This window comes from Rhinichthys klamathensis, unplaced genomic scaffold (genome assembly GCF_029890125.1).
Source record: "Rhinichthys klamathensis goyatoka isolate OS25496 unplaced genomic scaffold, OSU_Roscu_1.1 h1tg000098l_1, whole genome shotgun sequence".
Classification (NCBI taxonomy): Eukaryota; Metazoa; Chordata; class Actinopteri; order Cypriniformes; family Leuciscidae; genus Rhinichthys; species Rhinichthys klamathensis.
The window spans coordinates 6,220,413-6,364,591 of record NW_026606637.1 but is presented as its reverse complement, the minus strand read 5'-3'; the positions used below and the strand labels follow the sequence as shown (position 1 = coordinate 6,364,591).

The following is a 144,179-nucleotide window of genomic DNA, read 5'->3' as shown; positions in this document are numbered from 1 at the left end:
GGCTGAGGTTTTAAGATAGTTTGGTCAAACTTGGCTCTTATCCAGCTAACAGAGAGCGTTCTGAGAACCTTGACTAACATTTTGGCAAGGTCCTCTCAGAGTTATGAACGGTTTCCCAATAACATTAAATAAATGTTTGTTGAAAGTGGTTTTTAAAAATGTTCTCAAAACGTGAGGACAAAAACGTTAATTATACATTGTTTATGGAATTATTTCCTGAAAAAATTTAATTGGACGTTTAAGATTATTTAAATGTTACTTCTTGTTTCAGAATGTTCAGAGAACATTCAAAAGTAACATTCCCATAAAGCAAGAAAAAATATATTTTTAAAAACCTTTTTTTTAAATGGAGAGATCATTCATTAATAACAACTCATAGAAAATTTAGTAATGACATTTTAAAAACATAATGGGAACGTTGGTAAAACATTCTTAGAACCTATTTTGTGTTAGTCGGGAAGGCAGATTTATCTTTAACATCTTTAATCTTGAACTTTTTTTAATGTTATTTTTTAATTATTTGCACTAAATTGACAGCCCAAATAAAAAGTTGTATATATATATATGATGTAATGAGGTCAGTGGATTCTTTTTATCTCATGTAAATTTTAACATAACTTAACATGTTAAATTGACCGCCATAAAAAAAAAACATTTATCATTTCATGTTTTTATGAGGTCAGTAGATTTTTGTGTTAATTTTGATAATTAATTAAACTAACTTACCAAGTTAAATTAACCCTTTGATGCACAACATGGGTCTAAATAGACCCGACTGAGTTTTAATTTTCTATATCTTTGCAAGAAATTAATTTCATCATTCAGTATTCCAGGTATTCCTCAATTAACTTGTTTTTGATCATCACAAATCCTTATTTTTATTTTTACTTTCTTACTTTTTGAATAAAAATAGTTTTTGTATCACAACCCTTCTAATGCGCAACATGGGTCTAAAAAGACCCGTATTCATTTCCTATGTTATTTCAGTGATGGCTGAGTGTTTTCTTTGCTGAATCTTTAAAATATATGTATTTTATCATTTGTTATTCCATGTATTCATTAAATATCTTGTTTTTGATTTCCACAAATCATTATGTTTATGTTTCCTTTCTTACTTTATAAACAAACACAGTTTTTGTATTTCTACATCAATTTTACATACATGGGTCTAAAATGACCCGTATTCATTTCCTATGTTATTTCAGTCATGGCTGAGTGTTTTCTTTGCTGAATCTTTAAAATATATGTATTTTATCATTTGTTATTCCATGTATTCATTAAATATCTTGTTTTTGATTTCCACAAATCATTATGTTTATGTTTCCTTTCTTACTTTATAAACAAACACAGTTTTTGTATTTCTACATCAATTTTACATACATGGGTCTAAAATGACCCGTATTCATTTCCTATGTTATTTCAGTCATGGCTGAGTGTTTCTTTGCTGAATCTTTAAAATATATGCATTTTATCATTTGTTATTCCAGATATTCATTAAATATTGATATTTATGTTTTCTTTCTTACTTTATATACAAACAGAGTTTTTGTATTTCTACATACATTTTACATACATGGGTCAAAAATGACCCATATAGAAACCTTTGATATTTGCACATATTTGCAAGTAGGAACATATTTACTGCATAAATACTATTACTATGGTATTATTACATAATACTATTCACCTGCCACACATTTCACAATTCAACACTGCTGCTTTTGTATATTTGATGCAAGTCTTATTTTATTTTAACCACAGAAAATATTTGATATTTTGTAAAAGATAACTGGACATAATATTTGAATATTAGGCTATGGTTACTTGACCACGAAATCCTAGTGAGAAATTACTTGTGAGAAAGAGAAACATATCCAATACTATTAGCTAGCTAGCTGTCGACATATTCTATTCTAGCTAGCTAATGTTAGCTACACTAAAAAAAGATGGGTTTTTAAAGGGGAACTCAGCAACTCTAGCTATTTCTTCGCTGATTTTCACTTTTGTTGTCGCATGTTTTCTCAACGAGCTCCCCCTACAGCTGTGGGATGTATATTTCACAACAATGTTGTAAAAAAACTCACTTGCGGCCCCTCCTCCCCCTTTCTACCGCTGCTCATGAGCATTTGTTATTATCGGAGCCGGCCAACTTTATCGTGTGGAGCTATACCGAGGTGGGTAATACATCATACACATTGAGGGCGGCGTGTGTGTTTATGTCGAATTGCCATAAAGCATTTTGTGTTTCTCGCTCGTTCTCGCTTCTCACAAGACTTCCTGTTTCCAACTTACTGGGACGTTAGTCCCCATGTTGCAAGGTTGGTTTTCCGCCTAGGAACGTTGGGGGGAGCAGGGAAAGTCACCATTTTCACCAGAACAATTATTAAACCATCCAAATGATTTCTAAACGGTTTCATTAAGTTGAAATAGTTGCCAAATGCCCCTTTAAAGCTTATTTACATGTAATAGGCCTAAAAGTTCTATTAAGAACCGTATAGTCTTGAATAAGCCATTATGCTGAAATGGTTCGATGTGTTAAGAGTTTAGGGTCCTTTTTTCCCCGCCTTTTGATTTTAAAATCTGTAACTGTCAAAGCCACCTGAAATAACATAGGAAATGAATACAGTCATTTTAGACCCGTGTATGTAAAATTGATGTAGAAATAAAAACTGTGTTTGTTTATAAAGTAAGAAAGAAAAAATAAACATAATGATTTGTGGAAATCAAAAACAAGATATTTAATCAATACCTGGAATAACAAATGATAAAATACATATATTTTAAAGATTCAGCAAAGAAACACTAAGCCATGATTGAAATAACATAGGAAATGAATACGGGTCATTTTAGACCCATGTATGTAAAATTGATGTAGAAATACAAAAACTGTGTTTGTTTATAAAGTAAGAAAGGAAACATAAACATAATGATTTGTGGAAATCAAAAACAAGATATTTAATCAATACCTGGAATAACAAATGATAAAATGCATATATTTTAAAGATTCAGCAAAGAAACATTCAGCCATGACTGAAATAACATAGGAAATGAATACGGGTCTTTTTAGACCCATGTTGCGCATTAGAAGGGGTATCCATAGCTTGCGCATCAAAGGGTTAACAGCCTAATAAAAACAGAAAATATATATATTTTTTATATTATACCATTTTATGTTGGTAAGAGGTCAGTGGATTAAAAAAAAAGTTAGTATTAAGCTTTTGCTTTTTAATAGCTTGTTTTCATATGACGTCACGCCACTGCGTTGCCATGGCGCGAAATGCAAATGGTGGGCAGGAAGTGATTTGCTGTATTTAGAAAGCACTATAACAAACTCAAAATGCCTATGTTTTGCGTTTTATCGTGTACCAAAAGTTGTTGTTCATAAAGGGGGGAAATGCAAGAAATTGACCGAAAAACTCCGGAAAAACGGCTTGCAAACCTACGTCTGCGGTCGGGAGGAGCCGAATGGGAAAATGCCCGTTTGTGCAGTGATCACTTCGTCAATGGTGAGTTAATACAACTTAAGTGGCTATGTTTGTGTAACGTGTAACATTTACGAACTTTGTAAAGTCAAAGTATGTCTGTAAGACGAGGTAGTTGCTGATATCTACCACCTCGATGGCAGGAAAATCTTTCAATTCAGTTGAAAATCGCTTCTCTTCATAACGTAAGGATCACGTCCAACATATGTTTGATTTTTTGTTTATATCTTTCTCTTGTAATAGCGTGTAAAGTAGTACAGTACGGACTTTCCTCCATCTCGTCCATTGCGCTCTTCACTCCCCTGCCCTCCATCTGAATTTCGCGCGTCATCATAATCACGTGACTGAAACCCAGCTATACTAAAATGACACCTGAAAAAAAGTCTTGTTTTTTGTGGATAAATCCAACTGCATCTTTTAGCATCATAAATATTCTTGGTCTTGGCTTCACTCTGTTTCTCAGGTTTTTGGGGTTGTATTTTTGTTTGCACCCTAGACTGTGTGTAATGGTTGCCAATCAATCTATCAGCCCACACACATTACACTGTTTACAGTGTGTAAATATCATCCCTTATGAATTGTTTACAAATGTTTATGACAGTTGCGTAACAGCACATGGAGGCATGATTACCTGAAACATGGCTTGTTTCATAGAGTTTATAATAGCAGAGATGGGAATTAGAATCGGCCTATTCTATCATGAAGAACTACATGTGTTCAATATTGGTTTTTCTTACCTATGGTATAAAGCCTTGCATCTGCATTGGGTTTTTGTACTTTCCCAAGAGTGAAAAATATGAGGTTATGTTGTTACCCAAGGCAGCAATAACGCTGAGATATCATGGAGAGATTGAGAAAAATATGGCTTTAATTATTTTCCATTAACCCTGGTTTATTTCGCAGCTAATTGAATGCAGACTCAGAAATAGAACATGCTGTAGGCTAAACTAAAGCCTCGCTATACCTCCTCAACACAAAGAATTCAATGCGCTCACTGTGTTGTCCCAGCGTTCAGACAAGGCCAAGATAATGCAACAAAACACTATCGCTTCTGCTTTTTCATGTCTTGCATCAATGAAAACCAAATATGTGGCAATTATTTCATAATGTAAAATGCGAAAGAGTGAAGTATGCTATGATACCTACTATTTTAAGGCAACATCACACTATCATTGAAAACAGTATTTATATAAATAAATATATTATGATAGTACATAAGGGCTGTCCATGTTAATGTGTTAACGCATGCGATTAATTCAAAATTCTTAATGCGTTAAACTAATTTAACACAAGTAACAGAAATAAATTAATGAAGCACAAAACGGTGCGATTAATAGCGATAAAAAATATTAATAATTTCAATGTATATATACATAAATATACTGTATATAATCACAATACATTAAGTATATTATTACAATAAATAAATATATTTTAAAAATCCATACTTTATTATAGGCCTATATATAAAATCCCCCGACTGAGCCTGTTTTTTTTTTTGGGTGTGTTTTTTTGTCACCCATGGAGTTTGGGTTCCTTGCCACTGTCACCTTTTGGCTTGTTTAGTTGGGGACACTTAATATTTGGCAAAATTATTGATTTGGCTGTACTGATTGAGCTGGACGATGACATCACGTTTTTTTTCCAGAGCTGCTTATAGCCGAATTGAACTCTGTTTGCATCATCGACTCATTATTTTCCTGTTTATCCATGTTAAGCTGCTTTGAAACAATGTCTATTGTATAAAACGCTATATACATGTATACTTGACTCGACTGGATTCCACTAAGATTTATTCTCGTTTATCAGCAGTATTTTGAAGTTTCTGAAGCGAAAACAAACTTTGCGGTTTTTGCAGTCTGTAAGTAACTGATAAGCAGCACACACACTAGTCTAGTATTACCCATCACACATACTACAACACCTCCTACAGTGCTTCCGCACCTTGAATATACTCCTGTTTCTTCCAACATTGTGAAAAGAGACGTTTTCACTTGTGTTTGTCAGTAAATAAATTAGATAAATATAAAAGTAACACTTGTTATTTGAAATAGTAACTCTAAATTTAAGGCTTTACTTTTCTCATGTCCATTACTTTATTTTTTATTTGATTTAAATGTATTTTACGTACATTACCTCGACATTGGACACATCTATGGGTTCTGCTCCACCCTCTGACCCTTAAAAGGCAGCAAACAAACAGATAGATGAGGCTCAATCTGCCAGGCTTTGCTTATAGAGTCAATTATTCAGACTGAAAGGTCTGACACGGTGGCACACGCCTTGCCTTTTGTTTTTTCCTGCACGCAACATGAGACAAGTAGGGTATTTTTATCCAGCTTTGGATCTTTCCTCTGGAGCAGATGAGGCTCCATTTATAATTCATACACAGCCTGCAGATGAAACAGAATCATCCCTATTTTTGAGGTCACACAATGTTCCTCCATACGTATTGTTGCAGAGGAGAAATCAAGACCCCGACTGACTATATACCAGGGACAGTTTGTGGTCCAGTTCAGTTCTGGCCAATGTCGATAAATTGCTTGCTTGTTTTGTTTTGTTTCCACCTGAATACTTTGCTTTCGTCTGTGGCTTTATGGCACTGGTGCAGATAAAGTTTGGAGACACTGAAGACATGTGAAAGAACGTCAGTATATATTTGATGCTCCTGTCTCGCAACTCAGCAGGGGTTCTGTCTATCTTCACATTCTCATCTCCTTCACACTCTCAAGATAAATGACGCCCAGTTCCTCTCAGTGTGACATAAATCAACTTGAAGAAAGCACTCTGGGAGCTGGACGTGGTGCTCACTCTTTAGATGAGACTTCCTCCTGACAATTGGTACTGCTACAATAGGACATGTTGAATACATTGTATTTTTATTCGATTTGAAAGCTATAAGAGAGCTTAAAGGGTCACTTCACCCATTTGCATTAAGGTTTGTATTGTTAGAAACCCAGTCATATATTATAATGATGGTGGAATTTTGCTTGTTTTTTTTCTGAGATGGGAGAAAAAAGGATTTAAGTGTTTTACTTCCGTCCTATCGTGACGTAAATATCGTCATTTTGCGTCACGATAGGACGGAAGATAAATTTCATTGCATATTAAGAAAACTACAGCCTTTAGCTCATTATTATTCAAGGGCGTGGGACCCACTCACCCCACCGGCCTATTACAGATCAGTGGGTGGGACTAAACCTGAAGAAACTAAACTATTAATCCGCCATCTTGCTTGGAAGACAGCAAGCTAAGCTAACAAGCGCTCAAGGAGTTAGATTTACCATAATGCCTGAATTTACGACACACGATATGGAAGACGAGGATTTTGAAAATCTTTTGCTCGAAACTGATGTTCGTGGCTATTTATACGAGCCACAATATAGCAAAGAGCAGCTGAGGCTGATGGAGAAACAAGAGGCGGCGGCGTCGGCGGCGGCTGCGGCCGCCGCAGGAGACCAGCCCGGCGCAGACGAGAAGCCCGGACTGGCTCGAGCTGTGCTCTCGGCTCTCGCTGTGCGCTACGGACACAGATAGAGTCCGTCTGCTGCAGAGAATTTCAACGATCGCAATATCTCCTGGACGAAATCTCTGAATCAGACGAGCACACGGACGTTTGTGTTGTGATCCATCCAAGTTTCGCACCGCATATGTTCTGACTGAACATCCAGGTAACGTTATCATGCAATAATTCACCATATAGAAAGAAATACAAACGAGGAGTAATTCACTAATGAGTTTGCAAATGTAACGGCGTTCGTTGTTGTGGGAAGAATGAGGCGGGAACCGGCAAACATTTAAACATTTTAATAGTAAAATAAACAAATACAAAACAAAAATATAAGCGAGCAGCCCCTCACTGCTGGCCACACTCTACAGAAACACAACATAAAATCAGGCCTGTTCCTCTCTCGATCTGCCCTGTCGTCGCTCCTCGTTTTATGCGTCCGCTCCTCGGTGAGAGACGCGAGAGAGACCGGCGCGTCTCACAGCTGTCGTTCATTATCACTCACGCCACCGGCCTCGCGCTGTCCTATCACATCCCTCGCCCTCGTCCTGCTCGCCACAGCCAACTAACTAGAAATTTTGTGTGAAATGAATTTCTAACTCTGGTGGCAGTGATTTCTCTGATGTTTGCGCTGTTCTGGATTAGTGGGAGTGGCTTGCGGAGCTGTGCAATGTGGTGCATTGTGGGAGTTGTTGTCTTGCATACAAATGCGCACTAAAGTTATTTTCTGTCTTTTCTCGGTCAAGAGGGCATCAAATTCAAAATTTCTTTTACATTTCGACTACATATATGACCCACTTTCAATAAAGATTAATGTTGAAATGGGTGAAGTGACCCTTTAAATGTGTTTGCTGTTAAGAATGCAGACAGTGTGTCAATTATACAACAACTATGGGGGGATGAACTTTTTTAAAGAATGCCTTTATAATCAAAAATTATATTTCATTTTATGTATTTTCGACAATACAAACACTCCAAGGATTCTGACCCCTGCTCTAGAGGTCAAATTTATTCTAAGATAAAAAAAAGAAATAATAATAAGTGCAAACAATGCAATAACTCAAAGCCGTTTGTATTGTTATATTAAAAAAGTTGTTGTAATACATTTGCATAATTATATATCTCATATAATGCAGAAAAGTTGGTAACACTTTACAATAACAGTACATGAATAATCATGTACTAATACCTGAATTAATAATTACTTTTCTATGAACTAATGATGAGTTAAGACATGTACTAATGAAGAATTAACCTATATGACATGAGTCATATGAATTCCTGCATGAATATACCATCTTAACTACACGTTAGTACATGCTTGTTAATTAATGTATTAATTAACACTTTGGGGTAAACTAAATCAAACATGCTCTAGATTAGAAGAAAGATGTATTAAAAGGGCACAATGTAAAATTGTTCATAAATTTGCCACCAGCAACTGTCACAAACATCAGTGAATGACACTAGATGTCTTGCAATGTTTAACTTACTCATTGAACACACAATGATGCATTGATCATTAAAAACAATTTCATCTCATTCCGTTTTAAGTGATTCCACTGCTGCCATCGTGAAATACCTACACTAATATATCCATTAAAGGCACACTATGCAAGAATTGTACCTTAATATAACAGCTTCAAAGTCATTTCGGTGGTAAACAAACTCATAGTAGGGTGAATCATCCTGGTAGTAAAGCTTGGGGGGGGGGGCACTGCTGGAAAAAACAGCAATGCAAGTTTGAGAGGAGCGCCCCCGACAAATCTCGCGAGAATCACGACATGCTTTACAGCAACGACGTCACACACATCAACATCAACATATGAAGCATGAAGACACTTACACGCATTTCAGACTTGATACTCGACGATGGAAAAAGCAAAGAAAACGTGATCGGAAGAGACGGAAAAGTAAAAGAGAATCTGACCGTGTGAGGAACCAGACAAGAGTCCCACTCGGTCGGGCTTTTCCATAGATGAGGCTTTTCACTCGTTGGCGCGAGCTAAAAAGCAGCACTGGATGCAACAGTGATGCTGACCTGGCGATCTTGTTGATGGACTAGTAAGTAAATCTTTCTAAGTTTGTGTGTATTTTATTTTGTGATTTCACCGGAATGAATAGAGAGTCTCCGCAACGGCAATAGATTGAAGAGCGCGTCCGACTGGAGACTGCGCGCGCGCCGCCACATAGCTAGGGTGACCAGACGTCCCGAAAAATTCATTATACTTAAGCAAAATCTTGAGTAGTTATTGTCAGATAAAATATTAAAAACTGTCCGTGGAGGTTGAGTCGGACTCGGCCCCCGCCGGCGGCTCATTGGCTGCAGCATCTTTTCTGTTTCTTTTTTTGAAGTTCTACAAAGATTTAGGCGCGAATTTAGAAAATTGACAAGCAAATTTTCATTCATTCGTTTCGTTGACATGGCTGGTGTACCGGAACCACAACACGCCGTTTTTTAGTGGTAGACTAAAGACTAATGACAGACTGTTGATCTTTGAAAAAAAATGTTTGGTTCAGGTTTGAAATTCATTATCTTTTATTATAGGCTATGTAGTCTAATATCATCGTAGGCCTACCCATAAACACCCCCTAGATCTCTTATTTAAAGGCACACTATGCAAGATTTGTACCTTAATATAACAGCTTCAAATGGGTATCAGGCCGTGAGTGCAGAGACGCTCTGCGTGAGTGGAATTTACGACAGTAACGTTAAATACAAGTACTCCACAGCGACTCTAGGGGTCGCTGTTTGACAAAAACAAAATTCCTGCATAGTGTGCCTTTAAACAGATGCAATTTTCAAAATTAAAATCAGTGTTAGCACAGATGATGGTTATTTCTGTGGTTATTTTGTCGATTGGTTTACTGTCTTTATATCATAATACAGTCGGATGCTAGTCTTGTTTTCTTTCCCCCTCAAAATGTGTCCACTTTCCTCCTACCGTACAGTTCCTTCTCCGTCCAAATTCGGGCACAGCACCTCTGCTCTTTCACTTCTTTACAAACCACCGAAAAAGACCAAATTATATCTGATTTAGAAGAGCTGAATATGTATAGAACATGTGTAATTGATAACTTTTTAAATATGTACTCTTGAAGGGCCAAGACAAGAAATGACATAGATACATTAACAAGTCATGAATTCATGTTACTTTATAAGTAATTAATGATGAGTTAGTAATGATGTGCCCCCTCAAGTAAAGTCATGATATAATGATGCATTAACAAGCCATTAGTTGATGTTAGTGTATGGTTAGTTAATAATGAATTAATGATGATGTGCCTCCTCAAGTAATGTCATGACACAATGATGTACTTACAAATCATGAACTAAAATATTAATGAACATATACAATAAGAGTGCCATCCTTATTCCTTTACACCCATGGTACAAAAAAACAAAGATAAAAAGTATGTGTTGTTCTTTTATTTTTATTTATACAATTAAAATATGGACTTAAGAGAAAGTCCAAACATACCTGTAAAGACACACATAAGACACGATTACATGTAAAATAGGGAATAAGCTATAAGCTAATGCTAATTGAAGCATATATATTTAAACAAAAAATACAGTTAATTAACCCTAACCTCCTGAAACCTCCCAAATACAACATACATACAAACATGTCTTTAATTATTAATTCTGTTTACCAAAGAAGTCAACATTTATGAGATTAAAATGCCAGCATTACCATAAGAACACAACCAACGTGCTGAACGAGCACCGAGTGCGCCACTAATGAGTGTCCCACCAGAAACGAACCCTACATACTGTAGTTCCAGGAAGAAAAGTAGATATTACTAAACAAAGGCCTAAATAAACTATAAAAATCAGAAAACGGTTTAGATCAAATTCAATTTATTAGTGCTATTAGTATATTTCCCACGTTTGATTAGACAGATCTGGGTAATTAATGGCTAAAAAAATCATGTGCCATTCCAATTATTTGTCACAATGCTTGTTGCAGATAGTAGATTATGATATTAGTTTAAATTATGCCAGTATTAAATTATATGTTTAATTCAAATTTAGATGACTTCTTATTTATTCTTACAGAGAGTGATTGATTTAGTTTACCCCTAAACGTTAATTAATGCATTAACTATCAAACATGTACTAACATGTTTAAGGCTGCTGTTATTCATGCATGCATGAATCACATGACTCCTGTTGTAGTTAAGGGTTGCTCTTCATTGGTTCATGATTAGTTCATATATTCTAATACTAATCATGAGTTAATGTTGAAGTAACTATTAATTCAGGTATTAGTACATGATTATTCATGTACTATTATTGTAAAGTGTTACCCTGAAATGTAGTTGTCTCATTCACTCTCCAGTCTTTCCATAAGCTTACACACACACATGCATAAAAAGTTGTAGCCTTGGAAAGAAAAGTAGTCGGAGGATGGTTTTTAATTGAGGAGCCACATGGGAACTCACACACTCTCAGATCCTGTTTAACTAGGTCAGCGCAGAAATGCCATCTGTGGAGATTTCGGTTTGCATATAGACGAGTCGTGTCCCATCACAGTTCTGTCACGGAGTATGTGGAGCTTTACGTAACTGCGCAGGCTATGACCTGTTAAGCAGAAAATGATTGTGGTCCAGTGAATTCACACGGCAGAATTCATATTATGTATTCATATTTCTGTCTGAGGTTTCCTCCGCATTTGGAGCGTGCCGTGCCGTCGTCACGACGTCTTCGCTAATCCCCGCCGGAGCTGTTGCAGCAGTCAGTGTTTATCTGGGCTTATTTTTGTGGCCTCCAAACCTAAGTATGCAAACACCAAGTAGTCTGAATCCGTCAGCCATGAAATTACCAGCCTTCCTCATGTAGCTTACTCAGCAGCTAACTGAAAAGTGGGCGCTGTAATATAAATGCTTCATTTTAAAGCCAGGCTGCCGTGGTCACTGTTGCGATAGATATTGTGTGAGCTGCCAGCCAGGCTTAATGAAAAATGAATGACGGTATGATCGAATAACATGGCCTCAAACTGTATCATTATTAATATAGAGCAAGATGCGGTTGAAACTTTCAAAGCACTATAATACAGAAACAAACAATTCAAGAATGGAATCGAATCATAAGTTTGAATTTGAATTGGATCTTCACAGGATGTTGAGATGGAATTTAAATAAGAATGACTAGAAGGGGATTTAAAAAAAATCACACAGCAAAGACAAATTTTATATATATATAAAAATGATGTTGTTAATTTTGACTTTTGTACTGTCAAAACATTAGTAGGCCTACCATCAAAAATGGTGCAGGTTACATCGTTAGTTTGGTGGCAAGTGACAGGTGACAATTCATTCAACTGATTTGTTTAAACACTGGAATGAATTAAGTTATCCGAATATAGCCTACATATTTCCCTTCTATATAACAGTATGTGAAAAGAGTACTATGTTCAAATTGACAATATTCATAAAACAGTAGACCAAAAAAAAAAAATACCTGGATGACCTCTGACGAGATTTTGAAGTGGGCCTTTTGTTTTGGTCACTGTTCTGAATCTGATCCGGACAAAGCCTTTGACAGAAATGCGATTTTCTCAGCTTTTTGTCCAAAATGTTGCTTTTTTTTATTAAACTTACCCACATTTAAGTGTGTAAAGAATGCATGCAAGTTCGTTTTTTTTTAAAGCAGAGGCTCTGTTCTTTCTTTGGATTTATTGTATGTTCATATGTTCATGCATCAAAATATTCTAGGGGCCATGAATAATAAAAAAATTTAAGATAACCATACTTATCTGGCTGGCTGAAAACTAAAAAACTAAATAAAAAATACGCTGATGGGGAACCTGTTATAAACAATATCACACTCTCATTTATGCTGATGGTCTAAATATTATGAAGGCTGTTTATTGTGTATATATCATGTTTATCAAATCCAAATTAAATTCTGCTTCCTGTATTCTACTGTAATTTCTTTCTCAGTTTAAATCAGAGGTCTATCACAATGCACAGTACACTATATGCCAGTACAATTTACATGCACACACTGACCCACACAAGAGATATCCTCACCCCATTATGGCCAGAGCTGGAAGCCTGCCAGCAGAGTGCTGCTTTTCAATCTTCATCCTCCATCTCCTTCGTGATAGACAAGGAGGGCTGCTGACCCCCCTGCCACACTTTGGAGGATGATGGGATCTGGGAGAAGTGTTCCCCTCCCCCTCCACAGCTCATGCATCACGCTTCCCCAGCAATGCCCCATTCTGCATAATCGCAAGAAGCCCTTTGATTTGATGGGTCCGTGTAGCCACGCTTGGTGCTTTAGACAGGGATCCATGAAATCTGATCCAAGTCAACGACTTCCCCATCCCACCAATAGTCCCCTCTGGGTTGCCCTGTTTAGACATGCAAAATGGGCTTCTTTCTGCCAAATGGCCTGTCACACAAATGTATGCCTGTGTTTGTATTTTCATATCGTTAATTCTGGGAGTGTGCAACATTTGCTTGTTTAAGAGGCCGGTACCCTCAGGGTGGGATAGCTGTCCTCAAATAGGATCACATGCTTTAGGGTCAGAGAATACTTTTTATAATGTGTGAAAAACTGGTATGTGTATTTTGGTCTCAAAAAAAAAAAAAAAAAAATCCAATTTAGCCAAAAGCATTATCTCATAATAGTCTTGTATACCACCACACACATTCATTTTAATGCAGTATTTACGGTGACGCTTACATTTAGAACGTTCATAGAACATTCTTTTAACGCTTATTTAATGCTTGATAAACATTCTCAAAATGTTAGCATGAAAACATTCATATTTTGTAAGAGTAATTTTCTTTAACAGTTTGACCTTTCCACAGTTAATGATTCAATGATGATTAAAATGTCAATGTACTAAAAACGGGAAATGGTGAAAATGTTCTCAAAACAATCAGACCAGTAGTTGGCGATGTCACTTTTTAAAGAAACATATAGACTATTTTCTATTAAGGTATGGAAAGGTTGTTTTCCAAGCATTCTTTGAATGTTCAAAATATTCCAGTTTTAAGAAAAAATAATTCCTTGGTTTTACAAACAATCTGGAAAATATTAGCAGACCATGCTCATTGCTCAAACCATTGATACAGCTGCCAACTACAGGAAAGAAATGCTTTCATTGGGTGAACAGTTCTCCATTCTTTTCTCTTAACAGTTCTACTGGCTTAGAAAAGAAGACATCTAGTAAATACATCCGTGATGACTTTATAATAGTCAGCTATTTTGTCATATTTTATTTAGGTTACTGATTACCTTCTTAGTAAGTAATTAGTAATTGTACCGGAATACATTTGAAAGCAACCCTCCCCTTTCCTTTGTGATCCCTGTCGAGATATAACGGCCAATTATCCAATAGCCAAACAATATTGACATTTCCAATACTCTCCAATTAGTATGCAATATTTTTACTGCATAATGTGAAGAGACAAGTGGATGTAATGGAGGAGGTGGGACAAAAGGCCTCTAGCTAAGAGATCTCTTAACTATTGATTGGCTACTGTGACCTAGTGTGATTCAATAGTGTGTTTCCCTACTGTACAATGTTATGCATAATTTCTTTCGTTTAAAGCATCTGCTACATAATTAAATCAAAATTGGAGTTTACTGTAAAGTATTTTAAACGATGAGGTAAGAGGGAAAAAAGTAAAGAGAGCTTTTTTTCTTTTTACATCTACAAATGCATGCAACGCTCCTTTCATTTCACAGCCATTTCTCATGCTTTTCAATGGGCAGCATCGCACCACCTCGTCCAGTTCTGCCCGGCCCGCTATGACGGACTTTGAAGAGCAATTAGATCACAGAGGCGGGAGAGTGTCACAGCATTTCAGCCTCAAAAAAGAAAAAATGAAATAAAAGGTCTGGTTTTCACAGGATTAAATATAGCCCTAAACAGGTGTTCCTGAGACTGGGGCCTCTTGATGTATTGGCGTCTCTGGCTCTGGCGGGGTTGAGAGGATAAGACTCCCCTGCTTGCTGCTCGAGTGAGAAAACAACCCCAAAAGACTGGAATGTTGAGCCCCACTGTGCCTAATTGATTGGAATTCTGTTGACCATGTGTGTCTACACTGGGCCGGCTGAAATAAGCCGTGTTAAATCACATTCCAGGGGCTGTGTCAGCCCTAGGCTTTGTACAGGCTATAGCATCTGGAAACGAGCATTCCCAATGCTCGAGATGAGACTCCGTTTAAAAGATTCGGCTGGCGTAAAGGTGGATTGCCTCAGCTGAATCGGTGATGTCAAAGAACACAAGAGACTACAGGTGAACTATTCATGTTGCCAGGGTAAATAGACATGTCGAGAGTGTCAACATGTTTTTGTTTGAAAAACCCACTGGAAATTTTGTCAATGACAAAACTGAAAAGATTTGTTATTCTTTGGAGATACAGACTCAATCCATTCCTCTTTGTATTCAGTTCTATAATAAGTGTTTAGTAAAATGTATAAATAATATAGTAAAATATAGCTTTAAGATGTTTAATCAACAATCACATTGAATTTGATGGATGGATGGATATATAGATATTTCATAAAACAAATACAGATACAAATACACATGTTGTAGAGAGGATGGAAGTTGTTTGTCATAGTCAATAGGTCTTCTGTAATAATAAATTGTATATTCACATCTAATCCAATAAATACAGTATGCATGATGCCCATTTGAAATTGAGCATCACTATCAAATATCAAATATAAAACATTTGAAGTGAAGAGGTCATGGCATCAGTGTTCCAAATGTGCACATTTAGCCATGATAGATTTTTTCAGGATTCTTTGATGAATAGACAGTTTAAATGAATTGATTTGCAATAGAAATGTTTTGTAGCATTATAAATGTCTTTATTATTATGTCTTTTGATCAATTGAAAGCGTCCTTGCTGAGTAAAAGGATTCATTTCTTTAAAAAAATCATAATAATTCCTGCTGGGTTTAAGTTCAAATGATTTCTAAAAAATAAATTACCCCAGGTTTCAAAAAGAATCACAAAAACGCACAACCCAGAATCAGTCACAACCAGCTCCCTATACTATATAGTAGGTGAAAAACAGTATGTTACAAAAAAAGTATGTCCAAATTGACAGTATTCATAAAAGAGTAGGCAAAAAAAGTACCCAGATGGCCTACCTCTTCTGGTGAGAATCTGAAGTGTGCAAACGATGGACACTTTAGTATCCCATGGGGCCACTGGAGAGGATTTGTGAATGAAAGTGAAGCAACACAACTGACTCTGGTAGGTCTCATTAAAATTACAACATGTCACCTATTTAATCTCATAAGAAAACTCACAATCTAAATAGTTCTGTTTAGCAAAGTCTAGTTCTGTATACCAAATCAGATTTGTTTAGAATCAAAATCTTTTTTTGAAAAGAAAATCACCTATGTAATTCAGTTTACCAAATGTGCTATCTGGGTCACTGGGGGAAAAAAAAGCAAAAATAGCATTAATTAAACATTACAATTGATGTCAATTGCACTTTACAGACGAAATAAGCTAAACAGAAGTGAGAAATCTGCTGTTTCATCGACATGTCTGTCTCACACTCCCCTCCCCCATCCTGTCTGCGGTTACAGACCGTGACGTTTTTTTTTAAGTTGTCAAGGGAAAATAATTCACTAATCAAAGGTCTAGCCTTTGTTCCCTGTCAGTCTTGTACCAGCAGCCTTTCCATTTAGGTAACGTTACATAAACAAGCTTCCCAGTTCAATTCTGGCCACGATCATAAAAGTAGGTCAGTGATAATCTCGCGCTGTTATGTCACAACATATTTCCTGTGGCCATGATAACGCTAGTTGAAGCCAAGAATATATCACAGAAACATTGTTTATTGATGCGTACAGTTCCTTTATTTGGTAACGTCCCGTCGTATTTCAAAATGATGCAATGCACTTTTGTGAAACTTCAAGGTTGGTGCTAGAATCGCAGGCATTTGTACCCATAACTGAGCTGAATATTTGAACTGTCACATAGGGTTTGAGAAAACGTCCCGCCTGTTTTATCTGCAAATTATGGTCACTATAAAGTAACTGATCTTGCACCCTGAGGCAATTCACCCGCTACTAGATTATTGGACCAGTCAAAATGATACCACATGTAAAATGTGAAGGTCAGGAAGTAAGTCAGCTTGCTGAAACAAAAGCTTCAAGCTTTTCCCGTTTCATCTATTTATTTTTTATTTTTTATCCATACCTGTTCCTTAAACAAAGGTGTTATTCTTTTAGTAGATAGCTGGTCTGAGAGCACCAGAGTAATATAAAACCAATGATGATGTCAGCTTGTTATTGACTTTCCAAGTCTGAATGACTGAGCAAAGGAGAGGGGGTGGGGTGGAATCTATTGCAGGCAATGCCCAGCCAGGCAAAAATGAGTTGACAAGCCAGTGTGGGGGATGGGTGGGATTCTGCAGAGTCTCACAGCCCCAGACATCATCTCTAACTGTAGCTGCGCTGCTTTCGCCCCATTTTTCTGATGTAAACCGAATTAGGACAGCAAGGAGGGGCCGCCATTGCAGTCGGCAGAGGAATACATTTGCATTTTCAATGACGGAAGTACGTTTTGACTTCCAGAATATGCATTGTTTGAATTCTGAAGGGGATCTTAATGAAAGTAGGGGTAAAGAGGTGAAATCTGGATTTGAAAAGTGCAGAATTATGCAAGGTTTTTCAACAGGAAATACTCCTCTGTGTCTGCCAAAACCGCAGGCCTGCCTGAGACAGTATAAATAACAGGAGGGAAGGGGTGGGGAAGATTTTACATTTGTGCCCAGCCCCCACCACGCCACACACACAGATACGCTAATGGTGCTCTTTAAAATATTACACACACCAGCCATTATGAGTAACTTATGGCTGATGGGGGTGTAATTCTTTCTGTAATATTAATGCGATATATCTCGGAAATGGTACATGTGAGTGTTTGAGTGGATTTTTTTTTATGACGCTGTATTTGTGCTACTGCAATTTTGAGGGGAAATGACAGCAGCGACTACTGCAGTAACAGCATGTTCTAAAACATTGAAAATAGCAATTATAGGGAATATATAAAGTAAATATGAAATTTTATGGTTGGTATAAATAAAAATGTATTTATATAGATGATATTACAAGAGAGGAACAAAGCAATTCATCAACAACAAAACAAACAATATCTGTAATATACAATGCCAGGTTTATTTGACAACTAAATTAGGAAGCTAGCTGAGAAGTGGAAAAATGCAGAAACGTTTTGTGTGTGTGTGTGTATACCTAATATTTCTCAAATATATTTTGGTATTTTATATGTATATATATATATATATATATATATATATATATATATATATATATATATAATAGCTATCAAATCAATTAATCATGATTAATCGCGTCTAACATATAAACTCTGTGTGTCTGTTCATGTCTGTGCATATATATACTGTATACAAACACACATATACACACATATACACACACACACACACTATATAAACAAAAACTTTGTGATTAATCGATTTGACAGCACTAATGTGTGTGTGTGTGTGTAAAAATTATTAGGAATTATGCATATGTAAAGTGATTGTGGAAAAAAAACTGCAAAATGTGAATAATAAAGTGCAATGCTTCCCATATATTTTCATCAGGTTGTGTGTCTAATCAAACTATATTTTGGCACAAATTAGTTAGGTCAATTGGAAGAAGCTAGCAAAATTAGACAGAAAGATTGTGTATCCTTGAAAACCCTTTACAAATACTACCTAGACTAAAGTAAATACAGGTTTTCAATGATAATAAATGTTGTTTGTGATGATGGCCACAATGTGTTTTCTTGTGTGGTGAATTATAGGCGCCAGAGATCATACAACCAAAATCTAGAATCAAAACTCCATGTCAAATCTTATGTGGTTTTATAGTAATAATGTTAATAATAATATTATACTTTTTTTTTTTTTTTTTTTACTTATTTGCAATAAATCAGTAGTTTGTTGTCCTCCGAGGATCACTACATTAAGGTGTATATTAACACTTGATTTTATAATCATTAGTTTCATTGAAATATTGCCTTTTAAAGCAAACAGAGGGGGTCAGTGTTCTAGAGAACTACAAGAGAGTTCTTGTGTCAAAGTACCATTATAATCTTATCTCTGTTAGTGTTTTGTCTCCATGATAATGAACCACAATTCTCAAAATAACAGAGTACGATATTTAATTCCCAGCATGCTCTTTTGTTTTAATGTGCTTATGTCTTTTGTAAAATGTTCAAATTTGTAGTTTTTACCTGCCAGGGATTTTATTTAGAATTTTAAAATCGACAATGTTTTTTATTTTTTGTATCTGCCCTTGGGAAAGTAAGATTTTTTTCTTGTTTCAGCAGGTGGATTTGAGCCATATGAAGTACTATTTCTATTGTAGGCTTTTTATGAAACCTTTAATAAACCTGTAAGTGTGCTTTTGAGGCCTGGACAGACTACAACTATTGTCAAATGCTGACTTTTGGCACCTTCTAAACCCCTAATCAGGCTTGTACGGGGAGCCTTTTTGTCCCACGGTGACACGCTTTCATTGCTTTCACATTTCCACTGGGCAACAACTAGTTTGCGGGGGAAAGCATATACCACGCAAACACCTTTAACCAAAACAGCCTTTCTGGTCCAAACATGCATTTTAATTATAGTTGCTCCTGGGCAGCAAACCCACACACACAGATTTGTTTAATATTCACTAATCTCTCCTGCCTTTGCCTCCCACGTTGTATACACTAATGGCCACTGAAGCCTGCAGTCCCTGAGCTAGAGCCCTACACTAAACACTGACACCCATCCTCTCCCTGCTTTGTTTCCAGCAGCTCACCGAGGAGTTTCTTTTGTGCCACGCTTCGAACAATCGCTCTTGATCCGGCCTCCCTGTCTTTCTCTTCTCCTGAATCCGGTGAAATTTATCAGTGTCCCTTGTGAGGGAGGACCAGATGGCTGCCCTGCTCTTGTTTTCAAGGCTTCGGATGCAGCTTTGTTTGTTAGTGCAGCCATTGAAACCTCAGCCATGGGAGAGAGTCCCAGTCTCCATCTTGTTGTCTGCAGCTCCACAGCATAAATATTCATTGTTATTTTATTTAGTCTATCTATGTATCATCAGTGTTTACTGATAAAAAGTTGGGGAATGAATATTCAATTTAAAAACCAACTAAATTGAGTTCAAGCACAATGGATAGATGGGTGGATGGATGGAAGGTTGGATGGAATGATGGATGGATGGATGATACTGTGGATGGATGGATGATACTGTGGATGGATGGATAGATGAAATGACTCCGGCCCTTTAAAAGGAAAAGGGGTGGAGGGAAATCAATATTTAAAATTTTTTTTTACCTCATGCTGCTGTATCAATATTCTCTTGATAAGAATCAATCCCTGGGTCCAAATATGCCTGCTTCCACACTATATAGTCGGAGAAAAACAGTATGGAGACAAGTGATATGTCCAAATTAAAATATTTATAAAAAACAGTTGACAAAATACCCGAATGACTATACACTCTTAAAAATAAAGGTTCAAAAGGGGTGTTTGCTCATCAATGCCATTAAGGAACCATTTTGGGTTTCTTTTTTCTAGTGTGAAGAACATTTTAATAATCTAAAGAACATTTTTCCACTATAATGAACATTTTGTGCAATGAAAAAGGTTTCATGGATTATAAAGGTTCTTCACGGAACCATCAACGCCAATCTATTCATTTTCTCCATAAGGAAATTGATTTTGAACGATAACTTATAAACCATTAAAGACAGACCTACTGTGAGCTATGAGGTTGTTAATCCATGGTATTTGCTTCTGCTGAAGCCATCAAACCCGCATTATTTCAGCTTAGTTTTTTAAATAATCTAGAGTGAAATTCCTGGTGAAAAACTACATTACCCATGATGCTGTGCAGAACATTACACCAATCAGAGAGCCGAAAAAAGCTATTTATTTTTAAGAGCAAACTACTTCTGGTGAGATTCTGAAGTGTGCATCCACTGGACCACTGGACATTATACTATCCCATGAGAGGATTTGTAAATGGAAGTGAAGCGATGCAACTGACACCGTGGTAACATGACAGTGACCACATGGTGTATGTAGTACGTCCAAATTTCATTCATTCTAACTACACACAATCATACTATATATATATATATATATATATATATATTTTTTTTTTTTTAAAACAATTTTTTAGCAAGTTTCAAACCAAATGTAGTACCTACTCAGACAGTATGCGGTTTCTGACACATTTCATATTTTTAGCTGAGGATTCAGTTAAACCACCAAATTTCCTCATCTAGTATAAAGAGATTTTTGTGATAAACAGATGTTCAAAAGGACAAGAGAAGATAGGAGGAAAGTCCTTCTGCTCAAGGCTTTTACACACTTCGAGGTTTGATAAGATTACAACCAAACAGACACAAAGCCTCCACCCTAAACACTGTGATTGTAGGACACAGAACGAGAGTAAGAAGTGAGTGTCAACAGAGCCGAAGCCATTCTGGCCAGTCGCTCAATGACTTAACAGACAACGCTTTTGTATAAAACCTCCAAGGCGCCATAACATCAATAGTGATTTACAACAAATTCAAATCAGATTTAGCAATAACCAATTGAAGATTCAATGACTACAAGTTACGTTTAAGATTTAAAAAACTGTTATGTATATTGTTATTTTTTCCCCTAACCGCAGAAACTGTCTGTGTTGCCTTTAAAAAACAACCAGGTGAAGGCAACTTGAAGCCTTTCTCTGTGTACTGACACCATTTTTCAGACACGGCCAACATGATTGCTATGGCAACCAAATTATTTTTACATCTGGTCATGTGATTAATCGAATAATCATATAATCATGACAGTTAGCATTTATTTTGGAGGCAACCGCACCCCTCCCCATCCCATAACACATACCAAGGATTAATGCTGTTCAATTCTTTAATTACTGTAATCATGAAATTCAACTCAGAGCTGTTCACATTCTCATTTTTAGAAATGACTTGTTACTATGGCAACACTCACATGGCCAAAATGGGTCCATGTGTTGTTGTTGACAGCGAACTATTTAATCACTACATTTTGTTAGTTCCCCTTTAAATGTTTGTGCAACATGTTTAAGAACAAAAAAGCACTCCAGGTAATAGTGGCTTTAATAAATTAGTATATCAAACAGAAATATGTGTACAAAACAACCTAAAATTAAAATTCTATCATTTACTTACCCTCAAGCGGTTCCAAACCAGTATGAATTTCTGCTGAACACAAAAGAAGATATTTAAAAAAATATGATGGTAGCGACTGACTTCCATAGTATGGAGAAGAAGAAAAAATACTATGGAAGTCAATGGGGCTCATTGAGTGTTTGGTTACCGGCATTCTTCAAAATATCTTATTTTCTGTTAAGAAGAAAGAGATCCATACAGGTTTTGGAACAACTTGAGCGTGAGTAAATGATGACAGCATTTTCATTTTTGGGTGAACTATCCCTTTAACTGTTAAGATTGCTGCCATTTTGGCGCTATTTTGCATGATGTCACAATGGTCAAGTTAATTATTAATTATATAAGTTTGACGAAAACGTAAACTTTATTTATTGACATTTTAAGAACATGGCATGAACATACCAAAAAGCTGCCTTTACATGTTAATTATCGTAAATTCAAGTTACCGACCTAGGTTGTGCAATCATTAGCTGCTACAGCTATCGCAGTATAAGTAGCAAGTAACGTTATATGAATAACAAACAACTTGAATCGTCATTGTAATAGTGACTACAAAAATGGCACATTAAGACAACATAAAATATTTAAACATTTAACTAAAATATTGTATGAAAAACCATTAAAATACCACAAACTATCAATATATCTTAATACCACAATATAGTATAATCATTTTTATTGTATTATTACAATATACAAACATAGCCATTTATTATGTGTCAGAAACAGTCCCGTAGATTAAGGGAGGGATAAGCCTCGCTTAAATTATACACCTGTGTCGCAGTTTAGAGTAAAATCCCGATTGAGATGGAACGAACAGGCATGTTATTGCGATATTCCTCCTTCAGTTTCAACAAAGCTGCAGAGACAACCGCCCAGGCCTCCCCCATTTTCGCTTGGAAAGTCACCTCTCCAGTGTTTGAGTGTCTGAAGCCGTTGGCTGCTCCTGAACCGTTTGGCTCTTTCTCCACTAGCAAACAGCCCCACAATGTACCTCAATCGCTCTTAAATCTATTTTTAAACGATTTTATTCCGCTCCACGCCGATGCGAACGGGACCGGACGCTTTTTTGGGAATTTATCTGACGATCTGGCGCCTCAAAGCAGCTTTATAACGCTTTGTTTGAGCACTATTTGACAAAATAGTCGAGGAGGAGGAAATTCCACACAAGCATTGAAAGGCAGTCCTCGCGCTCATCCGGGTATTAAAGTGAGTGTTTTCTTCATTTTTACTCGTTATATCGATAATATAGCAGCATATGTGCGTGTATGTACCTCTGTATGTTTTTAATATTAATATATAGTGATTTATAATTTGGCAAGGGCATTTCTTTGGAGGATCTGACTGGGTGGGGGATGGGCACATGGGCAGCAGTGTGTGTGTGTGTGTGTGTGTGTGTGCGCGCGCGCGCGCGCGTAAATGCAGCACCACTTCAGATTGTTTGGTAGTTTATATGTGTGCAAAACAATTTCATAAGACGTTATTACTATGTAATTCTGACATTATTTTAAGTAAATTATGCATTCAATTTAATTATTTGCATCTAATGTTATGTTAATTACTGGTGTATTCTAATATAAATTAATATTAGTTCATTTTTTTTACGTCTATTCTGATGTGCATAATAAAATCTACTAAGCTGAAATACACTTCTATTATTCTGCTAAAGTGATGCACCTCTTAAAAAACACTTGTGATGATTTGTGAGTTACAGTCTTTTGTTCTTTATTTAAAGACAAAGCATTTGAACATAATGTAAATTATAATAAATGTTTATAATAAGACTACATTAAGATCAGCACGAGCACATGACAGTGTTGTGGGCAATGCACTAACTCTATGAGAGTGGGGGAGGGGAGCTCAACTCACATTCAGTGTTTGGATAAACAAGAGTGTGTGTTGAATGACAGGATCATGCATTTATAATTGTTTACATGTAAAGTGATATTTCTTAGTATGCACACTGATTATATACACTGTCATTGTCAAATCATGCAATGCATATAAGATATGACTTGTGGCTTATTATTATTATTTTTTTACATTGCAGTCATTTAAAGAATACAGTTGTGTTTTGAGTGTAAAATGCTGGTCTATATTTAAAAAATGTGTGTGCTTGTGGTATTTGGATCATAGTGTTAAGTCTACTGTGGGGGAGGGGAGCTTTGTAATGTGTGTGTGTGTGTGTGTGTAATCTGAAGGCCATGTGTGTCTGGAAACTCCCATTGTAATGGCTCACATGCAACATATTTAGATCACCAACCCCTAACATAATTTAGTATTGTGTATTAGGTTAACCTAGCTAGTTTTTACACAACCTTCTCCGAAATTAGGCCTATGATAAATAACATGCAGTAAAAATACAAATAAAGCTTTTTAAATTATAAGTACATTCGGTCTTAGATTCTCTTAGAGTCTCTGAGTCTTTGTTTGCAATCTGCATCTCTCTCTCTAAGTGGAAGAGTGGCACGGTTATGTAACTTGTGCCTGACTGAGAGTGGATTGAAGCAAGATGTGGGGGATGGTACAGACAGATCTGATCTATTGCGCTTTTCCCCCCCTCTTTCCCTCATGGAGCAGAATCGCAGTGGGCCAGCCGGCATGTTGAAACGTGACGTTTGCGTCTGTGCTCTGTTGCGATGCCGTTGACCCTGTTTCTCTTGAGCCTCAAGGTTGAGATGAGATGGGCAGATGGTGGTGTGAGCTTGAAAATGCCTGCCATGGTCTGCTTTCTTGAACAAGGCCTGTGTTATTTTCTGCAAGGTCATTGAAGCACACTGTGGCTGTAACTGCTGTGTAGTTATGCAATTCGATACAGTATTCATACTGTAATTGATCGTAAACAGACTGGTAATATCTGCGTCCCGATTTTTTTAGCAGTTGGTCGCACACAGTGATTGCATCAAACATGGAGGGCAACTAGTAAACAAACTCAATTTGGCATTATCTCTTTGGTTTCTATGAACATTTGTCCTAGGGGACGCCGTAGTGTTGCTGATTTAATTGTTTAACGTGCAGTATGAGTCAAGTTAAAATGATTCGGGTCTGTTTCTTGATCGATTTGTGAATTATATGGTTGGTGGCCTGCTATCAGATCTGTCAATCACATGCTGTGTTTGAAATAACACTGTACTGCAGACTTCTGCATCAGTATTTCCACCTTATTTTTCGATGCGGAAGTAAGCTATTTCCTGTGAATGTGCGAGTCTGATTCATTAGCCGCTATAGGTAAATAACTAGAAGAATAACAAAGCACAGTAAATGATAGTACTCTTTGCCCTACAAACCAGGACGTTTATGGACCTGATAACAAATTGATATAATATGATAACAAATAGTTTGCAATATCAAGCAGCATAACATCATAGTGTTTCCCCCCCCCCCCCCCCCCCAGCTAAAATAACTGGAAGCGACTGAAGCCTTGCACATTCAAGGTAAAAATGGCCATGTCTGCTCTTTAAATTAGGTGGATACTAGGGTTGGGTAAAAAATATCGATTTCTCGATATTAATCGATTCTCATTTTTACGAACCAATATCGATTCTTAAATATCAAGAATCGATTAGTCATCCTGTTTTCATTTGATGAATTAATGGAACATTGTAGCGCTCATCCCATCCAATAAATCGGAATAATCTTTGTGTTTTGTTACTATTGATACTAAATAAAGTCTGAAATTTCAAATTACGTCCATTTTCTTACGAAATTCAAAAACATAAATACCGTTTTGGCGCTGTGGCGTGAGATCGCTCTGGCTCAGCTCAAGAGAAGCAGCAGTGCGGAGCGCACATGATCTCCTCTTCTGCCTTAATAATACCAGTTACAGCGCGAAATAAACATGAATGAACGTCTGAAAGTGTGTTAAAAGATAGAGTACAAATTATCGAAATCCGTATCATGTCACGAAATCAGTGTTTCAACTGTGGAAAGACGTCAGTAAAACAACTTGTAAACTATGTCATGTAACGTCACATTTACCTCAGAAAAACCATATCCAGTGACCATAACTCGTCAGTCAGCTAGAAAAATTAACTCTAGAGAGGAGCATTTTGCTAAATATATGCACCATATTACATATTCATTATCATTTTTAATGTTCTTCGATATTTAATGCATGTTTGAATAAATCTGGCAAGTTTTTATGACAGCCACCATTTAAATGTTTATATTTCATATAACTTTATTATTATAAAAATAAATAAAAGTGTAATTAAGTGTTTGTATACAAATCAGTATATAATTACCAATATTATAGTAGGCTAGAAAATTTGCCATGTATTGTACCTGATATCCAAAATAATCAATATTGAATCGAATCGGAATCGGAATCGAATCGAATTGCAAGCTTGTGAATCGAAATCGAATCGAATTGTGAAATTTGTGTCAATACCCAGACCTAGTGGTAGTGGATACTGTAGAATGCAAATTCGTTTTGAAATGGTACTTGAAATGTGACAATGCCGACTCAGTATTGGCCGACTCATTGCACACGTGGTGCTCCCGTGAACAGTGTCGTTCAATACTGAGCCGGCGTTCTGACGTAGAACCCGGAAGCGCTGCACTGCGTTTACAATGTGAACAGCGTAGGTGACTGATTAAAATAGTTTAATAAGTCGTTATTTTCGTTAGTTTTTTTGCGCACAAAAAGTATTCTCGTCGCTTCAGAACATTAAGGTTGAACCACTGTAGTCACATGGACTATTTTAACGATATCTTTACTACCTTTCTGGGCCTTGAAAGGGGTTATGACGTTGCTGTCTCGGAAAGCTCTCGGATTTTAGGGATGCACGATATAGGATTTTGGCCGATATTCGATATGCCGATATTTTCAAACTAATTTTGCCCGATGCCGATACCGATATATTTGTATTTTTTTTTAAGTGCAAAAAAAGCTTATTAAAGCTTCTATTATTGTTCTCAGTCAAGAGCAGTAAGTGATTTCCTCTGTGTTTTGTTGTTTTATTAACATTAACGGGATAGTTCTCCCAAAAATTTAAATTGTCATCATTTACTCTCTCAAGTTTCTTTCTTCTGTTGAAATTATAAAAGTTATTTGGAAGAATGTGGCTAACCAAACAGTTGCTGTACTCCAGTGACTTCCATAGTATATTTAAGCACAAGAAAGAAATGAATCCAGGTTTGAAACAACATTAGATAGACAGAATTTTTATTTCTGGGTGCAGTATCTCTTTAAAGACAAGCGGCAGAATATTATTACTGTCTCTTTAAGAACTGCACGTGAGTAACGCGACGCGTCTAATATACACGCATTTGACAAGCAGATTTTCTCTGTTTGCTTTCACTTTAGACATAACCAACTTTGTTTATGTAAACCTTGTGTGTATTTGACAGTATCAGCGCAATAAGACTCGAAAGATAACTTAGTCCAGGCGCTGTGACAGGCTTTTAGTTCATGTGAGCGTCGGGTGTAACGCGCTCAGAAAAGCGGATGTTAGAACAGCGCATCAGCACGTGAATGACATGTTTACCTAGCAAGACTTTGACGCACATGCAAATAATGAACTTTTGTGAATTGCAGTGTCCCGTGAGTGTAACTCTACCTCTGCGTTTACATGTGATGTGATGTGAATGTACGTCGCGTTGTACAGTATGTTGAGATGAAGGCGCCAGAATTGAACTGATAGAATGCACGATACTATGATTTTTCTTCAAAAGCAGAGTGTGGAGACATTTTAATCGTCCACGATCAAAAACCGTGAGATGCACGGCACACCCCTAGTTGGAAGTTTAAGTTGCTGGCACTCATGCTTCGTTCACGGCCGTCACGTGCGCATAGGAAACACGCCGGCCTATCGGCAAGGCTCATCGGCAGAAATATTCATATCGGCCGATGCCGATGATGGTCATTTTAAGCTTTTATCGGCCGATACCGATGTTGTCCAGATATCATCGTGCATCCCTATCGGATTTCATCAAAAATATCTTAATTTGTGTTCCGAAGATGAACGAAGGTCTTACGTGTTTGGAACTGTGCGAGTAATTAATGACAGAAATACAATTTTTGGGTGAACTATCCCTTTAAAAACTGACAGGGAATTTTAGTAAAAATATCAAGTAAAACAAAAGCCTGTTTTGTCTGTTGTGTTAATATATTACATTTTCGAAAAAGCTAGCTAATACTTTCCGACTAGGTTTTAAAGACACAATAGGGCTTTTCACACTGCACTTAACCCCGGGTTATCGTCGTTCTAAACCCTTTTTTTAAACCCTGGCTAGCATTTCACACTCTTGTTAGCACCACTTTTGTGCTGTTAACCCTTACATTGCAGTGCCAATCATGTACAGTGTGAATTGATGCGGTTACGAGTAACAACCGACAACCAATCGTGTCTCGTGTGCCTTTGGACAATCACGGAAACACTGCTCTCAGTAAACAGTCAGTGTTTCAGCGTTTGAGGGGAAAAATGTCAAACAGTGAAAGAAAATGCGTCAATGGAAGTGTAGAAGAGACAGTTTCAATCTTACCTTTATAGTCTGAAAAGTCCATTCATAAAATATGAGTGTGAAACATAAAGTAAGATTTACTCAGGATTCTGTTTACCCAGGGTTAACTATTTCAAGTGTGAAAAGCCCTAATGGTTGACCAAAAAGGGTTTTACGTTCATCCCCTTTAAAACACCGTTCTTACGTCCACATGCGTTCAGAGTAGGGGTGTAACGATACACAAACCTGACGGTTCGGTTCGTCCCACGGTTTTGAGGTCTCGGTTCGGTTTGGTTCATTTCGGTGGGGTGGGGGGGTTAGAAAGCTAAAATTGCTTTTATTTTTTATTAAACAGTGCTTTAATGAACAAATTGTGTCCTTGTCTTTAAATTAATTCAATTACAAGTAAACGTTTCTCAAGGATAACAAAATTATCTGCTAATGCTGTAAACTACAGCCCTTACTTGCACATTACTATAACATTAAAGCTTAACAACAGAGCCTAGACTTTTAACCTAAATTATATAATAATAATCAACACTCAAATAACAAATTGTATGAAAACATGAAAACTGCACATAAGGCAATTTTTGCATTAACATGTTTTTACTCTAATTTGTTATTGTCATATAATAATTTACACAGTTGCTGTTATTTTCATGACAACTATTTTAAACATACATTGAATAATCAAGACATCATAAACAGGTTAAGTAAAATATAATATATAGGCTAATATATAGCATTTATTTAGTGAAAGAGTTAGCAAACCAGCAAGCTGTGGACACTGAATGACTTGCCTGAGGTAAATATAAAGCTATGTGAAAAACTAAGCGTTTTATTGACGTATTTCCGCTGTTGAAACACTGATTGAGTGTTTACACGAGTTATGATGCCTTTCAGTAAGTATACTGTATCTTTCAACATACCTTCGGGTGTCCATTCATGTTTATTCTGTAACTGAGGAAGAGATGATCGCGCTCCGCGCTGCCGCATGCATACAGTGATATCTGTCACGCCACATCTAAGAGCGCCAAAACGGCATTTATTGTTTGCATTTCGTGATCAAATAGACATAATTTGAAAGATTACACCTTGCTTATTATCAAAAGTAACAAAACACTGAGCTTATTGCGATTATATGTGGTTAATGGTGGTTAGGCAACAGCCCTGTATTCGTTGTGTACACATAACACATGAGGTGCAATGAGCCGGGGCTGGGCGGGGCCACAGGGGGCGGGGCGTGTTCGGTTCGCCATGAGAGTATCGCGATACGTATCGTGGGTGGTGTATCGCGGTTTTTCGGTTCGGTTCAAATATCGTTACACCCCTAGTTCAGAGTCACTGACGTCATTTGCTGTTGGATCAGGTCTCATACTGTTTTTTGAGCATCAACCATGGGTGTTTGTTGTGTTTTTAACTTAGGACCCCAGACCCCTAAGAAATATCTGAAAATATATGAATACATAGTAGGGGTGGGAAAAAAAATCGATATTGCAATATATTGTTGTGCTCTCTGTCGCAATAAATAATCGATACACTAACGCCCAATATCGATATTTTATTACAACACAAAATGATTAATTTACCCGTTGTCAGTGTCACTGTCACTACCCAATATCTACCATTCTGTTTGCGGGGGGCGCTGTTCGAGTAAATAGGGGTAAAGTGGCGCAAACAGCGGCCGGTGAAGAACACAAGGTAACTAACAACAACAGAGAGAAGCGAGAAGAATGGCGGAAAACAATATAAAACGAATCAAAGACCCACCCGCTAGTTTCCACTCTAAAGTGTGGAGACACTTCGGGTTTTACGAGCAGAGAGAGCGCAACGGCCGCGCGCGCACACTCTCACGTCTTCAAACAACACGAGCGCTGTCTTGCTCTCTCCCTCGCGCATATTAATCAAAATCAATTGACACGATAGTAAAAGGTCGGAAGACCGCAGTTTCACGTGGAGCATTTGGAGATTTTTTAGAGATTAGAGACTCGCCTAAACTCAATGAACAACATCTCAACACTAAATTATAAAGGCCTGTCTCATATAGACGCCTGTCTCGAATACAAGCCGGTGCAGTTCGACGATTTGGGAAAATAAAAACCCAGGGAAGTTTTACGGTATATTAATTCTCAATATGTACACATGCATTGTTAATCTTTCTTTTCAGTCACATATATCGTGATATATCGTTGATGAAATTTATTCCAATATATTGAATATCGTAGATATCGCGAATCGTGATATTATCATATCGTGGACCACATATCGCCACAGAATTGAATCGTGAGGTACCTGTATCGTCCCACCCCTAATACATAGTATACATTTATGCTAGAATGATGTATAAAATAATTAGCAAAAATGCCGGAAAGGTGTCCCGCTGTAGACGTGCAGGGCGGTCCCTGGTGTGATTGACTTCACCATGGTCAGCTTCCCTCTGTGAATGATTCCCAGAAACTGCTTGCTGACTAAATTTAGATATCAGTTACAGCGAGTTCAAATGTGCTGTTATACATAGTTTAGCTCAAACTATTACATAGTTTGCTCTTCCTAGTATAAAGGGCACAGTTTGTGAAAGCATACAAAATAGCACAGCGCTTTTATAATTCATGCTAAGGAGGAATACAGTCTGAAGGATAAGTTAATTAATGACATGCAGGGCTGCATATTGAATAAATTAAATAGTGTCTTTTAATAGAACAAATCACGTTTGAATAGTAATACATTTTATGTATAGAAAACTGTAAGGTACTCAAAGACGCTTTACAAAAGATAAAAATAACGAAAGCATGGTGTAAGGTTTGGGTGGGACTATCTGTGAATGCAGTATTATTTTTTTTTTTTTAATAAATCGTAAACATTAGTTAATCTTGTAAACCATTTAGGGACTCCAAAATGATGACTCGTTTACTAACTAGCACATATGAGGAAGTAAAGGCTTTTAGACGTGGTTTTACTCAACTATAGTATGATCCACAGTAATGAATCTTGTTTTTATTATGTTGTCTGACCTCTGGCTGTTTACCTTTGGCTATGTTGGCTCAGGTTCTGTGGAACACAGATGCGATCGTAAGTGGGAGTAAAATTTCAGAAAGTGACTTCCCCTTTTCTTTGCCAACGAGTAACACGGGTCACTTGTTTTCTCATAACATCTCTCTGTTTCTCAGATTATTTCATGATAAATCGGCAGTAGAATGATTTCGTTACCCCTTTTCTTTCAGCCATGTGGTAACTTTTTAAGATGTCTATTAGGGATGACCTAATATAATATTTCTGGCCAGATAGGCTAACTGTTATGCAACCGCTTATGGGTGATATGCAAATATTTTGGGTTAGGGCAGCGTTCCTCAGAGAGGTCCTTGGGGGCAGCCATATATCAGATCATGTTGGTTTTGTTTCCCAGATTAAAGGTTACATGAGCGAGAGCTGAAACTTGCAGACTGGTTGTTGATGTGCTCAGCTGTGGTGGTGTTTGGGGGATGGGCGTACTCCTGACCCGTGCTTTAGCTGTTCATTTGTCTCTTCCTGCTCTCTTTCAGACTAATGAAACCTCTGTAGCTCCCCTCCCCCACCCACACGGCCACATACTTTTGTTGTGTGTGACCTGAAGGTCAAGTTCAACATGTAAATTTGCAGCAGTCCCATGTGCTCTTCCTAGTATAAAGGGCACAGTTTGAGAATTATGGAACCATTCAAAGGCATGACAGTTTGTCAGGAAACTTTTTCAATTCACTTTGTGACATTGAGTGTGTTTACATGCTCCCTCATAATGCGATTATAATGGGATTTTGACAATATTGTGATTAAACTTAACCTCATGTAAGCAATATTTCGATCATAATCATAGTAACCATACTCACATTAAACTATGTGACGTACGCCAATTTTAATCGCAATAAACAGGCACATAAACACCTTAATCGTATTATTACCGCTCTGTGGTGCGTTTCCCGAAAGCATCGGTAGCCAACTGTGGTCGCAAGTTGGTGTTTCCCCGCAAACAGCATCGCAAAGTTGTGTGGTTGGAACAACAGCTCTCGGCCTGTAGTTAGAAGCATAGTTTATTGTTTGCATAACATGTGGACTCAATAAATCCTTATCTTGAGCAAAATAAGCAACCTGACATTCAGTACAATCTGTATATTTTTTTATTTTAAAGAATACAAACAAATTTCATTTACATCTTTTAGTTTGTCAAGATATTTAAAGCACCATTTTTGAAGAGTGCGCATGTGCTCTAGTACGGTACGTAAGAACGAGCCTATGATTGAATCTGGAAATAAAGCAAACTAACTGAGAAGAATGAGATAGTCCTCAGATGCCATGTCTGTAATTTATAGCAAAACATCTAGCATTAATTAGATCTCAGACAGATTCATTAAAAGTTGTTATTACTCCACCTGCGTGACTACCATAGTACGATGCCAACGTGGTTGAATGACCAACATTAACCAACGTGGTTGAATGACCTATTTGCTACAATACAGTTTCGGGAAACAGTCATGACTAGCTAGTTGATTTCTTCAACGATGCATCGTACTATGGTAATGAAACAGCGAGTTACGTCGTTGTACGGGAAACGCTCCTCTGACCAGTGCCTGTGGTCAGAGTATCCAACAAGTATCAAGTAATATTAAAAATTGGATACTTGTTATAAAATTTAAGTTTCGATTCCTTTGAATGCATTTTAATATTACTTTAAACCATTCAAGCACAAGAAGATCAGCGCACCTTTTCCGTGCTGTGCACACACATCCAAAAAATAATGCGCAAGACTAAACTGAGTTTTTTTCCGCATCTTTTTGCACTTGAACGGACAAATACACACAACAATATGGCAAAATATCCTTGTAAACCCAGTCGGTTGTGTTTTAAGTGAATGTAAACAGTTTCTTTGTAAACAAAGAAAACGCATAACAGTATATTGTAGGGATGCACGATATTGGATTTTGGCCGATATTTGATATGCCGATATTTTCAAACTAATTTTGCCCGATGCCGATACCTATACCGATATATTTGCATTTTTTTTAAGTCCAAAAAAAGCGTATTAAAGCTTCTATTAAAGTTCTCAGTCAAGAGCAGTGAGTGATTTCCTCTGTGTTTTGTTGTTTTAATAACATTAAAGGGATAGTTCTCCCAAAAATTTTAATTGTCATCATTTACTCTCTCAAGTTTCTTTCTTCTGTTGAAAATAAAAGTTATTTGGAAGAATGTGGCTAACCAAACAGTTGCTGTACTCCAGTGACTTCCATAGTATATTTAAGCACAAGAAAGAAATTAATCCAGGTTTGGAACAACATTAGAGTGAGTAAATAATGACAGAATGTTTATTTCTGGGTGCAGTATCTCTTTAAGGACAAGCGGCAGCATATTATTACTGTCTCTTTGAGAACTGCACGCGACGCGTCTAATATACACACATTTGACAAGCAGATTTTCTCTGTTTGCTTTCACTTTAGACATAACCAACTTTGTTTATGTAAACCTTGTGTGTATTTGACAGTATTAGCGCAATAAGACTCGAAAGATAACTTAGTCCAGGCGCTGTGACAGGCTTTGCCTAGTGTAACGCGCTCAGAAAAGCGGATGTTAGAACAGCGCATCAGCACGTGAATGACATGTTTAACTAGCAAGACTTTGACGCACATGCAAATAATGAACTTTTGTGAATTGCAGTGTCCCGTGAGTGTAACTCTATCTCTGCGTTTACATGTGATGTGATGTGAATGTACGTCGCGTTGTACAGTATGTTGAGATGAAGGCGCCAGAATTGAACTGATAGAATGCACGATACTATGATTTTTCTTCAAAAGCAGATCGTGGAGACATTTTAATCGTCCACGATCAAAAACCGTGAGACGCACACCCCTAGTTGGAAGTTTAAGTTGCTGGCGCTCATGCTTCGTTCACGGTCGTCACGCATAGGAAACACGCCACCCTATCGGCAAGGCTCATCGGCAGAAATGCCGATGTTGTCCCGATCATCGTGCATCCCTAGTATATTGGACCCTTGCAGATCTTAACCCTCTGGGGACTAAGCCCTTTTTGGTCCGTTTTCTCTATTTTTACATTTGGGCTTATAAACCATATGTAATGGAGATAGAACACTATGTGTTTGGTATCTATGGATTCAGAAGACCCTACGCTAACATAATCATGCATGCAATGTGTTTATAAAGGAAGTATGAGTGAAAAATGTACTATAAACTAGAGAATTTCAAAAACGGAAATTAGATTTTTGTCATTTATTTCTGAAAATCACACATCACACAATAATAGTGAACAGTTTTTTAACAAAAAATATATTTGTCAAACCCTTTGCTTGACAGACATGTGTAATTGTTAAATAAAATGTGTAAAGAACAATGAAAAATTTAACTTTATTTACAAATAGTTTTTCTTAGGAATGCTTAGAATTTTCTAATCAATGCGATCTCCTCGTCACTCTCCAGTAATTGTTCCAGAGCTTGTTCCACCGTAAATCTTTACTGCTTGCCATCATAAAAGTGCTAAAACAAAAAATAATGCTATAATTGTATGTGTATATATATATATATATATATAAATATATTATAATTGTTCTGTCTCTCTCTCATAAATCTCTGATAATCCGCTCCGTAAACCTCCGTTTGCTCTCCCTCCTTCTCTCCATTCAACGCTGTTTGCGTCATATCCATAACTATATAGTACCACCCCTTGCAAGGCTACAGAGTCCTCTGATTTGCTAGAAACGTCTTGGTAACCTTCCTCTGATTGGGTAAGAAAAATATTTCTCCATCGGCAATTTTTCCATTGGTTGCTGTTTGCGCAATCTGCCAAACAACATCGATTTCATTGGCCTTTAACATAGTGGTATTGCGCAACAAGGAAGTGTGTATATTTACAAGCCGGGTGAGTTATCACTGTTTTCAGCGGAATCTGAGGAAGACGGTAAAAAAGACCGCACCTCTCTATCACTAATAGTTTTTAAGATAATTACACATTTGTAAAAGTATGCCATTTTGGGCGGTACCGCCCAATCCGTCCCCAGAGGGTTAAAGTGACAGCAGCCTAATATAACTGCCCCCTGTCATTTAATGTTAATCAAACAAGACAGAGAAAATCACTTCTAAGGCCCCGTCCACACTACTGCGTTTTCGTTTAAAAACGGAGACCCTTTGTTACGTTTGCACCTCCCGTCCAGACTAAAACGGCAAAAACGGAGACCCAAAACGGAGAAGTTTAGAAACGCTGCTGATCCGTTTTTCGTTTTGAATCTCCGGAGGGCGTTTTAGTGTAGACGGGTCAAAACGGAGGACTTTAGAAACGATGACGTAGTAGAGGCTCACGCTCGGCTCTATGATTGGGTGTCATCAGTCATGGCGTATATCTTTGCTAGCAGCTGTTGTACAAGTAAATTCTGCATTTTACAACGCTATAACTGCCTACATGCGCCGGAGTCAAGCTATTATTCGAGCGTTCTGTGACAATTCCCGTGTGCAGCGGCGGCGTTGACCGTACATGGAGCGTCGGTTTGGGGTTAACCCAGAGCATGGTGGGATAATTTTATCAATGAAGTTGTGTTTACACCGGCACGCGCATGCCCAGTGTTGGTGAATGGTCACGTGATCCGCGTTTTCAGTCATTTTAATGTGGACGGAGATCAATTCTAATACGCAGCTAAAACGCTGGTGTGGACGGAGATCGTATTCGTTTTAATTATCCGTTTCTAAACTAAAACGCAGTAGTGTGGATGGGGCCTAAATCATTAGTAGATTTAGTAGGATTGATCTATGTAATTTATACAGTGACGACTATGCAGTGTTGTTTTACATTTTAATTACTTTCTGTTGAAAAAGAGTGTTCTGTTTTTTTTTTGTGTGTTTTTTTTTCATTTTATTATTTGTTTCACAGGAATGCTATATTTGTTAGGCTCTATGTAGGGTACATTGGGTTTGAATAGTCTTGTGATATTTCTCCTTTCCTTCTATACTGTTGTGTATGTGCATGCGCGGTGTGACGTCATTTGTAACTATGGCACCGTGAGGGGGTGTGGTGTGTAAATATTAGCGTGTGTGTTCACCTGTGGGCATGGCGGGTTGTTTGGCTGCAGGGTGAGCATGGGGAAAAACCTTCTTTTGACCGTCACTACTGTCAATGACGTTACTACCACTACTATCTGTTACTATGCGCTGTTTGATGTATTCTTCACTCGACTGATGGAATGCATCTACCAAAGTAAGTGATTGGTGTTTGTTCTTTCTGCTGGTGAAACGGAGTAATAAAGACAACATCAGATGTAATGCTTCAGTGTGATGCATCTTTAGTATAATCTCCTCGTGTCTTAGCCTGCTGCGACTTTTACATTGTTTTTCGGAGTATATCCCGCTACACTCTAAGCTGTTCCCTAATCACCTCTAAGAGAGTGAATGGAATATGTTGCTTGCCAATAAATAAAGGGTTTTCAATTCATGATACTTTCTCATCTTAATTTTTTTTAATAAAATACAATTTTATTAAGAATAGTTGGCTGATTATTTATTTCGGTGATCGGTATCTGTGAATGGTATTGGCCAATACTTTTTCCAGGGATCGGCCCCACAAATCCTGTGAAACAGTTATGCTCAGTTTTGTTTTTGTTTTTCAGTCACCTGTTTTCCTGTGTTCCTTTGTTCTCCTTTTCCCTGCCATAATCAGTTTCCATGGATATTAATTTAATCATCACAGCTGTTCATTATTTAATTCATCACCATGTGTATTTAGGTTCCTCACCTTCTCTCAATCTTGGTCCGGTATTGTTGGTGTTTGTTTGTAGAGCCCGACCGATATGGATTTTTGGGGGCCGATACCGATAAAAAAAGCCAGATACCGATATATCGGCCGATATTATTTATAGGGGTGGGGGAAAAAATCGATTCTTAGATGCATCGCGATGCGGACGTGGACGATTCTGAATCGATTCACAATTGTCAAAAATCGATTTTCAAAAAAAAAATTTTTTTTTTAGATATATATTTAAAATAACGTAATATTGACGGAACGCGAAAGACGGAACTCTGAGGCGCGGAAGTGCAGTGGCCGGACCGTCTGTGGCGTGCACATAACAGACGCAGACGCGATGGCTGAGCGACAAATCCAAACACCCTCCTCGTTAAAAGCTGACGTGTGGAAATATTTTGGCTTCTGAAGTTGAAAGGGGAAAGGAGCTGGACAAGAGCCACACTAGTTGTAAGCTTTGTAGAGTAAAACTAAAATATTTCGGAAACAAGACACATGAAGCCAAATGACACGTTTCCAGCCAGAGGAGGAAAAACACTCGGCTGTAACGTTACCGGTCGTTGTTATATTATTAATTTACTACAAATATGCTGCTGCTAGTTCAGACACACATATGTATTTTCCTGTTGGTTCTTTGCAATGTTAATAAAATATATTGTACGTTAATTCTTTATGGGTCATTACTTTGTACTTTTAAAGCAAAGTATTTATAGTCACACACACACAAAAAAAAGATTCTGATAATCGATTTAGCATCGAATCGCAGCCCTCTGAATCGTAATCGAATCGAATCGTGAGGTGCCTAGAGATTCCCACCCCTAATTATTTATGTGTATATTATAATACAGTAGCAATATTATGTGTGTATTATGGTACAGTACCAGTCAAAAGTTTGGACACACTTTCCTATTGGTGTGTACAAACTTTTGATGGGTACTAGGGGTGGAACGGTACATGTATTCGTATCGAACCGAAACGGTACGCGCGTCACGGTTCGGTGCACGAATTTGCACGGAGAATACACGGTACAAAAAACCCCTCTTAAATAGCGATAAATTTAGCTTTATTCGCTTTTGGTGTGACTGTGCTGCGCAGCAATGAACAGGCTGCGATCAAGATTGCAATGCTGGAGTGTGTGTGTGTGTGTGCGAGAGAGCGAGAGAGCGAGAGAGAGAGAGAGAGAGAGAGAGAGAGAGAGGCGCGATTAACAGTATGTGTGTGTGTGTGCGAGAGAGAGAGAGAGAGAGAGAGGCGCGGGCGCGAATCGCGCGATCGAACTGTGTGTGTGTGTGCGTGTGCGCGCGCGCGTGCGAGAGAGAGAATGATCTCTCCTGCGCGATCGAACAGTGGAAACATAAAAACATACTCCGTCATTTTTTTTATACAGGACATCATTAAAACTGCAAATTGTTACTTATATTTGTGTACACTCGCAATAAAACACTACATTGTGCTTTTGTCAGACTCTAAACTCTTGTCGAACTGTAACCTACAACTGTTAACAAAAGTTTTGAATGGTAGTATTATTTTATACAGAAATCAACTATTTATAATTCAGATGAGAATAAAGTTAGGGTTAACTAAAATGAAGGAAAACAAATAGGCTATATTGATCTGAAATAGCAAATTAATTTTAAATTCATTCAGGTACAATTACCAAACATATCTCAAGGTCTTTTCATCTTTTTAATAATTTAATTAATAAACTAATTATATAAAACTATTGTCAGTGCACTAAAAATAAACTGGTTCTATGCCTTTATTAATAAAACTTATTTAAAAAATACAAGGCTTAAGACATTTATAAAAATGCCTTCTGCATTTTTGTTTTGCTTTTCACTCCATTGTACCGAAATCATACCGAACCGTGACGTCTGAACCGAGGTATGAACCGAACCGTGACATCTGTGTACCGTTCCACCCCTAATGGGTACTGTATATAGAATACACAGAATAAATGTATACACGTTTTGCAATGTGTATTCACCACACTCAAATGTGGTGATCAAACACTTGTGACAAAGATATGTAATGGAGACAGGGTGAATGATAGAATAAGAATGATACATTTGAGCTGTAACCAAACAAGTTTGCATTGCATGTTATATTATATTATACTATTATATTATAAATACTGTTGCATAATCTTCACTAACGACTTTGTCTTTTAATTTAGTCACGATATATAGACATAACTTGTATCAATAAATATATCAAAAGTGTCACTGACAAAAACTTATTATCTTCTATTTTTAGTCTTAATTCCTCTAATCTCTACCAGTGGAGGAAGAACTCAGATCTTTTTACTAAAGTAAAATTAATAATAAAAAAACGTTTTTAATTACATATGTACAGTACTTTTATACTATTTTTAAATAAGTAGTAAGCAAAATGTACTAAACGTGAAACATAGTATTATAATTAATTATATAAATGATTGCTTGTGTAACGTAGCGTTATTATAGGCAGAATGAGCTTCAACACTGTCTACACCGGACGCGGCTGTTATTGCTCGCGTCGCAACAGCCGTTTACCCTAGACGCGAAAAAGCGCCCGTTACAAAGCAGAATGGGGCATCAGTTTACTGTCTGAGATTTGTCGCTCGCGCAACTCATTTTAATCAACATTTCATCAACCAATTGCCTGGATTTAATAAATAAGAAGTAAATATAGCAGACAATATAATAAGGGACTTCTCATTTGCGCCCTTTCCCTAGTCATCACAAGCTCACACAATACGTGACAGAGGCTGGTAGCAGAGAAATAAATTCTGTGAATTACACTGCGCAAATCAAAAGTAATAGGCTACTACCAACCGGATGTAAAAGGGTTGGCTCTCAACAGAACATAAAATATTCATTTTATTTTATTGTTCGTGTTTGCATTTATGAGGAAAAACAATGTTACGGATGTGACAAGCTCTGAAAGCGGCACTAAAGTGCTTTAAAACTTTCACAGAGACCTAAAACAGCACAAAGCCTTTCATTAAAGTGAATTTCGTTTTGTATTAATTGTATCTTAATTTTAATCAATGTTTCATCAACCAATTGCCTGGATTTAATAAATAAGAAGGAAATATAGCGGACAATAGATAATATCGACACGGAGGCGCCGGCGCGTGAACTGCAACTCGTCTCATAAATGAACCTAAACTCAGCGTATAGACCTGAGAAATATATCTATATTGAAATGTCTACTTTTAAAAAATAACAATTCAAAACGAAAGACAGACTGCTCTCTGCTGTAATCCATATGAAATGTGCATTTCTCTCTGGCATGTTCACTGAAGATCGCGAGTCAGCGTAGTCATCTTTGCAGCGACACTGACTGAAAACACTTGTTTATTAATAAACAATTCAAATGACTCCTTGCTATATTTGATGTATTCACAATCATTACTTTTGCCAGTTCTTTGTGACAGCTTTTATGTGCTTTATTGGCATCGCCACCCTTACATGAATCACCACACCCGCATTTTTTTTAAATATAAATTTATCGGCCATTATAAATGCCGATACCGATAGTTAGGAAAATGCCTAATATCGGCCGATAATATCAGCCCGCCGATATATCGGTCGGGCTCTATTTGTTTGTGCATGGCACACTGTTTCAAGTTGTTGGCTGATGTTTAATAAAGACTGTCGTTATTTGTAACTACTTCATCATTGGACTTAAACATTAGGCTACATCCTGATTGGGGCACCCTTAAAATATATATATATTTTTAGTAGTGCTGGGCCGTTATCGGCGTTAACGTGCTGCGTTAACGTGAGACTCTTATCGGGCGATTAAAAAAAATATGTGTCAGGGACACAAGGTCTACTTTTACTTTGTTACGTTGGGCGACGTTCCTCTCGTTACTTTATTTTAATGCAATACGTTGTTAAATGAGTTTATTCCAAGCGCGCTGTGTCCTTTGTATGGGCATGAGCGATGCTCATTTACAAATGAATCACTCTTTTGAGTCGATTCTGTTCAAAGACTTCATCAAACAAGTTGTCAGATGATCTGTCTAAATCGGTTCGCGAATCAGTTGATCTGTTCAGTTCCTCGCGCACTGAATCGTCTGAAGCGCTTTCAATTCACACTCGGAGTCGAAACAGGAAGATTTAAGAGCATCAAGAGCGTTGGATGAAGTGGCCGATCTACAGTCTAGTCTAGTGAATGCAAATCTGCAAATGCATCATATTTTTGCCAGCGATGAAGATCTTTATTAGTTGAACATCTTCGTAAGCTGTCTGTGAATGAATGATTCCACAGGACGATACATTCGATTTCATTTTATTCAGGTAATACATTGTGTGTGTATTGCGCGTGTATTGCGCAGTGGCATAATCACACGAATAGTTTACATTGATTGAAACTAATTTGTTTAAAAATGAGGCTATTGCAGTAACAAGGCAGGTTCACATAAAATTCTTATGACATATGATGACATTATTTTTTGATCTAATGAGCATTGGCGATGCAAAAACGGACTGTCGTGCGTATTGTTTTTTTTCTTCTTCCAATTAGCCTACTATGTTAAAAAAAAAGGACGAAAACATGTTACTTGTTCAATTAATAAACAGTTTGTTTGATGACAAATCGCTAAAGATGAAATTGGCCTCCCTTTCTGTCATTGCGTTTTTTTTTTTATATATATTTTTTTTTACGATATTCGACTTTTGCTCCTCGATTGTCGAATGGCATTTTTGGCAGAAATGCACATCCCTACGCGAGGCAAACTATTCTCAAAGACTTACTTTTAGTCATTATTTGGGTAGCACACATATTCTGAATGCCTTCGGGAGAATTAAAATGAGCCATTTTAATCTAGATTTATCTAGATTAATTTCAATATTAATCTAGATTAATCTAGATTAAAAAAATTCATCTATGCCCACCTCTAATTTTTAGCTGTATTGCTCAGCCTAGTTTTTGTCAGCACGTTTTGCTTTTAAATGGGCTAATATTTAGGGATGCACCAATACCCTTTTTTCACGATTCTGTATCATGCCTCTGCTACAGAGATTTGTCACGCCAGATTAAAGAGAGCCAAAACGGTAATCATTGTTTGAATTTTGTAATAAAACTGACAGAATCTGAAAGCTGAGACTTTATTTAATATCAAAAGTAACAAAGCACAAAACATATTGAGCTTTATTGGATGGGAGGCATGTTACAAATTTTTGTAAATTTATCAACTGAAAACTGGATTTAAGAATCGATATTGATTCATCAAAATGAGAATCGAAAATCAAGAAATTGGTATTCAGTTCAAAGTCATCTCTACTTCAGTGATGTGATCAAAGTAGTAGTAGTGTGTGCCACATCATTTAGAAACGGCAATAAACTCCAGGCGAGATAAGACGTCATTTTATACAAATCTACACACCTTTATCTACAAATCAAGTATAATAATGGAAACATTGAATCATTTTGGGGAGAGTTTTACCATGCTGACTGTCGTAACCGAACGCGACACACTGTTTGAATGCTGAATGGAAAATGACTGACAGCCGCAGCAGAGGGAAAAGTTTCCATCCACTGACTTTAATTTAACAACTAAAATATTCATCTGTCTCTTACATTAGACCAGGGGTCGGCAACCTAAGGCACGCGTGCCAACACTGGCTGATGTTTAATAAGGTTAAGGAGGGTTAATCGCTGACACGCAAGCAAGCGCAAGAGAGGTGTATATTTCATTCAGATAAAGTAGCATACCTCCCACCTGCATACAGATCAACATTTTGATGTAATAATTCCTCGTAGTAACAGCTTGTTTTTTATTAAGTTAGGAGTTGATTATACTATTAAAGTGTGAGAATTAAACTGCACTAGTCAATGAAAGCGTGCAGCTCTAACAAACCATTAGCGCGTCAGCGCAAACAAGTTATCCAACTGACAGCTTAAAGCTCGTTCCGCTGTAAATAGTTAATGCTATACATTTCAACCAAGTGTATAGAGTCCTTATTAAACATTCTATACATATTAAAATGACTGTCCGTGATGCATGTGGAAACTCCGTTCGTGTGTGGTGCGTACCTGGTCACTTCATGTGTTTTCTCTGATCGGAAAGCTATCCAATCGTGAGACAAATGCCCTCCGACAGAGAGGACACTTTTTCATATTCGAGATGAAACTGAACAAAATGCATCTGATTATTGAAGTCACAAATGTAAATTTTACTCTTCCTAAAATAGTAAAAAAATATATAAAAATAACATGCGAGAGTGCGTCATAACGGCTCCCAGTTTACAGATATGACCGCGCTGCTGCAACACGCATCGCCTCAGATATGGCTGAGCATCTCTTCAGCAAGCCAACGTGCAAACTGCTGCAAATGAAACTGAAAGTTCAGCTTACATTCTGAAGCTCAACACACAGTTCCCATCTGACCCCCCCCCCCCCCATCTCATCTCATCTCATCTCATTATATTGTATCCTGACCCCCGATACACCATCCTGTATACTGTCAATAAAGAGCTAGTATAACTGTATAATCTCAAAAATGCACTCTCAAAAAATAAAAACCTGAGACTGTAATGCTGAACAACCAAACATTTTATTTAACATAAATTATTATGTATCTTCTATTCTATATCAAATTCTATTGATATATTCTATCCTTAAAAAAAAGCAAGTTTAACCCTCCTACCAGATATTGTTATTTGGATATTATCAAACAAATAATGATTCATTATATTTGAATAACCAACAGTGTTTACTTTTGCCTTTTTAACATTGCCAACATGTTTTTCCAGACATGTGTCTAGCAAGTAGGCTACACTCACAAATACATTACATAAACAGAATGTAGAAACGAAAAATGTCTGAGATGATCCACTGTTTATAACTGCAAGATTCTAAGTTAAGGTAGGCTAATTAACATTCAGTGACTTGCTAACGTCTATCATGATAGCGCGACTTCTATGAGTCTATCCGTGCTGCACACCCCTAATTAATGATCCTAACCTTGAAAGATTGCAGAAGCAAGGTTTAACTGTAACAATATCCTGGGTAACCAGGATCACCAGTTAAAACTATTTTCCACAGTAGAATCTGCATTTGAAAGCATGGTCAGTCACTCACTACTACTGCTAGTTATTTGTGTGGCTAGTTATTTTTGCCTACTTACACTCTGCTTTATGAAAAAGCTTCGTATGTCCCCTTTCTTCTTCTTGGGTGACATAGCTGATCTACAAAGTACAAAAAGGGGCAAAAAACGGAATATTAAAATGTTTTACCCTGGCCTTTGTATATGGCATGCAGAGAGACAGACAGCCCTGGTAACTTACCGTCGGCGTCGTCACGAGCGGACACACACACAAACACACACACGCACACACCACCCGCTCGCTGCCAGTGAGTGCAAGCACAAAAAGTAGTCCCGGCCCGCGCGTGTAGCCTGCCTGTCAGATACCCCGCCGCCAATCAAATTACGGCGTATCTTGTACTGTCGTCGTCCTGGCCGTTGGAATCGATCCAAATAGCAGCGCAAATATCAAAATAGCAGTTCAAAGGAGCTTGCTAAATATTGGTGGGGACAAATTTGTCATCTCAAAATATTGATTGGGACTAGTACCTAGCGTCCCCCCCTAAACCTACGCCCTTGACTAAATTATCTTCCAGTGTTGATGCCACTCTTGAAATTAGCTAATGATAAATAAAATGCAGCTCATATCTTGCGAACCTGAATTTGCATATAGCGTGGGAATTAAATATTCAAATTATATTAGATTTGCGGAGATACAGTTATTTTGTCGAGTGTAAGTGTAACACTTTTAACAAAACTGAAAGTAAAGAAGAAACACATGAATGACCAGGTCCAATCTGTTCTTCAAAGTCTAATTTAGGCCTGAAAACAAAGATGACAAATCTAAAACAAATTTCATGAGAAATATTTAAATGTCTTTACTATTTCTGTGGTAGCATTATGAATATTTAAAATATGTTTATGTGTATAAACATATTTTATGTTTATACACATAAACATAACATTTATGCATTAGACTATCAATTAGCATTAACAACCCCTGCATTAGACTATCAAATGGCTTCGAAAGACTTGGAATATTGTTCACAAACACTTTTGTGGTGCTTCTAGGGGTGTGCGATATTAACAAAAAATTATATCTCGATATTTTCTGGGTAAGTAACATGTTTACACACTGTTTACTGCAGCTCAGAGGCGACATGAATGCATTTAACCTGCAGTTACAAATGCATAAATAATGTTTTGATGTTCTAAACATAAAACGTTGAATATTGATATTTGAAATGATTGTAAAAATGAAAATATACTCTAAATATGAAATTAAAACCACCAGTAGTTGGCAGCAAGTCACTGTTAATGAGTGAGTCATTGAGTGCGTTAACGGTCAGGTTAAGAACGTGCATATGCTTAATAAGCTGACAATGCATGTGATGATCATGTAAGCGCGTTGACCCGTTTTCCGATTTCGCCCAGCATGTAAACACATTAACCTGCTTTCTGTCGGCTTATTGAAGTGCGCATGTGTGATATGTGACAGGAACGTGTCCTTACTTGTGGATTTAAGCGCATCCAGACAGAGCGAGTATTTTGCAGTAAGGGAGGAGGAAATATATCGCAGACTCTTTCTTGATCCAAAAAATGTATGAATGTGCTCTCTTGTAATTCTGCATCTGTAACTGCATGAGAGGATGATATATGAGCAGTAAGTTTCCCGCTGACATGTTGCAATTAGGGATGCACCTATACAGAACCGATCCGATCCCAAAAATTCTGAGTATACCGATACCAGCACAGTTTTTTTTTTTAAATCAAGTAGAATTTCTATAACTTTGTGTTGAACTGATAACCACTCTTTTGTGTGTTAAACACAATCTACTAAATACAGACAACTTCATTAAAAAGAAAAACAACAAATCCCAAAAATATATGATCATAATCTATGATCATATACAAGTTGTCATATACAATCTACGATCTATATCTAATCAATTTTACAAGTTGATTGCACTGAAATGTGTGTTGGCAGTGCCTGTACACAAACATCATATAATGATAAAAATCCATCCAGTGGTTTTGTTTTAATCTCCTTATATGTTTTCCCCTGCCTCAAATCGAGCCGTTCGTTTTTGTGACGTCAATAAAACGGACGCCCCTCCCACGATTGTTGATTGACGGGAGCGTTTCAACACAGACCCGCCCTCGCACATGAGGTAGCTGTCAATCATAGTCTGCGTGGCGCGGACCGGACCGGTGCGGTCATTGTTGATATGCTGGAGCACTGTCTATGAGCAGAATGGCGTCTAAGCGACTGTGGTGTTCTGTTCTTGGTAGGGGTGTAACGGTACACAAAAATCACGGTTCGGTACGTACCTCGGTTTTAAAGTCACGGTTCGGTACGTTTTCGATACAGCAAAAAGAAAGAAATGCCAGAGAAATTTCTTATTTGTTAAAAGAAAAAATATTTTTAAATAACTGAGTTTTCCTACATCTTGAAACTTTCAGGTTTATAAATGGGGGTCATCTTTGAAGGATGAACAAAAATAATGTTTTGGTCATCACATTAAAAATAACATTTATATATATATATATTTATTTATATATTATTTGAGTTTTGAAGAGCTGGAAAAAGATGTGTGAAGTACTTGAAAGCAGTTCACTATTCCAGCCAAACTGGTTACAGTTAGTGTTAGCCTACTATATTAAATCCATGGTGAATGTTGCTGGTCTGTGGACGTAAAGTATTACTAGTTCATTCACGGCACAATATTTCTCCTGGTTTCCACGTCAGCGCTGTTTGATCTAATAGAGATCTACGGTTAATAACGGAGAAATGTGAATGCTTCTCACTAGATCTCGCAGCGATGTTATTACTTCAGTGGCGAATTCAAATGTTTTCTTTACTGGATCTCTTAGCGCTGTGTTGTAACAGTGTCGCTTGATCGAGATCGGCTCGCGCTGCACAGATGTTGCTGGTCAAACGATCCGTGAAGCACAATATAATGAGTAGCGCAGTTTTGTTCCGCTTGAATTACGTTTGCCATTTGATGTTGCGTATATGTTCAGTATGTATATGTATATGTTCAGTATATGTTTATACTGAACAACGCGTTATGGTTATTGTGTTATTGTGTTACAAACGTGTACGCACAGAACAGAGGGGCGGAGTGAGCAGAGCTCATGATCATTTAAAGTCATATGCACTGAAACGGCGTGCTGAAAACAGAGCTGTTTTTGACCAGGTAAAATAAGTGTTTTCTTACAATACTAATGAGAATTTTTAATTAAAGTATATTACAAACTTTTAATTTAGACCCTAAAGAATCATATTAGCTTGTACAAAAATGGCATTATATGACCCCTTTAATATTAACTTCTTGTTTACTGAACTGTTGTCTGTTAATTTCACATTTGTAATCGTGCTGATATTTGGATAAAAAAAGAGCACTCTTCATGTGATATTAACTACATTAAATGATATAAATATAAAAGACATACAGTTATCTTGAATCTTGGAGGCATTATAGATGCATTTTAATAGACTAAATCACGCAGTGAAAGCGTGCACTCTATGCTCACACACACTACTCTAGCCTACTAGAATACATCACGTAGAGCATGCGTACGCTCTCTGGATGTGTGTTTGTAAAGTGAGATATACTCTAATGTCAGATCGCATATCGTTAAAACAACAATTACGATATTATCGGTGACAATATCGCACACCCCAAGTATCGGATTTGGATTGGTGCTCATCATTCTGATCGATAGCTAAACCAGCAAAAATTCTGAATATTGGATCAGTGCATCCTTTGCGTCCCTACTAATGTGTTAATATTATCCTTTTTGAGTTGTACAGACAAGCCATTGGTGTAAGTGCGTAGCTTTCCTTTTAACATCCATCACAGACTCTTGTAAACCTAGTTTTGCTTTAATGCATTCTTATACCAGACCCATGCATGGTTTTATCAAATGAAGAATGTGGAAGTTCAGCAGTTGACACACATTTCTATTTTTAGAGTGTCTGGGATTGGACTATGTGTGTTCATGCATGTATTCAAATAATAATACAGAAGTGGCTGGGGTCTCCTCTAGGGGTGTAACGATATTTGAACCGAACCGAAAAACCGCGATACACCACCCACGATACGTATCGCGATACTCTCATGGCGAACCGAACACGCCCCGCCCCCTGCGGCCCCGCCCAGCCCCGGCTCATTGCACCTCATGTGTTATGTGTACACAACGAATACAGGGCTGTTGCCTAACCACCATTAACCACATATAATCGCAATAAGCTCAGTGTTTTGTTACTTTTGATAATAAGCAAGGTGTAATCTTTCAAATTATGTCTATTTGATCACGAAATGCAAACAATAAATGCCGTTTTGGCGCTCTTAGATGTGGCGTGACAGATATCACTGTATGCATGCGGCAGCGCAGAGCGCGATCATCTCTTCCTAGGTTACAGAATAAACATGAATGGACACCCGAAGGTATGTTGAAAGATACAGTATACTTACTGAAAGGCATTATAACTCGTGTAAACACTCAATCAGTGTTTCAACAGCGGAAATACGTCAATAAAACGCTTAGTTTTTCACATAGCTTTATATTTACCTCAGGCAAGTCATTCAGTGTCCACAGCTTGCTGGTTTGCTAACTCTTTCACTAAATAAATGCTATATATTAGCCTATATATTATATTTTACTTAACCTGTTTATGATATCTTGATTTAATGTATGTTTAAAATAGTTGTCATGAAAATAACAGCAACTGTGTAAATTATTATATAACAATAACAAATTAGAGTAAAAACATGTTAATGCAAAAATTGCCTTATGTGCAGTTTACATGTTTTCATACAATTTGTTATTTGAGTGTTGATTATTATTATATCATTTAGGCTAAAATTCTAGGCTTGTTAAGCTTTAATGTTATAGTAATGTGCAAGTAAGGGCTGTAGTTTACAGCATTAGCAGATAATTTTGTTATCCTTGAGAAACGTTTACTTGTAATTGAATTAATTTAAAGACAAGGACACAATTTGTTCATTAAAGCACTGTTTAATAAAAAATAAAAGCAATTTTAGCTTTCTAAACCCCCCCCCACCGAAATGAACCGAACCGAACCGAACCGAGACCTCAAAACCGTGGGACGAACCGAACCGTCAGGTTTGTGTATCGTTACACCCCTAGTCTCCTCTGATGCGGTCTGAGATGGTACTTGGATTAGGTCTGGGAGACCTATGAAAGTTTTTGAGCCTAGTTGCTACATCGTCCCCCCCCCCATGTAATTTCTTTCTTGTCTCGATTGCTGTTCTCTGCAAGATTGAATATTTTGCTGATGCTGCAAAGCGACATTTGCTTTAGAACTTCAAGGATGCCATCTAGGGAATGAATATGCTATAAAGTTCAAGTTTGAAACTCTGCCAGCAAACTGCAAATCAAAAGTGCCATTCTTGTTAAATTGGATGGCAAACCCAGCACAGCTAACAGAACAGTGTAATACCCTGAAAGGAGCACTGCATTGTTGGGGGAGGACAATCCCTTGAAGTGTCTTCCTGTGCATTGACACACTCCCATGAGCCTGAGACAAATCGTAGTATGACTCAATGCATCTTGATTTGTTGGCAAGTCTGGATGGTGGAGGATCATTGGTTAATCTTATCTCTTACTTCTGAATACATTCACCTCATGGGTTCTTTGCAATGCACACAGGATTTTCTAATGCATTTCAAATGTCAGAAAAGAATTGGATCAAGGTGGTTAATTCATCTCTCTGGTTCAGGTTTTGAGTTATTGATGAAATTGTCAAATCTCATGAGCAGCATGGATTAGAGTATAAAAGACAGTGAAAAGCAATCACCGAGTGTACTTTTTTCAGCTAGCTTGAGTAGGGATGCTCATACACACCGGAGCTCGAGTCGCCATTGGCTAGTACTTTTGTTTTGTTTGTTTGGCGAGTAAACTGCATATTACTTGTTGCACAGTTGTTGTTTTTTTCCCATTTTGTTAATCTGTTAATTATTTAAGTGAAATGTAGTTTGTGTGCAGGCCTATTTATTCCTTTTATATATTATTTTACTCTGCTTTTGTCCATTAACAGAAGCGCTGCAAGTGCGTGATGTGACAATGTGGGAATCCTCATGTTCTGTTGTTAATGCTGCTATTTCCGCATGTAAAACTAAATCCCTGGAAAACAAATGCGTCACAGACACTTATCTATTCTAATTTAATTTAATTCTAATTTAATAATCTTGTCGGTTAACGGTTAATGATCAGTTAATGAGCTTTGGTTGTTTTTAGGGAAAAAAACTGAAATGAACATGAATCCTGGAGATTAATTTTTTTGATTGAAGTAAATAATTTTTTCCCTTCAATATCTCTATGCATTTCTGTTGACCGTGAATGACCATTAAAGTTAAATGTTCTATTGTACCATGCTATTGCTTCATTATGGATACATTGCATTGCGGCCAAAAAGGGGGGGACTGTCGAGCAACTTGTAAGGGTTTGATGCTATATATATCCAATATTATAAGTCCGATATGCCAGTAGACATGATAAACCGGTAGACATTTTTCAACCAGTAGAGATTTTGCATTATTGTCACTTAGTTATGGTTATGCTCACGTGACATTGCCGTGCTGCGCAGTCACGAACGCTTATCATTTGAATGTGTTTTTAAGCCTTGACGATTAAAAACAATTTATTTTAAACCATTCATGCACTATAAGCAGCAAAAGAGCATCTGATTTCTGTAGGGCTGTCTCGATTCCTTGATTAAATTAGAGTACCGAATTGAAATTTGTTTTGTGCTATTTACCTGTGTCGATTAACTGACAAAATACCAGAAGTGCTAGCCTGGGAAAAGCCAGACAACTTCCGGCAAATTTAGATTTGCTCTGAAAGTTAGTCTGGCAAGAGCTCATTCAAGCTCATTTCCAATCCGTCGAAATCGAGGCACCAATCAGAAACGTTGGGGCGGGCTTTACACGATGACGACAGCGCTGGGATTTTGAAGCAGATTTTGTAGCCTACATTACAAAGATGGATGCCGCCGTCGAACATCACTCGTTCGAATCAGCTGTCGCGTCTGTTTTAAGCGATTTGAACGTTTCCTTTTTGTTAAAAACCGAGCAAAGAGCAACACTCGGAGATGTTTCTCGCCGCTCTGCGTACGTCATCTCCTTCATCGCTCTGATTGGGTTTAGGTCTATCCACGACGTCCGTTGGTGACGCCCCTCTGGAAATGATTTGTCTATGACGCTTTGCCAGACCATAACTCAGTTACAACTGAGAATGGTCTGGTTTTAACCAGGCTACAGAAGTGGCACATTCACTTGAAAAGTAGGTCTTGGACATCTTCAAGATCGATCACAATGTAAAATTGTCAGATCGCCCAGCCCTAGGCTGCACGAAATATTAAACCCATTTAAAAATGATAATATAACATTGTGCTATTGTGAAATCACAAAGGCTGGGATTCAGTTAAATAAATTCACTGCGCGTTTCAGGGTCAAGCGCAACTCTTGAATTATTTCCATGCGTGCAGGTTACGTGTTTCTGCAGCGTCCCATAGTGGCTCCATTCACAGGAAATGCTGCACCACACAAACTAAGTCTGTGCTGTTCGTCGGGGATTCCAATAGCGTGCATTTGGGAATGCATATACAGTGACAGTCTGATGCGTTTTGCATTCCATAGCAAACTAAGTAATGCGTTTATATGCGTGAAATGCATATAAGCAGCTTGGTTAACAAAATCCATCTCTGCTCACCAGATTTGTAACGTAAATCATATAAACCTACATCAACACAGGAGAATACATCAATATGTTTCTAAATATATGTGAACGCGATTTCAAAATAAAAGTTTAAACACTCGTTTTAATGTTTTGATGTTTTTGTTCAAGAAATTAGAGTGGCTGTTTCATTTCTATCGTAAAGATTAAGCGGACATTTGAATTAAATGTAGATTGACCAATATTAAACAAGGATCGGCTGTAAAGTGTAACAACAACAATCACCAGGCCGTTGGCGACCTCTGCAGGCATTTGTTATAATACATTAGGGCTGTCACTTTACTTTCGAAAATCGATTGCACAATCGATCGGACCAACCAACACAAGTATCGAAAACGAAAATAGGGAATCGATTTTAACGGCCTTCTCTCGGAGCGCGTCCAGCTCGTCACGACACGCCCGCAGCGAACGCGCGTCACACAGCAACTGCAGGCTCTGACAAACACACATACAAACTATACTATACTTCTGCATAATGTGTTTTTTTTTTTTTACAACAAAAATGTGAATTCTGCCGGTATTCAGATAGTCTCATGCATACAGATACAGATTCGGCCTACAATCGCCTACGTAGGCGAAATTGGTTTGACATTTCTAATCGTAAACACAGCCATGTCGAAGCCTGCAGTAATGTTTTTCATTGATGTTATGGCAGTCCACTCTGCTTATTGTTTTTCGAGAATCTTGCACTCCTGTTTGTCATTGTGCACGAAACTTAATGCCAATAAATCATCAGAAATATTGCTGACTTGTGCACGTCTCAAGCGCACTCTTTACGTTCGTCCTAATGCCTGTTAGTTGTCCGTGGATTTGCCTATATTTGGCGTTGAAAATGGAAACGTCTTTAGACATGGAAAATCGATTTTACAATCGATTTAATGAACATTTATGTCTCAAAAATCGATCAGGATTTTTTCACAAAAGTGACAGCCCTATAATACATTATGTACAGTAAGTTATGTTATGTGTATTTTATGTATATTACAGGGCTCAACACCAAGGTTTTTTTCTACTGGCCCAGTTGGGCCAGTGGTTCAAATTTTACTTATTTAAACAGTACGTAATAAAATGGGAACAAATAATCAAAATATGAGCAATAGCACAAATAAATGCCACGGAACAAACATATAAATTAAATAAACGGTGCTTTTTAGGTTTTTCATGTAGGTTTAGGAGATTTTCTGGTGGAGAAATTGTAATCTAATGTATAACTATAGGTCAATTTTTTATCAAAGTTAATCTGAAGAGCATTTAAAGATGCATAAATAATGTTTTGAAATGTTGAAAATATAAAACATTAAATCTGTTATTTGAAATTATTAAAAAAATTAAAAGATACTTTAAATGTGAAATTAAACCCGCCAGTAGGTGGCAGCAAGTCACTGTTAATGAGTGAGTCATTGAGATTCAACCGATTCATTCAAACGGCTGATTCATTCGAAGCATTTTACTCTCTAATGAGTGAGTCATTGAATCATTGATTCAGCTGATTCGTTCAAAAAGCTGATTCATTCATTAGAGATACACGGTCGTGTGTGTTGCTCAGAGACGCAAAACAGTGCTGTGGACTTTGTTTGGAACTATTTGCGTTGGTGGAATAGAGCGAAACAAGCGACTTGATGTCTAAAAATGTAAGTCAATTAATATTGACTTGTTTATTAAACTGTAGGCTATGTTGTATAAAATCAATGTCACATTTGTAATTGTGCTGATATTTGGAGAAAACCGGCGCTCTACGTGTAATATTGGTTAACTATATGAAATTATATAAATATAAAAGACATACAGGGGCATTTTTGCACTAAATTTAACCTCAGCAGAATTTAGTATAACAGCTGTTTATTAAAAACTGCATACTATAGGAGCGTTGCTAAGTATAGTTGCCCTCTGCATTATGAAGGGCCTCTGTAGCACTGTAACAATATAGGTTTACCCACCAGGTACAATATTCTGATTGTTTTCTTCTTGTTTAAGTACATAAATAATAATTTACTCATTCTAATATATTAATTAGGGCTGGGCAAAAAAATCGATTTTTCGATTAATCGTTTTTTAAAATGTGGTCGATTCAAAATCGATTCTCAACGGCCACGAATCGATTTTTTCCATATTCAGGGCTCGCGGTGCTGCGTCTTCTCACTCTGCACAAGGCAAGCGTCAAGCGCTGCAGGCGTCGATACACACTCGTGTTTAGGAGTCGGGACATGATTCACTTGCACAATCGGGCCAGCATTGCATCGTAACTAACGTTTATCATTTTACGACTTTTTAAAGTTTTACCAGTTTAAACATTCAAGCAATTTTAAACTATCCTGTGCTCGCGCACTCGCATGTTTTTCATTGCGTGCACATACAGTAAAGCCTAAATCCGCCTCACAAACAGCTCGCCAGTAACAAAAGTTCTTTTTCGTGGATTATATCGCTTTAACAGTTAAAAACACGCAAAATGATGTCAAAACTCTGGTCTTGGTGAGTAACCTCGTAGAGACAGTCGGCTATGTCTTAAATAAGCATAAAACGCGTGTGACAGACAGTATAATGAAACAGTAATGGATCCGTGCACTAGTTCTTAAAGTGAACGCAGCCATATGTGTCTGTCATTAATTTTGTTGTCAAAATATAGCATTAATTGTAAGGAATTAGAATTAATAGCCTATGTATTTAATTCAGTCAGGACTAAAAGACTATCCAGTGTTATTTTACATTGGATTACTTTATTCAGTTTCTGTAGTATTTCTGACCTACCCAAAAACTTTTCTTTTTATGTCTCTTTATTTGTGTCTTTAGGCCTATTCTATTGTATTTATTTGTGCTACTTTTTTCAATTTAATTCAAAGATTGAAATCAAGCTTCCATATGTTGCATAAGCTCTTAACAAAAAAATTACCCCATTGTAAAAACAAACATTTAGGTGAGATCAATGTAATAAGAAATTGTCTAAAAAATGATAACTGATATTTAGACTGAGATTTGTATTACATCTATATTCATTATAGTCGAATCGAGAATCGAAATCGAATCGAGAATCGAAATCGAATCGAACTGTGAGCTTGTGAATCGAAATCGAATCGAATTTGAATATCTGAATCGATACCCAGCCCTAATATTAATAAATCATCTTTACATTGCTTGTAGGTTATCATTGCACAAAGTAACACACTACATTTCAGTAAAATTGTTCAAAAATTAGAAGTGTTCTAAAGTAATGTGCTTTCTTCACTGTAGCTCACGCACACACATTCAGACAGTCACTCACACAGATCGCGCTTCACGCACACAGAAAAAATCATCTACACAGAAACTTATCAACACTGCCCTGCAATTTTTATCAATACAATAGCTTCACCACTGAAGAGCTAAATTATCTTTCTCTGCAAGGAGTTCGTGACATCACTTTTTTTTAAGCAATTAAACTCACCACTTCACTGTTAATAGAGAAATGCTGCAGACTGAGGTAATTCATATATGCACGATCTCTCTCTCAGGCCCGTAAATGAACACAGACTTGATGTATTTCACTTTTCTGTGAATAGAATATCGAACTGCAGATCGCTGAACTGCAAGCTTACCTGGTGTTTTCAGAAAGCCAGCACTTTTATCCATAGTGGAGAAGACAGAGCGCGAGCATGTGGTTGCCAGGTTGAAAAAAAATAAGTAAACCACTTATCAGATATTTCTGTTTTGTGCAAGTGTGAAGCTCTGATTGAGGGATTACGTGTCTTGATATCAGGCAACCCCAATCATGTCCCTTTGGATGCCAATTAAAATTTGTTCTAGCCTATTTATTATATTATTCATTAATTTCAGCACATTTCCACTGCATTTTAAACACGAAGTACGGTCCACTGCTGCGTCCGTGCTGCGGAATCGATACAAAACCGGTACCTAACTTTTCCTTCTAGACCTATTTAACGCAGTCAAGAAAAGTGACACAAAACGGTAAACTACAATCTAATCTATGCATGTGACCCCTCAGGTCTTTACTTGACTCGTTTTGAGCGGGCCTCGAACCCTGGTCTCTGACATGGGAGGCGGGCGCTCTAACAAGGAGGCTGAAAACCACAGTCAGTCGCTAGAACGCCTCTTGATATCAGGGAAGTGTGGTTTTACCTGCACAGCTCTTACTAGCTGTCATCTGTTACATATATTGAATTGAACTTTAATTCAAAATCGAGAATCGAATCGTGACCTCATATAACAATTTCAATCGAATGTACATTTTGAAAACTTACTAGCATGAAGAACAAATATAGACTCAGACCGTGCATAGAGATCGATTTAAGATTCAAACTCTTCGATACAAGAACATGTGTAAGGTCTTGTTTTTTATGTTGATCGTAAATTATACGAGCAAGAATGCAATGTTTCCCCAATATCCACATGATTGCAAATGTAACATTGATTTTATACAACAATGGTTCATTTTATGTGGTTAATTTTAAACAGGATTGTCAGTATATTTTAAGCTCTATTTTGCGAAAAAATAATAGTTTCAACGAAAGCCACAGCAGAACTGCAACACACAGCGGTGAACGAATCTGTGGCTTTTAACTTTTTTTTTTAACTTTTTTTTTTATAAAGGTAAAAAATCGATTTAAGGGGGCAATTTTTGTCCCTTAATGAACAAGATGTGACTGCAGAGAGGGGGTACGCAGAAGGATGTTAGGGGGTACGACACTAAAAAGTTTGAGAACCACTGCTTTACACAATTTATTGTGCTTGTAATTAGTTTCTTTGTTCCCATTTTATCACTGACTTACTAGGTTTCAGTGAGCTTGTTTTTTTTTTTGTTTTTTTTACTTATGTTAGTTAGGCTAGTATAAGTTCTTTGTGATATTGAAATAGGTGGCGAGAATTGTTGATTTAAAAATCGTATTTAAAACCAAAATGACAAAATCATGAAATCGATATTGTGATCATATAAGCTCAGATAACTTAAACGGCTTTGTAATTTGTCGAAATCCCTTAATGTGCAACCCACCCTTTTTCTTCAGAGATTTCATCTGATACAGCTCCAGTAATGCGTTATCTGCATGTGTTTTTAATATGCTAGTTTTTATCAGTAAACATTAAGGAGGGAGATTATTCTCTGGCACACAGTGTAGACAGACAGAAATGACACATTATCTGTCTGCTGCTTGTTTGAAGAGAGAGTTTTTTCTATTTATGATGTTTTTTTGCCACTGTCAAGATGTGTTTTTCAGTTGATCGCTCATTTTGACTAGACCATTATCTGTCAGATAGCCATGTTGTCTAGACCAAATATGCATTTAACAATTGTGAAGTAGGACCACTGTCACTTAGCCTAATTACTTTTGTCCATTAGACCAATGCTTGGATAAAGAAGGCCAGGCTATATAATAGGGTACTTGCACTCAGTATAGGGAATGGGAAACCTCGTCTTACTAGGCTGAGAATCACAGTATCTGTTCTCTGAGAGTAAAAGGGCCAAGCACATCAGTCACGTGGCATCAGGATGGAGGAATTATATTTCTTGCTGAAGTCTAGAGAGCATGGCGTCAGATAGGCTTGGGCGGTATCCAAATTTTGATACCGTCAAACCTCCTCCCTATTTTACCGCGGTATACCGTATTACCGCGTGACTAATTAAAAATTATGACATAAGGCTCAGACGGCATCACCAAACTGTTGGTTTGTGCAGGGATGAGTCACAATTTTCGAATATTCAATTATTTGATTTTATTATAGAATATGGAATAGGTTGTGGGATTATTGTCTATAAAAAATCCCCATGTTTTCCGTTCTGATGCGGGGGTGACACATTCAACCAGAGGGTGGAGATGCCAATAATGCATCTAAAAGCTGTCAATCAACTCTCAGACAACAGGAGAAGATGCACATTGTCTCACACCAGAGCATGTGAGCGAAGTGGTAATATTTCCTCCAGAGCAGAGAGCGCATTTCTGAAGATCACGTGCCGCGTGCTCAGTCCACTCAGCGTCGCGCGCTCAGAATGCCCGCAGTGACATGCTGGTTAGAAAACATGTGAAGTAGGGCTGCCCGTGCACGACTAAAGTTTTTTTTTTCTAGTTGACTAGTAGTAGTTGATTTAAGCCATTAGTCTAATCACATTTTTATATTGATTAAATTACTTAAATATATATAGGAGAGAATGCTAAACCATAATGAGCGTTTTCGTAATATATTGCCTATTCTGCATCTCAAAGCACACATAAAGCTTGCCACAAAGAACCGGAAAAAGTAATTATTATGCATGAAACATTTGAATTGTTTATTAATAAAAAACTTTCTATGTCAGTGGCTGCACAGATAAAGTTTACGATGCAGACTCGCATCTTCGCAGTAGTGAACGCGCATAGAGAGAAATGCACACTTCATATGAATTAGCCTACAGAGAGCAACCCATTTCTTTTAGTTTTTAATTGTTTTGTTTAAAAGTAGACATTTCAAGCTTACTATATATATACACTTCTCAGATATTTAAGGCATCTATCTTATACGCAGAGTTTCGTTTTTTTTTTAGGGGACGCGCTCCAGTTCACGCGCCGGCTTATATTGTCTAATATATATGCTTCTTATTTATTAATCCAGGCAATTCGTTGATGAAACACTGATTAAAATGAAGATACAATTTATACAAAACGAAATTCACTTTAAAGAAAGGCTTTCTACAAAACAAAACGTAATAAGTGGTCAAAAATCATGTCTGACCCATTCCAAATGTTTTCCGATATTGGGCATCTTATGATCCTATCTTATTAATCTCATGCAGTTTCCTTTTCATATAATCAACATAGATGAAATAAAAAAAATAACAACATTATATTATTAAACATAAATATGAAAAGAAATAAGTTTTTTTATTTATTATTTTTTTTTACTTATAGCCTATTTAAGTGTCACACCGCTCCGCTGTATAGCTGTGTAGCCTACATGCATGTGTGCGTGCATATGGTGGAGGGGTGCGATTATCGAATAATAATCAAATAATACCAGGCGATCTTCAAATATTATTTTTGCTTGAAATGCCCATGCCAAACTGCAGAAGTCGTGTTCTTCTTCGAGACCAGGTCACTCGGTGCGCAACTTGCCATCTTTCCCCCTCTCTCCCCCACTCTTTCTCCTCCACACTGTCACGTGATGACAACCACACATAAGCATTTTTAGCCATTAAATACATTATATTTAATATTTAATCCTTGTCTCCTATATAAGTGCATTGGATTTTTTTTATGACGGTATGACCATATTGAAACTGATACCGTTGCTATTTTTAGATATTACCGTATTACCGCCCAAGCCTAGCGTCAGATCTTTCAAGGATCGGAATGATTCAAATTTTTGACATTTGTGAAATTGTATTTGTGGTTTTGTAGTGAAGGTGTGGTCACATTTTGACCATTTGATGACATTTCACAGGCAAAAAATTTCCACTGTCTATTGTCAATAGTGCAGCAATGTAGGAAGCACAGCTCATCTGCACTGGGACAATTTTTGAGTCTCTGTGTCAAGTGGCAACATTCTAATCTGAAAAATGAAGCCTACCCGGAAGTGCGAAAAACTGCAATACATCGAAAATCCGCTAGGGGCAGGTCCCAAAAGGGAGCAAATGTCCATAGACCCCATGTTAAAATGTCCGGTTTCACAGCATAAATTCATGTTTTTACAGGTTGGTCCCATGGACTTTTATTGTATTTTTCGATAGGTTCCGAGTGCCTGACAACTGTGAGGGGGGTGAATTTTTTTCGTATTTAGATATATAAAATGTATGACAAATAAGGGCGTGGTTAACTTTGATTGACAACTGATAACGGGCTGCGCCGAGTGGAATTCCTGAAATTTGACGTCTCGGCCATGATCTGACACAACACATCATACCACCTCTGTATCCTTTCTGAACATTTGTATTGAAATATCGTACATAAAATGGGTTGCTCTGCTATAAACTGCACTAAGCGACACTGTAGGAGTACTTCGCTCCATTTTTTCCAGTAAGTGACATTCCACTACTATTTCACGTAGTTAGCACTATTTAGCATCAATGTTTGTGGGCAGTGGCACTGCAACAGTTAGCATTAAATCGCCTCAGATAAGTTAGCGTCCGAGGTAGGGACAGGTGGGGTTTTGGGGGGCTAATACAATGCTAAATCATAAATCAGATGTACCTATGTACAATAACATACCGATGTCCAGCAATCGATTTAAATAGTACATTGTGTTTAATTTGTCGTTTAATGAGATCTAATATGTCGTTGTTGGCGAGAATTTTCACGTCAAGAAATATAGATCCGACAATCACATGCATGCACTTTAATGGCCCAGTGGCAGAACTTTTGCCAAGCGTGTCAGAGGTTCTGGGCTCTAATCCGCACTCGTATAGTTTTTAGTTTTTTTCTCTCTCATTAAAACCGATTATGTTTATCAGTGGTTGTATATCAAGTAGGGACACGTTCGTGTGCATTTTACTTTGTGATTTCACCGGAAGGAATAGAGAGTCTCCGCAACGGATTAAAGCGCGCGTCCGAGTTCAAAATTGGTGGGGACAATATCGACCCTGGCAAAAAGTGGTGGGGACATGTCCCACCCGCAAATTACGCCTGATGCCTATGGCTATAACCGGTTATAACTGACGTTTGAAACACTGTAAATGTGTCTGCCAAATGAATAAATGTAACATAAGAATAGACTGATATGTCCCACATTGGAGTGTTCTTCAGTAGCTTTGCAGTGAATGTAGTAGCCATAGACTGTAAAAAGTATCCTAGTCTGCCAGTCGATCTTGTAACGTTACAGATAGCTGAGGCTGCTTGGCTGAAGAGGCGCGTCCACCGGCCGGCTCAGTCTCACACAAAGCCCGCCCTTTTACCCATATATGGATTGGCCAGAAGGTGGGCGGGGTTAGGATTTCCCAAGATTTTCAAAAGATGGCGCCGCCCATACCCCCCATAAACGGCCTCAAAACCGTTTTTCAGAAAGTCTATGGGTGACGTCACAGACGCTTTGTCCATTTTTTTTTATAGTCTATGGTCTCTGTTCACAAAGTTTTTTGACTTTAAGTATGAATATGTTAGCCTTAAGGTTTCTATAAGCTAGTGTGCTCCAAAACAATGACAAAATTTGCATTTAGAAGATACAAGCGTTCAAAACTTAGTCTCTCACTTTTCCCAATATGGATCAATAATTTTAATGACATCATGCTGCACTTCAGCTTCTCATCAGTTTCTCATCAACTGGTGCTGGTTGAGGAGGGAACAGCTTCTCATCAACTGGTGCTTCTCATCTTCAGCTTCTCAACTTCAGCTTCTCATCAACTGGTGCTGGTTGAGGAGAGAACCCCTGATATGATTGTAAAGCGCTTTGGGTGTACAGTAGTACATATGAAAGCGCTATATAAATTCCTCCATTCATTCATTCATTCATTCATTCATCAGATTTTCTGTCCAATCAAATGCTCTCTAGAATGTGAAGTGTCCCGCCCCCTACATTATAAATCGACGCTGAAGCTGCGGCTGATATCGGTCACTTGTTCACAATGGCACATAATGCACTATAGGGGCTAGTGAACGATCCAGACAGTGTAAATATGCTTTCCATTGGGGCGAATGAAGTCTGGTTTCATGTTAGTGTCACGCAAACCGCCGCAGGGCGCACACAGTCTGCTCCGCTCCAGAGACACGACAGCACAAAGTGGATCATATGCGCGAGTTGGCACAGACCAGACAAAACGTATCGGACTCGGACCCGTTTGAATTCTGCACAGAATGGCATATTTTAAAACGATGGAGGAGATTAGGAGAAACGGTTAGACAGACCCATCATTAGAAACAGCACTGATGAGTAGAAGAGAAAACAGCGGTGCCTTGCGCCAATATAAATGACACACTTTTCAAACTACACTTTCTCAGCATGATTACGTTCACTGTTTTGCTTTAGTAACAGTTTCATATTAAATCTAAAAGGGGAATCTGGCTGTCAAATGCAGCTTTGCCAAGCTCAACGGCTCTGACCAAGCTGTGATATAAATGAAACGCTATTGGCTATTTTTAAAAAAGGGGAGGAGCTGCTCAATATGTCCCACCCTGTCTTCCCGTTTCAGTGGAAATTATCAGCACACTGAATAATGCTGCCTGTTTCAAGCCACTTCAGTGGGCCTTTAAAGTCCCTGTAAAGTCAAAATGAAGTATGTGTTCTGAGTTTGTCACACCACAGAAAAATGTGTTATTAGCCACCCAGCCAAATTTGAATGATAAAAAAAGCTGCCAAGTAAATAAAATAAGCTATCGAAATCTTGAAAAAAATGAGCATTATTCTCTGCTCTCAAACGCTGGGGGCGTGTCAGCTGGCTGCGCTGAAACCACGCCCACTCGCGGGAAAGCTGCCGACGATGATATTAGGTGATACTGCTTTCGGGACGGGGAGATGAAGGCCGAGGCGGGAGATAGTCGGGAGATGTGTTTATTTTTCAGAAAATGAAAAAAGGACACCGATCTGTTTTGTACATGATTGCATCCAGGTAGTACGCATTTCCGTGACGAAGGCATAGCTAGCTAGCAAACTGCAGTCTGTAGTAACTAATAGTACTGACAGTATCTCGCGATTGAGAGGCGAACTGATGCGAATGTGCTCTATTGTTAGGGGAGGGGCCAGCCAGCCTCAGTGGCTTCAGTGCGTCATCAAGTGGCGGCGTGTCCAGGAGCTCAGGGGCTCCAGTGCGTCATCGAGCCCCCGTTTTAGTCCCGCCCAAAAAATCCGGAACACAGCAATGGTGAAAAACTGTTTAACGGTCTAACTCCACAATTCAGTACTTCACAGTTCACAGTCTTTGTAATATGTTTTAGCAATACCATTCTAACATTTATAATGTGTTTAGAATTTTTTTATTAGTTATTGTTTTAGAATTATTGTTGAAAGTTGGTGAATATCTAACAAAATGTGATTTTTTTTCCGTTACTGTATTATGATTGAAATCATGAAATGAAAAATGTTACATTTTTGAATAATTTTTTTCCTGGACTTATTACTCTGACAGCGCACTGAGCGCAGCAAATCTGCGGGACACCCATAGCATGCTAGCCAGGGATCAAAGGGGTTTTCCTTCTTTTTTTTTTGTCTTTAGCTGATCACATGCCTAGTGGTGCTTTAATGGCTGCTGTGATGATACTTTAAAGGTATGGATTTAGAGATGTAACTTATTGGAGAGATGCTAAGCTGAAATGTCTCTCCAAGAAGTTGTCTTTAATGTATCACCTTAAGTTTTAACCACATACAAATTCTACAGCTAAAGCAAAAATAGGTTTAAAGTCGAATCAAGGGTGTAAAATTCTGCTCTTGGAAGGACGCCATCCAACAGAGTTTTATTCCAACCCTAATTAAATGCACTTGAACTGGCTAATCAAGGTCTCCAGTATTACTAGAAACTGTCAGACTTGTGTGTTGGAGCAAGGTTAAGCTAAACTCTGCAGGAAGGTGTTTCTCCAGCGCAGGTTTAGTTTATCCATGATAAAATAGTTGGCGCATCTAGTTGCATGTAGATGTTCTGCTCAATTAATCTATAACCTCTGTAATTATAACCTAAGTTTGCAATAAATTATTGTAGATATAAAAGTACAGAGAAACTGCTGTTCAGGTTTACCATGATTTTTCATTTTTCATTGCAGTACAGCATGTGGGGTGTGGGGTGGGGGGTGGGTGGGGGGCATGATGTCTATTTAAGAAAATAACAAACCCTGCACCATTGTGGAGTATATCACTAGTGCCACTGCACCATCACAGCTCATTCACAGGCTAACAGCCAATATTCTGACATGATGGTTTCTTTTGTTTAGCCTGTAGGTGGAATAATACGTATGTCAACAGCATCTCTCTATCTTGAAATAACCAGGGCAGCTGTATTTCTCCTGCTTTCCTGCACCCAATACCAACAAATGGTCTGGAAAAACAATATATTCTGTGAGTGGCTTCCTTAAACAGAATAGTGATTTGACTTCTCTCTCCCCAAGATCCAGTATCTTCCTCAGGCTAATCCAAATGGCTCAGTTCCCCAGTAAACAAGGTATCTGATTGAGATCGGCTATAGTTTGGTATTTCCCCAGTGCAAAATCATTGCAAGCATTAGCATGTGCATGAAATGGAGTGTGAACACGGGAGGCATATTTCCAATCAAGTGTTTGTGTTGGTATAACACAGAAAATCAATAATCTTTAGTCAGTATTAAGCTGCCAGATTCTGATTCTGAAAGTCAAGTCTACTCCTAAAGCTTTTATGCTAATGTTTTTATTTATGAGTACAGTTGTGCAACTTTATTCTGATGTCGCTATACATAGGGTTCATTAGTTCGATCAGGTATCATAATTCACTCACATGAACACCAAATTTAATTTATAAAAACAGCCATTTTCACTCTTAAATACAAGCCAAACTTGCAAGGTGTCATTTGCAGTTTCTTGTTGCAGCGAACACTCTTTGATATAATTTCACACGTTGTGTCCAATTAGTTGCAATAATTATGTCCTCGGCTCTCTTTTGTGGCCTTTGTTCACTTCTCTGGCCTCTCGACCATTGTGCCTCCGCTAACTCTTTTTCCCTCTGACAAGAAGTTTTTAGCGCATGCAACCTTATCGTGTTTTGCCTCCGTTGACCTTCATCAGTCCCACACGTCTCTTCTGCCGGTCTCAGATGACCCAATTAAACTCTTTCTCTCATTCTGCACCGCCGCTCTCACCGGACTCAAGTCCGGACCGCTAAAAGGGTGAGAGTCAAGGTTCAGGAAAGGGCATCTCCATGGTGAAATGCTGCCGCATGAGAAAAATATGCTGTAATGATAGTCTAGCCAGAAAGGCTAAATGGAGACGCTGTCATACGCATCGGCCTGGCCGTTGTAAATGGGTGGTAGTAACCGACTTTGATAGAGGAATCCTTTTAGACATGTTTCTAATCAATCCAGATCCCACAGGGTGAGGATGAGAGAGAACGTTTTCTAATGTTGCCAAGACACTTGTGTTTGCCTTAGAGAAAATGTGTTTAAAATGTAAGTTTCACAATGATTAATTTGAGAATTCACTCAGTGGATAAAGACAGTTTTATATTCCATTTGTAGCGCTGTACATGTTTGGTAGGGTTTTGCACTGTACATTCGAAGGATTATTTTTCCAGAGTCGATTTGCTATTTTCAATTCACTGCTCAGAATGTAACAAAAACATTTGACAGCAGAATTGCTTGGTTTGTGTGCAAACTAATTAACATTTTTACAAAGAAATACTATAGACCTGTCAGTTCACAACTATAAGAGCTGTGAATTGTGAATGGATGTTTTTGACAGTTTAATAAAACCCCAATATCAATCAAATTGCTGATGTCATTCCTGTGAAGCCATGAAGTCTTTTTAAAACAACACCGAGTAACTTTTCCTCTGCGGTCGCCCTACAGGTTGGAAGCGGAATTGTCCATTACTGCTGTGGTAAATAATTTAGCCTACCGCAGCCTACTGTCGCACGCGCACGCACATGCTCTCTGTTTATCCAGCACCGGCTTTGGAATCATGATGACAATTCAAAAGCTACCTGGCTGCTAGGTATCTTGCATGTAGTTGTAGTCTACTGTCGAGTACACTCCACCTATCGGCAATTGTAACGCGTGCCGTAAAGTAAGTCAAATTTGTAGTTTTCTTATGTCTTATTCGGACTACAGAAACGCGACCCGATCTGGCAATCTTGCATAGCGTGGATATATCAGATAAAGGACCGTAAAGCGGTGGCATAAGTGCATTTCACCATGTCACGACTTGATATACCACTGAAACGATTTTGAAAACATTATTTTAAGGTAAAAAAATCTTACTTAGTGTTGCTTTAAAGAGCCATAGATGATCTCAAGGTTATATATTTACATCATGCTCTGCTAAAAACTTTTCGGTCTTGGACTTGCAGGTCAGCACTAACTTTTCCATTCCAAGTACCCGCAAATGGCTGATAAGATATTTATATATAGGCCTACAGTATTGGGCCAACATTTTTAATGGTCTTAAACAGAAAATACTGTAGATAAAGTAACTGAACTACAGAGTAACTGAATAGCCTTTCCCTTCGTTTTCTTTAAATGTTTAAACTTGCAGACAACTTTTTACTGGAAGAAGCATCAATGTTGTTTCACTCAATGTTAATGGCTTCAAATTCATGTTAGTTGAATGATAGTTGAAAAATGTCTCCCAGTTCGTTTCAGTTTAATTTTAGACCAAATATTCACTATAGGGTTCAAATCTTAACTCTGACTAGGCCAAAACATGAGCCTGATGGACTTGTTCTCAAGACACTTCTTGGTAGGGATGCACGATATTGGATTTTGGCCGATCTTCGATATGCCAATATTTTCAAACTAATTTTGCCCGATACCGATATATTTGTATTTTTTTTTGTATATTTGTAAGTGCAAAAAAAGCTTATTAAAGCTTCTATTAAAGTTCTCAGTCAAGAGCAGTGAGTGATTTCCTCTGTGTTTTGTTGTTTTATTAACATTAAAGGGATAGTTCTCCCAAAAATTTTACATGTTTTTTTACATGACATGTTTAACTAGCAAGACTTTGACGCACATGCAAATAATGAACTTTTGTGAATTGCAGTGTCCCGTGAGTGTAACTCTACCTCTGCGTTTACATGTGATGTGATGTGAATGTACGTCGCGTTGTACAGTATGTTGAGATGAAGGCGCCAGAATTGAACTGATAGAATGCACGATACTATGATTTTTCTTCAAAAGCAGATCGTGGAGACATTTTAATCGTCCACGATCAAAAACCGTGAGACTCACACCCCTAGTTGGAAGTTTAAGTTGCTGGCGCTCATGCTTCGTTCACGGTCGTCACGTGCGCATAGGAAACACGCCACCCTATCGGCAAGGCTCATCGGCAGAAATATGCATAATATTCATAAGCTTTTATCGGCCGATACCGATGTTGTCCCGATATCATCGTGCATCCCTACTTCTTGGTTATCTTTGCAATTTGGCCTGGAGCATTGTCTTGTTGAAAAATATCATCTGATAGATAACTTTTCATTTGTGGGAAGCAAGCCATTCTGTAATGTTCTCCTGTACAAAGCATTAAATGACTTTCACTTTTCACAGTGAAGTAGCTCACCAATACCAGCAGAAAAAGACTCCGCACAGCTCTTTCTCAATACTTTACTGTGGTAGAGCAGCATTTATTATTATATTTCTCAGTAAATTTTCGAAGCACTCTGAAGCATCACCATGCAACTTGTGTTTCACTGTGATTAATCACTCCACACACAACTTCCTATATTCTGCCAAACATTTTTATTCTGTCTTTGATGTTTTTTTGAGACAGCAATGGCTTTTTAAGTAGTGCCATTGCATACATTTAGCTAATTTCCTAAATAATTTTTATGGTTAAGACAATTTGCACTTTTTTTTTTTTATTATTATATTTTTTTTGCCCAAGGGTTCTCTGTAAAAAATCGAACCGTACCAACGTGCAAATATTGATTTCTCTTTCAATGCGCTTTGTCCGCTTGAACGGATAAATTCACACAAAAATTGTCAACATGCCGTCTTGTCGAATATCCTAGCAAACATAGTTAGGTTATGTTTTAAGTGAACGTTAACAGTTGAGAAAGATTACGCATGTGTTCAGTACTGGATCTGTGCATTATGTCTTAAAGTGACAGCAGCCTAATATTCCTGCTGTCTGTATGTGTTTTTAATGTTAATCAAACAACAAAAGATGTGGAAATCACTCACTGCTCTTGACTGAATAGCTTTTGTAACTTTAATGATTAATCTTTATTTAATTTATACAGTGAAGATTATATACAATGTTGTTTTACATTTGATTACTGTATTTAATTTCTGTACCTGAAAACTACTTTTAAATACCTAAATAACCTGAAAAGCAGTTTATTGTATTTATATTTTTGCTCTTTTGTATTTTTGTGCTGAACATTGCTTATAGTTTGATTCTTTGTTCATTTTTTTTTATTTGACAGTAGGGCTGCATGATTGATTGAAATGAAACGGCATGCGATTTGCCAAAAATGGTCCTTTGTGGTGGCTGACAGACATGGTCATCACACACACACTAAAAAGTACCCTACCCACGTGATCTGCGAGCCCAATGTTGACAATAAATTTAAAATAAATGATATAAAACTGTATTATGTATGATCTCTTACCTTGATGTGTTTCTTTTGTTCCTCATTGTTTAGCCTACTCATGGTTGCTCATTACAATTATTTTTTTTTGACCCCTCATTTTCTTCCGGACTGTGGCTGTTGTAGGTTATGCAATTATCAGACACATATATTACATGTCATCATCGCTGTCATCCTTTCTTGCCCTCTTTGCAATAAAAGCTGTGATTTTTTTTTTTGACATATTTTTTTTTTTACTGGTTTTCATAGCTTTTTAAGATCATTCTTTGCTAGGCCTGATAATTATTTTGGTATATTATCATATGAATATTACATTTTATTTTAAATAATAGTCTAATTTTCTACCATATACAAAAGAATAAAATTAGCAGCTAGCTAACAACAACTTACTTTGTGCTTTGTTCTGTTTTCTCCTCACTCCAGTCTAAACTAAATTATTTTTTGGGTAATTTACTACACATTGTCAATATAAATAACCTGAAAATACTGTGGATTTTTAAGGCTAAATCTGACTGACCACTTTTGCTAAATGGGGTAAGCATACTTAGAACACCTCTGAAATGAGAAGGATGAGTAAATTATTTGTTGTACACCAATTCAAACCGTGACGTCTCGGTGAGTTCAATGTTGGACAGATCAGTTGTTTGAATCGATTCATTTTAATGAATGGTTAAAAGGAGTCGTGAATCGGACATTAGCGGACGTGGATGCGTTGTGTGCTAATCCCGGCTGTTAGGACATCGCAAAAGATTAGTCAACACAGAAAACACTCTGTTTTTTTTTTCACTCAGTTTTTTTGTTTATTGAAAGTGTGGTTTATGTCAGCTGCATGTGTGGAACACTTGTCAGAGAAGAGGCGACTTTTAGATTTTTTTTTTGGCACAATTCACACCCGGTAGTAATTCAGAAAAAAATGTATCTGTTTAAAAATTACAATACAGAAAACAGGGCCTGTATCTCTTGTTGTGCTGTCGTTGCACATTTTTCTCAACTAATCATAGGTTCTGTATTAAATTCAGGGTTGTTTTTCTGAATTCAGGGTTGTGTTTTTTTTGTTGCTACAGTCCTGAAGTCTCACAAAAATTGTGCACAGCATGTCGACAAATGGCAAGGAATTAGGAATAGAGGTTGTTTTTGCAATGATTTGCACTGCCTTTAGTTTTCAAACAACTCCCAGATCGAAGACAAATTGCAGGATGTGAAAATTACCAATGCACTTCTAGCGTCACAGACATCTAAGGCCGCATTTACACTGCAGATCTTTATGTCCAATTCAGATTTGTTGACTATCAGATTTGTTTGTTTTTTTAACGACCAGCTTACATCTTCTTTTAAAAGTGACCCATATCCAATATCTGCACACTATACATTTGGCGAAACCACCCAAGGTAGGCATACTGGAAAAGCTTTGGTCGAAAAGGAAGTAAAAACAGCGCGATCTGCAACAGACATAGACAAAATAATACAAGCTTTTGCTTTTCGTACCACCATTAAAGGTCAGCGAAACATTGCGTTGAGCCTTTGTCCTCCATTGTGCCATTGAAAAGAGTCATGTGATCCCGGTTTGTGTCCACCTGAGTTGACGTCATTCGCCACCGTCGCCTTTTCAATGACGTACAACTCGCATTGACAGAAGAATATCCAATTTGTCTGCTTACATGGAAGACGCAAATGCACGTATCCGATTCAAACTCAATTTATTTCCACATGAATGAGGCCTGAAACTGATCTGAGAATATCGGAATCCATGTGCTTTTTTCCTGCTTACACATGTGTGGGTCATTTCTGATCTGTGATCTATTTAATTTTTTAATTTTTTGACAGCATTGTTGTTGATGGGATGATGTACCCACAGATATTGAAATAGCCTTGTTTTTTATTTTGAAAAACCTTAATGTCACATTAACTCATCATTATGATCTTCACATGAAATTAAAAACAGTGTCTCATCTTCTGCATTTGGGGGAAAAAAAACATTGAAGAGAAACAAATTTATTGGTTAAAATCAAAACGTGATTTATTTATTGACCCCTCATTTCACCAAGTAACAGTTTGTGTTCTGTGTTTTCTTATGTCCAGACTGTAGAGACTCCTCCGCTGCAAGGTTCACATCGGAGCAAGAACTGATCACATGGTAAGCCAAGAAATAGCTCTCTTGTTCTTTCCTTTTTGGTCAACATCAAGGCACCTTGAGTCCCGCACACACGTGGTCTCAGTATCATTGACGAGCTGTAATTGAATCATGGGATGCCTGAAGGTTAACTCTGACAGTGATTCGCCTATTTTTCATGTCTAAAATAACCGAAATGTCTGCACTGTTTGTGCAAAAGACATTTTGTTAAGCACAGCGATATTGTACCAAATACTATACAGTTATAGCAGTATATAAGCAGTTATAACACAGTATACGGTACCATGAAATTGTCGTTTAATTTATAAACAGTATCAGTTGATATATTTTCACTTTCTAACATTTAGATGCTCTTTGCCGTCATTTAACGCTCATTTAAACTCAGTCTTTAAAAACAATAATTTAATAATACTGCTAAATGGAATCATTAGCAAATCTCAAAATTAATAATAAAAACTATTAAATAAAAAAAGACATTTTCTAAATTTTCTTTATATTTTATTTTTTATTTAGCATTTAAAACGATTGACTTATTTAAAGTAACGTTTAAAACAACTGATTTCAGTTTTCAGTATTTATTTTAAGTCTTAAGTAATATTTAAACTGATAAATAAATAAAAGGAACAGTGCTTTTCAGGTTATTTAGGTATCTAACAGTAGTTTTCAGGTACAGAAATTAAATACAGTAATCAAATGTAAAATAACAGCATATTATCTTCACTGTATAAATGAAATAAAGATGAATAATTATTAAAGTTACAAAAGCTATTCAGTCAAACTTAACTTTTCTCTCAAATTTAGCATTTAAAAATGATTGATTTCAGTGTTAAGTTTTTATTTTTAATTGAAACAAAATGGTATGGAATCATCATGAAGATAAGTCTGGGATATTTGTGCATCATTAATTACTATTTATTTATATTTTTTCAGAAATCTTCTACTTGGTATGCGTTTCCTTAAAAATGTGATTTTGGAGCTTGCTGTGCATAGTTTGAGAAATAATTATGTATACTTATTAATCTTCTTGAGTTCTTGAGCTAACTGAGTGCTTGTCATTTAAGGGACAGCAGTTTTGACTGCCTGAAATTACCTGTAATTTAGTCTGGTAGTGTCAGTCCAACCTGTCAAGTCAGGACCCCTTCACAAATCCCCCCCTAAACCCTTCACAAGAGTTGCAGTTGTCTGTTGACTATTCTCTGGGTAATTCCTCTCCAACAGGGTGTATTGTTTCAGGGATCAAGGTGCATGAGTTTGAGCACTTTCAAAACCAAGCTGCATTCAGAACTGAAGCAGGATGGACTCAAATAAGTTCAACCAATGTATGCTAAAGCAATTTTGGAAGTGGAATAATTTATTCTTTTGGTCTTATTATGGTTCATTATGAAATCCCTAAATTCTATATGTTGAACCGCAATAAATGCTATTTTCAGTCCAAACCGCTTTTGTCAGGCTCTCTTGAGTGTTGCCACAGAAACACTGAGTATAGAGTGGCTAGTCTTGAGGCGGGAGATTGGTTTGTCTCTAAGCTGTTGGAGAATGGAAGAAAAAAGAGGCCTCTAATAAGCCTCTTAACTTCTGTATTTGTTTCAGGACTTTTACAACATGATGGGCTAAGAAAAACTACTTTTGGACTGGCAGTGTGGATGATTTGCAAGGCTTTTGCGAATTATCGTACCCATTTTTGGACATATTTGTCAAGTTGGTTCTCAGATGTTTATCTGAAAAGTAATGAAAGCCAAGCTATTGTGCTTTCAAAGCAAAGATATGCATCTGTTTCGAGTTGTGAAGGTGCAGTGTAGGATTGGAGCCAGCGGAGTTTGCTTTAGTGTAGCCTGCATCCATCATGTAATCGATGTCCACAATTTCAGGACTTGGGCTGTTCAACAATATTCAATTTCCATGTTTTGGCTTTGGGTAAAAAAGTACCCTGCATGGTTACTGCACCAGCTTTAGAAAACAAAGTTAGGCTTATCGGTGTCTGGGATGTTTCAACTGTTTAATATTTTAGAGGTTTGACAATGAAAAGAGCACCTAGTTGATGCTTTAAGACTCACTGCCTTTATAAAAACAAAGCCTCATTTACTTTCTTTCACTGGTTATTAAGTAAGAATTGTGCAAATACTTAACATTTATTAAAATGCAGATGAAATGCTTAATCCTGTACTGGCACTTAACAAGAAAACATCAACAAATCAATGTAAATCAAGTGCTGCTTTCAAGTAAAAAAAAAAAAATGTTGTAGGAATAGCAAAAATGTAATGAAATAGGCCTATAATACATATTAATGTAGTTTTTTTTTTATTGTACAAAGTCTGATGTGTTTATTATGGAACTAAATGGTTAGTGAAAATTGTCATCATTTACTCACCCTGATGTTGTTCCAAACCCGTAAGACTTTCGTTCATCTTCAAAACACAAATTGATATTGAAAAGATTTATTTTTTTCTAAATGAAATCTGAAGGATTTCTGTCTCTCCATTGACAGTGTCCACGCCGCTACCACTTTGACACTTCAAAAAGGTCATAAATAGATCTTAACTATAATTTGGCTGGTTTTGGGTTCTGTTGACCAACGTGACCGATCGGGATGTGTTTTAACAGTTTTTATATTTGACATGCAGTCTTAACATGGCTCATGGCATGACAGTCAAAAAACAGCACAAGATGCAATACATCTACCAAAAGAGAGGTTCACACTAACAGGGATTCGCCGTGCCAACGCAACCGGATGTCATTCATTTTCAATGAGACCTGGCAATTTCCAGGGGGAACAAGTGGCAGCATTGAGTAGAGGTCAACTTCATGCAAATGAGTAGCGACTACTAATGGGAGCAGTTGGATTCCAAAGAAGTGTAGGACTAGACGATCTCTGTCTGTGTAAATGTGTCATAGGGATTTGATTGCTTAGTTTAACATGCCAACGACAAATTCATCAGCCTTTACAATGAATTTTAGCCTAAGGCAACATTTTAAAAGTGCTATTTCTTTCATGTTCATCATACTATCAGATTCCACAAACTAAGCAACTCCAACTTGGTTTTTTTCTTTTCTAGGTAGCTTCTGCAAAATTCTGCAGAAAGAGCTTGCTTTGGTTTGTGCGATACAGTTTAAATTTGGCATGTCAGAGAGATGACCGATCAAAAGTGACAGTATTGAGATTTATAATGTAACAAAAATTTTCTGTTTTAAATAAATGCTGTTCTTTTGAAATGTCCTAAAATATATATATATATATTTCATGGTTTGAACAAAAATATGAAATGGCACAACTGGTTTTAAAATAATAATTGTTTCCAAACACCAAATCAGCATATTAGAATGATTTTTTTATCAAATAATTGCAGCCTTGGTGAACATAAGAAACATTTGGCCAACCCTTAAACTTTTTGTTGGTGGTGTATTTCATAGTCTTGCATGCGTAGGGCTGGGTATCATTAAAAAAAAATTCAATATCGATACCTTGACTTCGATACCAGTTCCTGAACGATACTTTTTTCGATACTAATTTTATGAAATCCGTTTTAACATTTCATTACCTAAAAAAAACCCTTTGGTTTTATATGAAATATATGCCTCGTGCTCAAGCGCACGCATAAAGCTTGCCTCAAAGCACTGGCAAAAGTAGCCTAATGATTATAAATGTAAAAATAACAAGACAGACATTTTAATTGTTCATTAATAAACTAGTGTTTTCTGAGTCAGTGTTGGCTGCAAAGATGAAGTTGACGATGTTGACTGGTCATCTCCTAAGTATAGTGAGCTGCACCTTGCAATGCGATTAGAATTGGTTCTTTTAAAAGGAGACATTTCAAGCTTCTATAGGTCTGTGAGGCAAGTAGCCTATATGCTGAGTTTCGGTTTATTTATGTGACGCACTGCTGTTCTTTTTGCTGTCAAAGACGGAGCAACTTTATGCTCTGAAGTTTATTTTGTGCTGCCGGTCTTGGCAGCAATTATCTTGTCGCAAATGTTGCATCGCGTGCTGTTGGCATCGAGTCTGGTGAACTGTAGCCACACTTTTGATATTTTCCACATCTTTTACATCTATGGGGGTTGGGACACTTACCCTATTTAAACTGCACATGTCTGCGGCACATCACGGCCACCGAAAATTATCGGCAGAAAATGGCTTTTTTTGGTTTTTGGCTTAAAATATGAACCGAAAATATATGCCACCCCTCAGTGTTCAGCACTCAGGTTTCACTCTCTCTCTAGCCGTTATTACTGCGCCGTGTGATGCTCAGCTCAGTGGCTCACGGACCATGTGAACGCTTCACTCATGTTCTGCTCATGCTCATCGGAAAAGCAAAGTCCGCTTAAATGATGCGCGACATGAAATATCTCTGCAGTAGACTTGTTTCTGTTTGCAATAGCCCTACTGTGCTGTAACATGGTGTGATATAGCCGTGCTGGGCAACGCATGATGCTACCCTCTCATTCACTGATCGGCTCCACGCTACGCTCTGCTTACATGCTCTGATAATAGCTTTGTTGGAGTATACATTATTTGGATAGTTGGTCAAAAAATAAATCTGTTGCATAGAACTGAATAAAGAATAATATATTGATATTTAATATTAATATATTTTCCGTCCAATTTTAGTGTCATTTTCAATAAAAGTGTTGCTAAAAAGCTAATTTAAAATAAGAAATGATATGATTTAAATTATTATTATTATTAATAATATAAAATATTATTAATTTAAATATTTTTTTTAAAGCATTTTCAGTTTCAGCCCAGAATTTTAATTTCGGTGCATCCCTACTCATCAGGATTGTATTGTACCAACTGACAAGCAACAATGTAAAGGACAGAGAAGAATCACACAATGTGGACTAGCTAAAAAAGTAAGAAAAAACAGCATTCTCATTAGTCAACCATCTGGACCATCCCTAGTTTATTCTTCTTTTGTCTGCCTTTTCAGCACAGTCCCTGATTCATAGATGCTATCACCTCCCCAGATTATTTAGCATTAATGTCAAGGCAACCGCCATTTAGTGATGAATATGCAAACCTTAACCTTTGTGCCTGAGCTGTTGCGGCTCGATCTAAATCACACTTGATTACTGCCTTTTTTTTATCCGCCTGCTTCCTGTCTGATGTAAGATCCTCCAAACAATAGAGAAGGTGTTTGGCTTATCTAGCAGGTGCATCAACAGTTGTTAACGAACACCCCCCTCATTACCTTATTGTGACTGATGGGGGAGGGGAAGAGTCTGTCGGAGCCTCCATCTTTTTTTAGGAAACAGCCTTCCATACTCCACTGAACTGTCACTTTGGTGTGTAGGAGTAAAGACTAACTGCTCTTTGAAAGGAAACCGTGGCATCTGTTTCCTTTTAGCTAGGTTGCATTGTGAAGATTGCCCAAAATGTTTTGTGTGCTCAAGTATATGAAGTTTCAATTTCGGTGGCAGACTTTCTGAAGAAAGGGTGTTTTCTTTTAGCACATTCTCAGTGTGAATCTAGGTCACCTGCTGCTCACCACTGTACCGCAAACAACAACCAGTTTCCGTTCACTAGATAAAAACAAACGAAAAGGCTACTAGTGTGTATTGATTAAAGTTATCAGTGGAAAGCAGATGCTGATATTAAGGGTCTGTCCGTTGAAGATTGCACTCTGGTTTGTTCGGTAAAGTATTGGACACGGTATTGTTGGTTTAAACAAAGGTCTCGGCTTAAAAGCTTAGAATGAGAGAATAATTGCTCACCTGAGCTAAACCCGAGAATACAAGTTGCCATGGTGATTTGTTCCACTAAAATGTGATTCAACAGCGCGACATAATGTTACCAAGTTAATCCCACAGTTTGCATGATAACCTATTGTAATCTTCTCTCTAACTGTCATTGATAGTAACCTGTTGTTTTGTATAATGCTATTGGCATCATCTGTTCTGACAATAGTTGACCTGAAAGAGAAAACTGACTGTTGTGTGAGTAGTAGGGTTGTCACAGTTCCTTTTTTGTGTCTCACGGTACTATAACAGCTAAAGTATCACACAACCTGAATTAATTGTGTGGATGTATCATACATATTACTTTTCTGTTGTATTGATTATTTACAGTTTATTACTACAACTACACTGAATTATTATTTTACAGATATAGTGTGTAGTTCTGAATGCATTTCATGCATGTGATGTGTTTTAATTTGTTTTGTAATTAAAGTTGCTCTATGTATTTTTTTAGCGGCCTCTAGTGGTGATGTTTCAGATTGCAACAAGAGCGCTCTTGTTGTGTGCGTGTGCGATCTCAAGAGCGAGCATTCACTACCGGCCACACGGAGACTTTCAACGCAACGGCGAAAGCATCACACAACATGCTGGAAACTCATGTAAACTCCCACTGCAACGTTACAATAATAGGCTACTTTTATCAGCTTGACGTTGAACTAATGCTCCATGCTCGTACCATGATAACGTTACATTGACTGCATTTAGCCGACATGTGGTGTTATCTAGCATAAGGCATTTCACTAACTATTCGTGTATCTTTCACAATCAGCAATGTCAACATAGGTAAATGTATAATATGATAACGAAAACGGTGAACTAGACTGAACAATGTCAGTGTAACAGTAAGACAGTAGGAAGTAGCATTACTGTACTGAACGTGTCTGGAAATGTTTATTATAAACAATATGATAGTAGTGCGATGAGTAACGTTAGACAGTAGATCTAGTGCATAAAACAAGTATACATCCTAAAGCACCTACTTTTTCTTATCCTGGAACAGTCTTTTGTATTCATTTCATGTCTCATTTAGTTTACCTTGCTATTTCATTAGAAATTACTAATAATTCAAAAGCTCTGCCGATGTTGATCCGTGTTTTCGTCCTGAGTCGATCAGAATCCCGTTTGGGCTGACAAGCTTCAGGAGATAAAACTTTTTTTTGTTTTTTATATATTTGTGGAGTTTGTGTTTGTGTCGTTTTGGGGTGTTATCAGACTCCATGTCGTCAGCTGAAGTGCCGTCGGTCGCATAGACTGTATATAAAGAGAGAGGCTCGGGAGCGCGCATGCACTGTCACATCCGTTGGATTTCGCGGTAAATCCGACCCGGAGACTTCACATATAAATATGAATATTGGCCTTCAGAGGTAATAGCAAAACCCGACAAGTGGATCATTGTAATGTGTGATTACAACCCCTTCACACACAGGCAATAAAAAAAGGATTCATTTTAGAAGAAAAGCTATATAGAGCACCTTTAAATGATTAGGAATTCTTGTGGACTGTTGATTTAAAAGATCTGGTGTTTGCTAGTATTTTGAATAATGTCTTTAGAATTGGAATATAATATGAATTTTGGGAATAATTAAGTGGAAGAAGCTTGTTTCCACCTCTGAATAAAAAAAAAAAGGCAATGGGGAGTTTATATCTCACAATTCTGAATTTTTTTCCTTAGAATTTCCTTGCATTTTTTACGTTTTAACACGCGATTGTGAGTTAAATCTGAATTGCGATATATAAATGTGCCTTTTTTCATCAGGATTGGACTTTATAACTCGCAATTACGAACAAGTTGTTAAGTTTTGTTAAAGAAGTCAGAATTGCGCGTTATAAAATCAGAATTGCGGGATGTAAACTTTATAATATAATATAGTGATATATGATACAATATGATATATATATGATATAATCCTGTTTATATCCTGCAATTCTGACTTTAAAACTCGCAATTGTGAGATAGAAGTCCGAATTGCAAGATGTAAACTCGCAATCGTGAGGGAAAAAAAGTCAGAACTGTGAGATAAAAGGTCGCAATTATGTTTTAAATGTTTTTATTCCTTGGTGGAAACAAGCTTTCATAATTACACAGCATTGCTTTGTAAAACTAAAATATAGGCTAAAGTTTACTCAATAGCGAATTTTCAATAACGAGTGCGAGTTTTACAATTACAAAATAATCTCAAACCTCTCTGAAGTCCATCACACTCATCATGGGAAGTTCTTTCACTTGTATATTCCACATGCACTATTACTATTTTTGCCTTGTATAGAGATGCATCAGATGGATATTTTTAGCAGTTAAATGTCTTTGGTGGTTTTTGTGTAAACGTTTTTGCTATAAGATTAGGGCTGCACTATTGTGTCGCTTGTCAGTGAAGTACGGCTCTGTGATCAATAGTAAATGCTGCTCCATCTGAAAGCCAGAGGGCGCTCTCGCGCAGAAACTCCAAATATGCCCCGCCACAGTAGACAACATCTCATTCCAGGAAATCCCTCTATGGGCATCATACTATCGCTGTTGCTTTTTTTGGACAAGAGGTTCAGAAATGCTTTTCATACTTGGAAAGATGTTTGATGCGTGTTGGTTTTTGAAATGCACGTTATAAGAGACTCAAACTCGCAGTGATTGCTTTCAGATGGAGCAGCATTTACTACTGATCACAGAGCCGTGCTTCACTGAAAGAAAAATCGCAGCCTTTGCGATTTCATAATTGCACTAAGACAGATCGATTTGCGCGCGATTTAGGGTTAATTGCGATTAATCGTGCAGCCCTATTTAAGATGCTGTCAAATTAGGAGGAGTTATTTGAATTCCCACCTTGTTTCATTCTGTTGCACTTCATCTCTGCATTGGATTTAATGCAGTATATTGAGGCTTGGGCATTGCGATACTACTTTACCACAGGTACTCTGTACAACCCTAATTACACTAATGCCTGCTATAGCACTTATGACGACACTGAGAACGCGGCATGCTTGAGTTTCGTTATTAATGGCAGTCTGACACATTTAAAAACAACTTGGTAAATTGAGCTTGCTGCTTTGTAAGTATTTTGTGGTAGTTAATGTTTCGATTGCTCAGAATGAGTTATGTAAATGTTTCCAATGAATTGGATTTTCCACAAACATTTTCACATTTCATATGAATTGGCAATGTAAACGAACCGCTTACAACCTGAATTAATTCCCGAGTTGGTTTTTAACACATTTTGGCCATCCCTTTTCTCTCAGATCAGACGTTCTTTGGCCTAACACTGTAACGACACCTGCTACTTTGCTTAGCAAGCGCATGCCAATAATCTGAGCTAATTGGAATGTACGCTGCTCTGGAAAACAGATAGAAGCAGCAGGTGCAACAGCACAAAGAAGTCTCAGAAACCCACGAGACATGGACTGGGAGCAGGCTGCCCGAAGGAAGTAGTTTCCACCCATCTCTGTTCAAGCTTAAACTTCGTAGACAAGAGACCACTGAAACCCGCCAATAGCTGTAACTTAACAGCCATGTCAATACATGCGTTTCATTGCTTGGCTGTGGAAACTAACACATGCCCCCTTGAAAAGTTACAGCACACTCAGGGTGAGCCCAAGATGGTGATTCATGAATGCAGAAATTAATTCCAGACACAGGCATAATCTACGCCTGGGAAAACTGCCCTGGATTTTTTTTTTTTTTTTTTTACTTTTCGGCCTGATTTAGCTGTGGGTATGTGGCAAGGCAAGTTTTCAAGTTTTCGACAATATTTCAGACACCATGTTTCGGTGAGGTGACAGAGTTTTCTTGATGATGAAATATACCTTCATATAAATGCATACTAAGATGTGCATGCTTATAATTTGTTTATTCACTTGCCAAAACCATTTGACAGGGCACTAAACAATTTCAGTTTACCTTAAGGTTTATATCTTAGTCCTTTAATAATTGGGAATGTGATCTTTTTTGATTCTTTTGATGCAAATTAGTATGTGTGTGTGTGTGTGTGTGTGTGTGTGTGTGTGTGTGTCAATCTAAACAATGATGAATGTAGGTTGAAAGCCAAAAGCAATGTAGGGCAAAACGATTCTTTTTTTTTTATGTCAACCCAACAGTGGTGGAACGTGTTTCACCTCTATGTTGTAGGCTTAGGTGGGCTCTTACCTTAAAGTTTAAAATGTATATCAGGGTTTTATCTGAGTCAAAAATGTTCTTCAGTGGTGGCGGATGAACACAGTCATTCGCGCACACAAACACGCACACACACTGCCCTACTCATGTGAACTGCAATCCCAGTACTGACAATAAATCCAAAATAAATGCAAAGAAACATTTTAATATAAACTTGTCTTATACTATTAATTTGTGAAAAAAATAAATAAATTCACTGTCACTGAGTGACTGATTTGGAGAGTTAGTATTAAACTGAACAACAAAGTAACATGACATAAAAGTGACAGGTATATTATTTTGCATTTACACTACAAGACTTAATTCACAGATCGTTTTACATGCAGTATGAGATTGTTTTGTTCCGTCCATTGCTATTGTTATCACTGTCAATTGGATTCAATTGCGCATTTAAATACGGTTGTCAATTCAGAAACTTTGCAATGTGCAGTTAGCAGCATGAAAAATATATATTACATACAGAAAGCGAGCAAAGATTGCTGCCCTTATAATCACTGGAGCAGTCAATTACAATGTGAGGTACACAAACGCTGCACTTTTGCATTAACGTCCGTTATAATCAATGAAGCTGCTTTACTGTGCAATACATCTCTTTTTGACATTGTGTTTGTACTTTGTTGGATATAATGAAAGGATTTGGGAGCATGAAGAACTCGCACTGAACAAACTCTGCCGTTTTGAGCGATGTTGAGCAGATTCAGACTAACTTAAATCAGATTGGCCATTGTGTTCACACACTCAATTGGCTAAAAAGCTCAATTAAAGGCACACGCATTCATTTTGGTGGCTGCAAGAATATTTTCATTGCAGGAAAAACCCTGGATATATCATCTACATAGTAATGCTGACAGTTACACAAACATTCGTAAAATACACCTGTTTTAAATAGGGATGCACGATATTGGATTTTGGCCGATATTCGATATGCCAATATTTTCAAACTAATTTTGCCCGATACCGATATATTTGAATTTTTTTTAAGTGCAAAAAAAGCGTATTAAGGCTTCTATTAAAGTTCTCAGTCGAGAGCAGTGAGTGATTTCCTGTTGTGTTTTGTTGTTTTAATAACATTAAAGGGATAGTTCTCCCCAAAATTTTAATTGTCATCATTTACTCTCTCAAGTTGTTTTAAACCCAAATAAATTTCTTTCTTCTGTTGAAAATAAAAGTTATTTGGAAGAATGTGGCTAACCAAACAGTTGCTGTACTCCAGTGACTTCCATAGTATATTTAAGCACAAGAAAGAAATTAATCCAGGTTTGGAACAACATTAGAGTGAGTAAATAATGATGACAGAATTTTTATTTCTGGGTGCAGTATCTCTTTAAGGACAAGCGGCAGCATATTATTACTGTCTCTTTAAGAACTGCACGCGACGCGTCTAATATACACACAGAAAGTTTGCTTTCACTTTAGACATAACCAACTTTGTTTATGTAAATCTTGTGTGTATTTGACAGTATTAGCGCAATAAGACTCGAAAGATAACTTAGTCCAGTATGCAGGCGCTGTGACAGGCTTTCAGTTCCTGTGAGCGTCGCGTGTACGCGCTCAGAAAAGCGCATGTTAGAACAGCGCATCAGCACGTGAATGACATGTTTACCTAGTAAGACTTTGACGCACATGCAAATAATGAACTTTTGTGAATTGCAGTGTCCCGTGAGTGTAACTCTATCTCTGCGTTTACATGTGATGTGATGTGAAATGAATGTACGTCGCGTTGTACAGTATGTTGAGATGAAGGCGCCAGAATTGAACTGATAGAATGCACGATACTATGATTTTTCTTCAAAAGCAGATCGTGGAGACATTTTAATCGTCCACGATCAAAAACCGTGAGACGCACGGCACACCCCTAGTTGGAAGTTTAAGTTGCTGGCGCTCATGCTTCGTTCACGGTCGTCACGTGCGCATAGGAAACACGCCACCCTATCGGCAAGGCTCATCGGCAGTAATATTAATATCGGCCGATGATGGTCATTTTAAGCTTTTATCAGCCGATACCGATGTTGTCATCGTGCATCCCTAGTTTTAAAGTTAGTCGACATGAGCTTTTAGCCTGTTGTCCAAATATAAAACGCAGAATGTGGACGGTTCATTTCCAAGAAAAACATTTCTTCTGGTATTTTTGTCTTGAAAAATGTAAGTGCCATCACAAAGAAAATTACAGGGAGACATTGAGATTTATTGGACATTTTAAGAAAGTCCATAGAGACACTCATTCAGGCTGTTAGATTACCCTGGAGAGATGGGAAAACAATAGAGAGAGACAGAGTCTGCCAGCAGAAAAATGGGGAAAGATCCATCTAAACTAGCAGTTGCTGCTAAGTCCACAAACATACTTTCATTGACCTCAGACAGGTTGGTTTAATTGAAGCGTACATTGCAGGTGAAGTCCAGATGCTTGACAAATTCTGCTTCATTCAACCTTTTCTGTAATGTTATTGCAGGTGCTGAAACACTTGGGTTGGATCCTTAAAAAGCGTTTGCCTTGCGGAAATAGAGCTGATACTGTGGTGAGTATAAATGCATATTGGTGCTAAGATGGCTTTTTTTCTCCTTAAGGAAAATGGAAAAACTTTTTTAGCTGCACTCTGTTTAAAAGGACATGGAAAAAGTTACAGGTGTTTCAGAGACTGTTTTTTGAGCAGGAAAATTCAGAACAGACTGTTCTCTACTACTATTCTAGGTTTTGTTTGCACCTTGTAATGAAAAGCCTTTTGACATTTCATGACAGCTTCCTCAACAATGATCACCTTGGTTAGATTCATAGTACTTGCAGGAACGCAGCTTAGGGACTGTTCGTTTTTTATTTAAGGGGCGACCGGAGGAGATTTGAGATCTGTAGTCAAAAAAGACTTGACCCTCCCTTCGCCAGCAATAATTTTTTCTATGACCCTCCAAAATAATTGTGAAAAAAGGCATGACCCTCCCCGATAATTTATTGATTATTTCTGTACTGGTTTGCGCTTGGCAAAGATGTTCAGATAGCCATCGTTTTTTTTACAACCATGACAAACGACTAAACTCCTGCTTTCTCATCTTACTAGGGCTGTAACGATAGTTATCACGATCGGTTCGTATCACGATTTTTGATTGGAAAAAAAATCATGTTTTCGGTGCTGATGCAGTGGTGACGCATTCATGTAACATGTAAGGGTGGCGCTGCCAATAAAGTATCTAAAAGCTGCCACAAAGAACCGGCAAAAGTAAGGATTATGAATATCAAATATAGCAAGGAGACATTTTAATCGTTTATTAATAAACAAGTCTTTGTCAGTGTCGGCTGCAAAGATAAAGGTGACGATGCTGACTCGCGATCTTCGCAGTAGTGAACGCGCCAGAGAGAAATGCACATTTCATACGAATTACATAAGCAGAGAGCAGTCTGTTGTATGTTTTCTTTCGTTTTGAATTGTTCTGTTAAAAAGTAGACATTTCAAGCTTTCTATATATTTATCAGGTCTGTGAGGCAAGTAGCCTACCTTAGGCTATACGCTGAGTTTCGGTTCATTTATTAGACGAGAGTCCAGTTCACGCGCCGGCGCCTCCGTGTCATGATGATCTATTTTCTACTATATTTACTTCTTATTTATTAAATCCAGCCAATTGGTTGATGAAACATTGATTAAAGTTAAGATACAATTAATAAAAAACGAAATTCACTTTAAAACTTTCACAGAGACCTCAAACAGAAAGCACAAAGCCTTTCTTTAAAGTCACTTTCAGAGCGGTCATGTCCGTAACGGAGAACTGTCACGTCCGTAACATTTTTTTCCCCCCTCATAAATGCGAACACGAAAAATAAAATAAATAGAATATTTTATGTTATGTGGAGGCCGACCCTTCTTCGTCCGGTGGGTAGTATTACTTTTGTTTTGCGCAGCGTAGTTCATAGAATTACAAAAAAAAAATTTGCCACCTAAAAGTTAAAAAAAAATTGTCACATCACATGTGTATTTCCCTCATATTAAATATAAAACGTGTATAAATGTGTAGACTGATATTTTTTATCTTTATTAAGGGAGTATGAATATATAAACGGACGTTTCAGTTTTAAATGCATTTTCTGAGAATTTATATTTCAAGTTTTGACTGCAAATGTCACGTCCATAACGCTGGAATTGCCCAATTTTAAAGAATTTATCCTCAACTAGTTTTTTTTTGGTGTAGGTATACGTATTTTATTATGTTAACTTCAAATAATACTAATAGTAATTTAAAAATGGGGTAGCCCTACGTCTAACACATCACACTGCACTGTTATGGTGGCAATTTCAGTAGATTTACTCACTAACATTGTTGTGGAAACACAAAATAATTGAAACTAAAATATGGTAGTATCGTGCTACAGCGCACATTATATCAGCTGCAGTTCTGGCGCCTCAGTCCCAATACTGTAAAACTCGACGTACATTCACATCACATGTTAATGCAGCGGTAGAGTTACACTCACAGGACACTGCACTTATTCGCAATCCCAAAAGTTCATTATTTGCTCGTGCTTTAAAGCTTTGCCGGGTAAACATTTCATTGGCGTTCTGTTCTAATGCACTTTTTCTGAGCACGTACTGAAGTGCGCGCACACTGTCAAACAGCGCCAAACTGGATTTTTGTTGGGTCAGAACCATCTGATAGCGATGGGGGGCCGAGACCGAGAGAGCTACATGGAAAAAATATCCACCAAACAAGCCACTTTGAAATGTTGCTGTTTTCATGAATACAAAAGTTTGGTGACCCTCCCTCTAGACTAAAAAAAGCTGGATGACCCTCCCCTCAACAAAGAATAAAAAGACATGACCCTCCCCTATTTTCCTCCGGTGGCCCTTTCCATAAATACCGAACGGTCCCTTAGTGAGAATCCTGACTCTGTGTGAATGTAGAATTCAAATCAAAGCGTTATTCTGGCAAATGGATAGACAGTCAAACTAGACTTCACATTTAACAAACACTATATACACTACTGTCCAAAGTTTGTTTTAGCAATCTTTGATTAAATAGAAAGTTTAAAAGAACATAGGGGTGTAATGATTCACTTATTTTCTTGATGCATTGATTAGAAAACCATTTGAATAATCCTATGAATGCACTTTAAAAATGCAGTATCAAATTGAATCTTACTCTGAACAGTCAAATTGAATTGATCTAAATTTCCAAAAATCATTATTGAAAACTTATGTTTCGTGAATCGCGAGTCGCACCCTTAAAAGAACAGCTACTTTTTGAAATAGAAATCTTTTGTAACTATGTAAATTCCTTATTTTCACTTGTGTACAATTTAATGCTTCCTTGCTGAATAAAAGTAGCCTGTTCATTTCTCCAATCAATCAAGCATGTATTTAGCAATTGAATATTCTTTATTCTCTTCTTAATTTCCTGACAAAGTGAGGAAGCTGCTTAGAAAAGGATTAGAAGTTGTATTTCCCCCCTTCATCATCAAAAATGGTTCTAAAACAGTCCGAAGCAGGATCTATTATTGCTTGTAGCAGAGCAATTTGAAAAGTTAAGCACTCAAATGCTATCTAACTAATTATCAGCACTCTTTGAATGCCAAACTATTTTTTTTATTTTCACATACTACTATTCTTTATCGATTTGTATGAGTTCTGTGTTGAAGTCATGAAAACGTTGTTTTTGCTATAAAAAACTTACCAGATACCAGTTAGCTTCTTAATATTTATCCGTCTCTGGTCATGATTTGGAGACGATGAGCATGAACCGTTTTGCCGTGCTGCGTATTGATCACGCAGTAAAACCCTGCGCCCAAAACCAGTCGTCCATGGATGAAACAAGCACTGGTGGGACGTTGTCCTGCTTCACTTCACAGACGCTGAGTGAAATGAGAATTTTTTGATAACGGAACACTCATTTATATTCACTTTATTCAACAGGAAGAACAGCTCGCTCCGTGCGTCATACGTCATTACGCTATTTCAACGTCATTGCACATGCGCAGTCCTTTTAGTTTCGGTTTTCAATCCGATCAAGTGTTTACATGTTCTCTCGATCGGATAACAAAAGGAGTAAACCACCCCTTTCAATCCGATCGAAATTTCAATCGGATCGAGCTCAATCGGATCGATTAAGGTGTTTACATGAAGGTTTTTTAGTCCGATTGAGCCGTACATCCGATTAAAAGTGTCCATGTAAACGCAGATACTGACTGATACACCACAGATCCAGAAAGCCAGATTTCCCACTAATAACTACAGCAGCATTGTAGTAGCGTTTATGTGAAGGCAACTATTGTCTTATGCGCAAGACTGTCAGCAGATCATAAACTTAGATGGTGCCTTGGATTTAATTGATAAATGAAACAATCTGCTTTTTCTGACAGGCCAAAGGTGATAATTTTATCCCGAGTTGCCTTTGTCGGTCACTGTTGCGATTTGAGAACTAACAAAAGCTTCTTATCGTAATCACTAATGCTAATGCACTCAAATCGGAACAATGAATGAGTCTGTGTGTACTGGCACTCTGGCTATAGTAAGTGATTTTGGCAGGTGGTGATATGATGTAACCCTTCGGAACTGTTCCAACCAGATCATGTTCCAGCAGACCTTTAGGCAGTGCCTGTCCCACTTTCACCAGAAACAGCCCATTCGAAGATTCTACATGTGTAAAAACACACACCAACAGCAGAATCCGGTCAAAGGGGAGATTCCTCTCTATTTCCTCTATCACTGTAGATAACAACCCCCTCTCTGTTAACCAGGTCTCCACAGAGACCTTGAATATGTTACTCATTAGTCATTTCTGCTGTCTGAGTGGCGGTATAGAGTTCCTGGAAACACTGTCAGTGCACTCGGTTCACATGCAGATGAATAACTCTTGCATCTGACCAGGGGTGGTTAAACGAATCTGGTATTGATTATTGGCTTTCTCTGAGCTCCAGTGTTGGTGACAGTCATTTTTTTTAGCTCAGTCAGTTATCACTCTCTATCCACTGCGGTTTCTCACATACTGTTTTTTCTGCATCTCTATAGTTAATCATGTGATTCTCAAACACACACGCACACCAAAAAAACAACAACAAATACCCACATCCAGCTCATGCACCCCAATGTGTGAGGTTTATATATATATTGATTACACTTTAGTTAACATGAACTAACAGTGAAAATACTTCTAAAGCATTTTTCAATTTTGGTTAATGTTTATTTCAACATTTACTAATACATTTTTATGTATCTGTTAATAATATTTAATGGATCTGAGCTAACATGATTGACAGTTATTTTAATAAACATTAACAAAGATAAAATAAATACTGTAACAAATATATATTGCTCATTGTTAGTTAATGCATGAACTGATGTTAAGTAATGAACCTTATTGTAAAGTGTCAAAGAAAGGTTTCTTCAGCTTCAAATCGGCATATTAGAATGACTTCTGAAGGATCATGTGACACTGAAGACTGGAGTAATAGCTTAAAAAAAATCAGCTTTGCCATCACAGAAATACAATCCATTTTTAAATTATATTAAAATTGAAAAAGTTATTTTACATTGTAATTAGAGATGCACTGTTAGCATGTGTGACCTATTGATAACGATTTTTACAGATTCTGAATTTCTTTCAAAGAACTATAATTGACAGCATATGCAACACAAATCTACTTTTCTTCAAAGCAACATTTTATTTCCATAATAATAAGTAATAAGACTACTAAAATAAGCAACAGCACAAACAAATGCAATAGAATAAAGAGAGATTTTTCAGGTGGGTATATAATATATTAAGGCAAGAAATACTACATAAATTAAAGTAATCAAATGTAAAATAACACTGGATAGTCTTCATTGTAAAAATGAAATGCAGATTAATGCTTACAATTAGTTAAAGTTATTCAGTCAAGAGCAGAAAGTGATTTTCTTTGTCTTTATGCACGGATCCAATATTCTGTTACACAACGCACGTTATGTTTCTCAACTAATTGGGTTCCAAAACTGACTGTATTTAACCGAATACTCGCCAAGACAAGCATTTTGACATCATTTTGTGTGTATTTGACAGTTAAAGCCCAGCAAGACTTTGGTGCTTGTGACTCACAAGCTGCTTGAGACTGAGAGGCGGCTTGTGCGATCCATTTATATAGATCAGTTTTGAGTTATAAAATTGTGTGCAATACAAGCACTATTTAACCGGAGTGAATGAGACGTGTGAGTCAGAGGAGACGGGTGTGTGTCAGAGAGCGAGAATGTGCAGCTGACGTTATTGCCTGTGCAACAAAATGTACCGGCTCGGAATCGGAAAGACCTGCCGGTTACCGGTTTGGCCGATCATGTGGAAAATCGTCCTATTCCGGTCCCTGGCCGGTCGATCGGTGCATCTCTGATTGTAATATGTTTTACTGTGTTTTGATCAAATAAACGTAGCCTTGGTGAGCATAAGAGAGTGTGTTGAGAAACATGAAAAAAAAAAAAAAAATCGTACAGACCCGGACTTGAATATTATGGCGCTTTTCCATTACCAGTACCAGCTCGACTCGACTCGACTCCCCTTGGCTCGCCTCGACTCGGCTCGCTTTTCGCTCCGTTTTCCATTGCAGAAAGTACCGCCACAAATAGTACCCGGTCGTCATAGCGACGCCTTTCGTTTCTCGTTGCCCCATCAAGCTCTCGCTGGATCCTCTCTTCGGCAACCAAACAAAGGAATGTCTGCACCTCCTCGTTTGACCACGGCGTATTCTTCCGAGTTGCCATAATAATAGTAGTAAGTTTAGTAACTATCTCTGGCCAAACTATTTAAAAATGGCGGGGTTATTCTGGATACTCCATCTGGCGCGTGCAATGATGACGCAGATTCTCTGTGACCAATCAGCAGTCGGCATTGTTTTCACGTCACATTTTAGTATCGGCTTAGCTCGCCTCAGCTCACTTAGAACCTCGCCGGAGGTGGTACGAAAAAAAGTACCCGAAAGCAGGTACAGGTACAACTTTTACACAGTGGAAAACCAAACAAAGGCGAGTCGAGTCGAGCCGAGCCGAGCCAAGGCGAGCTGGTACTGTGTAGTGGAAAAGCGCCATTAGTGTAATGCATAAAGGAAATTACGATTTTTCCTTTTAGTGACATGTATTTATATTAGGGCTGGGTAAAAAATATCGATTTCTCAATTTTAATCGATTCTCATTTTTACGAACCGATATCGATTCTTAAATCCCAAGAATCGATTAGGCTATCCTGTTTTCAGTTGACGAATGAATGGAACATTGTAGCGCTCATCCCATCCAATAAAGCGCAATAATCTTTATGCTTTGTTACTATTGATATGAAACAAAGTCTCAGATTTCTAAGTACGTCCATTTTCTTACGAAATTCAAAAACATAAATACCGTTTTGGCGCTGTGGCGTGAGATCGCTCTGGCTCAGCTCAAGAGAAGCAGCAGTGCGGAGCGCACATGATCTTCTCTTCTGCCTTAATAATACCAGTTACAGCGCGAAATAAACATGAATGAACGTCTGAAAGTGGTCTTAAAAGAGTACAACTTATCGAAATCCGTATCATGTCACGAAATCAGTGTTTCAACTGTGGAAAGACGTCAGTAAAACAACTTGTAAACAATGTCATGTAACGTCACATTTACCTCAGAAAAACCATATCCAGTGACCATAACTCGTCAGTCAGCTAGAAAAATTAACTCTAAAGAGGAGCATTTTGCTAAATATATGCACCATATTACATATTCATTATCATTTTTAATTTTCTTCAATATTTAATGCATGTTTGAATAAATCTGGCAAGTTTTTATGACAGCCACCATTTAAATGTTTATATTTCATATAACTTTTATTTTTATAAAAATAAATAAAAGTGTAATTTAAGTGTTTGTATACAAATCAGTATATAATTACCAATATTATAGTAGGCTACAACTGACTCCCATAGTTTACAGCATTAGTTAAGAGATTTGTTTTCCTTGAGAAAATTTGCCATTTGTATTGTACCTGATATCCAAAATAATCAATATTGCATCGAATCGAAATCGAATCGAATTGTGAAATGTGTCAATGCCCAATATTAAGCACATTTTCTTGACCGGTTTTGTGAGATGCTCCCTTGAGGTTGTGCGTTGCATTCCTCTTTTCACTTGGCTCATAACACATTTGTCCTTTAACATGCACATTAATGCCTCACCTTTGGTCCAACATGGTGTTGAATTTAGTGACTCGTAAGAAATGCTGTGTAGGCTTTATCTGGCTTACTCATAGTTTACCTCTGTATCTGCAGGCAATCAGGCCATATTTAGTGTCACTCATGCTTCAGCACATGAAATTAGCCCTCAGGATCATTCAGTTACAGGGTGGGAACATCGGTTTTCACATAGATTCAAAACCAACATGCTGATGACTTCCTACTTTCAGTGACAGTAGATTTACGATAATTGATAGTCACAGCGTGCGTACGTGTAGGTATGCTAATAAGCAACAGAATTATAGATAATTATCCTCACTTTCATTTTTTCAAGTTGAATCAATTCTAGAAAGGAGCTGGTATCATTTGTAACCCATTTCCTTCGCTTTCTTTTTTTCTATAAACACAAGTCACATTGTTCTCTGTTTAGCATGTCATTTAAAAAGACTTCTCAGAGGAGGGCAAACACGTTATGCAAACCCAATGGTCCTCCAGCAATCCAGGCAGTTTAGGTCTTGTCCTTATATTACCCATTCTTCGTGTCCTCTGTCAAGTCCTGGTTTGGAGCAGCACGTCGCCTCCCTTCCGAGCGACTCCCACCTGTGCGCCAAAGATAAAATCATTGATATGATAGTCAACATTTCATTACAAAAATGCTGTGAACATCCGCCTCGTGACAGCAACGTTCAGAAGCAATGTCACACAACATGTGCTGATAACCTTCTGTGAAATGTCCTTTCACTCACAAACTTTACTGTTTTCAAAAGTTGCCATGTGGGTGTGTGCTCTAGATTTAACAGTCTATGAATCCTTGAAGGATTTCAAAATCTTGTTAAAAAAAATTGAAGGCGTAAAAAGATCATATATCTTAAACCGCATAAAAAAATATTTCCCCCACCCCACCATGTTCGGACAGACACTGATGGATCCAGATTTCAAAGTAGGTCAGGTGAGGTGACACGTTAATCTCCCTGGTCCGAGTTGATTTGATTTCCCGCCCTTCGGAGAGTTGGTTGCATCACAAGCAGTTTAGGCCAGCATCTGTCTTAATGTCTTGTGACAGCATTCACTAGCGTGTGGCAACGGCCATTGTTCCTGCCGGATTGATTGGGTCGCTTTGCCTTTGAACTCGACCTGATTGTTCAATGCTGACGGAGGGATGTGAGCCATATGCTGATTTCTCCAAAAGCGTCTGGTGAAAATGGTGTTGACATAATTGCTTTGAAAAGAGGAAGAAAAATGGCACAATTGTCTGGATGTGGGGTGGCGGTAGCACGTCTGCTTCAGAGCTCTTCTGCTACCTTGCCTTGTTTTACAAATAGTTTAAGGAGAAGACTGTAGTCGATAGCGTAGATGGCATTTTTGACCATAACAAGGCTAGAAAAATAGTATAAAAAAAAAATGTAAATGTTTATATTGTGTACCTAGGTGTGCATTTTGAATTTAAAATGTATTCATTAATTAATTCAGAAAATTGCTTTGTAAATATGAAGCAATGTTTGCCCTACAATACTTGGTTACATGTTTAATATTTAAATCAACTTTCACATCTATAATATTTAATATTTATATTGGTGTTTAACTATTTTACAATCATTTGATTATGTTTTGTGTACTTATTTATTTTTGATAAAATTACATTAAATGTGAAACACTTTTTACCTTATCGACATACAATACGGTAAGGGTTAGGGTTGCGGCGGTGAGGAAAATTTCCCACCGGTTATTCGACGTGTGACAACACCGGTAATCCCGGTGTCACCGTGGGGGGCGGGGCGGGGCGGGGCGGAGGGTTAAATAGCTTTTAAATGCGTGCGCGTTATACTTTCACTTTCAAAATAAGCGTCCATTGGCAATTCAGCGCTGACAATTCAAAACTCGCTGATAATAAAACTTTTATTTATAGACAGAACTTTTAGTAGCATAACGAACGAATAAAAATAACCCCATGCATAGGCTGAAAAAAGTGAAAATCGGCAAACTGTGGGCCCAAACAAATAAGAACCATAAAACGTTTTAACGAATAAGAAAATAAAATAGGCCTAAATAAATTACACAAAGTTTAAATAAGATAAAACCAAATAAATAAGAGACGAATATAAAATCTCCACACGTGCTAAATGGAATTTGACTCCTGATGCTTGCTGATCTGTGACGTGGCTGGCTCTTGGCACGCACTGCGCAGTTCAGTTTTTAATTATGCTCTCTTCTGAACTAAATAATTGATAATTATTATTTTTAATTAATTCAAATAAATATTTTAGAAAAAACGAATATTTTAAAAAAAGTCAAGACATCGCGGTGTCACGGTGGGAAAGTGATGTCACCGGTGATGGGGCTTAAAACCGGTAACACCGTCAACACCGTCTATCGCGGCAAGCCTAGTAAGGGTACATAACATTTATTATCATTTTTAATATTTTGTTAACCAATAACATTAATTCCCAGTATCAATTTTAGCAAGCAGCATGCTATAATATTAATGTCTTTAATTATTAAATATAAACATTCATAATAATATTAATAACAATGTGTATATGTAACACTTAAAAGTGTTAATATTTTAGCATATTGGTTGCTAAAATATTGAGATGTTTAAATATGAATATTTTTGGTATCAAATGCTGACATTTTAGAATTATTTTTTAGATCCAATGTTTGACATTGCAGGATTGGCTCGAGAATGAACAGGAGTTTGGGGAAGGACTATCTCTCGGTCTTTCTAATATGCTGTGATTGTGACTGAATTTTAAGAGTAATGCTTTACATTACACTCCACCAAGCTCTTTATCTCTCTGTAATATTGCTTAGAGACAGATTTTTAATGCTTAGGCTTTTGGGATATTTTCCTTTGTGCTTAATTGGTGGAAGATGAACATTGACTGCAAAGAGTGTCTTCAGGAATTTGGATCCAATGGTCAGTGTTACACAAGAACACAAGCTCTCCAGGCCTTAAGAGGTCCACTGTTGTCAAGGGAGTCGTGTGAAAAGCCCAATGTACCACTGCCAAACACACACACACATCGAAAGGTGTAATCAGCCTCTTCTGTAGTTTACAGTGTGTAGATTTTCAGTGCTAAAACCCTTTCTCCTCTGCCTGCAAATAAGCCAGCATGTTGACTTACAGAAGAGTGTACAAACTGTGGCTCTGTGCTGCTTTCAAAATATTGCTATTTGCATCATTAGCCTGACATGTTAAAGTCGTCATTAAACCAAAATTGTACCCTATGTACTGGACTGCCCTCGACTAAAGATTTTTCTAGTCGACAAGTAGTCGTTCATTTAAGCGATTAGTCGACTAATCGAGCATTTAAATTAATAAGCCATAAATCATAATAATGAGCCTTTAATTGTCTATATAAAATTCATAGCCTAATCAGCGCTCAAACCCACGCATAAAGCTTGCCACAGCGCACCGGCAAATATAATGATTATGAGTGTGTCGTGAAAAAAACACAGAAGGAGACTCTTTAAACCTTTAATAATTTATTGGTTATGTGTTTTCGGCCGCAGATATTAAGTCGACGATGTTGACTCATCACCTCCGCAGTAGTGAACACGCACGCCTATGCATTTCATATGGATTACATAATCTGAGAATATTTATTTTCCTTTTTTGTTTGTTTTTTTTGTTCATCAAAAGCAGACATTTCAAGCCCTTTAATTTGCATTACTCTAATCTGTATGACGAAAAATGACGGAGTATTTTAAGTTAAATGCAATAATCGCGCTCTCCACACAAACACAGATATGCGCCTAATAATAGCGCACATTTATCTTGGTAAGCATTAGAGCGAGCAGACTTGTAAAGTTGCCATTACTTGCATGCTTCAAGTGACAAGCCATATTTGAGGTCAATGAATGCTGTTAATGATCTGTCGGTTACAGCCTGCGTGATTTCGCCACTTCCTGTGGAGGTTTTTTTCTGCGTCTAACTGACTAATTCAATGTTCTCTTCTAAGAAGCCTCTTCTAGTTGACTACTAGAATAGTAGTAATAGTAATAGTAGTAATAGTAATAGTAAGTTGACTATTAGGGGGAAGCCCGACTATTTACTTTACATTTGCATTACTAGTCTTGTGGTAAACATTTAATCCGTCCAAGTTAATACACAGAAATAAATGGAATGGGGTTCCTTCTCTGATGACGTCAGTTTGACGGCTTGGGTTGAATATTCTACACCGTCAGTCTGCTATGAGCGAGGGATGGAGAGGACGTGCGCTAAAATAAAACCCCATCTATTCAAAATTCCGTTTCACTTGGAAATGGTTCACGGGGACTTTATGTATTTGTTAATATTTGTGAATTAATAATTGCATCTTGACAAATAACTTAACAACTTTTTTTTTGTAAATAAGATGGTTGCGCACTATTTTTGTTAATTACCTTTTTTAACTAACATGATGTTTTAACCCTTGTGCACTGTTCGAATTCTGTGTACACCCTTTATGGAGCGGGTCAAATTGACCCTAATTGGATTCAATACAATTCCTCAAAAATCACACTATGAAAAACAACAAAGATTTAGATACAAACTGTAAACTTTTAATATCAACATTTGTCAAACGTTAGTAAAACATTATATCTGAAAATATGATTTATAAAAATGTTTATAAACCAATTTTTGACAAAATTGGAAAATAAACAGTATACTGACTTTTTTTGCATATACATTTTTTTTTACTTTTTTACTTTTTATGCTTTGAACATCGTAACTGAACAATACAATTTTGCTGTATAATGAAATTTTTTAATTTTCATAAGTTAACTTTCCCTAGTTTCCTAAGACCTAGTTCCCTAGTTTCATTATTCACTCACAGGGAAGTGAGAAACCAAACATACATCAAATAAATGTTTTTTATTAATTTTTTGGCTCTGTGAAGCTGCCTTTGAAAATCCTACATAAAAGTTTTTGTTAAAAGCTAGGTATTTTAGATATCTTGAATATTGAAATGAGAGCTTATTTTACTATCTGTGTCTGACAAAGATTTTCATCTGTAATTTGCAAATAATTCTAAACACTGTGATTTTAGCTTTTTCAAGTGTGTTTGGTTAGGGTTAGAGCACTTTTAGATACACTTGCACGTTAGAACTGGAGTTGAAGTGCCCTGACATACAGAAAAAAAAATGTTTTTATTTTGTGTCTGTACAGTTGCTTTTGAATGGCTGTCTATGAGGGTCAAATTGACCTGCAAACATCACGTACGTAATAGTAATTTTGTTTGTATATGTCAAAATACATCAGCATGTTGAAACTTTGCATGCATGTTCATCATGATAAATGAGAAAAAGTCACAAAATATATATAAAAAAAACAAAGGTTAACCAGTATTTCCAACAACTAGAAAATCGAAACGGGTCAAATTGACCCGCAACATGCAGGGTTAAGAGTCATTAAATATATTTTAAAATTGTATTGTTAATAATAATGTTTATATTTCATAAAATGACTTAATATTTGAGCATAATGGTTGCTAAATCTATTAATGAATAAATCACAATACCTTGAAAAATATATTTAAAAACTTTTAGAAAATAATACAGATGTGTAGAAAATATTTTTACTTGGCTACACATGACATTTTTAGACTTAGTATAAGTTTTTATTTTTATTTATAGATTCTCTTATTTGCCACTTCCAGAGCAGCAGGAAAATGACTTGATAACCGTTTTCGATTAGTAAATTGCCCTGTGCGTGCCCTTCTTTGACTTTATTGCTATAAAGTGGCCTGTTATCAGTCTGTAAAGCGATAGCAGTCTGTTACACCTTTCACCCAAACCAGTTAAATAGTGTTTCCTCTCAGACTTCCCCCTCAGCCTTGAATAACACCGTACAAACTCCCTCACCCTGAGTGCTTGCGCTCCACTGTTACGCAACACACACCGCCTTTGATTATACAATGAAGATTACTCTACACACTAAGCATCCCCCAGTACACCAAAATGTCGTCCAAGGCAGAGGACATATCATGATATTTGCATTCCTGAGGGCGCTTTACGAGGCGCAGATGGCGGTATATCTCATGGAGAGATCCCTGATTGCCGTGACCCGTTTCAATAAAAGCTCTTTCTGTGTCACGTCTATGAGGGAATTTCCCCACCTGTGGTTTCTTTACTTGAACTAATGTTGCGGACTGTAAATGCCTGGAGTTCAAATGCCTGATTTATTGAAAGGTAGCGGTCCTCCTCGGTATCGACGCGGCAGCTCGATTATATAGATGAGCACTCTGCACTGTTGCAGGGATTTAATTTGGCTGTGCTGTGAGATAAAAAGCATCGATTCGGTGGCACCGATTGGCCTGATTTGATTGGATGCTGCAGTATCTCTGTTATCTGATTGGCTTTGACACACTGGCTTTTGATGATGCTCCTATTTGCATACTTTTGCATCATTTATGAGAGGAACGCAAGGCAGGCGACTCTGAGAAGTTCAGCCAGCTAATTGAGCGTTCATCAGCAGGCTAAATGTCTCCAAAACAAGCTGTAGTCGGTTAAGAAGAGAACAGGTAGGTGTTACATCACATGGTGGGACAGTCTAGAAATAGAACAAAACCTCATTGCTCAAAAATGATCACAAGGAAAAACCCTGAGGAGACGAAAACCATCCATCTCTCGCAAACACACCACATCCTATAAACGGAGAGCGACGGGGAAACACTTTCCACTTCACTTCTCTGTATAAATGAGGATGTGATATGGAATGACGGACACTTTTCAGAATTAGCTTGTGGTTACGCAGTGTTTCGGTGTGAAACTGAAAATGTTTGTGCTCAGTGATGCTCTTTTCTGGAGGAAGTCCAATGCTGAGCGGACTTAATGTAGCGTATTATTTGAATAAACCACCCAAACTTGTACACGTTTTTTTTTTTTCTTCTTTTTTTGTTGCTTTAAATCACAATTAAGTTAACAATTTAACTGTGCAAGGACCAACATTTTCAGAGTGTCAAATCTAGGTCAGGTTCATTTCAAGTAAATGTTCTTGTGCTACAAAATTAAACGCATCTGTAAGTGTAAACTGACATCTTGACAGCTCTGTAATGCCAGTCACAATGAATCCAAGTGTCAAACTCAAGTAAACAAAGGTATTTTGTAGTAGCCCTCATGTAAGCATTTTCAGTGGCAGATGTTTTTACTGCTCTGCAGGTTTGGTGCAACAGCGCCCCCACAGTGTAATGGCTACTTTAGGTACTACGACTTGTTATTCAGTCATGCAGGACTGTGAAGCCCTTGGTAACCTCTGGCAGGATAGTACACATTCAGGTTCTGCTGACAAAGAGAGCTTTTACCCCCTTATTTCACTGTAAAAGAGGGTTCTTTTTATATACACTCTTGAGTGGAAGGCAGAAAGCCTGGCAATATTCAATATTCATACCTCTTCTGTTGTCATTGTAGTGTCATTCTGTGAGATGGCTTTCTGATGTTGTTTTTGTCCTTTCTCTCTCAGGCTTGTGTCCTGTGTGCTGACCTCATGGTGTAAGCAGGTGTGAAGATGAGTATTAGCAGCGATGAGGTCAACTTCCTGGTGTATAGATACCTGCAGGAGTCAGGTAAGTGCTGCTTAAACAAAACATCCCAAAATTGTATCCAAACAAACTCGTACAGCTTCTTGCCATCACGCCAGTTAATAATGACCAGGGGGCTGTTAATAGATCCAAAAAGGACCAACATATCACAAAGAAAGTATAATCGAAGCAGTCCCCATCTTTTAAATCCACATGACAGCTTCTTTATGGCATTAATTGCATACATTTTTTTTTCATAAAATATCTACTTGTGTATTAAGTGGGAAAAAACAACAACAGCATTCATATATTTTTCATATACTGGTGAACTATTCCTTTTACTCTATTGCAGATCACTTGCGTATCTGTCATCAGCATTGATTACAGTAGAACACTAGGACTGTTCACAGTCAGGGCGTTGTTTAAGGGAGTGCACATGATACCCTCCGCTGGAGAGAAAGTTGATCCAGCAAGCGTCACACTGAAGTGTTTATCATTCCCTCTGGCAGGGTTTTCCCACTCGGCCTTCACATTCGGCATTGAGAGCCACATCAGTCAGTCTAACATCAACGGAGCCCTAGTGCCCCCTGCTGCCCTGATCTCCATCATCCAGAAGGGCCTGCAGTACGTGGAGGCAGAAGTCAGCATCAATGAGGTGATATCACAGCTTCAATTTTAAAATTGTGAATTCATATTTCAGATCATTAATATTTCAATATAACAGATCAATCAAGGAGCTTTTTTTTATTTATTAACAACCACATTTGCATATTTACATTTATTATGCAGATTAGTGAATCTTACAAAAAATGCCCAGATACATTTGTTATATATAGGAAAACGCTTCAAAAAGGCCCACACACAATGGCTGAGCCAAAAATATTATCCAAATATTTTTTTCCATATCATATGATATCGATATTTGTCACGATACTCATTTACCATTAGTGGGAAAGGAAATGCTTTCCACATATTTGTTAGACCTTGAGAATGAATGTAAACTTGTTTGTTTATAGTTTAACCTAACAGAGTAGCAACATTTTAATTGACCTTAAATTCCGTGTTTTTTATTGCATTTTTTGGGGTCTTTCAGCTTCAGTTTAGTGTGTATTTGACGGTAGTTTTTCTCAAATGAAACTTGAAAGTGGCTCTCAAAGCAGCACTGGACATGAAGTTCATGTCCTCATTTATTAAGACGGCAGACGCTGAAAGCAGCGTGAGCCTCACATGTGTGAGTTTGTGTATCTGACGAAACCGCTGCTCATTCCCAGAGTCACGCAGAAATCACTGACTGGCTGTCGTCACGTTTATTTCTGCTGTCTGATAGGCTGTTAGATTAATCCATAATGAGTAAAACTGTCCAGAGCTTATCTTTATCGACGTAAATTTTACACTGATAAATGCATATATATATATATCCCGGTGGTTCTAAAAATAGGTTTAATTTTAATAATGTAAAATTTCTTATTTTATTAGTTTATTTTGGGTTGAAGTCCACCCTGCAGATGTTTTTTGTGAGGTTCACCCAGATAATGATATTGGTTTATGCACACAATCCCTTTAAACGTGAAATGAGTGCATGGCTGACATGTTGACTTCTGTCTCCAGGACGGCACACTGTTCGATGGGCGGCCAATTGAATCTCTGTCATTGATTGACGCGGTGATGCCCGATGTGGTACAGACCCGGCAGCAGGCGTACCGAGACAAACTGGCCCAGCAACAGGCCGCCGCAGCGCCCTCTGCAACCAGCACCAACATGCAGGGTAACCCCAAAAACGGAGAGAACACCGCAAACGGAGAAGAGAACGGTGCTCATGCCTTACCGAGTGAGTCACCGAATGATTTTGGAACACATTACATGTTTAACATTGTTCTTAATGATTGTTTTTTTGAAAATGTTACATAACAGTGCACATTTTCTAGCTTTCAGTAAACTGTGGCTGTAAATCAAAGAGCTGTTGTGTCCTTCCTCTTAATGATAGACGTCATGTGATGATATGTGCAGATAACCATGCAGACATGATGGAGGTGGACGTGGATGTGGAGATCCCTCAGAATAAAGCCATGGTCCTGAGAGGTCACGAGTCGGAGGTCTTCATCTGCGCCTGGAACCCCGTCAGTGACCTGCTCGCCTCGGGGTCAGTTATACAGTCTCTTTCCATCACTGAATCCGTTCATCCTTACCGAGTACACAACAGGAACGCACTGATCCAATACCTGGATTGGTAACGGCGCTAATGCTGACCTTTTTAAATGGATCGGTATCTGTCAATACTCTGGGTTTGTCATAGCGTTACCCTGCACTTTCAAGCTCCAGAAAGGCTATACAAGTATCCAAAAGTTTACTCTAGGAACATAAATTGTAATTTGTAGTAGCAGTTTATATTTTAAATAGCAATCCATTCCAAACAGTGTGGAATAGATTATATAAACATAAACATCAAGATTAGAAACTGTCAACAGATCGGTCGAGTATTGATATTGGGAAAGAACGAGCGTGATTGGTGCATCTGTAGAAACGGGAAGTCAAAGAGTTATTTAATACTCTGGCTCTCCACAGGTCTGGAGACTCAACGGCACGCATCTGGAATCTGAGTGAGAACAGCAGTAGTAGCTCTACACAGCTCGTCCTGAGGCACTGCATACGGGAAGGAGGCCAAGATGTGCCCAGCAACAAAGACGTCACATCGTTAGACTGGAACGTGAGTTCAGCTCTGACAACACTCTCTCTGTTCTGTGTATATTGAAAGACTAACGTTTCCACCTTGTGTTTTTCAGAGTGAAGGTACACTATTAGCTACAGGCTCCTATGATGGCTTTGCAAGAATATGGACTAAAGATGGTAAGCAAAGTTATTTGCCTTCTGAATCAACATGCTTTTTTTTCTCTCAGTCTATTCAGCAGTCTGATAAATACAGAGTTCTGTCATGAAACTCTAGGTGGCGCAGGCTGATAGGTCCTTAACACAATCTGCTTGCAATCACATCCTTCCCTATAGGGCTCAGCTGATTGGTTCCTTCTGTTTCACTAGCTAATTAGCTTTCTGCTCAACCTTCAAATACTTGATCTGCATTTGCTGTAGCAGTTGCAGTGCGCTTTCAGAAAGCCTCCACCTTCCCCAGCTCCACCTGTAGATATACTAAGTGTAATTCATGTAGGCTATATTGTACAGCAGCAGCATGTCTTTCTTGCCCACAGCAGAGTGTTGTGTATGTATTGGCAGTAGAAAGTCCCATACTTTCTCTGCAGCAGCAGCAGCAGCAGCGTAGCAGATCTATTCCGCCAAGACCAAATATATCAACATTGTCATATCCATTATAATGCCAAACACTCTGAGAGTTGTCATGACAGTACTGTGTTCATTCACAGGTAATCTGGCCAGTACCCTGGGGCAACATAAAGGTCCAATTTTCGCATTAAAATGGAACAAAAAAGGAAACTTTATCCTCAGCGCCGGTGTTGATAAGGTACGAGAAGGAAACTACAGTCTGTGAAGTGTAGTAAGAAAGCACTCAGAACAATAGCAACACGCTACAAATTACTGCAATACCGCATAGCAACACCCTGACACCTAAAACGATAGTCAATCTGGAACAGGGTTTCCCAAACTGGGGTTACTAAAATATTTGATTCAATATTTTGTTTACCTGCATGTCTTGTGATGATAAACCAAAATTAGAGAACCATGAACATGCAAAATGATTGAAATATTAACTTAATCTTTGGGGGTTATTTCAAGTAAACATTATAGGGGTTCGACTGACCAAAAAGTTTGGGAATCCCTGACCTAGGACACTAGCATTGTAGTTCTGTAGATCCACTACCCACATTTTTTTTTTTCAGAAAATGTAAGTATCTAGTGAATAATTAACCTAGTTAATAGTTTATATCAATCTACCCTGTCAGAGATGAGTTAATATTTCCTTCTTTTCTTCAGACAACAATCATTTGGGATGCTCACACAGGGGAAGCCAAACAGCAGTTCCCGTTTCATTCAGGTTCACAGAGATTCCACTTTATTCTTCATAATGTTATACTAATATTGTGTAAAATGCTCTTATGCTGTGGCCTTTTCTCCCTCCCACTTCAGCACCCGCTCTGGACGTAGACTGGCAGAGTAACAACACGTTTGCCTCCTGTAGCACAGACATGTGCATCCATGTGTGCAAACTGGGTCAGGACCGACCCATTAAGACATTCCAAGGACACACAGTAAGAACTGTCTGCTCATCCCGCTGTTTCCTACACTTTCAGTCTGCCAAAGGGATGCATATCCAACTGTTTTTCTCTGTCTCCAGAATGAAGTTAATGCAATCAAATGGGATCCGACTGGCAACCTGCTGGCGTCGTGTTCTGATGATATGACTCTCAAGGTAAAAGTCCTTACCACACTGGCTACACTATATAGAAATTCAGAATCGTATTTTCATATTGTGGCATCAAGATGACTGCAAGTACATGGTGTACATTTCATAAGATGTTTTGAATAAATCATGGCTTCTTCCAATGTCCTAGATCTGGAGTATGAAACAGGACACTTGTGTTCATGATTTGCAAGCTCACAGCAAAGAAATCTACACTATAAAATGGAGCCCCACAGGTCCAGGAACCAACAACCCCAATGCCAATCTAATGCTGGCCAGGTAGAGTCACCATCCTTTAATATCCGATTCACCAGCTGCTACACTATGATAATAGCTACTACTATCCATGCACTGTTATACATCTTCTGAAAGAGTACAGAATCTCCAGATCAAAAAACAAGTGAAGAAGCAGAAACAAGCGATAGAAGATAGTTCTTTTTTGTTATATTGTGTTCCCAGATATTCTCAGGGTCTGGGATCCATGAAAGTTTTGTGAAAATGATCAAAAACGCTTGTGGTGGCTGGCAACCAGCTACATATGACCTTAGTGCATTTGGTGGTCACAATGTAAGTGCACTTAAAAGGGGACTATCGAACCAGATTTATCAGATCTAATGCACCAAATGTGTTCTCAAGAGATGCATGATATATTGTTGCCATATCAAGTGTATGTGTTAGGGGTTGAATTATTGTTTTTTTTTAGTTATTAAAGTTGAGTTGTCGCTGATGACTTTATTAATGAACAAATAAGCCTGAACCTCGAGCTGAGGCTATTGCTCCTACATAACAGCTTATTTTTATCGGTTCTTTTGTCTTTGGGTCGTTATATTTCTCACAGATTTCTGCTCGTTCTAAATCAGATACAGAAAGTAGCACAGTAAAGATTACATTTATATGAACGCATTTGTGTGTGAGAGTGATTGCGTGTGAATTGCACCTGACAGCGAATCTGTGGGTTTTAGTTACTAAGATATTTTTGTTAACAATACTTTTCTGCGCTACTGAATGTTTCTGTGCGGCGCGCTCTGCACGCGAGCGCTACAATGCAGCAGCGCATTAGTTTAGAACGCCAATCAACTTGCTTGTACAATAAGCTGTTTAAAACTAAATTCATCTGATAAATTGAGCATCCAGATGGTATAATCAAAGATATCTTGTGGAGCGCTCCCTTGCGCATTTATTAGTCATTTTAACTAGAGCCCGACCGATATATCAGCGGGCTGATATTATCGGCCGATTTTAGGCATTTTCCTAACTATCGGTATCTGGCAAAAGTAATGATTATGAATACAACAAATATAGCAAGGAGACATTTTAATTGTTTATTAATAAACAAGTGTTTTCAGTCAGTGTCAGCCAAAGATGAAGTTGACGATGCTGACTCGCGATCTTCAGTGAAGGCGTGCCAGAGAGAAATGCACATTTCATATGATTACATGAGTCTGTCTGTCTTTCGTTTTGAATTGTTCTGTTTAAAAGTAGACATTTCAATATAGATATATTTCAATTCTCAGGTCTATACGCTGAGTTTCAGTTCATGAGACGAGCTCCAGTTCACCCGCAGGCGCCTCCGTGTCGAGATTATCTATCGTCTGCTAAATTTACTTCTTATAAATTAAATCCAGGCAAATGGTTGATGAAACATTGATTAAAATTAAGATACAATTATTACAAAACGAAATTCACTTTGAAACGAAAGGTTTTGTGCTTTCTGTTTGATGTCTATGTGAAAGTTTCAAAGCATATTTTAGTGCCGCTTTCAGAGCGCTCACGTCCGTAGTGCTGAACTGTCGCGTCTGTAACATTGTTTTTTCCTCATAAATCCGAACACGAAAAATAAAATAAAATAAAATGAATATTTTATGTAGCCTGTGGAGACTGAGAGCCAACTAGGGATCGACCGATATGGATTTTTTAGTGCCGATACCGATACCGATTTTTTCCCATCAGCCTTAGCCGATGACCGATATGGGCTGCCGATTTTCTTGAGCCGATATTTGGAGCCGATACATTTTGCTCCCTCAATTTACATCATAAAAATGACATGTTAACAAATGTTACAGGTCTCAATTTAATAAAAGTAACATTTATTTAACGTAAAAAAATCAATATTTAACAAATAGTAAAAACATGTGAGGTAGAACAAGAACAAGTAGATAAACAATATTTAACAAATATTAAAAACATGAGGTAGAACAAAAAAAAGTTCACTGCTGAAAATAAATATTTAAGCATAAATAAAATAATTACACTATTGCACACAGTAGCAACCAGCATAATAAAGTGCACAGTGCACACTGTACTTCATTTTAAAAGTAACGAACTATTTACTGCCATGGTTTAAATTTTTCTACATAAAATAAAATTAGCATGTCTAGTCTCTAATATCACTGCGATGGCGAGGGAGACACACACCACACGCGTCCAAACCTCAGCCAGGTGGTCGCTGAATAAATCTTCCACAAAAAGCACGGAACAACGTTGGTATTACTTAATCCTATGACCAGTGTTCGTAACAGCTACCGTACGCATACTAGGGCTGTCAAAATTGCTCAAATGGCGTTTGTATATTCCCTCTAAAAAACATATTTGAACATATCGTCGTGCATTTGGTCAATGACGCGCATTACGTCAATAACAGGACAAATTAATACAAAGAGACATAACTACTAGTATTAAGTAGCTTATTTGAGTTTAAACATATTTGACAACGTATTACTACAAAAAAAAACGAGTAAATCAACTAATGGCCAAGACCGCAGAGCTCACTCTGGCTCGCCCGGACTCGCAGGCGCACTCTCTCTCTCTCGCACTCACCCTCACGCTCTCCGCGCATACCGGTTTAAATAAACAACAAACAAATGTGGAGTGCTGATCAAGAGTTTTGTGCAAGCAATTTAAGGTATATAGCAGGCTTCATTCAGTGATTGAAACAAATACATTAATTGAAGTTTCACAGTACATAGAACCGACACTGAGCGCTCCGAGCGAGCTGTGCTGTGGTAACGTTAGTCTGCTACCGCGGGCGTGTTTTTCCACATTCGAATATTAATTTTCACCTTCAAAATTCAGTTTTTTTAAACTATTCGAATATATATTCGTATTTAGAATATTCATTGACAGCCCTAATGCATACTGAACGGATAGCCTACAGCTATTTGCAGCTCCCTAAATACAATGGCAAGCAAGCAGTTTTATAGACGAGTCATTCGCGTTTTCCATTTGGACCCACAAACTTGCTTAGCTATAGTTGCAACCACATAACAGTTATAGAGCAACGTGTTTCCATTTTCAAAGTGTTTGACAATATTTCAGCAGTCAAACAGTTAAAAGATGCTTTGAAAGTTTAAAAGTTACCGTTATCTTGAAGCGCAGGTTGCACTCTGCTAGTGGGGGAGGGACAGTGCAGGGTCTGCACGTGAACTGCAGCGTCTCCAGCAGCACAGAGCTGCCTGTGGACGCCTGTCTATAAATAATGCCGGGAAAAAACTATCGGCGAACGCAGCAGCCGCGTATCGGCCGATTCCGATACACGTAAAAACCGCAAATATCGGCCCGATATATCGGCTGGCCGATATATCGGTCGATCACTAGAGCCAACCCTTCTTCATCCGGTGGGTAGTAGCCTACTTGTGATTTGCGGAGTGTAATTCACAGAATTGATTTCTCTGCTACAAGCCTCTGTCACGTATTGTGTAAGCTTGTGACTATTGCAAGCGCGCAGCTGAGAAGTCCTGATTATATTGTCTGCTATATTTAGGCCTACTTCTTATTTATTAAGGCAATTGGTTGATGAAACATTGATTAAAATGCGTGGCGCGAGCGATCTCCGACAGTAAACTGATTCTGCTTTGTCTAGGGTAAACAGCTGTTGCGACGCGAGCAATAACGGCCGCGTCCGGTGTAGACAGTGTTAAAGCTCATTCTGCCTATAACGCTACGTTACAACATCAAGCAATATTCCAAAAATGTATATAATTATAACACTTTATATAGGGTCATTTTGTATTAAGAGTAGCCTAGTTTCACGTTTAGTACATTTTGCTTACTAATTATTTAAAACAGTATAAAAGTACTGTAATTAAAAACGTTTTCATTATGATATTATTAATTTTACTTTAGTAAAAAGATCTGAGTTCTTCCTCCACTGGTAGAGATTAGAGGAATTAAGAGTAAAAATAGAAGATAATAAGGTTTTGTCAGTGACACTTTTTATATATTTATTGATACAAGTTATGACTAAATTAAAAGACAAAGTCGTTAGTGAAGATTATGCAACAGTATTTAGAATGTAATATAATATAACATGCAATGCAAACTAGTTTGGTTACAGCTCAACTGTATAATTCTCATTCTATCATTCCCCCTGCCTCCATTACATATCTGTGTCACACAAGTGTTTGATTACCACATTTGAGTGATCATTGCAAAACGTGTTTATAAAATATATTTATTCTGTTTATAGCTACTGTGTAAAGTACCCATCAAAAGTTTGTACACACCAATAGGAAAGTGTCCAAACTTTTGACTGGTATACTGTACTATAATACACTAATAATATAGCTACTGTATTATAATATACACATAAATAATATCGGCCGATATATCGGTATCGGGCTTTTTTTACTCCCTAATATCGGTATCGGCCCCCAAAAATCCATATCGGTCGGGCTCTAATTTTAACTGTTGAAAACTGAGCGTAAAAGTGGACTTCAAAGGCTTCTTATTCTGTTGTGCCCTCTATAGGCAGCGACTAGTCGACGTCAAGCTTAAGCATCATAACAGTCGACCAGTCTGTGCAACTCCATATGAATTTGAAACATTTTGATTTACCTTTGCTGGTTAAATATAAGCTTTAGCAAATCTCAAAATTAATATCCATCACTTGTACAATTTAATAAGTTTCCATTAATTGGTTATCAGCCATAAAATGTTTCAAAAAAAAAAAAAAAATCAGTTTAGCGGTATTTGCCCGATTTTTTTTTTTTTTTACGTTGCATCCCCATTAAAAATATGTGCTGTTAAATACATTAATAACCTGAACACAAACTGATTGTGTGACATTTCTCTAGTGCTTCCTTTGACTCCACTGTTCGGCTTTGGGACGTAGATCGAGGCATCTGCATCCACACACTAACCAAACACCAGGAGCCCGTGTACAGCGTGGCCTTCAGCCCTGACGGACGCCATCTAGCCAGCGGCTCTTTCGACAAGTGTGTCCACATCTGGAACACACAGGTAAGACTGGACCTTTTCTGATTCCACAGAGCTGATGCAAACACTGCAGCATGATCAGAACTCTTTTGTCTGTGTCAATTCCACAGACTGGTGCTTTAGTCCATAGCTACAGAGGGACAGGGGGCATTTTTGAAGTTTGCTGGAATGCAGCAGGAGACAAAGTAGGAGCAAGTGCGTCGGACGGCTCTGTAAGTACAAGCTTACTCTGTGCTGCAAGGTTACGGATGTGCGTTAATGCCTATATTTATGTCATATTTTGTGTTTTCATTGTAGGTTTGTGTATTAGACCTGCGGAAATAGCGCTGCTTGCTGGAAGCCATGGACCGACTATGAATGTGTACATAGCCAAAATGACTGTCCCTGACCCTCAAACTGCTACAGTCCCTAGTGAACCATGGCCAGCCACTACAGACAAACAAACACAAGCACCCTGACGCCACGGGCCGAGCGCAGAGGATGTGATTCCAACCAGAGACATTCAAATGACTTTTGTAAGGTGGAAAAAAAAAAAACAATATAGCCGAGGAAGAAGAAAGACAAGAGGACAGGTGTATGTACCAAATTTGGAAGATATTTTACTATTTGTTCTTCAAAACCAATCTCATCAAAATAAACGAACGAAAGGATTTTAATCTTTGTTGGTAGTTTCCGTTTCAGTATGCAGACATATCAAGCGTTTCATTTTCCTCCCCCCTCTCTTTCTTTCACACATTTGATTTGACGTCACAGCTGCATGATTCCAGGACTCATGTTTCCCTCCGTTTGACACAAGTACAGTTATTTAGTCTTTTGGTACTGGATGTTTTGTGATTTCAACAGTGTGGGGACATGAAAAAAAAAAATCAATTTTCAATCTTTTTCTTGTTCTTCGGTTTTAGTTTTTATGCTATGGTGTAATTGTTGTTGTCCCCCCCCCAAAATGAGGTACATTAACCACAAAAAAAGAAAAAAAAACCAAAACAGGCATGCACATCTTCGGGAAATACATGCGTTCACTCATACTATATTTAGTTCCCCTTAAAATTACCACCAACAATTCTGTTCCTCAGGTCGAGACGTTTGAGCAGCCGAGGACCGTTTGACATGCATGCAGATAAAAAACAAAAGACTTGCTTTAGGTTTGCAGTATTTCGAATTAAACTCATCTTATTTTTAAACATTTTAATAACTGGATTATTTACTTTGTCTCACAACTCCAGACAGTTAAAAATAGATTACATTAAACTAAACATTGAGCATGTTTTTTTTTATTGGAGACCTCAAAACGTAAAGCAAGTCTGATGCTCAGAACATTGAACAAACATCTGAATGACATTATTTAAATGCTTTTGAAGGTAAAACGACATTTTGGGATTTTCTGCACTACCATGTGAGATGCTGATGTTCATTTACAGTAATTGCATGCATGAGGACAGTCATTACTAATGTGCTTTTGGTTTTTCTCAGTGTTTAGACGTTAAACTTCCATTGAGGGGAAAAAGTAGTCACAGACCCAAAGAGTGCAAAAGCCTGTCTCTGTCCCATGATAGAGGCTCTGAATCTCTTTTTCCTCCCCCAGAAAGATATTTTAGCACATCACACGATGTTTAACCTTGAATTTTAAACAAGGGCGTGGTATTTGGTCTGTATAAAACTGATAAAAAACACACCTGAACAATATTTATTACAGCCTACGACAACAGAAGGGTGTTTGCTCTTCTCTGTACTCGCCCCAGCGTCTGCCTGCCCACAGCAACCTTCAGTTCCCCAGTGTCATTTCTAATCATTATTCTTACTGCGTCTGTGTCTCCTGGACTTTTTGTACTCTTTTAAAACTTTTTTAATTCATATTTCTTTGTAGCTATAAAAAGAGTAAAGAAATAAGCAAAAAAAAAGAGAAAAAAAAAAGAAAAGAAACCCCAACAAACTACTGGAGGTCGGTTTGAGGGTGTACAGCTTAGACCTCAGTTTTGCTCACTCTGAGTCCCACGTGTTCTCAGATGTCCCCACACCTGACCTTTGTTTCCCCAGTCAAACGTTTTTGGTTGCAAAAATTCCCCCTTGCATTGCATTGATCTGTTGTCATTTGAATCAGATCTGAAGTCCAAAATAAAGTATATTTTGATATTACGCCTGTGTTTTTTTTCCTCCTGATTTGTCTATTTAATATGAAGTGATGCTGTAAATAAGCCTTTAGAGTTCCCAAATGGATACAGTTACTTAAAAGAGCAGTTCAGACAAAAGAGATAATCCATTATGCACCCTCATGTCATGTTAACTCAGTAATTCCAAACAGTATTGGTTTGTATCTGGATTGTATTGGATTTTTTACATGTCTTTAAAAGTCTCATGCTCACCAATGCTGCATTTATTTGATGCGAAATGCTATAATTACTACTTTCTATTATAATGTATCCTAAAATATAGTTTATTCCCGTGATGGCAAAGCTGATTTTTCAGCATCATTACTCCAGTCATCAGTGTTGGAAATAGTTGTATTGATTACTATTATTTTTGTGGAAACCTTGATAGATAAATAAAATAGAAATATAAATAATTAAAAAGTTCAAATGAACAGCATATACATTAAATAAAAACATTATAATATTCTAAAATGTCTTTACTGACACTTTTGATAAATTGAATGAAAAAAATAATTGTACTGACCCCAAACTTTTGTGTGTGTATACATATACACACACACACATTTATATTAATATTATCTAGTTATATTAATTAGATAATACTAGTAGCAATAGCAGAATTCCTGTTTTTGGTTGAACTATTCCCATAAGAAGCCATAGTTTAATAATAGTCATGCTTTATCAATACATGCGAGTACTTTTGCCAAGAAAGTATATCCATTACATTAAAGCAATAAAAACTATTTTAAAAACAGAAAACTGTGTATAAATAAACTAAAGCGCCGTGATTTATACATGCGTAAACATCTCAGACCCCTCGAATCAAATCACAATATTTTATTCTGCGGTTTATTCCTTGTCAAAGCTCTCCAGCCTTGCTCGTTAAATGACAGATGATATACTGGACAACAATAATAGCCGATGATTCCCTTAAAAATCTCTTTGTTAATAGTAGCAGCTTTTCTGGGAACGTTGCTATGTTTTGATTGTGCGACTGCGGACTTAATCACTGTGCATTGTTGACAAAATCAAAAAATGCTTCCATAACTCACTGAGAGTACATGCAATTTACTGGATTAAAATGAAGTGGGAGGGGGAGGGGGAGGTATGAAATATATATTTTTAGCATGCGTGAATGAGGGGCCATTTTGCCTAAAGAAAAGCTATAAATCTTTTGCGCGAGGCGTCAACATGATAGCAGTATTGTAAATGACCGCCTGGGGCTTGTTCTGAGATCAGTGTGTGCTATTGATGCACTGCCATCCACAGTAGTGAAAACATTAGCGGTGTTGTGTGTGTTGGTTTTGGTGTGAGGTAATAACTGTCCATTCCTGAGGGATCTCAGCTGTTGTCCCACCTGATATCCAGTCTCTCTCATCCAAGAGAAGAATTGGTGTGGAGGACGAGCGACGCGTTCTCAGTGATCTCTATGATGGTCTGGAAGATGTCGTAAGCCACGGCGAACAGGAAGTAGATGGGCAGCAGCCAGTGGAGCCTGAAGAGTCTCTCGCTGGCCTTCAGAGGAACCGCCAGATGCCTGTAAACACAAAGAAGCGGTGAAACAGGAGAACGGATGCACATGTAGACGCACAGATGCTCAAATGTACTCACTTGAAGCGCTCAGATCTGGAGGACCTCAGCATGAGGAAGATGAACAAACCCACCTCTGTGTTTAAGGAGAACGAAACCACTTTGTCAAGCATCACAACAAATCCCTGTGCAACAGAAAATGGGATGGAAAAGTTACTTAATCAGGATTAGATTAGAGTCCATGGCTTGTATAAGGCTGAAGTCTGTGTTGTTATTGTTTGCTAAAATTTAAAACTAAACTTTTTAGTTGTGGAAAACACTATTTTAAGATGACACTTACCCATTACTAAATGTACTTACTAGAGTATTAACAGAAAATTATGCTTAATTATAAGTAACTACCCCTAAACCAAACCCTAATTGTAACTCTATAGTAAGTACATTGTACTTTTAAGTACAATGTAACTACGTCACCTGAAAAAGTGCAACCTTAGTTTTTTTGTAATGAAAATCAACTTTAATAGTGTATCAATGATATGACACTGGTTACACTTTATTTTAAGGTGACGTAGTTATATTGTACTCACTCAAACAAGTACAGAGTAATATGAATTAACCATGTACTTACTATACATAGAGTGACCGTTAGGGTTTGGTTTAAGGGTTAGTTACTGCTAATTATGCATAATTTAATGTTACTACCATAGAAAGTATGTGTATATAAGTACAAATAAAGTGATACCTTAAAGTTGTGTTAATATTTTGAGTTTGATTTAATTAGTTTTAGTTCTTCTAATACTTCAGTTAACTAGCAACTAGCTGAAATGAGTAGAGTTAGGGGTAAAGATGGAAATAAAGCTGAAATAAAGTACAGTATAAATATTAAATTAAAAACGATCAAATGGAAAAAAAATGTTGAAATACTAAAAATATAACAAACTAAAATTGAAATAAAAGATGTGTATATATATATATATATATAAAAGTAATAAAAACGACAAAAGCATAGTAATTTCAAGCACCACTAAATTTTAAATGAAAACCAAAATTATCAAAATATTAATAAATACTATAATAGTATATCATTTATTCTAAAATAATACCGCTAACTGAGGCAGGTTGCATAAACACAGCTGCTGAGTTAAGACTGTGCCTTAAGAACTAGTCTGACCAACTAGCACTTAGTAAGGCGAATCAGTTCTACTTTTCCGATTCAAATAAGACCAAATTTATGTTTATAAGTTATAACCAGCCTTGAAAAAGAAAAAAAAGTTAGATGACTAACTAGCCTAAGCAGTTTATGCACCTGTTTATGCCACTGATTTATATTTTAACATATTACTACCATATTATTTTAATACTGTATTTTTGTACATTTTTCACAAAATAATAACTGACAGAACATCACCTGTTGAGGACCAATGGCTTTTATCAATGCAAAAATCAACGCATTCTACTTTCTCTGCAATCATTAGGGGGGTGCTTGATCAATGTTGTTACATTTATTCAGCACACATCCTTCCTCTGTCTAGCAAGTATTGCAGTTTGAAAGCAGTTGTATAGAAAATGAAATATTTGAACCTAATACACATGGATCATAACCACACATTATTCGTATAAACTCCAAGCATCACATGAGTACCGACCTTCGGGTCACAAGCTGAAACGACAAAAATAAGGCCGAAAGCCAGAAAGGACATGAAACTGCTGAAGAACCTGGAAGAGAGGAAAGCAGAGAGGTTGTTGAGTCTGGGAGTTATTGCGATTTATCAAAGCCAGTGTTTTTAATGCACCGAGAGCCTTTTTTATTAGCAGAGTAAAGGGATATGCTGGCTGTGTGAGCGGTGACGGGCTGTAAAAGCTTAAAGAAATGGTGTGTGAAATGATCTGCCAGGGCTGAGTCCAGAGTTTACCGTCTGCAGTGCTGGAAGCTCTGGGCTAATGTCCTCCGCTGTGAGCTATGGGGCAATAGCCTCGCGCTGATTCTCGCCATCCATTCTGCATTCTCCGCCCAGTGTGAGCCGACGAGACCATCGACTGAAACAGAAGGAGACGTTAGGTCATGAAATTAGCACTGCGGGAACAAGGAGACAATCATGAAATACTTTATTAGGGTTTTATTAGTTTCCCTTTAGCAGATAACATTTGGCCGCAGACCTGGGAGATGTGTAATATTTTGGTCTCTGACCAAATGTCCTCTAATACACACACATATGTGTATGTATATTAGAGTTTATTTACTTATTTATTCAATAATATAAAAAAGAATTATATTGTTGTAATGGTTCACAATATTCTCTTTTTTGGTGACAAAATGCAGCATTTGGTGAGCATAAGACACTTATTTAAAAAAAAGAAGAAGATATATATATATATAAATAAAATAATACATTTGTATTATTTGTTTATAATGTATTATTTTTATTAATATATATTCATATACAAGTCTCCTTTTAACCAACAATGCTGCATTTTGTCAATATACAATACATTACAATATATATATATTAGGGGTGTAATGATACACGTATTCGTATTGAACCGTTCGTTGGACCATTTTTCCTGCCGACCAAAATTTCGTTATTTCAAAATGTAGGCACGTCACCCGTGGCAAGCGCGCTCATAATCAGTGTTGCCAGATTGGGCGGGTTCCCGCAGGCTTTATGCCGAGCGTCACGTGACCAAACCGGAAAACAGGTCTCATTGCATCCGCTTGTCAGAGAAAGTGTTAATGGCCGTAAGAACTAACTACGATATCTATGGATTTTTAAGGTAATCAGCTAACCTACTAAGTTCACTTTGTTATTGGTGTTTTATGCTATTTAAATATCTAAACGTTAGTGTGAAGAAGAAAAATTAAAAAAACTTTTAAATATCAATCTGCACATGCGAGGGACATTGGTTGTGCTAATTTTTGCTTGCTCCTTTTACAGTTTTTCTCCATTGGTTTGGCTCATTTCTTGAAACAGAAATTACATTCTCAAAACAACATGGACAAACCTCCAAACCACTTGGCAATTGTTCACAACAGAATTGAATTTCTCCTTCATTTCATCAAATTGTAAATGTCTAAGTACATGTCTCAATGTCTCAGTACCTCTTTGCAAATGATGAAGTACAGGTAGCCTACATTTAGCACAATTTCCAAGTGAATAGATCTTGTTGATCTAAACTGATTGTCGATTCTCAGTCTAATGGTTGTTCGCTCCAAAACGTGTCAGTGTCATTTCATTGTATAAGTCATCATATGCACAATAGTCTGTTCAATTGTCAAAATTAGTCAAGAACATAATACCATGAATACCATATATGAATCCCTTGGAACATTTGATAAATTTATTACAGCAATTGACAGTCAGGTGAAACTAGAACTTGACTAACAAAGGAGTTTCACACATCTCAGATGACCAATCAAACAGTATGTTTAGTTACCTGACAGGTGCTGTCCATGACTGTGAATGCTGCCAAACATGTATGTAAAGAGCTTGACCATGCAAGACCAGTTCAATTTCTGAACATGGCGGCACCTGGCCAAGTAACTGAACAAGGGCAACTGCCTGCTCGAGGAGGAGGAAGAGGAGGAAGAAGAAGAAGAGGAGGAGGAGGAAGGGTGATTGGTGGTGGAATAGGGAGAAGAGGCCGAGGAGCAAGAAGACACCATGCTGTCCCAGATGAAATTCGGGCCACAATTAGACCATGTTATCAACCATGGCCTCACAATGGCAGAGGCAGGTCGCAGAGTGCAGCCTAATGTGCCTCGCTCTACAGTCTCCTCCATCATCCAAACCTTTCGCAGAGAAAACAGTTATACAGTCAGTCAACCTGGCCAAGGGCCGAAGACGTGGCCGTAATATTATTGGCCACTGGGCCAAGGTGGATGTCCCAGGCCAGCGAGGGGGCAATATTACTATGTGTGCTGCCAGATCTGAGAATGGTGTGGCCACTCACATCCCCAGTCTTGGCCCATACAATACACAGAAGCTCCTCATGTTCTTGGAACGCCTTAATTTTTATCCCTGAAAATGAGAGAGGTCTCGTAGGGCCTCACCTGCCACAATATGTCATTATATGGGACAATGTGAATTTCATCCGTGGCCCGGTCATCAGGGCCTGGTTCACTACTCATCCAAGGATGGTCATGGTGTTCCTACCACCTTACTCTCCTTTCCTCAATCCTATTGAGGAGTATTTCTCCGCTTGGAGATGGAGAGTGTATGAGCATCGGGCTCAAGATCAGAGGTCCCTGCTCCATGCAATGGACGCTGCGTGTGAGGATATTACAGGAGATCAGTGTAGGGGATGGTTGCGACATGCACGCCGTTTCTTCCCTCGTTGCATCGCAAGGGATAATATACGCTGTGATGTGAACGAGAATCTGTGGCCAGACAGACAGCAGCGTGTGGATGGCCAGGAGGGGGAGGACGGTGGCCAGGAGAGGGAGGGTGAGGACAGCGACCAGTGAAGAACTGTTAGTGGTGAAACTCCAGCTTTATTTACAGCACTGTTTTTTTTTTTGTGTGTTTATATAACACAGTCTCATCCCAAGACGTCATATGACTGACGCTTTTGACCATACGTCAACATCCGACGTTTTAGGGTACCCTTTAACACAGTTAGATGACGATCCTAGGGCGTCATCTAACTGACGCTTTACCTTTAGCGTCAGCTAGATGACGCGGGTAGGTTTAGGTCTGGGGTAGGGTTAGGATTAGATAGCGTCATCTAACTGACGTTAAAGGGTACCCTAAAACGTCGGATGTTGACGTATGGTCAAAAGCGTCAGACATATGATGTCTTGGGATGAGACTGGGCTGGTTTATATTACAGTATATTATGCTGTATACATTTTCTTTTTACTCTGATGTATGGAAGTTACTTTATGTGTGTGAATGATAATGGTTACAATTTCCTTGGTAGTATGAGTGTAATGTGTGATGTCAAACCTTGGAAGCTACTCCTAAAATCTTTTTTTTTTTTTTTTTAGTTTTATACACAATGAAGGACTGGGCTAAGACTGAGGGATATTTCAATGGTCCTCTGCCATAGTGACAAAACATCTAAACATTTTGACTTGCAGTGCTTACACAATGCCAAAGGGATGAAGCATTTTGGGGCCACTGACTGTTTAAATGAGAAGGAAATTTAGTTTTGAAGCATGAGTGAACAGTTTTGGGAGAGGTATGAGCTTTTGCAAGTGAACCATGGTGTTGTGCTGAACTGTAAGACTGTTTTGCCAAATGATCTTAGAGTTTTGAGAATGTAATTTCTGTTTCAAGAAATGAGCCAAACCAATGGAGAAAAACTGTAAGTTATCTTGAGTAAAACTGCAAAAAATTTCATGAAGCACATACAAAAGACCTGAATCGGAAGCGATGTAATCTGTTTTCCGGCTTGGTCACGTGACGCTCGGCATAAAGCCTATTGGGCGGTTTTGAATTTGATTGTGTGGGTAAAAAAGGGTTTGGGCGGGGGGTAAAAAAGGGTTTGGGCGGGTGGTCAAAATTTGGGCTGGTTTGGGGTCATTTCGGCGGTTTTCAAACATCTACATTTTAAAGTCTAATTGGTAAAAAAAAAAAAACGAAACTAAAGTGCATGTACTTTTAGCCAATCAGCGATCCGCAGGCAGACGCGATTGAGCGCGAGAAGTTGTAGCTGCATATTCAAGTGATCGCTAAGGCAAAGTGACATAGCCTATTATACAAAAGAGTGTACAGTAGTGAGCAACTCTAAAAAACGCACACGTGGAAGGATATATACAAGTCTCCTTTTAACCACCAATGCTGCATTTTGTCAATATACAATACATTACTATATATATATAATGTATGATTGCTTTTATTCATTTGCTCTAATATATATATATATATATATATATATATACAGGGCTCTAGAGTGCGACCAATTTGGTCGCATATGCGACCAAAATTTGTAAGGGTGCGACTTAAATTTTTCCAAGGTCGCACCGGTGCACCTAACGTCCTCGTGTCCGCTGCCTCTCCACGAGCGAAGCGCTTGTTCTCCTTTGTCGGAACTAACACTCATGGTTGGATCATATCGTGGTCTAAACCAATCAGAGACGGAGATAGGGCGGGTCTTCGCCTCTGATTGGCTGTGGTAGGCCTACACTGCTCCGTGCTGTGTGACTGAAATTGCGACCTGAGCACCACGGCAATCAGCATCAGCAAAAGAAACGCAAGAAAACAGACGACGAACAATGAAAAGAAATAGACCCATAGAGTTTTTTCTTTAAGAAAAGTAGGCCTGTTTCCCCCAACACTCTCCCCGGCGGTAGGGATGGGTACCGAAACCCGCTATTCAACTTCTGAAAGACCGCTGTATCGATCAGCTCGGACGTGATCGGTTCTGATGTCGGTAGCTAACTTAGTAATGGAGAAAATACACATACTATTTATTATTACTATAAAGACGTTATTTAAAAAAATAATTTATCTTGCGAGCCTTTTCTGTGTATAATAATAACACCATTTTTGCTATTCGCAGTCCAAGAGAGAAAGACAGATCTCTCACGTCAGCTCTGCTTAATGAGTGACGACGCAGAACTAAACATTCAAACGTAGCCTGCTTACACTTTAGGTCTGTGATATTAGTCTGATTTTATTTTAGATGTCGGCTTCCAAAGATTATAAAAAAAAAAAAATTGAGGTAAAACCATTAAAAACTACAGCCGCATTCGGTCTTGCGCAGCTTCCTTCCCTTCGCAGCAGTGCGCGGTCATTTCTCCCTAAAACTCAAACTTAACGACAGAATCAGCTCGTGATTGTTGTAAAATGCAGTCCAGCTACTGTTGCTAAATGCGGGACGCGTTTAATAATAAAAAGAGCTATTAAAAGCACAAAAGTCTGCACAACAGATGCTGTTCCCAAGGCGACGCGCGCTCCGAAACAGACCGTAACGAGACAAGCAAATTATACTTTGGGTTTCATGTGCGTGTCTAAACTATCAAATGTACACAAAAATATGTCAAAACTACCGGCTTGTATTCACAGCTCTTGAATTAATAACTTCAGCTTTAATAAGCATTATCTATCTATGATGATAAAATATGCAGTGTTATTTTACATTTGATTACTTTATTAGATTTCTTTTTAGACCATACTTGAACAGTAGCTAATGTTAGTAGACCTTCCTGAAATTAAAGCACTGTGTAGGCCTATATAATGTGCATCTTTGTTTAATTGTTTATAAAACAAAAAGAACCGATAAGAATACTGTTAAAGTACCGGATCGAAGCAGTATCGGTAAGAGTAGTAATACCGTTAAAACCTTATGGATACCCATCCCTACTGCCCGGTCAATGCTCTGACAACAGCCCAGACATGGAGCTACTTCAGCCACCCGTCTCCCCAGTCCCTGTAAGATGCCAAGCCCTGGTCCTTCCTCGGAGATGGCATCCGACTCAAGAGGTATAGAGCCTACCGAGCCTGAGCTAGAGACTCAAAATAGTTAGTTTGGCAGCTCAGTGAAGCAAAAAAAAAAAAAAAAAAATTTTTTTTTATATATAGTATAATTGTGCTTCAAATAAAAAAAAGTATTTACCTACACCTTATTCTTGTTTAAAATCATTTACATAATATATATGAATGTATATGGAGCATGATAAAAAGCTGAGCTTGAAATTGTGGCGTTAAAGGCGACGCGAGCCGAGGAAACATTTGGGTGCACCTAAATTTTGTGCTGGTGCACCTAAATAAAAAACTTAGGCGCACCAGTGCAACCAAGGCAAAAAGTTAGTCTGGAGCCCTGATATATATATTATTTTAGAAAATTACAATACAAATACATTATATATATAATATATTGTAATAATATTTCACACTATTACTTTCCAAGTTAAGAATAATAAGTCTTTTGAATTAACCTGCTCTGCAGCGTCATAGTTAGGCCTACTTCATAACACAATACGGTTTCACACTAGCAACTAATCGCCAGATGTGAGATCACACTCACTCAACACTAACAGATGGAAATGTCACATGCAACTCACTGTAATGTGTTACAGAGGCTATTTGAATTCATACCGTGGTGAGCCATGGGTTGGACATAATTCACACTGACACCCTCGGCTGAGAGCTTTGCTGGACTTGGCCCAGAAAGAGACTGATAGATGCAGCAGACAGTGTAACAGAGCCAAGAGTCAGGACAGGACACACATAACCTCCAGTGGAGGCCGTGCTCATGTGTAGGACACGCTGACGACTAGGACTCCATAAACTATAATAATGCTGCTCAATGGCAACTGATCAATTGTTTCACAGATTATTTATTTGCATTGAACCTTTTTAGGAGCAGACATTTCAATTTATTTGTTGCATATAAAATATCAATTTAAATAAGACATTAAAAAAAATGTATGAAGACAATATATAAGTCACCCTTATTTGCTTTCGTAATATGTTCCTGATCCCTGTTTATATACGTTCCTTATTTTAAATACCTAATCATCTTAGTAATCTTTCATCAAAATGTCAATTACTTGAGAATTAACTTAAATGCATTTGTTTTATCAAACAAACACCAATTTGTCAAAATCCAAACAATCCCAAATTGATTACATTTTTTAAAATTCACTTGTCATTTTTCTGCAAGTAAGGAAGAAAGGCTGCGTCCAAAATCGAATACCCTCTAGAATAGGTACTTATTGTGAATAAGTAATGACTGCTAAAAAAATATAGTATGAGTGTGTGTAGTATGCATTTAATCTGTACTACATTCTCCATGTTGTCATTATCATGTGCTTATCATAAATTCTCTCCCGTGGCCTCATGGGATACTAAAGTGTCCATCGTAAGCACATTTCCGAATCTCGCTGGAAGTAGCAGGTCATCTGAACACATTTTGCCTACTGTTTTACGAGCACTGTTAATTTCTTTTGCCACATACTGTTTTTAAAACTACTATATAGTAGGGATGCAGCCAGGTTGTGATTTTAAAGATGGACTCATTTTTACCCCAGAAGAAATTGATTAAATCTTTATACACACACACACACACTTAAAATGACAGTGTCCTGATAAATAGATGGGCATATAACGATGAACTCACTCGTGTGCTTCATGGCAGTGCCCATCACAAGGAAGCTCACAGTTACACTGATGGTGATGAAGATCTGGATCAGCTCTGCCACCCATGAGAACCGGCTGTACCTCTGTCTTATGACCTGTGGAACAACACACCACCATGTCACATTTCAATTACCAGCAACAACTCATCAGCAGATGGAATTCAGCTGTGGAATAATGCTCACGCTGAAGAATTAGTGTATGCTGAAGCTGCTATACCACCAGGTCACCACTAGATGACACCATTTGTCTTTTTGAGCACGACTGAACTGGTAAATGGAGTTTAAGGGACTGCGTCGAGCGTAAAGCAGTTCATCTGCACCATTAGGTCTGTATGCTTTTAACAGAAAACAGAAAGAATAAAAAGATAATAAAACCCTTTACGCACAATTAAAACCAGAAATCATAAAAACGCAATGTGATCCACAATCCCACAAAAACAACCAAGCCAAGGCGAGTCATATATCTGATCAAGAGCAAACCTATTGACATTTAAAGACCCCCGTCTTCTTCTCACCTTTCCAGAAGAATCAGTTCTGAGGAGCTGCTTGTGTGCTTGAGGTCACATTTTGGTGAAGTTTTAAAGGTCAGCACTGTCTTAAACAGATCATTATGCCATATTTTTGGGCTAACAGAACAAAACAAAACTGTTTTTAGACAGAACTTTGTGCTCAAAAGGGCTTTGAGCTCGGGGGGCAAAGGCACTGCACATTGAAAAACGCAACTTGAGGAAAATATTTCGATTCAAAAAGTCCTTTTTGCCCATCAATACAACAGGATTTAACTCAAAACGGGCTGTGTGTGGGCTATGAAATTTGGGTCTCTCCAAGTATAGTCTTTCTGTCTTCTGTTCTTATTCGTGTGCGAGTGCCCTGATCTCTTTGTGGTTGGCGGTTCTGACTCATATCTGACATTTCAATCTTTCAGCCCGTCTCTGGAATCTCAAGGCTCTTTTCATGTGCTTCTCTCCATCGCCTCGGCGTGTTAAGAAATATTTTGGTATTTCTGCTCTAATATGCCAAATCTGGTTCTTCTGGCTCACATTACTTGATACATCTTTATAATAAAATTGACTAAAGACAGATTTGTCAGTAGTAGGGCTGAACAATAAAACGAAAAAGTTGTAGCTTCATAATTTTCAACCTTTTATTCTCTCTCTCTCTCTCTATTTTTTTTTTTAAAAATAATTTGACAGCAAATGTATGGTGGTCATCGTCATTTTGCCAAGACATGTTTCTGGATCAACATATTTTGTTGATCCTGGGACAACATTCCTGTCAGAAGATTTAGTCTAACTCTATCCCTCCTGCTAAACCCAAGCCTTCCCATAACTTATCCCTAATATCAGAGGAAAATGATAGGTGAATAATGCTGACGTAGAAGCACCTAACCCTTGTTGTAAGCCTAAACTTGACAAACTGTAAACTTCTCCCTCCAATATGATTGGTTGATTTCCAGGATCAACAAAGATGTTTTTCCAGGAACATTGTACTTAGTGATACCTATATGGTATATAACCAATATTTATATGTCATATTATAGGCCTACTCCAATTTACCTCAAATAATACTACGGTAAAAAAAAAAAAAAAAAAACGGTAAAAGAACAGTTAACATCTCACAATGTTTTCTCGCAATTGAGTTTATATCTTTATATCACGCAATTCTGACTTTATAACTGAGAAAAATAGTCAAAATTGTGAGATAAAAAGTCACAGTTACTTTTTTTGGCGGAAGCAAACTTCCATAAAAACCCATTTCCAATTCCAATTTCCAAACGCATTTCCAATTCCATTTTTAAATACTTTTTTGTTAGATAGTCTTCAACCATCAAGCAAGTTCAAAGTACTGAATCATTTCTATTGAGTATAATCTCCTAGCCATCGCAGGTCAGAATATTCATGTAGCCTACATTTACCATATGCACTATGCCAAGAGATGCCACTGGCTAAGTCCAATCCTTTAGAGGAGCTCTGCTGCCCCTGGTCAACTGCTCAGGAAAAGTTTCAAGGGGCTGGTCAGCCTAAAAAATTAATAAATAAATAAAAGAGCAAATGGAGTAGGGAGCCAAAAGTCCGCAGAAAGGAGTCTCAACGCCTCACTGCCCCTAAATTAGATCACAAATTCTCGCTCATGGCACAGTCTCAACACTGGCCCCTCAGGCAAAAGACTGCACATTATTGTTTAATACTTTGCCGCTGTTCTGCTGCCACCGAATACTCTCACACACGGGGGTTTAAGCACATTCACGAGTCGACAGAATTAAAGGGCCATACACTAATCAAGACTGAAGGAAAAATCTGACAAAACAGCAGACATTTGTATAAAACAATATCACAGCCAAAATAAATTTACTCACTCTCATGTTTTTTTTTTTTAAACATGTACGTTTTTATTTATTTATTGGAACATAAAAGAAGAAATCTATAGCCGGTTTTGATATGCGGAGTGAGATTGAGAGCAAATAACAATATCCAACGCATTCTCATCCCAAAGCGTAATATATTGACTCTTTTGACAAAGCGTCTATATCCAACGCACATGGCACCCTTTAGCGTCAATATAACACGCTTCGGTTTTGGGTAAGTTTAGGTCTGGGGTAGTGTTAGGGTTAGACCACTAGGAGGCGCCATATATCTGCGTCTCATATGACGCTAAAGGGTGCCATGTGCGTTGGATATAGACGCTTTGTCAAAAGAGTCAATATATTACGCTTTGGGATGAGAACGGGCTCCAATATCAGTCTGTTTGTTAAGCAAAGACTTGGAATAGAGTATAAACTGTGGACCACTTATTATGATCTCTGGAGCTTGACAGTCCCTGGTCACTCTCTGCTTCTATTGTAAGGACAGTCTGCTAAATATACATTACAGATCAAAAGTTTGGTGTCAGTAAGATTGGTTTAAAAGAAATTAATACTTTTATACAGCAACTATTCATTAAATTGCTCAAAATTTGGCATTTTTATCGTTACAAATAATTATTTTAAATCAATCCTTTTTTTCTTTCAAATTTCTATTCATCAAAGAATCCTGAAAAAAGTATCAGTTTTCACAAAACTATTATGCAGCACAACTGCTTTAAACATTGATAATAATAAGAAATGTTTCTTGAGCATCAAATCATCATATTAGAATGATTTCTGAAGGATCGTGTAACACTGAAGACTGGAGTAATGATGCTGAAAATTCAGCTGAATTAAGAAACATTGGGGAACAGGACTGTAAAATAAAGTGCTAACATGTACATACTATGTACTTATTATTGTAATGGCAATAACTGTGTACTTACCCTGAACCTACACCTAAACCTATCCTTAACCCATGTAGTTACCTTTTATTACCCAGTACTTTCTTAGGTAAGTGCACATACTGTAAAATAAAGTACATTTTATAATACATTAAAAATATATATATTTTAAATGGTAATTTAAATATTGATCAAATAAATGCAGCTTGGATAAGCATAAGAGACTTTGTTAAAAAACATTTTAAAATCTTACCGAACCCCAAACTTTCATCATAAAGGTATTGACACTGCATGAGGGTGAGTTAATGACTACATTTTCATTTTTAGACAATCTATCTAGTGATATCTAAATACAAAACGTGGCTGCTGTCAGCATTTTTTTTTATATAGACAAGCACCTATTAACATAACCAATGATGGATGATCTGATGAGCATCGTAATCTAGTGTGCTGAAAATGAACATAAATAAAACATGATCTACATTAAAAAAAATATATATATAGATGCAGGCAATTTGGAAATTTTTGAACCACGTTAAGGGAATATAACATCACTGCATCATAAATTTGAGATGTTTCCATGCAAATTAGGATTCTAAAGTTTCTCCATCTCGCCCCTAGGAGGAGAGACTTTATTTATATCCTCGATGAAATTGTCAGCTTGACACACTCAGGCAGCCCATGAAAAGTGCTCGTCTACGTATAAATAGAAACAAGCAGATGCGCTCCAAGACCGCTGCCACGGTGCTCCGCAGAGCATGATCACAACTTTTCTGAAATTCTCTGTAAACTTTGCTCAAGTTTACAAACCACATGCATGTCTTTGGTCGTGACTAACTGTTAGGCATCACAGAACACAGTTCAAGCTGTATTTTTACTGTATGTTTTATTTAGTTTCATAAATAACCTCATGCCTTGACCTCCACTAAACATGCTACTATAAACCTTGGAAATAAACTAGCTAATGCTCCTGGCAGTTTATAGTTGGTTTTAAATAAATAATTCAACCACATAATTATGTACTCACCCTAACGTCAATCTACAAAATGGTCCCTATAAAAGCATCATAAAAGTGGTCTATATGAATCATATATTCAAAGTCTTCGAAAGTCATATAATGTGTGAGGACCAGACTTGTATGTTATTTATTTTAATGTTTTTCATGATTGAAGTCAATAACTGATTCAATCTGATTAATGAATCAATCAATCATTCAAACCGGTTTTGCGAACTGGACCAATTGACTCTTTGATTCGACTCAAAAGAACAATTCATTCACAAATCGGATGTTGCTACACTCAGGACCAAGAATATGAGCAGGAAGATTTATGAGGGGGGGATGTCAAGATTTTTAGAGAACTTAAATTTATATTAAATTGTCTGTTCATCAAACAAAACTACTAAATGGTTTCATAAGACTGGGAGTAAAGTGCTCAAGTTTTATGGACTACCATTACTTTGCTTTTCTGTTCTGGTGAAGCTTGAATGGTTAAGTTCCCTTTCATTTCATATGCATGAGAAAAAAGGACTAGTAAAATAGTACCGTAATAAATTCTCCTGTTGTGCTGATGGAAGAAAGTAAGTCACACAGGTTTGGAACAACATAAGTAAATAATGACCTTTTGCATAACATGACCTTTTTATGAATGCACAGACAAAGCATTTCTTATTTAGGGGTCTGTAAAATTTCAAGAGCCTCATGGAATTGCAGAAGAATACAGCAAAAGCTCTGTGACAAAAATACATAACAGTAAAGTTAAAGTTTCAATAGCAGCAAAAGCACAACACATTTTCACTGTTCCAGCACAAATTTTAGGATTACAGAAAACTGTAGCATTTCTGTTCTCTCCACGACTCAAAGGAAATGCCAACCTATTTTACTTCGGTGTAGAAAATTCTACCATCCGCTGCAGAAATCAACACAATTTAACAAGGATGAGATGACCTTTAGATTAAAAGCAGCATGTCCTGTTGACAGAAACCTTTATCATTAATCACTGTTTGAAATTTCCAATAAACAGTCATAATTTATATGCCATCCATTCTTATCGCTTCTGTTTAAACGCATTCAAATGACATCTTAAAGGTTCTAGTTCAGAGCCAAACTCAAGGTCAGCTCAAAGCTTTGAACAGATAGAGGAGTTTTGATTGATGGCAGTTGTGAGGTCAGAGCCAGCTCATCATTATGCTGATCATCTCGAAGACAAAAGATCCTCAGCATTGATCCTCTGCTAAAAAACAGCGGTGGATACTGATTGGACGAATTTACACTGTAGATGTGAAAGTTCAGCTGAGGGATGTGCGATAGAATGATAGATAGAACAATAAAACGACAGATAGATAGACAGACAGACAGACAGACTGACAGATAGATAAAAATATAGACAGAGAGACAGATGATAGACAGATAGATAGAAAGATAGACAGATTATACATGACAGATAGATGACAAACAGACAGACAGATAGATAAAAAGATAGGCAGACAGACATGTAGACAGATAGATAGACACAGAGAGACAGACATATAGATAGACAGAAAGAGACAGACAGACAGACAGATAGATAGATAGACACATGTGAGACAGACAGATAGATAGACAGAAAGAGACAAACAGACAGATAGATAGATAGATAGATAGAAAGAAAGAGACAGACAGATATAGATAGATGTAAAAATATAGATACAGACAGACAGACAGATAGACAGAAAGACACAAACAGATAGATAGACATACAAATATAGATACAGACAGATAGATGACAAACAGACAGACAGATAGATAAAAAGATAGGCAGACAGACATGTAGACAGATAGATAGACACAGAGAGACAGACAGATAGATATACAGAAAGAGACAGACAGACAGACAGACAGATAGATAGACACATGTGAGACAGACAGATAGATAGACAGAAAGAGACAAACAGACAGATAGATAGATAGAAAGAGACACAGACAGATATAGATAGATTTAAAAATATAGATACAGACAGACAGATAGATAAAGACAGATAGATGACAGACAGACAGATAGATGATTAATCTGATTAATCATCAGATAGATAAAAAAGAGACAGACAGACAGATAGATAGATATACAAATATAGATACAGACAGAGAGACGGATAGATAAAGACAGAGAGACAGACAGATAGAGAGATAGATCGATAAAAAGAGACAGACAGACAGACAGATAGATAAAAAGAGACAGACAGACATATAGATAGATAAAAAGAGACAGACAGACAGACAGATAGATAGAAATACATATAGATACAGACAGACAGACGGATAGATAAAGACAGATAGATGACAGACAAATATAGATACAGACAGATAGATAGATAGGATAGATGGACAGACAGATATATAGATAGATAGGATAGATAGATAGAGACAGATAGATAGACAGACAGATATATAGATAGATAGATAGGATAGATAGACAGATAGATAGACAGATAGATAGATAGATAGATAGATAGATAGATAGATAGATAGATAGATAGACAGACAGATAGGATAGATAGACAGACAGATATATAGATAGATAGGATAGATAGATAGATAGATAGATAGATAGATAGATAGATAGATAGATAGATAATACAGCCCTCAGTGGACACGCAAGCCTGTCAGAGCCTGTCCAACAGCTGCAGAGGAACAACGGAGCAAGTGTCCCGGCAGAGGACCTGGGAGCGCAGAGTTACAGCATAATGCTAAACAGCCCTGCGCGTCCCACACGCCTGCAGCAGAGCCTGAATAATTGATGAAGTGCTGGGAATGTCAAGACCCAGCGAAATCTCTGTACTTGTTCAGTGATCAATGGGAGAGCCCATATTTTTTGACACCCAACTTATCATGTTTACATTAAGAGTCTCAACTACAGCTAATGCTGTTTGATGTTGCTCAGCAAAATCATCTGCTTCAATGGTTGCCTCTGAATTAAGGAGCTCCAGTTCCAGCCTGGGAATGTAAAGTGGTCGCAGCAAACCTTTCAAATATATATTCCCCCTGGAACGCGTGTCGCGGGACCCCATCGCGTGGTGCATTATCTGTCAAGGCAAGCAAAAAAAGCAGGATTATACAGAATGGGTGGCATAGGTGATACGCCCCTGGGATTTGTTAGACTATTTCATTTTATTAGATGTTGCTGGATAAGCCAGATATTAAATTGAGAAACAATGATTCAGCACTGTAAAGAAAAAAAATATTTCATCATCATTCTCTCTAAAGCAGTACATATGCATGCACTTCTGATTGGGCCCCATGCAGAGGGTGGAGTCCTTTTATTATTATTAATAATAATAATTATACAACTGGAGCTGAGATAAATGTTTGTAAATATGCAGTGTTGATTCATTTGCTAAAAAAAAGATTTAAATGACATAAGAGGACATGCATATTATTTTCTCTTTTGCTTTGTGATCTCAAACAAAAGTTACCTCAGCAGCTGAAAAACCTCTCAAGTTTTTTGGGAAAACAAGACAAAGCTGTATATACAGTATGGCTCTAATTAATTGTAATTAAAACTTTATTTAATTACATATTCAATTGCATTTATTGCAATATTAAAATGATAAAATAATCGTATTCATTTATTTTTTTAATAATCAAAAAATTAACGTATGCACGTATATATATATAATGTATGTGTAAACTGAATATAAATGTAATTGGTATGTTCAAGTCTATGATACAATGCAGTATTTCCACCATGCATGGTGCTAAAGTCGAGCAAATATAATAGTATAACTCCAGCAGGAAGCCTTAAAACATGTTTAATTTAATTACAATACCCTCCTTGTGTATTTGCAGAACATCTCACAAAATATTCCAGGGGGAAATTCAGTCTTGTCAGCTTTCACTGACCAGCTCTGACAACTTTCTTTTACGTACATGTTCAGCTGGTTGCTCTGTCAGCTGTGTTCTGAAAAATGTGTTACAGCTTCCACTCCTTCCTAATGCCGTCGTGTTTTGTTTTCTGTCAGTTTCTCCTCCACCTGTCTAGCCGTACCCGTGCTGCCATCATTTTCTATTCCAATGCGTTCAGCTCCAGGGATTCATTGGCTTATCTGCATAATCCTTGCCCATACGGTGTCACTCAAGAAAAGACCAGCTCCCAAAAATGACATCAATCTCAAAGCTGGCTGGCACTGACTCCAGCACATTACCGGTTATTAGCCTACGAGAGCCTGTCTGTTAACCAGCATGCAAATGAGCACATCAAAGTTTGTCCAACATGTCTGGTTCACAAGACCGCGGTTACAGGGCAGCTGACCTGTTGTCTTGCTCATGCAGTTCCACATAACATCCAATGAGAAGGATCTAATATATTCCTTAAGATGAAGGCTGCTAAAGTAAATAGTGCTGAGTCACCACCTGCTTCAAAAGACTGGTGCTCTGCAGATTCGTATTTGGAAAAGGAACAAAAGTTCACTTTCGTGAAAGTACTTCAAAACTTGTCTTTTCAGCTTCCTTAAGGTTGAAGATGTTAACATATTTGAAAGTTTGGAGACGTGGTGGTGCTCATTTACTCTTGATAAAGGTACGAAGCTTGTTATAGCAAAATTCTGAGTTCCCATTCTTACAAAAATGGGAGTGCAAAGATCCTCATAATCTTCACTAAGCGGAAAATATTGCCTGCACAGTCAATCACACGCAGTGTCCAAGTGTTTTACACTAGTCTCTGGAGTAGACCTGCACTGTAATCATTTTTATAACCCAAACCAATAGAAAACATCATAAATAATAGAACGATAATTGTGAAAATGGATTTTCCTAGTCTACCTCTGCTTTAATCCGTAATGCAATGAGAGGTGCCAGATATTCAGTCTCAACTGTAATATGATTTATTTTCTTCCAATGCTGTTGGATTCGGACCATTTTTTTTTCTTGGAAGCAACTGTTTTTCCTTCTCTGATCGATATCAGCATCGATTCATTCTTCCTCTTATAATGAACATCCTCCCAAAATGTTCACCTTTTCTTTGCGCGTACTGTACGGTGGCGCCTGAGCTATCTGACACTGAATCGGTCTCGAGTGCAAAGGTGTTGCCGTATCGATATCTGGCCTCTCGCACACATTTCATCTCTACCAATGTCTATTCATATTTCCTCTCCCTGTCACCTTAAACCCAATAATAAAGCAGGCAGGTCAGGTTTCGCACATCCATCCATTTCAACTGACATCTTGTCTTCCCCTGGACTCTGGCATTCAACGTTACCTCTGAATAATGAATGGATCTCAGCTGTTTTAAGCAGCGCTCAAATGATTTTGACAAATATTGACCAGAGTAATACAGAGAGAATTCCTAAAACATTCTGATAAGCAGACTCATGCCTTCCATCACAGTTAAGTCTCCAACGGCTGGATTATACCATCAGACAGAATGTTTGAGGATGAAACGGCTAAACTCTGCAGGACAGCGTCACTCCAGGACCGACACTCAAGGCTTGTTGGATTTGCCAATGTTGAGTTTTGACTTTTTGTTAGTCAGATTCAGGTAGTAATTAGAGCTTTAGACGAATAAACCGCTTGCGTCCTTCTCCTTCAGCACAACTTGAACATTAACTTGTTTTTGAACACCTGTTTTTCAGAGTGAAAACAACCAAAAGGCCTCAAGGAACTTCTGCACAGGCAACCAAACTCTCTTCAGCCGAAATATAATGAAGAGTTCAAGGGTTTTGGCAACTGCTGCATATTTGCAAAGGTAAAACAAGTTGACAAGGCAGTTAGAACTGTAATTGATTCAAAATTGTCCTAATAGATGAGGAATAGACATGTTCTAATAGACCTAATAGGCATGTTGTAGATGAGAAAAAAGGCAACAGTTGTATTCAATATTGCTCTCTATTCCGTTTATTATTTTCAGTAAGAGGTGTTTTCTGAGTGAACTTAATCTCTACCGCTTTTATACGCACTCTTTTTAATATAATAATATTAATTTAAAAACATACATCTACTCTACCCTTCAAAAGTTTGGGGTAAGAATTTAAAAAAAAGAAATGAATACTTTTATTCAGGAAGGACACATTAAATTGACTTGCATGAAAAGAAAATGAATCAGTTTCCACAGAAATATTAACCAGTACAATTTTCAGTATTAACAAGAAAGAAATGTTATAAGAAATGTTTCTTGAACACCAAAACAGAATGTTTAGAAAGATTTCTGAAGGATCATGCGGCACTGAAGACAAGCAGAAAATTCAGCTTTACCATCACAGGAATAAATTACATTTTAAAATATACTAAAATTGAAAAGTTATTTTAAGTTTTAATAATATTTTGCGATATTACGGTTTTTACTGTATTTTAGATCATATAAATGGAGCTTAGGTGAGCATTAGAGACTTCTTTCAAAACATTACAAAATCTTACCGACACTAATTGTTATTAGTGTATTGCTATGATTAAGGATATTTATGTCAGCATCGGAATTTTCTCAGTAATTGTGGTCAGTGCACTATGCACATTCACTGTATAGGGAACAGTGAATAAGTGAGCAATTTTGGACGCAGCAATTACAACTTCATTGTTGGTTAAACTAATCTCTCCTGCCCATTACTATACAATGGACTGATGAATTACCCTAATTCATGACCTGATGGAACAGTGTGTTCATTAAAACTGCTGCACAGGATAATTGTGTGTCGTTTGGTAGCAGCGTTTCTGCTCTTGAATGTTGTTCTGACCAGGGAGGCAATGTGGGACCGTCATTGATTCTGACTCATTTCATCATTCGAGCATACATAATATTTAACACAATTAAAAGTGAGAAATATAATCTGAATATCTGTGCTGCATTTTAAGTAACCACCTACACAACCACCTCCTCAATGAATGTGCTGCCATCGGCTGAGTTGTTTTTCTACAATTTAATAGCATCACCAAATCGTGAAATAAAGAACATTCTTCACGAAATTGTATATATATATATACAGTATACACTCACCTAAAGGATTATTAGGAACACCTGTTCAATTTCTCATTAATGCAATTATCTAATCAACCAATCACATGGCAGTTGCTTCAATGCATTTAGGGGTATGGTCCTGGTCAAGACAATCTCCTGAACTCCAAACTGAATGTCAGAATGGGAAAGAAAGATGATTTAAGCAATTTTGAGCGTGGCATGGTTGTTGGTGCCAGACGGGCCGGTCTGAGTATTTCACAATCTGCTCAGTTACTGGTATGTTCACGCACAACCATTTCTAGGGTTTACAAAGAATGGTGTGAAAAGGGAAAAACATCCAGTATGCGGCAGTCCTGTGGGCGAAAATGCCTTGTTGATGCTAGAGGTCAGAGGAGAATGGGCCGACTGATTCAAGCTGATAGAAGAGCAACTTTGGCTGAAATAACCACTCGGTACAACCGAGGTATGCAGCAAAGCATTTGTGAAGCCACAACACGCACAACCTTGAGGCGGATGGGCTACAACAGCAGAAGACTCCACCGGGTACCACTCATTTCCACTGCAAATAGGAAAAAAGAGGCTACAATTTGCAAGAGCTCACCAAAATTGGACAGTTGAAGACTGGAAAAATGTTGCCTGGTCTGATGAGTCTCGATTTCTGTTGAGACATTCAGATGGTAGAGTCAGAAATTGGCGTAAACAGAATGAGAACATGGATCCATCATGCCTTGTTACCACTGTGCAGGCTGGTGGTGGTGGTGGTGTAATGGTGTGGGGGATGTTTTCTTGGCACACTTTAGGCCCCTTAGTGCCAATTGGGCATCGTTTAAATGCCACGGCCTACCTGAGCATTGTTTCTGACCATGTCCATCCCTTTATGGCCACCATGTACCCATCCTCTGATAGCTACTTCCAGCAGGATAATGCACCATGTCACAAAGCTCGAATCATTTCAAATTGGTTTCTTGAACATGACAATGAGTTCACTGTACATAAATGGCCCCCACAGTCACCAGATCTCAACCCAATAGAGCATCTTTTGGGATGTGGTGGAACGAGAGCTTCGTGCCCTGGATGTGCATTCCACAAATCTCCATCAACTGCAAGATGCTATCCTATCAATATGGGCCAACATTTCTAAAGAATGCTTTCAGCACCTTGTTGAATCAATGCCACGTAGAATTAAGGCAGTTCTGAAGGCGAAAGGGGGTCAAAACAGTATTAGTATGGTGTTCCTAATAATCCTTTAGGTGAGTGTATAAATATATACAAAAATTCAAAACCTCCTCTCTTACAGATCACGTACAATTATGTTTATGTTCCTAGTGGTTGCTTTCTTATAAAAAAAAAAAAAGCTTGTTGTGTTGGTAAATGATTACTTCAGCAAATTTAGTATAAGGGTGTACTCACACTAGCCAGTTTGAACCGTGCCCGAGTGCGTTTGACCACCAAAGCGCGGTTCGTTTGACTAGTGTGAGTGCTCCGAACCGTGCCCGGGCGCGGCTCGATTAGCCGGCCCTGGCCCGCTTGGAAGAGGTGGGCCAGAGCACGGTTCAGTTGGACTCGGGCGCGGTTCGCATGCAGTGTGAGCGCTAACCGTGCTGGAGCACGGAACAGGCACGGCTTGCTCGGTCTCTGCGCATGAAACTTTAATACGCGCATTGAAAAGAACAGTGGGGGCGTGAACGCGCTATTTATATCGCGGTAACGTTATTCCAGTGCGCGCGCGTGCACTGTGTTGGGCCACATCCCAAAGTACGAGGCTTACTTTCACTTAAAGTCGGCACAGCCGCTCTTCTTGTTTATCCCGAAACCGTCGCACCATAATGACGTAAGCGTGCTCCGGCACGAATGCTGAAACCCTATGTGAGTGCAGGCCAAAGGGGGAGTGGGGAGGGGGGACAATCGTACTCGGGCCCGGTTCATGGCAACCGTGCCTAGTGTGAGTACACCCTAAATTAAGAGTCATCTGACACTGTAGATGTTAAAATATCGTGCAATTTGGTGTCCGCAACATTTATAAGCATCACCAGATAAGTGTCAGTATTTCCAAGGTTTAAATTAATTTACACACATTTTAGAATATTCTTTTTTATAAAAACAACTTACAATTAAGGATCATCACAAGTAATTAATACTGGTGTTAGCCAAGACAGATACATGAATAATATTGAAATATCATATTGTTTGACTTATTGAGCAGAAGTGTTATATTATTTTTCTAAGATAACATTTTGCCTCAGGGAAAATAAAATAGGCTAAACAAAACTAAACAAAACAAACTTTCAAAGGAAGTGAAACCTAAGCTATATCTAGGGGTCAGCATATACTTTAATTTGGGCTGTAAACAAATATCCATAGCCAGTAAGCAACAACCTAGAAACACCCTAGCAGCCAATCAAAACAGCTTGCTAAAACATACTAAAACACAGAACACATTAGCAACTGAATATAGCAAACTAAGCAAAGCCCAATATTTCATTCTAAATTAGTTGTTTTTTAGCAGAGACTTTTGTTTGTTTTCTTTGCATGTTTTCTTCAGCAAAATTAATTTTGTATGTTTATCCTTTATTTTATTATTAGTGCTGTCAATCGATAATACACAAATTATTAATCTCACATTTTTCTGTAATTAATCGCGATTAATCGCACCTAACATTACAGTTTTTAATATATTTTTATGTTGTAATACTGTCACATTTTAAACTCTAAAATAATGTAGAAACAACATAAAGACAGTATATTTTAAATATTTGTTTAAAGGTATCTTTTTTTGAAAGAAGGGCAGTATCATAGATTCCAATACTGATGTCTCTATTACATGGATTACCCACCCTCCATTTCAGCAACATTACAGTATAACTGAAAGCTATCGATTTTAACATTTAATAGGCTTTAAAAAAATATAACAACATTTCATTTAAGTGAACTTAAAACAATCTTCACATAAACTTCTTGTAATAAATTACACATTTAGCTGTGCCTTTAATATATCAGGGTTCAACACTAAGGTTTTTTCTTTCCAGACGGGACAGTTCAGATTTTTACCTGCCCTGCTAAAATGTACAACAAAGTTATTTTTTGTTTTTGACCAATTATGACCAAACTGTTTACCTTTTAAACGGTGCTTTTCGATTTTCAGGTAGGTCTAACAGGTAGGATAGCCTGACTTCGTCATACTCATATTCTAGTCAGAATGTGAGTCTAATACTGTTCCACAGGGCTTTGATTACGAGGCGTGTCTTAACCAAACCAGAAAAAAAAAAAAAAACTCTCCACTCAATTGGATAGACCTACAACCAATCAGAGCAACGCAGTAAGTGACGTATGTTGAGCTACGCATAGTTGTCAACAGAACTCAACTACACGCATGCTGGAAGAAGTAGTAAAATAATGAGTGTTGCTTCTTTTACTTGGTCCTCCATGAGTGCGAGTGTGTGACCAAAGGAGAAACCACAACGACCACAGGGTTTTCATTGCGTCCCATCTTCTTAGCGACCATCGGAGCCAGCTGATAAATGTAACTTTTGCCGAATCCCGTAGGAAGGATGGCAAACACATCTTTGCGATCGACAAATGCCTTGATTGCAGTTCTCTGTTCGTCTTTTAAAATTAATGCGCTGTTGATTTCTTTTACAACAGACGCGATATCGGAATCTATACATCTCAATTCTCCAGCTGCAGTCAGGGAAACCAGTTCGACCCAAGCGCTCTTTGATGACGTGATGATTACGTAACTGCAGATCATCTGTCCATCATCGTATAAAGCCCGCCCTGGCAATTTGATTGGCCCGACTAATTCTGAACCGATCATAATTACTCCTCAATGGATCGAGTCCAGACCGAACTTCCCGACCAAAAAATGTTGTGGGCGGGGTTCGGACTGGCATCCAGGCTACAGGTAGGATATACTGTATACAGAAATTGAATAAAGTTTTCAAACACTTCACAGTCTTCACTGCATAAATTATAAATGAAATATAGATTAATCCTTATTAAAGCTACAAACGTTATTCAGTCAAGAGCAGTGAGGGATTTTCTCTTTGTCTTTTGTTCTTTGATTAACATTAATCACAGACAGCAGTAGGTTTATTAGGCTGCTGTCACTTTAAGAGCTGACGAACATGACCCGGATCTGACACATACCATTTTCTCACAACTCTTTGATTTCATTTAACACTTTTTAACTCATTTAAGACTGTGCTTACAAGGATACTCAACAAGAAGGTAATTTTGGCATTATTTTGTGTGTTTTTGTGCATAAGAAGTGAACAAGAACTAAATTATGTTATCTGAAGTGATATTCTGCGCATTTCGGGTTTGTTCACAGAGAGCCGCTTCATAGACGAGTGCCAGTAAAGACTTGAGTTCTTTTTAGCGTCTTATCGCGATTTAACGGTTTAATAGCACTTGAATGAATGATAGCGTGATCATATATTGTAGTGCGGTAAAAAACAAACAAAAAAAAACCTCATGCTGCGTTAATTACATTAAAAAGTATTTAACGCATTACACTGAAAAAAATTATTGCATGCGCTAATGCGCTAATTTTGACAGCTCTAATTATTACTGTAACAATTTTTTTGTATTACTTTGCACTGCAGTTAACCATTACTAAACGGAATTCTTAATGCATGTAATGCATCTTGCTGTCACTTTTTGGGGCAGATTACTCCATATCACTCTATGATAAGAGATATTTATGCTAATGTAAACAGAAGGTGCTTTGGAGGTGATCTCCAGCACATGAACAGCCAGCTACTATTTCGTGTTCATTTTCATAACAAGTAGAGCTGGAGTCTTTCCTCACAAAGGCTCCTTGTAATACAGCACATCTCTGTGAGGCGAAGCATGAAGGTTGCACTCTGTGCAATGCAAATGTCACAGGGAAAGCGGGGACGTCGAGCTTGAAAACGTCCTCAAAAGAGTGTGTGTTCTGCCAACCCAAATGTGACAGCATAAAAAGAGCAATGTTTACTAACTAGGGTGATGAACCCCCTGTCGAGCCCCTTACTTCCTTAAGCAGGGCGGCTCTGCGCCGTCTACGGCAGGAGCCGATGATAAAAACATTCCTGTTCCCGTTTCATTTATTTCAATTTGAACCTACTGTTTTGAGAATGAATGATTTGAATGAGGAAAGCATTAAACCCATCATACTCCAAATGGGAAAGATTCATTTGGAAAGCAGCCAGCGAAGCTAATATATAGTAACTCTGTAAACAAACATCCAGCTGATGTACTTGTGGCAGCTGAGTGAATGCATTGGGCTAGAGACACGGAGCTGAACTCTACAGTTGTTATGAAGGTGCACATTACCCACAACACCACATGGGAAGCTTTTGCTTTGTATGCTAACAGATTGGAATGGAAATATTTAGCCTCATTACAAGGTTGGTAAGACTCAAGCAAACCAAGAGGAGCGCCAAGATACAAGAGTGCGCTTGAAAATATTTAGTCATGCATTATTCATTATTGTGATTCCTCTCCTGCCTCTAAGCTCATTTCCAGAGTACCGGCCATAGGCACGAGACACAGCAGAATGATTTTTCACACTTGAGTTGCAACAGTATTGCCAAAGACTGTTCACATGAGAAGGGTTTCTCCCTAAGGGTAAGGTTGTGTCTTTTAGTTGGTTGCATTATTTAAAGAAATAGTTCAACTCAAAATTAAAATTCTGCCATTATTTACTCATCCTTATATTGTTTAGACCCTACATGCTGGATTTTGGATTTTTCCTGAGGGGTTGGGAACGAAAGGGAACGAAATACAAATGTATACATTTTTAAATCATTACGCAGCTTGTTGAACAATAGTTTATAGTAACCAGGTGCTGTCATGCTGAAGCATATGTCCTTTTTGGCAGAATAAATATTCAAACAAGGCAAAAATTAAAAGGCACAATATGTAGGTTTTTTTCCCCACAAGAGGGCGCAGTTTCCAACAATAACAAAGGCGTAGGTTTATGACGCAGTGATGAGCTGAATGATGGGACTTGCTGTCAAGCTGATGGATCTAATAATGTTTATGGATGAGTGCAAACATTCATGTTTTTTTAACATTTACAGTGGTATAAAGCAGGTCGCGATTGCTAAAGAGACAGATATCACACGCGAGTCCCGCGGATATAAAGGAATAAGGACATTTAATTCTACCGAACTACCCGCAAGTGCTGGATTACTCACACAGGTCAGTTTATTAGACGAATTAAACTTGTGAGGTAACGCAGCGCTGCTTCACTTGGTCTAACGTTACACTATCACACTAAACGGCATTTAAATGTGTGTTGTTATAATGTTATACTACGTGTTAGTTTGTTTGCTATATGAAACTAGCAGTGAGCTAGATCAACATTAGAATAACATACTGACCATATTCTAACATTTCATCATGTTGAGCTAACTTAATGTTATAACATTGATTTGTTTTATGTACATTTGCTCACCTGTCTAATAAAGCTGTCAAGTCGTGACTCGTGAAGCTCTGTCAAGTCCAAGTTAGTCGCGGACGTGGAGCTCTCGGCATCTCAAAAACGCCACGCTGATATTGATCCTCATTTTAGTTCTCCTTGTTTGTCCTAAAGTCTGCTTGCCATGGTCTATGTTTGAAAGAAACAAAAACTGCGTGCCGCTAAACGTTACGCACTACGCAGTTGTCCACGTCTGTCGCCATGGTTACGTCATGGCTATGGCAGTATGAACAGAAACCGAGGATAGTGCGGATATTGCGTCATTGACAGGCGACATTTTTTTCTGGGACGGCCACTTATTTAAAATGGGAATTTCTCTGAAATAAAAAATCTTTGGAGACTTTTGGGATATTGTAAGTACACAACTGCAGGAAATATATCACACTGTGCAAGTGATTTTTGGATATTTTATTACAAAATTCTTACATATTGTACCTTTAACAAATAAAAATAATTTTGTGTCACAGAAAAAATTATTTAGATTTCAAATTCTAAAAAAAGTCACCTTATTAGGTATTGCATTGTGAAATTTTCAGGACAATTAAGCTTTTTTTTTAATTTAAAGGAAATCAACATGATATTTAAATAAATATATTTAATTAAAGTCACCCTGTAGTCAATAATTTTAGCCCAAAAAAAAAAAAAAAAAATCACCAAAATGACATTTCCTGTGAAGGCTACTCTAGGGGCTTTCGCACCGGAGGAACCTTTTCATATTTCCAACAACTATTGGCGGAAGTACCCGGATTTTGGCGCTTTCGCACTACAGGAACTAGGAATGATTTTAGTTCTAAGAACTCGTTTTGGAGAAACTAATTGGCTTTATGCACAGCTTCACTACTTCCTGAACTTCAGCCAGCCCTTTGTTTCCTGTCTGTCATTATTGGACAAACTGATTAATTCAGGTGTGCCTGGTCTCAGTAACAATAATCAGGCACACCTGGACTAATCAGTTTGTCCAATAATGACAGACAGGAAACAAAGGGCTGGCTGAAGTTCAGAAAGTAGTGAAGCTGTGCATAAAGCCTATTTAGCTCCTACTTCAGAGTAGGGTCTAAACCAGCACAATAGGAACTACCAGTGACGTTAATATACGCTGATTGGACGAACGCACGCGAAACACCAGCACCCGCCATTTTTTAAAAAGGCTGTGTAAACACACAGATTACAGCCTTTATATTTACCTCACAAACTAACTCTACGAACATGAAAAACAGTGATAGATGGGCCTCTTAACCGTTACGCTAAGGCGAAAATCCAACACAACTTTAAGGGGACCAAGCGAACCATGATTATGTATTTCTGCTCAGCTACAGTTGGTACTCTTACCGCTGCCATTCCCGCAGTGGTAAAATTGGGGGGGTGTATTTGCTGCCTTTTACCGCTAAGGGGCGCTACAATCACAGACTTTGAAAAGTGTCCGTTTATTCTTTCTATTGCGTAATCTGACGCAACTCGTTGAGAACTGGCCAGCAGATAAATTCAAGTGAAACATAGTAGTTAAACGAATTCATAATCCCAATACTGAAATTACAGTACAAATTTAGAACTGAAACAAATGTAGGCTTCTATTATTGCTTCAAATTTAAGCAAAGTAGGCTAAACGTTAACATTGTATGCCCAGTTGTCTATAGCTAGAAAGGCAATGCATGTAAAGGTTATGTGTCTTATACTTAGTGTTATTTTAATTTGTTAGTAGGCCTAGATTTATGAACTGAAACATAACAGTGAAATAAATTAAACGAATGATCGTAAAATTAAAACATTGTCAGGACTTGCTAACTGATGTTAGTCGGCAGCATTTGTGTTTTAGGATTAATTAATAATTAAATAGGCTTACAGTAGGTTGTTATGATTAGCATAATTTTTTATGCACTTGTGGGTTGTGCACTTGCGCGCGCCGAGGACTGAAGCGGCTTTCAGACAGGACGCGCAATGCGCGGCGCTGTGCTATGAAACCCATTCATTTCAACTTCCACAAATACATAACAACTACAAGTGTGCACTGTGCAAGCACTTTATACAGGATTTACCCATTATACTTTATCGACACCCACCAATAGTCTATAAATAGATTGTCTTTGAGTTCACTTGAACAAGGGTTAAATAAATTACTCGTCAGGCTACTAAAGAATACCATAATACCTCCGTTAAATAAGACATCGAGAGTCACGCAGACCTATAACAACCCAGCCACAACACATAATTGGGAATAACATGCCTTACCTTAACACAGAATGGATTTTACTTCGCGCGCAGATCAATGGCCAACGTTTATATTTTTTTCTACGAATCTTTGAGTTAACATAGCCTAAACATGATTGGAATTTGCACCGCAGCGCCACCACGCCTTGATGCTCATGACAAGAATAGCATGTATAGTTATCTTCATTGAAGTGAATTAGGTTTAAATCGCCGTCATGCATTAATGAATAATATTTTGCTATTTTACACATAATAATCCACAATGATCACATTACACAAAACTGAAATTGCACGTCAAAATAAAAGATTGTCAATATTTGAGACCCCCCAAAATTTCACGAATCACGTTTTCAGGGGAGCCCATTATAGCTTGTTTTCATATGACGTCACGCCACTGCGTTGCCATGGCGCGAAATGCAAATGGAGGGCAGGAAGTGATTTGCTGTATTTAGAAAGCACTATAACAAACTCAAAATGCCTATGTTTTGCGTCGTTTATGGTTACTTAAATCGATCAAACTACGATGAGTTTTTATCGTGTGCCAAAAGTTGTTGTTCATAAGGGGGGAAAATGCAAGAAATTGACCGAAAAACTCCGGAAAAACGGCTTGCAAACCTACGTCTGCGGTCGGGAGGAGCCGAATGGGAAAATACCCGTGTGTGCAGTGATCACTTCGTCAAAGGTGAGTTAATACAACTTAAGTGGCTATGTTTGTGTAACGTGTAACGTTTCCGAACTTTGTAAAGTCAAAGTATGTCTGTAAGACGAGGTAGTTGCTGATATCTACCGCCTCGATGGCAGGAAAATCTTTAAATTCAGTTGAAAAATCGCTCCTCTTCATAACGTAAGGGTCACGTCCAACATATGTTTGATTTTTTGTTTATTTCTTTCTCTTGTAATAGCGTGTAAAGTAGTACAGTACGGACTTTCCTCCATCTCGTCCATTGCGCTCTTCACTCCCTGCCCTCCATCTGAATTTCGCACGTCATCATAATCACGTGACTGAAACCCAGCTATTAAGGGGAGCCGAGCTCCCCCTAGCTCCCCCGTAGTTCGCACCCTGGGCTATTGTCCTGCACCCCCACGATAGAGCCACTGAACTGCCTCTCCAAATCCCCCACAGGCTATCTGAGAGGAGTGTCTAAGACAAAGAGAAGTCGCAATTCAGACTTAACTCGCTATTCTAGACAATAGCATTATTAAAGAGTTGATAATAAAGGAATTCAATCATTTAGGCTAGCCTACATAGGGTAATATTTCTGTTATAAAGTTTATTAACTAAATATTTCTTTCTTTCTTTAATCTTTTTATTATTATTATTATTTTCTCACTGAACAGAGGTCCAAAATGGAAACATTCGCACGGTATACCAAATACATAAAAGTGAAGCAACTCTAGTTACAGATTAGTATTCTTGATAGCCTACATAGGATAGAGGAGTTCCAGACAGATCACAGTGGTCACATCAGATGAGTAAATTAAGAGTTACAAATATGTAATGGAGTATAAGACCCAGTATCAGTGGCGTAGGTTTGATTTTGAAATTGGTGGGGACGGGGACATCAATATAAATATATTTTAAGTTTTGATCGAAATTATTGCTATAGGGATATATCAGTGTCACTGGATATTGGTAGGGACACGTCCCTAGTGTCCCTACTAAATTCTACGCCCCTGCCCAGTATATATTCATCACATTCCAAAGTAATCTAATACAGGCTTCCATATTTTCCTAAATATTCCTAGCTTGTCGTTATTGATAAATCGTAACTTCTCAATATGAATAATATTCACTAGCTCACTTTGGAGCACATCGAATGTTGGAACAGTTTCCACCTCTGAAGAATCAGTCTTTTTGCAAGAACCATAAATAAAGGAATACCGGTTTTCAAATTTACTGAAAAAAGGTACTGAAATCACCCCAAAAATGGCAATCATCGAATCTGGAGCGATCTCTTTTTTATACATTTTTGAAAGTAGGTCGAAAATATCAATCCAATACTTGTGAAGGTTGCAACATGTGAATGTAGAAGTGTACCTTCTGCAACCTTAATATTTATTTATTGCAATAGGCTAATTGAAGAATTAAAACGCTACTTCGGTTTAGGCCAGCTTTTGAAGCAAAACGAAATACAAACTTCAAACTCATGTTCATTTGTTGTCATGAAAAAAATGTTCAACTCAATATTCCACAGGGATCTTTCAACACTCATAAAGGTGCGAATCTATAACACAAATTTTATTTCTCGTGCCATTTATACGCCAAAAATGTTTTTTTTTTGTGCGTCCATGCTACGCACTGTAAACCCCTTGAGTAGGATTAGGGGAGCGGAGTGCGTGCGTATTACACGCATAAAGTGCGCATATGCAGGCAAAAAACATGTTTGGCGTATAAATGACACGAGAAAGTAAATTCGTGGTATAGATACGCACTTTCATGAGATCGGGCTGGATCTTTGGATCCTTAAAACCAGGGTGCAATTAGAATTAAGCAGAGGGCGGTTATTTGTATGCTACTTATTCAAGTAAATCTCGAACCACAGTGAGTGCTGCTGTTAAACTAAATAACATTTATAGAATAATTATAAACTTAAATGAAATATCGCAACATTTCGACAAAGAAATTATTTGATCTGTTCTTAAATTTTAATTCAGGGCGATTTAAATTTAATTAGAGCGGGATTTTCACTCTTGCGTTGTCCTTTCCTCATTGGGGAGTGCTCATATACACATGATAAACATGTTTGAGCAGATCCTCTGTGCCTCTCGGTTTCATATGGATTGCATAATAAGAGTAACGTTCTTTAAAGGGGTCATATAATGGTACATGCACTTTTTTAAGTTGATTGTACTGAAATGTGTGTTGGCAGTGCCTGTACACAACCATCATATAATGATAAAAATCCATCCAGTGGTTTTGTTTTAATCTCCTTATATGTTTTCCCCTGCCTCAAATCGAGCCGGTCGACCGTGTGACGTCACACGGTCGGACGCCCCTCCCGCGATTGTTGATTGATAGGCGCGTTTCAACACAGACCCGCCCTCGCTCGTGAGAGCTGTCAATCATAGTCAGCGCGGACCGGCGCGGTCATTGTTGATATGCTGGAGCACTGTCTATGAGCAGAATGGCGTCTAAGCGATTGTGGTGTTCTGTTCTTGGGTGTAATAACGAACACAGCAGTCATTTTAATGTTCCTAAATCCGAACCGCTGAAGACGCAGTGGCTGAGTTTGTTTTCGAAGGGAATATTCCCCACGACCAACGTCAATGCTCTCATGTTTGCGCGAATCATTTCTCACCAGACTGCTTTATAAACGAGGATCAGTATAAAGCTGGTTTTGCTAAGCAGCTGCTCCTGAATAAAGAATCGGTACCAGATATTCGTGTTCCTGCTGAACCTCTAGAACAACTGAAGTGAGTGTAACGTTTTATTAAACTTTATATTAATATTTATATCTTTGCAAATCGCTTCACGATGAATGAGTCTAAGGTTTACACTCAGGGTACATTACTGCATGTTTTCTATGTACGACGTTCTCCATATAATTCATAATCCCACGTTTATAATGAACAACACGTTATGGTATTGTGTTATTGTGTTACAAACGTGTACGCATAGAACAGAGGGGCGGAGTCAGGAAAGCTCATGATCATTTAAAGTCATATGCACTGAAACGGCGTGCTGAAAACAGAGCTGTTTTTGACCAGGTAAAATAAGTGTTTTCTTACAATACTAATGAGAATTTTTAATTAAAGTATATTACAAACTTTTAATTTAGACCCTAAAGAATCATATTAGCTTGTACAAAAATGGCATTATATGACCCCTTTAAATATTTAGACATTTAAAGCTTTAGACATATTTCTTATTGTGAAAGAGCTGAGCTAAGTTAGCCTGGGAAAACCCAGACAACTTCCGGCAAATTTAGATTTGCTCTGAAAGTTAGTCTGGCAAAGAGCTCATTGAAACCCATTTCCAGTCCGCAGAAATCACGGCACCAATCAGA

The 144,179-nt window shown here is 37.7% G+C and overlaps 1 protein-coding gene across 2 annotated transcripts; it reads left to right on the top strand.

Annotated features, from left to right (window-relative positions):
• Positions 1–23,129: 23,129 nt before the first annotated feature.
• tbl1xr1a (TBL1X/Y related 1a) lies at positions 23,130–109,710 on the top strand. Of its 2 annotated transcripts, XM_056252809.1 has the most exons (17): positions 23,130–23,414; positions 70,417–70,471; positions 82,811–82,876; positions 97,940–98,042; positions 98,507–98,652; positions 99,606–99,825; positions 100,005–100,137; positions 100,560–100,701; positions 100,778–100,841; positions 101,369–101,466; positions 101,937–101,997; positions 102,090–102,211; positions 102,298–102,372; positions 102,515–102,642; positions 107,436–107,601; positions 107,688–107,789; positions 107,875–109,710. In XM_056252809.1, exons 4-17 carry the CDS (start codon positions 97,985–97,987, stop codon positions 107,899–107,901), a joined length of 1,542 nt encoding a protein of 513 aa, XP_056108784.1. In that variant the 5' UTR covers positions 23,130–23,414; positions 70,417–70,471; positions 82,811–82,876; positions 97,940–97,984; the 3' UTR covers positions 107,902–109,710. The 2 variants fall into 2 exon arrangements, with proteins under 2 accessions (XP_056108784.1, XP_056108785.1); XM_056252810.1 differs by lacking the exon at positions 82,811–82,876.
• Positions 109,711–144,179: the final 34,469 nt, after the last annotated feature.

Coding starts and splice junctions, on each gene's coding strand:
- tbl1xr1a (XM_056252810.1), top strand. CDS start 97,985: ATGAGTATTAGCAGCGATGAGGTCAACTTCCTGGTGTATAGATACCTG. Junction 98,043..98,506: donor TAGATACCTGCAGGAGTCAG/GTAAGTGCTGCT, acceptor TCCCTCTGGCAG/GGTTTTCCCACTCGGCCTTC. Junction 101,998..102,089: donor GCAGTTCCCGTTTCATTCAG/GTTCACAGAGAT, acceptor CTCCCACTTCAG/CACCCGCTCTGGACGTAGAC.